The 128,208-nt window shown below is 37.7% G+C and overlaps 1 protein-coding gene across 1 annotated transcript; it reads right to left on the bottom strand.

The window, feature by feature from the left end:
- Window positions 1-13,464: 13,464 nt before the first annotated feature.
- On the bottom strand, window positions 13,465-102,466 carry LOC140232685 (ribosomal biogenesis factor-like). Its single transcript, XM_072312797.1, has 4 exons — window positions 102,428-102,466; window positions 77,297-77,483; window positions 33,592-33,693; window positions 13,465-13,892 (listed from the first exon to the last, which is right to left on the bottom strand). Exons 2-4 carry the CDS (start codon window positions 77,480-77,482, stop codon window positions 13,809-13,811), a joined length of 372 nt encoding a protein of 123 aa, XP_072168898.1. The 5' UTR covers window position 77,483; window positions 102,428-102,466; the 3' UTR covers window positions 13,465-13,808.
- Between the last annotated feature and the right edge of the window lie 25,742 nt (window positions 102,467-128,208).

The raw sequence follows: 128,208 nt of genomic DNA, 5'->3' as shown, positions 1-128,208 counted from the left end.
ATTTTTGCTTTGGTGAAAAAATTCTTGAATGAAATCAGATGTGAGCCAATTAAGAACTTTATGTATGACTTATTAGAAATTAGAAAAACATTGTGCACATCTTGGCTTGACAGAAATTATGATAAATTCTTAATGACATGAGAAGGACACACAGATTTAGGCTAGTAAAAACAATGGAAAGCGGAAAGAATCACAGAAATTTTGCTGCAGACTTACTGCCACACACTGCAAATTTGGAAAGCTGTACGAACAGTGAACTTGAAAAAAACAAACAAACAAAAAACAGAGAGAGAAAAGATTGTGTCATTCACCTGAAACAGATTGTATTGTGGTATTCTGATCATCCTTATGTGTGTGTGTGTGTGTGTGTGTCTGTATGTCATTTTCAAGTGGTTGTACAGATCAAATTTGTCTGAAAAGTGTGTACGTATAAAACCTTTCAGTGAAAGATGCATTATTCATACTAATACAATGAAAGCAAAGCTCTGCGAATCTTTCAGACTGGCAGCGTCCTTTAATGTGTATTTATTTCTTTCTGTTTTGTGTCAAAGAAAGAGAGAAAATTCACGGCAGTATGCATTTATACAATCATCACACCACCACGCAGCAATGAACATGTTTACATTCGGAACTTAGCTGGCAGTCAAACAATAGCCCCGAAGACTTTTGGAGGCGGTAAGCATCACAAGCGCCTCATGGCGTGTAAACATGTGCACAACATGTGTCATTGACCAGGCTTTCTTTTTATTGGGGGGGGGGGGGGGGGAGGGGAGACATTTGACATTGCTGTGATACTTTGCCACCTGCAAAGACTCTTGACATTTTCCTCTAAAATCTTGAGCATGTTCAGAAAACAAATTTGTCCCGGCTGAACACTTTAATTTGCATGTACGAATTGATGGTACTTAGCTGAGATCCAAAGTATTGCCATTATTACCATAAAACTATCAATTTTCTTTCTGCTTTTCGTCTGGTAGGCACTGATTAAGGAAGAAAAACAAAAAGTGAAACATCATCCAATACTGTACACTGTATTGTATTGTTAAACCAGAAACATTCACGGCATGAAACTTTGCGCATTGCCACTGACATTTCATGCAGTGTGTGGCAAAAAAAACCCCACAACAACAACTTTTACATGCATTTTATTTTTGTGAATCTCGACTTCTTGCAAAATTCGTGAAAGCTTCATTCACACAAAAATTTCAGCTTTACAGTCAGTCTGGACTTTACAAATAAATACTACATGTTGCTTTTCAATTAGATGCTTTTTTTTTTTCCAAATACATGTAGATGGTAGGTAATTCACTTCAAGATTAAAAAAAAAAAAGAAGAAACACATGAGGATGTAATGATATTGGATTCATCATCCATGAAAAGATCAAAAGAAAAAAAAAAGTATTCCCACCCAGATCTGATTCTGAATATACCAGTTCACCAGGGATGCAACAAGAAAAGGAGCAGGATACCCAGATACATGCACTCAGATTTGCATGCAAATAGTTTGTAGTTTGTTGTACATTGTATTTTTCTTCTTCTACTTCTCTTCTTCCTCCTCTTCCTTCATTTCATTTCCTCTCTTCTGTCACTCTCCCTATCTCCTCTTTCTCCGTTCATTCCATCATTGAAGATTTCTGCTTCCAATCTGAAGACGTTCAATGTAATCTTCCTTTTCTTTCCACTCATTTAAATTGCATTGATTGAATGTAACAGTGGACGTGTATCATTATCCTTGATCAAATGATGGGAATCAGGAAATTTTCTTCACTAATGTTTCCTGTTTAAGGCACATCAGTGGTAAATTGCTCTAAAAATACAGCAATTACTGGATGGATGCCATGTAGCAAATAACGGGAAATCAATTCTAATCATGAATGCATTTTGCTGATGCAGTGTCTGATTGCGAGGAAATGTCCAAAGAGTAAGCTACAGAGTTGAATTGTGCAACCATCACAGAAAAAATCCTTTCTTATTCCAGTTTTGTTATGACAAGTTTTCAACACAACTTCATCAATTACTGTACTTCCATGGAACATCAGTATTAAAAACAAAGATGTGTAGATAACTTATCATGTTAAGAACACGATGCAATGAGTATAAATTATTCAAATTCATGAAATTCTTCCTTTGAGATGTTTTCGTTGCAGCTGATAGATTGACAAATTGCCCTTCATCGACGTAAAATATGCACTGAATTGATCATTACGTGTTTTAGTAGTAGCCATGATAAAAGAAATCATGGGCGTACATGCTAGGGCAATTTGTCAATCAGTTGCACAGAGTATGAATTTTATTTCACATAATTTTTCAGAGTCGTGTCAATTCAATGAAGTCATCGTCTGCATTGCCATGTCTGTGTCATAGAGTAGGAAAAGTCATTTCATGAGAGAAAGAATATTTCATTTGGCCAAGAGTCGTCTTTGGGGTGGGGTGGGGAGGGGAGGGGAGGGGGAGGGAAGAGGAGGGGAGGGGAGGAAGTGGAGGGGAGGGAAGGAGGAATGGAGGGGAGGAGAAGGGAAGGAAAGGGAAGAGGAAGAAAGGGGGGGGGGGGGGCAAATGGGGAGATGAAGGGGACCGGGAGGGGATGGAAATGAGAGGGAGGGGAGGGGATGAGAGTTTAAATGAGAAGATGGGGTAAAAAGACATAGAAGACAGATAGACATTTGAAAGACTAATGAGCTAAAAAATGACAGAAGAGAAATGTCAATTCAGAGAGAGAGAAGGGAAGAAAGAAAGAAAAAAGAGAGAAAAAGATAGAGAGGAAGGGGGAGAAAGGCAGGTAGAGAAGAAGAAAGAGGGGAAAAGAAAGTAGAGGTGTAAAGCAATTGTTGGAGAGGGGAGGGCAGAATTATTTTGAAAAGGATTTAATTGAAAGGGGGAATATACATGTATATACTCATCATTACAAAGATACAATTCTATACCACTGTAACACCACCATCAACTGACTGTTTCTATTACCAGGTAGGCCTATGTTTACAAGAGGCAGACATAATCAGGGCAAATACCCCCCCCCCCCCCCCAAAAAAAAAAAAAAAAAACTGGTCAGTGATAAGGCTAGAGTAAAGATTAGGGTTAGGGTTAGGTTTATGGTTAGAGTCAGGGTTAGGTTCAGCTCGGGATTAGGATAAGGGTTAGGGGAAGGGTTTTGGGGTAATTGTCCAGGGGGTAATTGCCCTAGATGCAATGGAGAATCTCAATGGATACACCTACATGTATGTATAATGTGCCAAAATAGTATGAGACTTAAACCAGGTGGAATATATGAATAGTTTGTTTGCAAAAACCGCTAAGTCCATTTTTGAAGATTTTGAAGTACAGTCTCTGTCATAAAGTGCAAAATAATACCTTTTAAATGACATATTGGTCACTACATATAAAGGTACATTTTTGAAGTTATGGTGAAAAGAATCAAAAATTTTCTTATTATTCTCTTTATTTTTCTTGACCTTTAATCGTAAATATCTCCATTTGGCAAATATGTACTTATCGGTTTTTGCGAACAAACTCTTCATATGCATCTTCCACCTTCCTGCTTAAACTCCTATTCCACACCATGTTCACATTGATTTTGATAAAGAGAGAGTAAAATTAGATAAAGCAAATGGTAGAAATGTCATCCTAATAGGACTTACGGTAAGAGAGTTAAGACTTTCACAGTTTCACATGTCACTAACAGGTGATAGGCTTATTGCTAACAGAACTCATGCAATTACAGACCCATGATGGGACTCAAACGCAGGGATGGACTGAAAGGCAAGGTCAAAACTGAGGATATATGGCATCTTTGCTGCATGCAGTTTTATGTGATCTGTACGGATTGACATCACGGTGGGTCACATGACCTCCTGATCCAGGCTTTTTCTGGCCGTCCGCCGACAGATGACTAAATAGGACATGAAATCGTCCGAATGACGGATAGGGAACGGGTCACAGAATTCTAAACAAACATGAACCGCTGGACCTGGGGTAAGATTATACGATATTGCTTGGTAGAACGTAAATAAACTTTCCACTTTAGTGCAATTTGAGTTCCGCAACTGGAGCTCATCATCACACACGCCACACATCTTAGCACTTTCCATCAACCTTAAGACTGTTTCACTTCACCCTCAGTGCAACAAGGCATTCTATGTAGCACTGACCAGACCAAAGTTTTACGCAACAAGGCAGACAATATAACAAGTGCTCATACTATAATCAAGGAGCTATAGCTCCTTGCTATAATCAAACCAAACTTTTTCTTCCTTTTAATGTGTTTTATTCAGACTCAAATCTGTTGTCTTTTACCCCTTTCTGTAACTCTCTTGGCTTGGACCAGGCCCAAGCTAAGTTGTAAAATTGTGAGTTTATGAATGGGTCAGGCCGAAGGGGCCTGTGCCGGCCAGGAGCAGACTATTTTGGTGTTGCTGAAGCTAGCACCAGGCACGGGCCAGGCTCAGGCCTGGTACCAATCGAAGAGTTTATGAACGATAGCAGTGCCAGGCTCGGGCTAAAATTCCTTGCACAGTCAAATGTCACAATTACCAGGCTGTGCCCTCCGCTGGAGCGCGCGTTTAGTTACCATGGTAGTTATCCCTTACGTGGCTGAGTTCGTGAATGGGTCATCGTAAAAGTAACGTGGCTCTGCTACAGTTACTGCATGAACGCAATTTTTACTGCTTGGTGCGGGCCAGCTTAGCTCGGGCCAGGAGCTGGCCAAAATACTGAAAGGGGTATTTGTCTCTTGGCTCTATTTTCCCCCAAGGACTCTAATTTCTCATACTTGCCTCCCGTTCCGCGTCAGGCTCCATCTTTGTTTGGTACACCTCACCAAAACTCACACCAGGCTGTCATGATTACATTGCACATTGCAGTACATTCATCTTCATTCTTCATGAATGCATTTCATGGAAGGGTGCCAAAATGACTCCAGGAAATGCCAAATTCAGCATGCATACTCCAAATCCTGCACAAACCTACTAACAATGACGATTTCTAAATCAGCAAATAACTTTTGACAAAGAAAGAGATACATTACTTATAAAGCAGCAACCTATTAGCTCGGCAGATAGACTAATAGAGATATTGCAAGATGAGAGAAATAAAAACTATAATCAAAAGCTTCAGTTTCCAAACTCAAGTTGTACTAAAGTGGAAAGTTTATCTTTACTTCTCTGTGGACCAATGGATGAGTGAGAGAGAGAAAAAAATTGTGCTTGAATCTCTCAGTATTGATGCATAGGTAGAGAACTGCAAAAAGCAACATGATTTGGGGGATGGGGTAACAGAAATTACTGACCTTTTTGCGCAATATTTGGCTCAACTACCCGTTATTTAAACCAAAAAAAAAAAAAAAAAAAAAGAATATATGATCCTTTTTTTAGGCAGCGAGTTATGAATAGAAGGAAAAAATTATTCTTGGCTAGATTACCACAAACTCAGAATAAAGCTTCTCCATGGCATCTCACATAATGGTAATTTTGCAGAAAAAAACCACTGAAATAAAAAAAAAGAAAACACACACACCAAATGGTATTTCAGTTTTATATGTCTCTATCATATGATTTTTTTTTTTTACAGAAAAGATATATATATCTATATATCTATATATATATATATATATATATATATATATATGTAAGTATTATATATGTATATTATATATATATGTATATATATATAAGCATATATATATGTATATATATTATATATATATATGTATGTATATATATATATATATATATATATATATATATATATATATATATATATATATATATAAATATAGATAGATATATAGATATATATATCTTTTCTGTAACAAAATAAAATCATATGATAGAGACATATAAAATTGAAATACCATGGTACATAGAATTTTAATAAACGTGTCATACAATATATATTATTAATGTTATATAACTTTATGTAAACCATGCAAATGGGGCAAAACATTCTTAATTTGGTGTTGGGGAGAAGTCTCTCATCACCCTCCTCAGATATGCCTGCCTGTCTGTGTGTCTGTGTGCCTGTCTGTCTGTCTGTCTGTCTACTGCTCTGTAATCCTGTTTACGTAATTTAACAGACACCGTGAACATATTCAGGCCCTAGGATACTACATGCCTTCACATAACCTTGATAACATTCACAAAGATCACAATGTTTCTAAGTGCATGTCTGCAGTTCACAGAATTCCACAGCGACTCCCATTGCCCAAGGCTGTATTTAAATCAATTTGCAAAGAAACTACAAAGAAGATGGAGGCAGGAGGGAAAAAAAAAGATAGATATATAAAAATAGATACATTGGGATATAGATAGGTAGGTAGAAAGATAGACAGATAGATTGATATATTGACAGATACAAGTGTAGGTAGATATAGATAGGTAAGATACAGGTAACGAGGGACATAAGAGTTTACAAATATATGTAAGAATGATGTCAGGATTCATGAGGATGTAAAAATAGCTCTGACATTTAAAAAAAAAAAAATATTGCCAACACGCACAAGCACACATCGAATCACATACACATCATGGAAATGCACTGAGTGGGCAAATCCAGATCCAAACTTGGTTATCTCTTGATATTCACTGGTGAAGTGTGGAGTTTGATGCAAATATACCGCAGACAAACAATCAAATTCAAAAAGCAATCACACACACAAACACACACAAATAACACAGCAAGAAGTGACTTATCATCAGACCCAGTACACCAGGCTGCTTTATCCAACATACTTTCTGATGTATTTAATCAGCCACATATATGTAGTAATTTCCAATCAATGTACATGTAACATGTCTGACATCAGTAGATGTCCTCAGCAGGAAAGAACAGAATCATTAAATTTGACTTCATAATTAGAGCACTGAATATCATTGTTTGCAAATATTCTGTAATAATGCATATTAAATGGCACATTATTAGCAGTAGTCCCTGTCAGTGAGTAAATTTCTCATATACAGTCTATATCACATTCTTTCCTTGTTGCCAAAGCTCCTATCATCCTGGTACACATTTCATCACTAGCGAGACAACTCCAGAGGATCGAACATGAGGCATCATTGGTGTCAAGACACACGCACACACTCCCTCACATACATGCATGCATAGAAACACACAAAAAGAAGAAGAAGAAAATACAATGATGATATCAGTGTCGTGATTAATGGCCCCAAACAGGTCGTTGCCCACATTCCCAGGAATGTCATAGGTTAAGGTGAGCTGCTCATCAATAATCATAATGGCCCTGATAACGACAGGATTCTTGACAGTAGTGTTATCATGTCAGGTAGCCTGCATCTCATCATACATGAAGTTTGCATCATCAGAGACTGCACTGAGCCATCAGCAGACGAGAGCAAGATGAATTCCCACATCACATTTATAGCAAGACAGAAGCTATACAGTAAAACCAGAAGCATTCTCTGCATGAAACTTTTGCGTATTGGAGACAACGGCGTCTTTCGTGGCATTAAACTTTCACGAATCACCACTGGCGTTCAGTGCAATTGTATGGACAAACACTTTTGTGAATCTTGGCTCCTCACAATGTTTCATGCATGCACAAATTTCTGGCTTTGTAGTATCCACATTTTTCTATTGACTCATAACCAGTAAGATTTGAGCCGGGGTGGTATTCCCGAAACAATGTGAGATGTACAATCAAGATGTTACTTGAGGATGGTTTGAAAGCAAATGTGGGAAATGAATATTTTGAATGGACAGGCAGAGGAACAGCAGAAGAATTATATAAAATACACCATGAGATTATACCTCCTTATACATCAATTGCTACCTGTGAAACTTAAATTCATCTCCTAATTTTTCTACTGTGACAGAGGATTATATGTGATACCATCTTCACCTTCTATTTTGCTGGAGTTCACAGGAAATGAAAGAACAGAGAAAAATAATATTGTTTTTAAAATTACCTTTAACAAAGACAGACAACAGAGGCTTGCAACTTTGAAATATGGATTTGCAATTTTCCAATTGTTTTTCTTTCCAGAAATTTTGTTTCCATTCATAAATTATTCACTTCATTTTTGTAAAAATCACAAAAACAACTTACCGGCTTTCTGACAATAACAAAATGAGGGTATCACTAGGTCTGAGCAAATCCTACAACGCAGCAAATGAAAATAGAAGATTGATAGCCACCCGTTCTAAACTGCCAAATCATAGGGTCTCAAACTTTATCTATCACTCTTGTATGACAATCATATATATATATTTTTTTTGCAACCTCTAAGAAATAATTTCTCAAGTATTCAATCATCAAACAATCCATCAGATGAGATGTATGTGATATATACCTCCAACAGCTGACTGAGAATTGACTGATGATAAAAATGGGATGTAGAGTTGTACAGTAAAGATAAAAGAAGAAAAAGAGAGAAAGAAAGTAATGGAAAGAAGCAGAAAGATAAAGAGGGAAGCAAAGGAAGAAAATAAAAAAATAAATAAAACAGAAACAGTAAGATATTGGAAAAAAGAATATGGGATAAAGATTAACAGGCACAGAGAAATGAATAAAAGAGAGAGAAAAAATGATATAAAAAGAGCGGAGAGACACACAATAATAAAGAGTGAGACAGACAGACAGACAGAGAAATTGAAATGAAATAAAGAGAGAGAAATACTATAAGAGGGAGAAACAAAAAGAAAGAATGAGTGAGAGATGGACAGAGAGAAATTAGTAAGAGAGAGAGGGAAAGAGAAATGAATAAAAAAGAGTGAAAAAAATATATACTACAGAAAGATGGGAAGAGACGGAAAGAAAGAGAAAGAAAAAGAGACAGATGAATATATAAAAAGAAGAGGGATGGGGGGAGAAAGGTTGAGGACAAGAGTGATACCAGGGGAGAGATATCTATAAATGACAAATTGATGCTGGGTCCATTGGAGCCAGAGCTCCCAAATGATGCAGGGATTGAATTGTCCATCGGATACCCCGTGTTTTTCTCAATTCCTCCTTACGATGCCTTGTCCAGGTATCGAGACACCCAAGAACCGGACAGTTTTCTGACCTATAAATCATTCATGACTGGATACATGCCACTGCCCTGGTCTTAAGAAAACTCTCCCCAGGGAAGGCCCACCTTTCGATCACATTCCGCGATGCTCCCATCCTGATAACATTTATGACCCACCCATAGAAAAAGGAAAAAGACGCCAGGCAACACCCCAAGCGAGTATCAACTGATACAGGAGCATTGTATCTCGCTGATCCGGCTCTAAATCAAACTTTTCCAGAGTGTATCGTGGGAGATGTAAAATGGATATACACACAGGAATAAGATTCATATGATGAATTTCATTATATCATAGCAAAACAAGTGCTACAATGACCCCCCCCCCCCCAAAAAAAAAAAAAAAAAAAAAAAAAGAAGAAGAAATGACAACAACAACAACATGAAAAAACAAGAAAGAAGCTTTACAGGTGCTGACAGAACTTTATGTATAGTGCAGTAAGATATTGTCACTATCAAGCAAATGAATGATAAGTGTTCTTGGTATGATCTCCACTAGCGATCCAACCTACTGAAGGCTGAAACATCTTTTGAAGAGTTCGCAAATTTTTATTTGAATCTGTGCCCACATAGATGTTTTCAAGTTTTTAAGCAACCAAAGTGAGAAACTAGAGACCAGATATAAATACCCCCCAAAAAGGAGAGAAAGAGTAAAATACATCTTATCATAGTTGCTGAAATATATAGGGCGTACCTTGGGTGAAATACGCCTGCCTCTAATTTTCCATAGTTGAAAGACCAGAAATGACGAAATAACACATTGGATCTCTTTCTTATGGCAACATCGTTATGGCCAGAAAACAATGCCATAAGAAAATGTCAAGCTGGAATTATAAATACTTAAACCATACAATGAGGACTAAACCTTACAAGATGAGAACAGCTGATAATCGAATGAGGGGATTATTTGTTGGGATAAATAAGTGTAAAACCACAAGAATTTGCAGCAGGAAACTTTTGCAAATCACAACTGGCATTCAGTGCATAGTGTAGACAAACATTTCTGAGTGCATTTCACTCTCGTATATTTTTTGCTCCTTGCAAAATCTGCGAAAATTTGATGAATGCGATAATTTCCGGTTTTACGGTAATATGTAGAAGCTGATTCATGTCTCATTTCATAATGAGTCTTTGAAATTAATCATTCTTAAATTTTCTCAAATGGAATGCATGTACAAATCAACTTGGCATCTGCCTTGAGTGACCACTTGTCTAAAAGTTCACTTTTGCCGTTTCCCTTGTTTTGCCATTTCAGACGAGTTTGACTGTATCACAACATACCTTCATTTCATGACAAAGTTCCTGTTTTTATACTTGTGATTTTCACAGAGGCTTTCTTTCTTACAAATGAAAAGAATAAGAAGGTCTGGATAGTCAATCGCTGAAAAGTAGATCACTACGAAGCAGTGGTCTGGTACCTGCAGAAACCCATCACGCGGAATTGTACTTCACAAAGAGCCCTTGCATTGAGAAAAGTGTTTTTCCCTATATTCTCTACAAGGACATGAATTAATTGACTTTTCCACCTGCATTGAAAACATAGTCTCTCTCATAGCGTGATGTTTGGTGGCTGAAGGAATGCTATCTTCAGACATAAAAGGTGGCACATTATCAGACTTTACTTGAATAAGGTTTGCTTGAGTGAGCCCTAAGGACAAACAAGAGAAATTCAATTAAAAAATCAGAGGGAAGGAGTGTGGGACTTCAGAGGCCTTGTGCTCTTAAGGCTGTGGGATATAATGTGAAGATTGGATAAACACAGGAGGGTTGAAAAGTCATCTGGAATTTAAATATTCCATCTTGAAACATGCTGCCTCTATGGACACTAAGAATAGAGAGAGTAAAGGATGAACCAAGAAAGAAATAAAATGCTTAGACATCTCAAACGAAAGAAGAAGAAGAAGAATAAAATGCTTTGTGAAATCTACTCTTATTTATTGAAAATCACATAAAAAGGCATCAACAGTGTCATTGCACTTAAAGGGGTACGACAAATTCTTAAATAATGTGTGTGGGTGGGTGTGTTTGTAGTGGCAATCGAGGGGGGGGGGAGGTGCTTTGCTGAATACCTTGCAGTCACATCACTAACAAAATTTCATCACAATCTCCCCTTAAAAACTCAGAGACATCCAACTCTTCCTGTATGAGCTTGAATTTCTCCCGATCTAGTTGTGTGTATTTTTTTACCGCTTGTGATGTATTTTCCACCACAAAAAGTTCAGCTTTTTCAAGCCAAACCTTTATAGTTTTGTCATATATGCTAAAAAATTAGATTACGACAGCACCAGCCACCAGAGATAATCTACAACAAAGAGCTTCCGATACAAGCGGCGCAGGACGTAATGCTTCATACCCATGGTGTGTGCTTTATGTGAGCATGTTCATGAGATCAGAGTCTCCAGTTTCCTGGGGGTCCAGGCAGGAGGATTTCCAGGTTACGAGATGCTTTTGGATGGAGTCTCTGCAAACTGTTCTATTTTCTAAATTTCACTCAGACTGATGTGCAAAACATTATGGCGAGAAATGCAGGAATCCTACATTTATTTCACATTCATCATTATTGTGGCTTACCAATATGAGGCAAATGATAAACTTCAAGTAGCAGAGACCTGGCATATCAATTCTCTGGATGACTGTTGGTCCCAACATGGGTGGATAACTGAGGTTGGACTGTATAATGGCATGAAATTATTATTATTTCATATGCTCTACCCCTGCCAGATATGTATCTTTCATATTCTAGCCTCATCCACATCATTCTCGCCTCTTTTCCACAGTTTGTTACACAGGGATGCCAGTCAGAATGATACAGGGGACTTGAAATATATCTTCATTAAGCTACTTTGTACATAGCAGGGCCTGAACTCTGATACTACTATGATTTGAGTTTTTTTGCCTGAAAACTGGCATCCCCTTTGCTACAGTAGGATGAAAACACTAGCAACACATCAACAACACTTTCAAACAAAACTCAGCCAAAGAGATTATATGCACAAGTAACTTGTTTTTATTAAAACTTTCTAAACATTCAGTGTTTGATCACACAGCATATCTTTAACAGTACATTATGAAGATCTTCCAGAAGGGAGGCATACATTTTTGGTCTCTTATACAATCAAACAGTTGCACTATCTCCCACACGGAGAATCCATCCTCTTCAAACATTTGGATGAATTTTGCAACTCCTTGCTATTTAATATAAACACACAGATTTGAAAGGATTCCACAAACGATTGCATCATCTTGCTATTAGCAAAAAGAACTATGATATCAGTGTCTCATAGCCTTAAAGAGAAGGAAAATGTGAAGGAGAGATATACAAAAAATAAAATTTATCTCAAGCATGCACCAAAAGAACTGAATTGTTGTTGTTCTTGGTTAAATGGGAATACTGCTTTCATGGGGAAAAAAAATCATGGCAACATTACCAAGGCCATTCCTGGTACCACTTAAAGTATGAGAAATCAGATAAACATGATACATTTGTCATCAGATATTTGCTGAAAATAGAAACTCTGAATAAACTCATACGGGAATATAAGAATGAATGCATGCAGGATTAAATCCTCTTCCTAATCATGAAGTCTAAGTGTACGAAGGAATATTCAAACCAAAATTTAGGATTCATGGCTGGACAGTGTCTCATGTAGTCTATCAGCACGATGAATCCACTGTGGCCTCTCATTAACTATAGCCAGCCACATAACGGCTTGCCTGACAGAGCTACATGTAGGAATGTAGAGCTGTATCGTAGAACAATCAGCAGAATGATGTTGTATTCAATCCAAATATAATGTGTTACATGTACATGTACTAGTAGTACTAGTTATTGATTGGACAACCAAGAACCTGTTACAAGTTCTTCAAAATAAACTTTGCAATAAGAAATGATACAAAATTTGTCTTCCATGAATGCTTGGAGGCTACTTTGTTAAAAGTGATATTGAGTTACAGTGTCATATGTAGGTCCAAACTTTGTGACCAAACAGGAGACTAAATGTTTGTTCCATTTTAATGAGGGGAGTTGCATAACCCTCTGCCTGGCACATTTATTTCTGTCCATTTGTATGTCTGTAAACTTTGTGCTCATTTGACTACTTGGCACAATAAGGGTTAATTGAAACAAAGGCCTCGTTCTAAAGTCATCTTAACTAAGTTGTGGCGATTTTACTTCCAAGTGCAAGATTGAGGAGCATAGTCAAGTATAAAGATGTCACAGAGGTGAACTGACACATCAAATATTTGGAAGACCATGAAACACAAGCTCAGGTTGTCCTCTTTAAAAGCTTTACCAGGACAAAGTGGTGTGCACAGATGTCACTGAACTATCTCTCTCTCTTCTCTCTCTCTCCCTCCCTCTCTCCCTCCCTCTCTCCCTCCCTCTCTCCCTCCCTCTCTCCCTCCCTCTCTCCCCCTCTCTCTAACAAACTATTTCACTCTTTTCCTTACTCTTCTCTCTCCCTCCATCTATTTCGCTCCCTCTATCTTTCCTTCGTGCTGTTCTGCTCCACCATGGCCCCTCCCTCGACAGGAAACGTCAAAGACCGGCGATCAATTTTCATTACGCATCATGATCTCCCACTTCTACCATCATTCATAACCGACGCATCACACAGCTTCCCTCGTTGTCGTGGCGGTCCCCACCCCCTCCTCAGCAAGAGGAGGCGTTGGGAATTGGAAAAACAGCTGTCCTTCCTTTTTTTTCCTCTCCTCGCCTGGGCCAGAGCTATTTTCCCCCTTCCTTTCCCCGTCCCTATCATGTCCTCTTCGAATCCCGCCGCCAACACATCACAGGAACGCCATCTGTGCAGCAGCCGCATCAACGTCCACTCGACTTCCTTCGTCTGATTTCGTCTCTGGTCTGCTCACGACCTGCAGTCAGATCACAAATGTGCAGAACGTTAAACTGATGCAATTTATTTGACTGCTATTACTTGCTCCTTCTCAACTTATCAAAAAACTCAGACAAACCAGGGCCACAATCACAAACTTTCATATTGTGGTAGCAGATATTGACACATCAAGATGTGGAAATGGGAATATTGTGGAAATGCTTCATCTTGTTGTATTGACAATCAATTCCCATTTCAGATCCATTGAACTGTAGGATGGTCACCTCAGAAAATTAAAACTTTTTAGGTGGCTCCAGCCTGGAATCAGAAGGTAGCACTATTTGGCAGTGCACGGTAGGGGTTTCAAAAAACAGAAATGTATCTAATGTGACTCAGTAAACTAACTCAGTAAACTCAGGTGATGGTAATTATTCCAAAGATTTGTTAATCCAAAAACAAAATGAGGTTTGTTATTCTGAAGGTTCATTGATATGAATAATGAAATAGAACTCGTCATTCTCAACGTTTGTTGACCTGAAAACAAAATATGGCTCGTTAATCTGAAAATGAAACAAAAGTGCATACTAACAAGCCTTCTGAATGACTAACTTCATTTCAGTTTCAGATTAACAAACCTCCAGAATAACAAACTTTATTTCATTTTCAGATTAATGACCCCTCAAAATAACAAACCTTACTTCATTATCACATTATTTGACATACCTTTGAAATAATAAAACCTGTGGAATAATGAACTGTAACAGTAAACTCTTTTATGATACCAATAATCATGTTTGAGTGTTTCCTTTCAGAAAATGCACTGCTATGCAAAATACCCTGCTATTTACTCGAATTCAGTGCCACGCAATGTATCTATAAGCCATGTGTTGAGACTCATATATAAATCAGAGGAATAAAATGATGAATTATGGAAGTAAGCATTTATCATATTGAAGTCAGCCTCCACATTGCTAAGCAGGTGAAAGTTTGTCAAATATATGGCACTGGCAAACAATGCACAATACTGTAAAAGTTGACATTTTCACGTACAGATATTTTCATGAATGAGGAGGTCACAGACATTTTGGCAAGGCGCTGTTTTTGCAATTTGACACTGATTTACGTGCACTAATACCCGAGCATGTGGCGTTATTTTCGCGTGTTGTTAAATTTGCGACCCAAAAGTGATTCGCAAAATCTGAGAAAATTAAACCCTTGCAAAAATAACAGCTTTTTCAGTAATGCATTAATCAATTAGTCAACTTTTTGATCAGAATCACTCTTTGTTTGACACAAGGATAATAATTACAAAATTAATATATTAATGTGATAAATAATAATTGCATTTATATGGCGCCTCATACTGACGTTTCTAAGTGCACTTTGCTACTCATACAAATAGATTAGAAAACACAATAACAATAACAATAACATTAACAAGAAAATAAAAAAGAGAAAATAAAAAAGAGAAAAAAAGTACAGTATGCTTCTGCCATTGTGACCTACTTGTAGGAGATTCATAGGTGGACTTTTTGTTTTCATTTTTGATGTCCACATCAGTAGACTTGAAGCTAATATTGATGATTTGTACAAAGTACATATTTGAAGATTCAATGGCACAAGCCATCTCAACAAGTGGAGAAATAATGGGTCAGAAGAAAACTGTATACATTTTATGTATTTTTTTGTAGCATTAGACAAAATGATTTATGCAAATTTTGGGTGATAACAGAGTCATTCAACCGTCATAGCACTTGCAACACTTCGGCTATGCAACTTTAAAAGCATTAGAAGCAGACATAAAACACTGGCCTACACTTTAAGACACATCCACACTTAAGTGGGGTCCTAATGGAAGATCTGTCAGCCATCTTCACCGGTGCAATAAAATATGTTTGTTCCGAATATTACCCGTGCAGACAAGAGGCGAAATATGCCAGCGACGACGCTCACACGAAAGAATGAAGATGCCAATTGAGTGTACCCATTCCTGACATTGTTGGCAACCGACTGGATATCGCGTAACCGTGTAGGAGAAAAACCTGGGATGCTAAAAATATTTTGGCCCTGCTGCAAGGATGAAAAGTGGAGGGGTTCGGATTGATAATCCAGGTTCAAGTGCCGTGACCAATGCTGACGTGACAGGCAGGAATCAGAAAAACAAGGCGGGGGCGCTCTCCACACCGGAGGAGGGAAGGCCGGTATAAGAAATAGTGTCTGTTCCTGATACTGACACCTACACGCAACTCGGGGACCAATGTAAACAAGACGCTTGACAGGGAGTTATGACAAGAAAACTTGCCGTGAAGGGGACAGAGGAAGTGAAAAATTTACAAAATGTGGACCACTTAATGCCGTATGGCATGTTTTCATTCTCCGTCTCTGTTCAGGCCTCTGTTTTCTTAATTTCAACTAAGAGCAAAAATGAAACGGATTTGATAGAAGCATGACATGAAAATTTCTCTTTTCTATAGTGTATCTTATCGCTATTAAAGAAGAAAAGAAGAATCAACTTTAATGCTTCAGATACAAAAACAAAGTCAAGCTCCAAATGAAGTAATGCAAAAATCTACATATGTTCAGATTGCAGACACAACATGCTGAATTAAATTCATAAAACACAAATGCACAGACAAACACACACACACACACACACATAAAAAAATTAAATATTTCAGGCTCATTCCTCTTCATTTAGATAAAAAAAAAACATCCTAAAGATAGTAAGTTCAAATCCTCCACAGACCATAACCATATTGTGAAATGGTATTCCTCCTGCAATGAATATGCTTTTCTTTGACTTCATGCCTAATTTCACAAGGCAAGATGTTTGTACGAAAGTATGTTAAAGGTCCTGTTTACCTTTGGGAGCAGTGATTTAAAAAATTGTCAAGATATCACTTTTGACGCATATATGTTTAGGTCAGTTGTATCACAAAAACATCCTACCAAATAAAATTTTTGCAGTAAAGCCTAAAATATAAGGAGATATCACTATTTTTCTGTACATGGTTTAGTCTGGAAACATTTTTATTATAACTATTGTTCACATTTTGTATATTTGACAATACTAAACTCGCTGTATCATTCAACACCTTTAAACCATGAGAAAAGACTGTTCCACAGACAGAACAATGCAGTATGATCTTCTTTATCCAGGCTAGAGATACATACAGAGATACCATAGGACACAGGCACTTGACAGGATTCAAACTCGGGAGCTCCAACTGAATGTTAAGAGTCTTATCCACTATACCACAACTAGTGCCCCCAAATTTCATGCAGCACATAAGACTCATAATCGCACAATGGATAATAGCGATTATATTTTTCTGTGATTTTCAATTTCATTCCCTGTATTTACAGTGTATTACTATTTACAGTATCTAAAAATTTCTGCTATAGTTGGTCTCCCCCCCCCCCCCCCTTAACCCAATTCCTCTCTTGGTACCTGGTGGGTACCATACAAAGTCTAAGTCTACATAATGAGCATTGCAGAGGGAAAGGGGTAAATCGGCTGAAGTTTAAAGGACAAGTTCATCTTCATAAACATAAGGATTGAGAGAATGCAGCAATATTAGTAGAACACATCAGTGAAAGTTTGAGGAAAATTGGACAATCGATGCAAAAGTTATGAATTTGTAAAATTTTTGAGTTGGAACCGCTGGATGAGGAGACTACTAAGGCTCATGATGTCATATGAGTACAACAGTATAAAGAAAATGTAAAGAAAATTCAACATATTTTCACTTTTTTTCGCATAATACACTGTAAAAGAGCACTTGACTTGCCTCTTTCTAAAGGCAAGTGGAATAATATTACCTATAACATATGTCAGTAACAAGTCAAGGGAATGTGTACTTTTTTCAAAAGATGAAATTTTGTGAAATTCTCTTTATATTTTCCTTATATTGTTGTACGCATGTGACATCATACACTGCAGTAGTCTTCTCATCCAGCCGTGACTGTAAAAAAACTTCAAAAATTCATAAATTTTGAACGGATTGTCTGATTTTCCTCAAACTTTCAATGATGTGTTCTACTAATATTGCTACATTCTCTCAATCCTATGTTAATGACGGTGAACTTGTCCTTTAAAGTTCACGGCAGATGAATGTAGTTAAGAATTATAGTTTTACAGAGCAGTAATCCTTGAATGCTTAGACAACAATACACATGTTAGGGGGGGTTTACAGTTGAGATGTTGGTTGTACATGTACCTCGATTTTGCTGGTAACCCCCCCAGAAAGTCAACTTAAAAGGGAAAAAAAAATAACTCTGCCAAGCTTAATCAGGGACCAGTTCTAATGAAGAGTCTTCTATGCTTTTTATGCCATATCAAACAACTTCCTCCACAGTTTTGTTGATTTGCAGCTACCATAGCAACTTGACTTTGTTACTTTCCACTATAATATTATTTCCTGCTTGGCTCATAATATAATATGCCCTAATTTGCACTGCCCCCCCCCCCCCCCTCCCGGATCAAAACAGCTCAATTTGATTTTTGACAGTCCAGAAAAGAATACTGTCATGCATAAAAGTAGTGAATTACGAAAGACACTAATATGCCAATGACAAACCGTAATCAACACAGAAATAATCCAGAATAAGTCTGAATGTTTATATTTGAATTATAATGTAAAATATCAAATGAGTGCACATTATTTGATCAATAGAAACTAGGGACATGTAGTGATATAGTCATAGCCTTCACACAAGTTGCTTTATAGAGCTCTGATGGAATAGATTAAATGAATCTTTAAAAACAACAAAACACTTAACAAAATGATCACAGTGACATGAAAACGAAATCTTTGGATACTATAGTTCTTTAAACGATCAACGTGGGCTGACAGTATTTGATAATCTTAAATCTTGCTGCTGGGATGGGAATCTACTTACAGTACATATGCCAAGGGCTCAGGGACAAGTACATAAAGGACACAGAATCATGCTTTTCTTGTCAAGATCTTACGGAGGACTGTGAAGCCTTATGACAAAAGACCACAAAAGAAAGCCACACCCCCTTTCAGTATCAAAGAAGAAAAGTCTTAAAAACATGCCCAGTAACGATTATTTTAATTACATTCACCTTCTGCACTGAAAATGAGGGGATTTCGTCTTTTTTATCCACGTCAAGATTTTCTTTCGTCATGTCCATGTGAACATTCATCTTCCTGCCACTTGTGTGGCAACATACTCACTTTCACATGTTAGAAATATGTTTAAAGACACAGTGTTACTTCTATGTGGTCTTTAACCCACCTGAAAGTTCAAATATGCATAAGATGAATTATGAAATGTTGACTGTAACAAGGCTGACACTTAAGAGGCTTTCTCAATGATAATGATGAATATGATCACACTACTACTAGTACTACTGCTACTACTACTACTACTACTACTACTAGTACTACTATTGATATAATAATAGTAATAACAATAACAATAATAATAATGATAATAATAATAATAATAATAATAATAATAATAATAATAATAATAATATTAATAACAATAATGATTATAATAATAATAATAATAATAATAATAATAATAATGATAATAATAATAATAATAATAATGATAATGATAATAATAATAATAATAATAATAATAATAATAATAATAATAATAATAATAATAATAATAATTATATTAATAACAATAATGATTATGATAATAATAATAATGATAATATTAGCAGTAATACTGTCCGCAGTCACTGATAGAAATGTTCTATATCATCACCGCAATAATTTGAAAAAAAATGATGATAGTTGTAATATGATCAAGAATATGGAAAATATTACAGATGATCATGACAAATATGAAACCCATCATCATCATCATCATCATTATCAACAATGTTACGCCCCTTTCAAACCAACGTTCAATGACATAAAAATGCTATTTATACAGTTCTCAAAATACTTAAAGAGATGTGGGGACAAGTGAGGAGGAATTAATCTCCAACTGATGGATCACTTCCATCATCAAACCGTGAAGAAGACGCAATCTCTTATCATATCATCGGGTCTTCAAAGCTCGTTAACAGGAGTCTGGAGGGGAAAATGAAACTCCAGGAATGCTCCATCACGGTTAACTCCTCCATCGATCAGAGGGAACAGTCAACCATTGTCACTCATTGCTGAAAAGAAAGATTTGGACTCCCATTCCCAAAAGAAAGAGGAACATCTCAGGAAGGTTTTCTTTGTTTTGTTTTGTTTTTTGTTTTTTTCTAAGAAGAAATTTGTCATGTTTCGATATACAGTGTATTTCTCTCCAAAGTTTTGACTCCTTCCCCTCTGGTATCATCCCTCACACACGAGTACCGGGGAGATGTAATGAGTCTTGAGGGAGCAGTAGAAGAGAGGCAGTAAATCCCACTAATTTGTTTCCTGACAGTCAGTCTGCCATGTTCAAGTTGTTCCCACTGTGATGTAAGAACCACAGCTGGTACTTGACGTCATGTGAGATTACACAATAATAACAATATTAACAACAACAATATGCACAATCATATAACAACAACAACAACAAAATCTAAGTGAATTATAGAAGATGAATGGTTGAAGAGATCTTACACAATGTACAGAAGGATCAGAGGGAAAAAAAAAAAAACATTTGTTGGATTTCTACCTGACTCAAGAAGTAGTGATGAGACTGGGAGATGGATGGATAGAGAGATAGAGAGAGAATAAAAGAGAGAAAGAAAGAGAGAGAGAGAGAGGGAGATAAAATGGAGACAGATGAACAGAAGAACAGAGGCCACTAACAGGCAGCAAATAGGAAACAAGGGAAACATATGGAGACAACTGAAACAAAATATGAAAAGATAGGAGACAGGTGCATATGCATGTGTGAGTAAGAGACAAAGAGATAGATAGATAGATAGATAGATAGATAGATAGATAAATAAATAGATAGATAGATTGATAGATAGATTGATAGATAGATAGATAGACAGATACATACATACATAGATAAGATACATACATAGATTGATAGATACATACATATGTGCACAGAAAGATAGATAGATAGATGGAGAAAGAGAGGGAGAGAGATGAAGTATTAGAAATTTACATCTGTGAGGAATACCTATGCAACCCTTGACATACATGTGTAAATCATTGTGATATCTTCCCCAATCACGGTTTGAAATATGGCTCCACATTGCTACCATATCTGAAAGTGATGCCATGCCATCCATCTTTCCATTTGTACCCCGAAATTAGTGGCATATTTCACTGCTTGGAGTTGCTTTAAATCAGCATGGTGATGCTATCCTCCAAACTTCACTCACTGTCCTTGCTTTCCTTGCGTGTTTTCTTTTCTTATGGGACATATATCCACAGTCAATACTTTACCAGGACCACTGCATTTCAGCTTCACCGATATAATCATCTTACCAAGGAGGTACAAGGTGCCTAGTACCTCCTTGATCTTACTATAGTTTGTTGGCAAACATAGAGAATGTAAAGTGGTACATCATAGCATACAGCAGGAGATTATGGCTTCTACCAACTTGTTGCATTTTTTTTTTGTAGGTGAGCTTTCATCCACTCTTGTGGACTTTCTGAAGCCAAGTGATAAAATATCATCCCTAACTGATGAAGATTTCTGTAATATCATAAAGTTATTATCATGTTTTGTCAGTTTGGAGCCAGAAAAAAAAAGCTTGTTGAACAGTGAGATCACTTTCTTGGTTCGACTTTCTTACATATCAGTTTTACACTAACGTGCATACCACTCCCACTGAAGGGAGATGCACAGGTTAACTTTACAATGGAACATCCTGCCCCACTGCATTTTTCAGTATCTAAAGAGATATGACATCTAATCACCATGGTTTTCAAAGTTAGCTGAAACCCCTCCCCAACCCCACTTTCCTTTCAGTTCAAGCCAAGTCAAGTCAAGTCTCCTCGCCCACCCACTGTGAGCTCAGTCGCCTGCAGTTACACTCTAATGAATGATTCCAAGAGGCTGTTTTCATAAAAATAAAAGCTCTTCAAAACTTTCCCAAGTGTGTCCAATCACAGCTATATACATCCACCATCCCAGATTTCTTTTCCCTCATATAATGGGCAGTTGGCATCTACTTGAGCATCTTCTCACTCTTTGTTCCTGATGAAGAAGAAGGAGCGGTCATTCTTGCATGACAGGAGACCGATATATACTCATCCTCAATTTCTTAAACTCCTATTGATGAATTGTGAGAATGCCTGATTACAGAAGGCTGATGGCTGACCATTTACAAATGCCTTTCTTTGCCACCGCGGTCCATTGCCGTAAATAAATGATGCGCAAAAGTGGAGGCAGTCGTATAAAGTTTCTTTTAGGGGGGATGGCTCTCTTGGGGTCCAACTGGTGAGAAGACATCCGGAGTTTGGTTCTTAACCCGATGAGGACGAGTCCCAAGTATACTCGGGCAGGTGTCTATGGGAAATGTTTGTTGTAGCCAAATCAGCCCGTCCTCAACAGGTTAAGTTGACAACCAGACAGGTAGAGCTGATGACTGCTGATTCACCTAAATTCCCAACCATTCTATCATTTCTAATAAAGATCATTGCATGAGAAGCTACAGTGATCCCATTATAGATGAGTGATATGATTACTATTATGACATTGTCGCATTATTGTAAAGTTGCCATTGATCCATAGTTTCTTTTTTCCCTTCAATATGTACAAGTGAACAACTGCACTGAACATTGTTCATGATTGAATAGATGTATCCGTGCAATCTGTACAATTATTATTTATGGTTTGCAGGAAGCACACTGCCCCCCCCCCCCCCCATATAAACTTACACAGACATGACAAACTTTTATGACTTCCAGAATTGTCACAAATGATCGTAGCTTCTGGCCTTTGCCTACCATCTGGTGCCCAAACTTAGATTTTAAAAGAAACTACTATGTATTTCATACCAGTCTGATCAGGTAGATATATTCAGCTAGGTTTAGAAAATGATAAGAATTGTGAGGTCAGACAATGTCTGATATAACTATAAATTCAAATCTTCCTTTTAAATCCGAACTTCAATGCAACAAGCTACAAAATTTAAAAAGCAAGAAATACAGCTTTTATGAGGGACAAAAATGACTGAGAGCAAGAAAATATATAAGTATGGTAGTTATTTGGTATGGATGACTGATCATGTTAAATATTATGTGATGAGACACTTTTTGAACTATCGTAAAGAGATGGAATCTTTAAACACATTGAAGTCATCCTTGTCACTTCTAAACTGCCATGGGCCTCTGCAGAACTGCTGAATCTAAAATAACTTTTAGGATTTATCACTGCTGCAGCTCAGAGAGAAATTATTTCAAGTGTTTCCCATCTCAAGGGGCGGGAGGTATGTCAGCTAAAACACTTGAAGAGATTACAGGCTTTAAAGCGCAATTCCAACATCATGGTCAACTTGACTTTGAAAAAAAAAATATATATATATAAATAAATCAGAAGTGCAGAATAGAAGTAGTTTCATCAAAATTGGGCCCAAAATAAGAGAGTAAGGGAATATTTAGAGTTTCACATGTTTCTACTGAGTAGTGTATTGGTTACACTGACATATGTAAATTAGTGGAATTCCAGTAAAGGATGCAAAGAGAATACAAACTTTCAAAAAACATATAGTGGAATTCTACTGATTATTTATCATACAACTTGAACATGATATGTAATTGCACAATGAGCCTCTTTGTGACTTTTAACTTTTGCCGTAACTTGCCATGAATCTCCATTGCCATTGAGATAACTCCTTATCAATATTGATTTTTTTTTATAATCTTTTCATCATAGTTCAAGTTATCCATCTTGTAAATTATTCCCATTTGTATGAAATGTGTTCTGTTTATCTGATGTAGCAGTATTCAATTTTTTTTTTCTAATTTTTTCTTCATTTTAAAGAAAACTCCATTTTGCAATGAATGCTTGATCATGCAGATTGTCATTCATTCTGGGTCACTTGGGCATGCCGGAACTTAACCGTAATTACCGAGCATTGCAGAGATAATGTATGCTAGACTTGTCAACATTCAAACTGGTTTGTAAGAATGATAAGCTGGATAAACAGAGCTGTAGCTCTTGTACTTATTGAGATAAGACAAATAAGGACTTATCTTTTTTTTTAATCCCTTCTAAAGATTTTAAAGACACTGTGAATACAAGCTTCAATATCAATAGACAACTTTCATTTGAGTGAATAGGCACAGGAACAAAATTGGCTCAAGAAATACTGGCTAAGAGAGCCATACAAACAGACAAACAGACAAGCAAAGGAAGACAAATGCTGACAAACAAGCAATCCTAAAAAAAAAAATCAACTCAAGACTCAACTCATACTCAAAACTGAAATATAGGGAGGTAGGGCTACAGGGCATGCCTTTGAGTTGATTACTTAGGGACTTGATCCATTGCGTAGGGACTTGATCCATTGTGTAGGGACTTGATCCAAACCAATCTGTCTAAAAGCGATGTTTGATAGGAAAGATTAGGAGTACAATGGAAAATAGATACCAAGAGTGAGAGATGGGTCACCAAACAGAAGGATCAGACAGCATTGATACCATGTGGGGAAGAGAAGGCTTACCTGCAAGCACAGACAATACACATCATTACTGTGATTGTTTGATTTAAGTCTTTTTGCCACTAAGGCAGCTATCAACACCAAGCAGCCCTATACAGAACTGACGTGTCCATTACATGAGGCAGAAAAGAATGGCTATCAATCTGGTTTCTCCTATATACTTGGTCATTTGTCTTTTTGTTTGTTAGTTTATTTTCTTTTGTTTTTGTTTTTTTTTTGTTAGGAAAGATGAGGAGGTCTCAAACTTTTCAAAAAGAAATGAAAAGAAAAGGAACTAAAGCATTTGTTGAATGTAGTACAATCTGCCAAGCGTTGCAAGATGAAGCAGAATTGTGGCACAGTACTTTTTGAAACCTTGAGTTATTGAAACTTCTAAACCATACACAATACTAGGAAAAAAAACCCCCACATAGAATACATAACAACATTTGTGAGAATAAGACTTGGAAATATAGCACATTAATCAATTATCCTTACTTTCTGAGGTCCAATTCTAAAATGCAAAAATTATACTTCAAATCATAATGACAATGCATTGCTTACCTAGTCTTTGGCATGTGCCGTTGATAGTTCATGAAATTTGGAGTGAATTGAATAATCAAAGAGAAATAAACCTTACCTACCCAGGACAAAGAAAAAGTGGCTTCAATGAAACCTATCGTGGAACTTTATTGAATTCCTATTTGATGAAAAAATATTCTAGTTATGTGAAGAATTGTGTGGTAAAAAGGTGAACAGACTTACAAATGTGCAACTGAAAACATTAAAACCTACGTATTTACATCTTTAATCACAAATCAATGAGATAAAGCTTCTTCTGCAAATCTGAAGCTATGAAAGATAGAAAAAAATAGAATCAAAACAGATAGATTGCAACTGATCAAAAAGATCATCCTACATCAATGCAAGTGAACAAGGAAAAACAGAATGAATCCATTCAGTCACAGACTTCAAAATTTTATGCGAACAAAGCGACAAAGGTTTCCTTTGAGGGAAAGAAAGTTTTGCCTGTCTGTCTGACGAATGAGTGACATTTTTTCTTTCTTCAAGGGGGGACACAGCTTCCAAATGAAAATTAAGCATGTCGTCTCCACCAGAAGGTGCACAATGCTTGACCCTTGACCCCCTACACTTCATAACAGCTTCATTTAGAACTCTCTCAGTTTCGATCTGCCCGCCCATCATAACTGCCACCGCCACAGGCAAATCGCGGTTTGAGAAGAAACATGATTCATTCTGTAGAGGGATTCTATCTGGGCACATGGTGATTTAAACTTTGGAAAGTGATAAAAAGAAAGGATATGACAGAGCTTCTCCTTAAAGGTAGGGGATACCTTTTACAGACCTCCCAAAATGCAGCAAAACATTAAATATGAACCTCAGGGGACTTGTTTAGGCCACTGCTGAGAAATTTGGAAGTCAACAGTTATCTACAATTTGAATAATGCACAAAACTCAACTACTCAGTAGTTCTGTGTGTCAGCCACACTTACGCCTTTTTGTTGCAGTCTTCTGTATTTTTTATCTATAAACACAAATATAAGAGCTGATGTAACAGCATATAGAGTGTGTGGCAAGAATGTATATAGAAATGTTTGTAAGTTTTGATGAACTTTCTTCACAAAATATACATGATGGACACACATGCAGTGCATGGGTCTGCAAAGGTAGCCTAGTAATGTACTGGAATTTACGGTGAGCCCCGAAAAAAATTCAATTCAAAATCTAACGGTCAATAAAAATGTACTAAATGTTACCTTCCACTTTCAATACTTTATGGGAGTTTCTAAAATGATACTCTCTTCAACATACCACTGTATTTATACAACTCTTCATTTAAGGCATGCAAATGGGATTCCCTACCTTTAAAATCTTACTTGTATAGAAAGGAACAAAAAAAAAATCCTTGAAAAAATGTGTTACGGTTAGGTCTTTAAACAACAACAACGACAACAACAAAAATAAACAGCAATTCAAATTTTGCCACTAAAGGAATATGTAAAATACAAATAATTACAAGCATGCCCCTATATAAATTAGTGGCAGTTGATCATACAATACTCCTATAATCAGCAACATCAAAACCACTGATAATATTTCTGACATCAAAACTCTCATTAGTCAACAATGTCTGTATGATTAGCATAGTTAGAAAAATACTTATGTCATAGGTAATTATACTATTGACTGTAATCATAAAATATCATGTTGATAGTTTGCTATTATCATTAATGTCTTATATATCATCACCATCATAATTCCATCATCATTACCAAATCATGATTATTTAATCTAATTTTGATAATGAACAGAAACATAACATCTGACACAGACACTGTTGAATTTTCGCATTAATGACATTCTAATATGCCTCTTATTAATGTTTCCTAGGAAAGACTGTTAATGTCATGTATTGTCATGAATCAATTCTTTTTAAGTGTGATTTCCAATGAATGGCCCATTTCATCATACACTTCTGAGTCTGCTCCAAGCTCTGAAGTTTATTCCACTAGTCATTTGCAAATGAGACTTGTCATGACAGTGTCTCGACGGGTGCTGTTCATTATTCCGAAGGTTTGCTATTCCGAAGGTTCGTTGTTCCGAAGGGTCGTTAATCCGAAACACGCAAATTCCCTATACCTAGAGGTTCGTTAATCCGAAAATGAAAAGGGGTTCGTTAATCCAAAAATTTATGGTGTTATTCTGAAGGTTCGTTATTCCGAAGATCGGTTAATCCGAAAATGAAATTCGGAACAATGAACCTTAGGAATAATGAATCTTAGGAATAAAGAGCCTTTGGAATAACGAACCTTCGGAATAACGCGCTGTAACCGTCTCGACAGTATGCCGCATCATTTTGAAATCAAATGTTTCTGCTACAAATGTAACGCCTACATCTTAAGACCACGTAGAATTTTGCAATAACAACCCCAGTGAGGAAAGCTGATTTTGTTTCAATTTCTTAATGTAAAATTAGAAGACAGTGAGATCTGAAAGACCCAAGTGTGGTAAATATCCTCCACCATCTGCTCACAAACAGTAGAGGGATTTACACTGGTAGCAAAACATCCAGGTTTTTCACACATTCACAACTTTCATTAAAAGCTGTTGAGCAACTCCCCAAAAACTCAGTGACACTCCAAACATCAAAAATCTACCTCCAAAGTGATTGTAAAACTTGATCAATCTTTCCCTGTCTTTTGTGAATGTGAATGCTTGCTCACTATTTTCAGCAAAGGACTTGTACAACTTGTACGACTGTACAGTAACGGTTGAGGGTAGGATTCAGCTTGTCATGTTTTGCGAGATATTTAGAAACCACTACATGAAATGTTAAACAGCATACAATTCTAAGGGGAATAAAAAGTTTATTTGATGAAAATCAGTTTTGAAATGACTGAGATATCCAAAAAATAGAAATAAAACAAAGAGATACTATTAAAAGTCGTAGCCTGTCACATTTTATTAGGATCGCTTTTTTAAATATCTCAGCCATTTCAAGACCAATTTTCATCACATAAACGTTGAATCCTTCTTGGAATTACATGCTCTTTCATATTTCATAGGAGGTTTCTCATTGTCATATCAAAATATGTTATAAACCTGATGTAAGGTCTCAACAAAAACTATATGATCCCTTTAAGTGTACTTTGTATTCTATTAAAAAAAAAAATGAAATTACACTATGACACCTGACACTTGACACTGGGGAGCAAAAGGTCATAATAACACTTCAATCCACAGCCGCTTGATCAGCTCCTAATTACTTCTCAGGGGACAAAACTCGTGCTGTGTTTTCATTCCCTTATCTCCTCCAAATATTAGACTAGCGGTTCTTATCTCGTTGGATGTTTAATTGGCCCATACCTCAGTAAATGGGGCATGGATTACGACAAGACTGAATGGTAATCCATCCTGTTTATGCAATGAAAAAAAAAAGAACCCTGAGGCTGTAAAAGTGATTAAATTCATTTCATAAAGTAACTCCGGTCTTGACCTTAGTGTGCTTGTTCGTTTAACCCATTGAGGATGGACTGATTTTGTTAGAACATGCATTTCCCGTTGATCCCTGCCCGAGTATACTCAGGACTCATGCTCAACGGGTTAAGTTGTGCAAATGGAGAGAGGTTTTACAGATTCAGACCTTGATTGATCACGTAAGTCTTCTGGACAGAAACTTCAGTAGCCTGGTTGTCTGACAGATAACTTGTGAATCAAGTATTAAAATCATGCACTGAACACTTTTACCTCCACATGACAGTACGTCGATTGCAAATGTCATTGGAAATTTGTATGAACTAAAGTAACTAATAATGGCAACAACAAAAAAATTCCCTCAACGATTAAGGAGGCCATGTGGATGAAGATAGCTGTCTTAATCAGATGATGCTAATGATGAGGTTGAAAGATAAACTTGCTTCTTGGGACAGACAAGATTTTGATTAATGGCCAATTGAGGGCCAGATGTTCTCCCTGCATCACTTACTCCCAAAAACGTGATTTTTCTACAACAATTTGATCCAGAAGAAAAGATGATGTTCTGACTTCTTGTGACCCCAAACCCCTGGGAGCTGGAGAAAGCAAGTTAGAAAACACCCACTCTCTGGAAAAAACAGGGAGCTACATTCAGCTTGTTCTCTTGTCTGTCATTTCAAAATCATCCCTGCACAACAATCTCCGGTTTCCACAAATCAACCAGAATTTGCATCACAGCTGTGAAGTCATTTATACACAACATTTGTACGAAACTTGCAGCATAACGTGAAATCAAATTCTCATTCAAATGTAATTCTATCAACACTGGCTGTTACTTCTGTTTATGTCATGCTACATGTTCTTGTCTATCTGGAGATCAATGTCAAGCCCCCTGTTCAGACGCAAGCCAGTTCATACCAAAACTCGATAAAGAAACCACAAATTAAGAATCATCGTATCGCCAACAGACCGTTCAGACACTAATCTTGTCCGTTCTGGAAAACGTCGTATAGATGTGCAGTTTCTCACTGCGCTTGTTGTTATGATCATAAGTGACAGGTACAGGGTTACCTTTCATGCGCACTCCCATTAAGCCCCACCCAGTTATACCGTTCTATGGTCGCCATACATTCAGACGCACAATAGACACGATGGAATGCTGATTCGTTATCGAGTTTTAGTTCGAAACGATGCTCTGACCGTTGTTTCGCTATATGTCGTTTCGTTATACGTCATTTTGTTAGTCAGCGTTCACACGTATAAATTCATCGTATAGCTATACCATTTTGGTAAAGCTATACTATTCTGGTATAAATTTTTTTCCGTCTGAACACCCTGAAGATCATAAGGTAGAGACAGAGAGAAAAACATAGAGAGAGAGAGAGAGAGAGAGAGAGAGAGAGAGAGAATTAGTAAGAGATGGGACTGGGAGAAAAAAACGCAGCAGACGTCAGGTTTTGTAGTGTGTGAGCTTCTTGGTTGCCATGGAAACCTGTAATTCCATTTCGCATTTTGTAATATAGGAGTTTCTTTCAAGGCACTGTGATTTGTATTTCAATTGTTTCAAATGTTATCTGAGCATTTGAAGGCACAGCAATCTTTAATCAAATTTTGATTAAACAGTAACACAGCAGATGCTGTAGACCAACGGAGCATATGAGAATAAGCGGTGCTCAGCATATCAGCAAGGAAAACAAAAATTGGCATGTGGACATTGATCAAATTTAAGTGTGCTCTCCAAGCAAAGCATATAGTTATTGAAAATGCCATCTCCCAAACACTTGCAGCTGATAGATCTGCAGATCCCTCTCTCATTAACCGGTTGAGGACGAGTCCCGAGTATAATAGTTAAAGGACAAGTTCACCTTCATAAACATAAGGATTGAGAGAATGTAGCAATATTAGTAGAACACAACATTGAAAGTTTGAGGAAAATCAGACAATCTGTTTAAAAAAATTATGAATTTTTGAAGTTTTTGTGCAGCCACCGCTGGATGAGAAGACTACTGCAGCGTATGATGTCATATGAGTACAACAATATAAGGAAAATATAAAGAGAATTTCACAAAATTTCATCTTTTGAAAAAAAGTACACATTCCCTTGACTCGTTACTGACATATGGTATGGGTAATATTATTCTCCCTGCCTTTAGAAGGAGGCAAGTCAAGTGCTCTTTTATTATGCGAAAAAAGTGAAAATATGTTTAATTTTCTTTACATGTTCTTTATACTGTTGCACGCATATGACATCACAAGCTGTAGTAGTCTCCTCATCCAGCAGTTCCAACACCAGAATTTTAAAAATTCATAACTTTTGCATCGATTGTCTAATTTTCCTCAAACTTTCACTGATGAGTTCTACTAATATTGCTGCATTCTCTCAATCCTTATGTTTATGAAGGTGAACTTGTCCTTTAAGCATAAAGTAAGAATATTTTTCCTCTCCATCTGAGCCAAAAATGGTATCAATTTCCTGTCTTTTATGTCAGTTTATCTATATTTATTTATTTTTTATTCTTTGATACAGTTTATCTATATTTATTTATTTTTTATTCTTTGATACAGTTTATATCAAATCTTTCATTTTTCTAAATGTAAGTACATCACTGGTTCAATATACAGTGTACATGCAGATGTGTACTTATACGTGTTTCATAATGACAGTCAAATATCAAGATATAAAAAAACACAGCAACAACAAAGTGACCTGTGACCTTATACCAAAGTTGCTATGCAACTGTGCCAGAAGACATCGGAAATATCCTCATAAAAATCACACAAAGAGTGATCAATTTGAATAAGTGTGGTGTTCCTCACCTCACATGTTTAATAGACATTATGACTGCTGTGAGCACCTTCTAGCAGCAAGCTTCAATTTTTTTTTTTTTTTTTTTTTTGGGGGGGGGGGGGGGGGGTGACATGACTTCTTGACTCCTTACCAGTCACTACATACCAGCCAACACAGGTGAAACTGCACTGAGAATGTCCAATTAGCTGGAAAATTATTATTACTTTGCATATTACACAAATGCTTTCAGACTGCTGGGTTCTAGGTGCTCTGATGGCAAACACTCCTGAATTTTCTCTAGTTTAGTAGCATTCCTGTTTTTCACTGTTAATGGAAATGGCCAAACACTGCAAATTCTTTTTTCCACTAAGAATGCCCCCCCTCCTTTGTCTATGTTCTTAATACGTGCTCCTCCTCCTCCACATATTTATTCTAGACTACAGTCACAAACCAAACAGCATCTGGCCATGTACTATTGTACAAAATGATGCCATATACCATTTTTCCCATCATCTTTCATATTGTTTCTTTCTTTACTTTTGGCAGGTAGTGGAGTGGTTGGGGATCATATAATCAGAAAAATGACCACAAGGAATGAAGGAGTGGTTCTCGGGGAGCAAACAAGTCAAATTTAGGTATTTTTCTCAGATTTTGAAATAAAACAGAGCGCCCAGTAACATCAAGTTTGAGCTGACATGACATCCCCACACATCTCGATTCACTGGGGTCATTCATCAGTGCTGCCAACCATAAGTGATCTTTACCAACCATCCAGCACTGGAAAAACCAACCATGATTTGAGTCAAGCCTCAGTTTTGACTTCTCTTGAAAATCCCTGAATATTTCTCTCCTTTTTCAAACACAAATCCTGTTTTGTTTGGAGATCCTGTATGAAGATATCCCCCCCCCAAAAAAAAAAGAAAAGAAAAGAAAATAAAGAATCTGTATAGTGATGCCTGAATATTCAGAGCAGAATAAAGAGGAATACAATTGTTGATAGTCTTGTGATAGTCTTGTAACTTTGAGCCCATGACCTAATTTACTTCAGGACTGTCTCTATTTGGTCAAGTTTTATTTCTTCATTCTTCATCATACTCTTCCACTTCATTTGCACTCCATTTCCTCCATAAATCCTACCCATCTCTTAGCATTTTAGGCTTTATATCAATGCTAAACATTAGTTTGAAGTCCAATTTCAATGCAAATCAGCATGACTTACATGATATATGATTTTTTTTTCTTTCTTAGGATTTAAGAACTATGCAATAGACATCTAAAAACAAAGCAATGATTTCTCTCAGGAATTCAGCAGAATTCCCAAGCGAAGAAAAGTAAAAACCTTCCACGGTTGAAAAATTCCAGAAGGAAGAAAAGTAAAGAAAAGAGAAAAACTTGTCCTATTCTGGATTAAATAGTAAGTCACTGATTGTGGACGTAACTGTCATCATGTCCATTTGCCGTAATCTCTCCGGCACCAAGAGAAATGCAGAGGGATAGAAAACGGTCTCCTTACATGGTCACACTCAAGAGATTCAGTATTCTTTCTCTTCTAGCCCACTGACTTTCCTTTGAAGAGAAAACCACAGGTTGCTTTCTGAAGTTACAACAACAGCAATAACAACAACAAAAAACAACCACACCACCACCAACAATAATAGCTTTCAAGCTGAAATTAACCCTCTCTGGATCAACTCGTCAAAAGTGTCATTGGAAATGTGTGCAAACAGGACACTGCTGTTAATGACCGTGGCAACATGCAACTGAAAAGCTTCAGAAAGCTTAATGCAGTCTGCACCAGTTTCAGAATTGGGGAAGAGATTCACAACAGACTTAGTTCGTGGCAGCAAGAATTACTTTATGGTTGAGACTGGCAGAAAATCCCAAAACCATTGTGGTTGCTTGCACTGTAGCTTCAGCTTGAAAACAAATTGTTAAAGGAAACAGAATTAAAATGTTCATCTTACGAACTGACCTGTATGATTAGAGACATGGATATAATGTTATCAAAAGAAATGCTCTTGAAATGATGCACATGCACATTGACTTATGTTCATTCAAAGAATACTGATATAATTATGTGCCATATATTTTATGATGTCTTTTCTATCATTTTTCTTCAGATTACTTGGATATGCCCTAAAAAGAGCCTTCTAAACCAAGATTCTACCAGTGACAGTATCTGTCAACCATTGCTGAAGTACTAATATAATCAACAAAAGACATTGGAATGCACCCTTCCCTAGACTGAGCATAACTTGCATGATTCCATGTTACTAATTTGATTGATAAAACACATTGCAGGAAAACATACAAGTTATGCTCAATCACATGAACACATGAAACACATCACAGTGGCTGGTACTGAATCGGGGTAATCACCTGTTTTGTAGCAGCCTTAGCTTTGGAGACCATGTCCTGCTGCACAGTGGAGAAAGAAGCGTTGTTCTTATTCACCTGCTCCTTGGAAGACTTGGGATTCATCTGTCAAAGAATAAACAAACAAACAAGAAAAAAAAAACCCTTGTAAGATAAAACAACAATGGAGTTGTGTCTTATCATTCAGTTTTGCCAAGCATTACCCCAACACATGAATGTACGTCTATGAAGGCCTAAACTCTGGCCGCATTCACAACACAAGAGTCATCTGTGTGTATACCAAAATGTAAAAATAATTTCTACAAGAAGATCATCATCACTGTACTGAAGTCACTCAAACAACAAAGAAAAACATTGAAATACATAACAACACATTATAGAAATGACAACACCATTACGTTGATATATTCTATATCACACACACCAAAATAAAGAAAACACTTGGTTGTAAATGAACCATTTGAATCTCTAGACTGTGCATGCCTAAACAAAGCCCCCTCGGTGAAAAGTTGTTGGCTCAAAGAACTGGTGTATAACCCTTTCCTTGCCAGAAAAGCAGCTTTCCAACACCATTGTGCACAAGTCAGATGAAGAGACAGATAAAGCAGCAGGCAAAGTGGCAAGCAAAGAGTTAAGGGCAGCTGATGGTGATGCAGTAATCTCAGCTCTACCACCAAGCTCGGGAAGATCAGTCGCTGAATGATGCTACACTCCGGATACGAGACAGGGATTCCGAGGCCCACTCTAATGAGTATCATTTGACCTTAACCCTCCTTCATTTCTTTCATCATCCAGCGAGGAACATCAGCCCGCTCCTAGGCTGTTTCTTTAGGTCTCCATCAGAGAGTGAACATCACATCCACTGAGAGACCATTTCTCCATAGAAGACACTCCAGTACAGACTCAGAAGAATATGGCATCTTAAAGTCATGAGCAAACGAGGAAGTGAGAAAATGGATGAGGGAGTGAAAAGGGATTGGAGAGAGAGAGAGAAAAGAAAAAGAGAGGGAGTTAGAAAAAAGAAAGTAATCAGCGCACCAGCAACAGTAACAGATAATGGCACCACTACCCAAATGATGATGATGATGATGATAATAGTGGTGATGATAATAATAATATTTAATAACAACAGCAACTACAACAACAACACAATAATAATAATAATGATGATGATGATGATGATAATAATAATGATAATGATGATGATAATAATAATAATAATAATTTATGTAATGATAATGATGATGATGATAATAATGATAATAATAATGATAACAATGATGATGATGATGATAATAATAACAATAATAATAATAATAATAATAATAATAATAATAATAATAATAATAACAACAAAAATAATATTAATAACAATGAATAATAATAAAAAGAAGAAGAATACTGTCAATATTGTGAAGAAGAAGAAGAGAGGAGGAGGAAAAGAAATATGCCCTGATTATAATCATGTCATCTCTAAATATTGACTGGTCAACAGTACTGAGTTATACTAAACCCAGAATATTCACAATGTTAATACTTGTATCTATCACTCATTATAGGGGCAAAACAAACATAACCCAATAAGTAAGTTTTAAAGGCATCTGCCATAGTAAATCACTTTATGAATTTAACAATAGTTAACAATAGACTGCAGGGAAATACTTGAAATTGAATAAGAATTTTATTTGATAGGCCATAACTATGCATGCATGTATACCCAAAAGCATGGCCTGCATTAATTCCTACATATACATACATATAACACACAAACATAGGTGTAGTATATATAATATATAGGATACATTTTTTGATAGCGTTCAACATTTCACTTGATTTTTCCCTTTAGATGCCTCGCATCATCAATCGGACAATCACTCTGAACTAGGAGCAGGTTTCAAATTTCCCCATCCCAAAGCCTGTTGGATTGAAACCACTTGGATATGGCCAATTCATTGCCATCCCATTCACCCCAACGACCATCTTGGCCAATTGGGGGGCTTTCTCCACATACATCCAATCTAAAAGATCACATCCCTCCAAAATGAGGAATATAGGTAGATGGAGGGATGGTAAAATTGAAAGAGAGAAAAAGATGAGGAAGGACTGATACAGGGTGACATGAAATGAGAGATAGAACGAGAGAGAATGTTCATATCTTCATAATCATTCTTCCATATAACTGCAACTTTATGTGTTTCTGTGGGTTTTTTTTACCCATGAAATGGTATGTGGAAAATATCATGTGCATATAGTGACATCACAAGCACAAAGAGTGACATACTTTACAGCCTGGGTCCAGCATCCTTAAGCAGGCGCTGAAAGCTTTCTGCATCTCTCTTGTACTATCATAGCCTTACTTTTGAACATATACCCAGTATGACAAAACTGAAGTTGGGCGGGGGAAGGGGAGAAAATGCATCTTGAGCAGGAGGGACACACAGCTACAGTGGGAGAAATTCAAAGTTAAACTGGAGAAAAGGCGATTTTGATAAAAAAATGGCCTCAAAATGGGAGATCTCCCCATTGAAAGCAGGAGAGTTGGAGTTTCAGCTGCTTACAGAAACATCAGTCACTATTACAGATGTAACATTGATCACGGAATAATGGGCATTCCTATTGATGGTATACCATGTGTCTGTTTGAATAAAAAACTCTGTAGGAAATCTTACAGAGACATCTGTCGTTATTACAGATGTAACTTTGATCGAGGAATAATGGGTATTCCGCTTGATGGTATACCATGCGTCTGTCTGAATACAAAACTCTGTAGGAAATCTTACAGAGACATCTGTCGTCATTACAGACGTAACTTAGATCAAGGAATAATGGGTATTCCCCTTGATGATATCTCCCATATGTATCTGAACACAAAACTGCAGGAATCTTACAAAGACATCTGTTGTTATTACAGATGTTACTTCAATCAAGAAATAAAGCGTATTCCTCTTGATGGTCCATCATGTATCTGTCTGAACTTAAAACTCTGTAGGAATCTTAGAGAGACAGCAGTCATTATCACAAATGAAACTTAGATCGGTTACACACGAGAGAAAATTCGTAACTTGAATCATCATTGTAATGATGATTGCAATTCGTCTTTAGAATTATCGGACCTTACACACGCTCGCTCGAAAACTGTGATTAGAATTCAAATTCTCGAGCTAAGGCGCTACGTAATCCTTGGTGACTTGTCAATCAAAACGTACGATCGAGTGCATGCATGCGGCGCGAGTATTATCTACCGAAGTGCTTGAAAGGTCACGTAAACTCCTCCCCATAAAAGATGTTTTGGAGGTCAAGCATCACACACGCATATTTCGCACCGTAATTTGAGTGAAACTTCACTGTAATTCACCTCCGCACTACAATTTGAATTCGTGATTGTGATTAGCATTCGTGATTCTAATTTGCTTCCACACGTGCTAAAAATTCGTCATTAGAATTATTTTTCACTGGAATCATCATTCAAATGACGAATTTTTGACCGTGTGTAACCGCTCTTAGATTGTTATTACCTGTATCAGGCATCTGAGCTGTGGTTCTTCGAAATTGTATTCCCCTCGTCTTACGCGCGGGGTTATGTGCCAGCAGGGAGAAGAGGAGCAAATTTTCCATAATTCCCGCTTTGACAAATGCCTATGGGATTTTTGTTTTAAAACGAGGGGAATATAGTATCTGTGCACTTGAGCTCCCCGTGAGGAAAATTTGCTGTTGACAGTTTCTCACGGAGTAGTTTTGCGACGAAAGGCAAATTCCCATAGGTAAACACGTAAAACTAAACAACAATCGCTGCTACTGTATGAGCCTTGCTGTTTCTATGCATGCCGCATACCTGAGTTTTGCAACGGAGGGCAAATTCCCATAGGTTAACACGTAAAAATAGGGGATGATCCCTGCGCCTGTGCGAGTTAGCTGTTACACGAGCGCCGCGTACCTGAGCTGTGTATAGGGATGCAGCGCGCAGTGTGGTGTAGAGCTCGAGCTGGCGCTGAGTGGAAAATTGTTAAAATTTGCATTGAAATGATTTATTTTGCTGATCAAGATGCCTGAAATGGGTAATAATAATGATATGGACTGTCTACTTTCGGGGGATACAACATTAATTGCCCTCACTAGAACTGTTTTGCCCTCGTCTTCGACTCGGGCAATACAATTATAGTTGAGGCAATATATGTCATATCCCCCTCAAGGCCAGTCCATATTATATTAATATATTCCCCGTGATGTGGTCTACCAGGTGTATGTTTGTGTTTAAAACTCTTCATTCTCCATGGAGTAGCAATGAGCTGCAAGCCTTAGTTCTCACCCATCAAATCAACGGAGACCAATCAGTGAAGTGACGTGACTTCAAAGGAAGAGCTGCCAAATGTAACATTTCTCTATTTGAACAGTGAGTCATCTCGCTGGGCAATGGTGCCTGTGCCATTAAGGTAATATTTTCTTTATGCAAACAGAACACACAAAATTAATCAAGCTGAGAATGTTTCTTTACAATGGCACACAAATGAGTGTGTGGGTGTGTATTGACATTATAACTAGGTCCTACACATATTATGGTATATGTGCGGAATAATGCACGCATGGAATCTTACAACAAATCATTGAGTGTGCTCATAGTTCAATATTTGGAAAGATCAACCAACCATATAAAGCGATAAGAATATTGCATGCATGTTTCAGAGAGAGGCAGATATAATTAACTTAAAAGACGTATGAAGGGAGTGAAATCAGCATCTGAATTGAAAAAAAACCCAACAACAACAACCCAAGATTATCATTTCAGGAGTCTTCAGGGAGAAAAAAAAATCTCACATACAATTTCCTGCCTATTTTGATTAAAATTGCAGAATTTGAGAGAAAGCGTATCAAAAGAATGAGTGAATAACTATCAGTATTGTTCATGTTCCGTCGCATTTTTTCTTCAGGCAAAATTTGATTACACTGTAAAAGCATTAATATTCACTGGTGAAGATGCATACAGTAGGCCCTACTACTTCAAGGGTACTTATTGCGCACATAAAGTATTCAAATGAAGAACTTGCCACAATTTAAGGTCCTGGTTTTGTTGTTTGCACTCCACTCTAACTATGAGAAGAGCTGGTTGACCCCATAAAGCTCATGTGAAAGTTGTAAGACGAAGCCTCGCAAACAGTGCTATTATTTAATGTATCCGGACAGTCAGAAATGTGTCTTAACAAACCATCAACCGTACCCTTGCAAAATCACCCTGACCAAATATGACCGAGGACATAGTCAAGTACCAACCAGAGGCCAGAGGCACTGGCAAACATGACATGCCCCATTACTGCTGCTTGAATGTAACTTGTAGATGAATAGAAACGGACATGAGCAGGAATGAAGAAAACAAAGCACAACATGTGCAGTGGGTGATGTGTGTGTCACAGGGCTATTTTTTGCCATTCCACCCTCCACGATTATCTCTGCGCCTTGCGCCGACTTTGTCTTTCAGTTAATGAAGTCAAACTGCCCCTGTCTCATCTTGCTTGAATGCTGGAAAACCCACCTTCCTCTCCACAAATCCCACTCCCTTTTTACAATGGATGGGGGATATTAGTCACTTGCAGTGGCTGAACTCAAGAGCAAAATGCAGTGCCGAATGCTTGATCTATTTCACAAAAACCAACATATCCAGTTTTCTTTCACATTTCAGATATCTAACGGTGATATAGATTTTGTTATTGTTGTTGTAATCAACAGAAACAGAAAATCACTTAAGAGGTAGCAGCCTTCCACAGCAATTACACTTTACAAATTTCAACAAACGTTCAGGTTTTTCAACTTTTGTGTGGTATCAGAAAAACTGAGCGTCAAGATCTCAGCTGCGACAGCTAGCCTCAATTTAGCGGTGTGAAACTATTCATTGAGTGTCCTTTTAAATCCATTCACCTCGAGTGTAATAGCATCATTCATGTGCTGATCCTCTAATTGCGACCATGAAATGAATGTTGTGATTATCAGCACCATGAATTGTCGTACAATGTCGGAATGAGCAATTTTTCACCCAGATCCACGCTTCATGGCCAAAATTCTGTTTCGCACGCACAGGCAGACGTCCTTTTTGGCAGGTGCTTTTGTTCATAATAACAAGGATTATCATCACATGTTCCAAACTAAGCGGGGAAAAAATAGAGTCCCATCTTTTTTTGGACACAGAAAAAAATAAGTATTTTTTGTTCCTTATTATTCATTTCTTGTCTTTTCCTTATTTATTTATTTATTTATTTATTTATTTTTACAGCTGCAGATGTCACCCTCTCAATTAGAAATGGAAATGCTGGCAATCTTGTATAAATGACATACAGACAGTGGCACTGAAATAAGTTTGAGTGGGGTTGGATCTTGGATTACTTGACAGAAGAAATTGAATGTTTGTCTTCTAGTAACCTCATGGCAGAAGGCTGTAAGTCCTCTTTAAAGGGAACACAAACCCAAAGAGCAACATGGATTGAGTAAAAGCATTAATATAAGTAGAACACATCAGTGAAAGTTTGAGGAAAATCTGACAATCGATGCAAAAGTTATGAATTTTTAAAGTTTTGGTGTTGGAACCCCTGGATGAAGAGACTACTAGAGGTTATGACGTATGAATGGACAACAATATAAAGAAAATGTAAAAGGAATTCCATCTTTAAGAATAAGGAATTAGCAAAATTAAAAAGTACTTGACTAACCGCTTTCATAAAGAAGGGGGAATAAGTGCTACCCCTAACATATGTCAGTATCAAGTTGATACAATGTGTAATTTTCATGAAAAATGAATTTTTATTGAATTCCCTTTATATCTTTTTTAATATTGTAATCCACTCATACGTCATACCCTCTAGTAGTCTCCTTACCCAGCAGTTCCAACACCAAAACTTAAAAAATTCATAACTTTTGCATCGATTGCCTGATTTTCCTCAACCTTTCACTGATGTATTCTACTAATGTTACTGCTTTCACTCAATCCACCATTGCGCTTTGGGTTTGCGTTCCCTTTAAAGGACAATTCCCCCAAGATGTTGTATGTAGCCATGCATATAAGGGGTGCTACTACTTCTGCAAAGGGTCCCACACTGAGAACCTTTAGATTGAGAGACTGTATACACAACCACTGAGCTACACTTTTACAACTGTTCCTCAAATAAAAGTGGTGCTGCAGGAGTACAGGTATTGCTAGTTTATTGGTTTGGTTCAGGAATCACATCATACCACACAAGCTACATTCACACAGAAGCTATAATCATTGATGGTAGCTAAATCATAGATGATAAGATCTAAATTGCACCCTAAACTATGGCTTGCATCCACATGACACTTATTCTTAAAGATTGAACCTTCAGCAAGAGTCTGAATCGATGATAAAACCACAGAATCGGAAGAAATACATACATGCCGTGATAGCGATAAACCCGATCATGATACAACCCTTGGTGATATGGTATGACACAGTATGATAAAGTATGATACATTAATTAGTGTGCAACACGCTCTGGATGTGGATGTCACCCAAAAGCTGAGGGGGAAATGGGTTCACAGAGAGGTCATGTGAACTTTTGAGTTTTTTATCATTGTGTCCACACAATGTAAAATTATGAGTAGGAATCCCCCTCTCCCAGCTAATGGATGGTTTAAATGCTGAAAAATCTTGCATTTCTCATCATAAAGACAGTAATCTTTCAGATAGCTTATTATTTCAGTGCATCTTCATGGTACTAAACTACGAGTTTATACGGATCATTGCATGGAGTTTAAAACTTTGAGCTAAACTTGTAAATTTAGGAATGTCATGTGAACGACAGGGAAAATTTTGCTAGTGATTTTCTACCCCTCCATCTTCTTGCTTCCACAACTACCTCCCCTCTCCACCCTCCCCCCCCCCCCCCAAAAAAAAAGGGAGGAAAATAATGTTCTGCTGGTGATCGAGGGCTCAGTGACCTTTACTGGCTGATGGGTTACTTCCGAAATTGTGTACTTGAAAACCACAACCGGCCAGGAACCATATAGATGCCCTATGAGTAAGAGTTTTCCTTTCTCCGACGGTCTTTTTTCAAACCAGAGACAGTTCTTTCCAGAGCTGCAATATTTACACATGTGCAATCCACCTGCCAAGTATATCCATTGATATGGGTTATGGCACTTTTGCCTACTGGGGGAAAATCTGCTTCAGATATGGAAATGTAAACTTTGCCTGTGTTTGTAGCTCCACGGTCTTAAAATTAATAGCAGGACTGTCATTAAAGGCTTTCCTCTAACACATCAGGAAACCAAATCCATGAGGACCACTGTCTAAAAATTCAATTGCTATACTGAGCATATACACTCATCTTCAGCTACGATAGGGTTAAAGGGATGGCATCCATTAGTATTGGTTGAGGTGAGGATTCAGAATTTAACTTTCTTGCGAGATACTTAAAAAACCACATTATGATATGGTAAAGAGCATACAGTTCTAACAGGAATTTACAGTTAATTTGATAAAAATTGGTTTTGAAATGGCTGAGATATAAAAAAAAAACAACGCAAAACAAAGTGATCCTACAAAGAGGTGGGTCCCATCTTTTATTAGGATTGCTTTGTTTTGGATATCCCAGCCATTTCAAAACACATTTTAATCAAATAAATGTTGAATTCCTCTTTAGTTCTGAGAATTATATGCTCTTTCATGTTTTATCATGAGGTTTCTCATTATTTCAAAAAAATAATTGTCAAAAATGTTAGAAACTTGAAGCCCCATCTCAACAAAATTGTACTATCCCATTAAAGTGAATTTTTCCATCTTCTGATGGATTCCACACTGCATACTCATTAAATATGTAATACTTTGTAATTTCAACTTTCTCAGCTTCAATGTTTAAACCAATTATCTCCATAACACATGGGGCTGATGATTAGAAGATAGCCCAGTGTTATTGTTGACTTCAATGCTGGGTGAGTTGTTCTATATTTACAAATATCGGCTTTTGTGCATACTTTCCATCTTGACACAAGGGAGGCAAGATGGTTTAATAATCCTTGAATCACACAAGTTGAATACCCATAATGAAAAAAAAAATGGCTCTTCTAAGAAAATCTCATTACAATTACCCAGAATAGTTTTCAATTTGACAACCAAGTCCATGGCATTGTCATAGCAAGTGGTATGATTAACTAGCATCCAACTTAAGATCCGACAAATGCTCATGCATAGCTCTCATTATTCAGTACTAAGTCATGTCAAATTCACGTTCTGTGCTGACAGGTTAAAAAAAAAAATTATTACTTTCCATGCAATCTTTGTTCCCCAGTTTTAGTCTTAATTTGTTTTTCTTGAAAGAGGATTATGCTGATAGTGGGAAATGAGCTAGCAAAGCATTAGGCAAATATTATAAGCACTGTCTGGACTGAAATAGAATCAATTTTCATTCCTCACTATCAATTACAGAGCAGTACTTGAATACCTGCCCACAGCTTCCATTACAACAAATGGCATTTCAAGTAAAATCAAGGCGCTCAAAAATTGCCCACGCATATCACTACCTCCCCAAAACCACGGATGACAATTTATTTTGATTCATGTAAGTGGTGGATTTCTTGAAGAAAGGAAAGAAACTAAAAGCTATACATTTGTCTTCTCCACACCACTGAAGAATATGGGTAATGGGAGAATAGAGTTAATAGACAGAAGTATTTCATTTCATTTCATTTCATTTCTTTATTGTCCAAATTATGTATAAAAACATGGCATGGAAATTTGATTTTGTCACACATTCATAGACACATATTGACAACAGATAAATAGCAAATGATATTACATTACATATAAAACATCAAGTGAATACTCAAAAAATACAGGGAACCAAACATACATCACAACATTGACTGGCATCATGTGTTTAACGTGCAGAGGGGGAAAAATAAATATATTTGTGTACATACACAGAAAACTATGGAAAAATCAATTGCCGCAAAAAGTTGTATAACCACAAATTCTGAAACACCTTACTTTATACAGACCACTCCAAATATCATAATCCATAAATTATAACACATATTGCACATATTCCTTACACCCCCCCCCATACACACAGCTAAAATCCGCTTCGTTTCACTGAATCCCTGACACACCCGATGTGCACAATCAGACAACTATTGCACATTAATCTTAATTCACTTAGAAGTTATTCTATTCAAATAATTGCAAACCATAAAATTCTTGTGTGTTTTTGATAATGCTCAAAATACCCCCCCCCCCCCCCCCGCCGTCATACACCAAACCAGCTACAGCTCTCCCTTCACTTTATACAAAAATCAGCGGTTGTTATTACACATCCTGATTGCGTATGGAACAAAGGAGTCTGCGTATCGATTTGTACGACATTTCAGAGACCGTAGTCTTCTGCCTGATCGTAGGAATTCAAAATAATCATGTAGAGGGTGATTCTCGTTTAACATAATACCATCTGCCATATTGGCGATCCGATCTGTACATTCCTTTGTAAGGTCGTAACTTTCCCCAGTGATTTTGCTAGCCTGTCTCACTATAGCTTCCATTCTCTTGAAGTCTTGTTTCCTGCAGACCCCGACCCAGATGACACAGTTAAACAATACAATACTTTCAACAAGTGATTTATAGAAAAGATTGAGAATAGTTCTATCAATGTGTAGTGATCTCAGTTTTCTCAGAAAGTACATACGAGTCCGGGCTTTTGAGATAACAGATCTACACTCCTCAGTCCAAGAAAGTTTACTGTCCACTGTTGTCCCTAGGTATTTGTAACTCTTGACTATCTCAATATCTGTACCACCAATATTTATAAATTTTGGCTGTGGGGGCATTTTCCGAAAATCAAACACAATCTCCTTAGTTTTAGTGAGATTTAACTGCAGACAGTTCTTGTCACACCAAGAGGTAAAACGTTCAACCTCGGCCCGGTAGCTAGATTCATCCTCATCAATAAGTCCTAAAATAACAGTGTCATCTGCATATTTCAAAATGAATACATTTTCCCTTGCTGATTTACAATCGTTCGTGTACAGAATAAACAGCAACGCCGACAAAACACAGCCTTGTGGGGCACCTGTGTTCAAAACGACAGGGTCTGAAAAGCAATTTTGAACTTTCACAGTTTGAGACCGATTACATAAGAAATCTTTTATCCATAAGATCAGATAAGATGGTACATTCATGTGACGCAGCTTCTGAAGAAGAATGTGAGTCTGCATAGTATTGAACGCCGAGGAAAAGTCTACAAATAAGGCACGTGCATAGCGTCGTGGTTTATCGGTGTGCTGAGCGAGCTCGTGTACGAGTGTGAGAACAGCGTCATTCACAGACTTTTTAGGTTGATATGCAAATTGAAGTTTGTCAAGAAGATGGGACACTGATGGATAAAGGAACTGCATTATCAGTCTCTCGAAGCATTTCATGACGATCGAGGTAAGTGCCACTGGTCTGTAGTCGTTAAGCTGTGAAGTGCGATTTGTTTTCGGCACCGGAATCACGATCGCTGATTTCCAGCTGGCCGGAGACATACCTTCATTCAATGACATTTGGAAAAGTTCACAGTAGGGAGTTGCAAGCTGTTGGGCGCAGCATTTTAATAGTTTAGCATGTATCTTATCCGGGCCCATTGCTTTGTTCACTTTAGCCCGTTTGAAAAGAGTCGCGACTGTTTGCTGGTCAACGCGAGGGGGTGTGACGCTAAGCTCTCGTAGCTCTGAACACATTGATGTGACTTCGGCAGAGAAATCCATGGTGTCGAAACGAGCATAGAATTTGTTAAGTTCATTCGCTGTAATAAGGGCACTGTTTGACACAAATGCAGAAGCCTGTTTCTTCTTCTGATTAGATCCTGTTAATGTATGTAAACATTTCCATGCTTCCCTCGTGTTATTTGATCGAAAACACTTTTGAAGTTTCACTTTGTATTTCATTTTCGAGCTTGCGATTTCTTTCGTCACTTGTTTGCTGATTTCTTTCACTTTATCGAAATCTCTGTTTTGAAATGCGATTTTCTTTGCATGAAACAGCGCCTTCAATTCTTTCGTCACCCATGGTTTATCATTTGGATAACATTTGACCGTCTTGTTGGAGACATGAAGCTCTTCACAAAAAAGAACGTAACTGCTGACAATATCAGCTGCTTCCTCTAGATCATCAGCACTTCCTATAAGCATATCCCAGTCAGACAACTCAAAACAGGTTTGTAGCATTTCCATAGAATGCTCATTCCATACTTTAACTTGTTTTGCGGTTACTTTATCTGATTTCAATTTACTTTTATACTTAGACATCAAATGAACAGTGGAATGATCTGAGTTACCAATGGGGGAACGGATGTTTACTTTATAAGGATCTTTCACTGAGCAGTAGCATTTGTCAAGAACCCGATGTCCGCGAGTTGGAATCTGCACACACTGCACATAGTTGGGCAGTGCGTCCTCTAATGAGCAATGGTTGAAATCACCAAGTATAATCTTCGGTGAATCAGGTGACGCCGTTTCCATGGCATTCACGGTATCCATGATATCTCGAACAGCTGCATCCGCGTTAGCGTCGGGTGGTATGTAAACAAGAAATATGTCTACTTTGTTGAATTCTCTTGGCAGATAAAATGGTCGGAACGAAACACAGAGAAGTTCCAAATTTTGGTGACAGATCTCGTAATGTACTTTGTAATTGCGACACCATTTCTCATTCACATATATTGCAAGCCCCCCCTCCTCTAGTTTTGTTCGTTTCTGCAAAATCTCTGTCACTTCGAATCATGTCGAAACCGTGAATGTCAAACGCCTCACTAGGTGTATCCGGGTTTAACCAAGTTTCCGTAAAGCATAAAATTCCAGAATTTCTGAATTCATTGTCATATCTCACTTTTCCACGAATTTCGTCAATCTTGTTTCCAATTGAACGAACGTTACTCATTGTTATAGTAGGCAGGGCAGGTTTGAACTTTCGTAGACGTACCTTTTGTCTTATTCCTCCCTTCCTACCTCTGCGGCGTAATTTCACTCTATCGTTTGTCTCACCATCCTCGCGTAGTGGCACCCATTCCGGCAAGCCGACCGGTTTGAGTTTCGAGGCCTCAGCTGTAGCTAGTTCGAATATGAAGTTGCGTTCATATGAAATGTTTGGGGTGTGGCTCTCCAGACATAAGAAACCCGGTGAAAGCAGAACACAGAAGGTTAAAATCCATATCCAGGGCATACTGAACGTTTGCACTAACATGATGACAAGGAACAGTTGGCGAAAATTTCACAAGAAAAAGTAAAAATGGATAAATTGTAGACAAAAGCACAGGACTAAAAAATGTGTGACTTGGTCGCCACTGAGCAGCGCCCTCTATCTTGCATTTAAAGATAGAGGGCGCTGCTCAGTATTTGATAAGTTTAGTCCATGAGGAATAATACTGACTCCACAGTGCATGATTCACTATGGCCACCTGTGAGAGATTTTGTTTTAATTAATCACCACTTCCTGTCTATTAATTTTACCTTTTCACACGGGAAATTCTTTCGTTTGCTTGCAGCACGGCAATTACTATACATACTGCTGCATTCACAGGATGTGCCTTCAGAAGAATCTGACACAAATTGGTGTTGTATTCAATCCCATTATGTCTTCTTAACATTTGTGCTGACTTTACTCATTTAAATGCACTCCACCAGATTTCCACAATGTATAAATGGTCTGTTGAGAATGAGAAGGGCGTTAAGTGGTCGTGAACAATGTAGTTGGTAAGTGAGATCAATGTAATGTATGTATTTCAAATACAAATGTATACAGATTTATTTCCTACATCACTATAGAACATGTTACGATAGGCATGAAGTAAATCTATCCCACAAGAGAATGTACAAAAAAAAATCTGCTATATCTACTAAGCTTAATGAGAAACATTACAGAGCCCAATCTCAAATGCATCAATGCATGCAGTACCAGGTATTTTTCTGAGGGTAAAATTCTGAGCCATTTTCCGTCACTTCTGTTCAATTCAATAAGATGATCTGTACACATACTATGTAATTTAAACTTTTCGCTGCCAGACATGAATTTTTCGGGTTTTCAATGAGCTGATGCCTGGCAAGGCAAACTATCACTTGGCACGAAACCTAAACTCATTCTACAGCTATGGGTCAATCGTACTGTCCACTGCTGGGTGATGATAAAGATTTTTGAAACAATTGGGGGGCTCTTCTTTGGCCACCTGTTGGTCAAGCTTTCTTTCCACTACAAGAAATCCAGACCTCACGAATCCAGACAGCCTGAAGACAGCTGACACTACTGTCTCTTTCAGCTACTTCCTACTATTAAAGGTTTGCAACTGCAAATCAGACAGCCAGGCTGTGATCAAATCACAGCTGTAGCCTTCTTGCGAGGAACTGTGCTGCCACATTGTAAGGGTTAATGTCATGAGGTGTAAACCTATCACTGCCAATTGTCATTCATTCTTGTCTGATTGCTCCTTCAGTGTTCTGTCCTTCTAGACATTGGTGCAGGATTAATTCAAAGATTACCTGTCTTTCATGGTTTTCAGGAATATGCGAATTTTACTTCTTTCATTGTAGTTCACTTTCAATTCAATTCAATTCAAGTGATTTTATTTCCCCATGAAGCAATACAAAGCAATATTCAAAATGCTTACATAAGTACATAATATTTTATGGAACTTTGAATAATATAAGTTTCAACAAAACATGGATACACTTATAATGATATCAACCTTGCTTTTAGATAGATATACAAGTAAGCCATACAATTTTATTTTGCAACTTTATATGGAAAAGAGGAATTCACAAAAGAATAGCTTGGATATTCTGTGAATTAATCTAGAAGATGAACACTTTCCTCCAATCTACTTGACAGTTAATCACCACTCTATTAATGACAAACTGCTCCTATTTCTGTCAGCTCTGATCAGAATCAATGTGTCTTTAAATCTGGAGATTCTTGGATGACAGTGAGTTCACCGACTCAGTTGATATTTTGGGATGAAAACATCCCTTGACCATCTGTCCTCCACTTTCATGTCATTTTCAAGATGTTGTGCCTGAATCACCACATAGGTACTGCTGTTTTCGGTTTGGTCAATCATGTGCTCCAACTTTTGCAGCACTCGATCCTCGACAGAAAATATTGCAAGCTATTCCGAGACTAAAACTTACCAATACAAGGAGGAAATCTCTACGTGGGTGTGGTCACGACCTACATGTGTCCCTCCTGGGGTACGATAAATGACTCCGCCCCTCGGTATATAGACAAGCGCTTCACAAGCACTGGAAATTATGGATTGCGTTTGAAGTGCTAGGAGGCATAATGCTATTTCTGAGTTTCCTCCTGAACTCGAGCTGAACTTGAGAACTCTTGCCTGGGAATTCAGTTTTATGTGATTGGAGCTCCATTAGGGAGTGTAGATGTTCTGATTCCAGCACCATTAAGGAGGTGATGATATGAGCTTGAGGGGAACTTCTCTACTAAAGTGTGGATCATGAGTGTATGGAATGGGATATTGGTTACTATCCGTGATATTCCTTGCAATAACCATGAGTCTCAGGAGAAAGAAGACTGGTCTTTGTGGTATCCATAGTAACACTTGATAAGAATGATATATGGTTGTTGTTTCTTTCTTTTTGTCCTTATGTGTCCTTATGACCATTTATATATATATATATATATATATATATATATATATATATATATAGATAGATAGATAAAGAAAACAAATAACAGCTACTATCAATATGAGTTTTCATGAGAGGGATATTATACAAATAATGAATGTTTATGAGTGAAATAGACAGATTATTTCATGAGGTGAAAGATGAAATGATGCATTCAATGAGGCCCAGCTGATTTGAATGGATTAAACATTCCATCTATCACCGAATGAAATATCCCTAATTCCTAATTCCTGACTCCTAATTCTATGGTATCCAGCTAATTCTTGACGTCTGCTTGCTGCCATAATGCTGTGAAATGAAAAAATGTATTATTTATCACCAGCTACATCTTGGAGCAAATACTGCCTCTATATTCTCACACATTTACTATCCAATCATGGTTGACAGCACTGTTGCGAGTGGAAGAAACAAACAACTTTGAGAAGTGTGCCAACTGTCAAATATCATTGGTTACTGCTCGGTAGTGAATTAATTCCTCTAATATCTAAAGTGTCTGCTAGCACTTTCATGGCGGAAATCTGTCAAGATGCATTTTAGAATATTCACCAGGAAGGTATACATGTGTATGGCACCCACAAAAACATTGGTTACAGGAGTCTTACATGAGAGTAAAAAAAGAAAAAAGGAAAAAAGAATGTCACAAATTCACAGACTAACAGCTCGGCCACTCCTTCTCTTTTTTGTGTGTGCCAAGCCCATGATTTTGGTGTTACAGCAAACATTTTGTTAGTTTGTGGCCTCTCCTATTTTATTCACATTCTAAGTAGAGTAAATTCTTTCAAAATTTAACAGACCTAATGCAAATGTGGTCTGCATTGCATTTTTAGTCATTAGTCATATAACAAACAAATAAATATGATTTTTATTAACACATTTCAAAGGGTTGGAAATATATAACAGCTAAATATCCATGAGAATTGCATCATACTGTATCTTATAATCTTAGAATTTGACAAATGGTATGATTTATAAGAATGTGAGTCTCATTGAAAGATGGCAAACTCTGAATCTCCAAGACAGCAAAAAGCATTTGATTTGCAACTCATTTCAAAAAGTTGCCATACTATCATAATGATATGTTCTGCTCATGCACAGATGTTGTCATAAAAACAAAAAATCATAGAAATGCTTACATAATAAGATGTACCATTGATTGATCATTGATCTAATACTTTGCATTTTTAAATTCTGAGCTATGCAATACTGGCAGAATATACTTAAAGAGTTACATTCTGCAATGTTCATGAGTCTGATACTTTAACAAAACCACGTAAACACAAATTTTATGATTGGCCCAGAAAACAAATAAACAAACAAACCAGCTAACAAACAAACAAAGGGCTGTTTCCAAAATTCAACAAAGAAATAAATAAAAAAGCAAACCTCAGCAGACAACATACTCAGTAACTAAAAACCACATGCACATATTGCTACTATATGGCCATACTTTGCAGCCACACTTGAATCCTGGCAACAGGAGAATCACATGTTCCCTCTATGTTGCTCTCTCTCTGTCTCTCTCCCTCTCTCTTCCCTATTCCCTCCTCCCCCCCTCCACCAACTTAATTAAACCTTTTCTAATAAATGCAACTGTTACTAATGTAGTTTGGTGTAGGAAGTTTCAAATATTCTCTCTTACTGCAGGTCACAGAAAGAAATTATGATGGAAAATATGTAATTGAAAATTCCACATAGGATTAACCAATCCTTGAACAGTTAACTGAGGGAGAGGTTTCCCCCTCCTTACCCAGAGGTACATGTCTAGCATGACTTACACAAATTACGGCATCCTTTCCATGTTGTGGAAATGCTATCTGTCGTCGCCGAAGCTTACAGGGTTCATTGCTAATTTTGGTCATGGCAGGTTGCTGCAAATGGGCGATAAAGTTACTTCTATGATTAACATTCTCCCCAGATCCATCCCTTGCCTGAAAGAGAGACGCACTCTGTGGAAATTGAAGCATTAACGTTCAGATATGACATGACTTGGCTCCCAAATTTTAGTAGTAGACAGATGGTGATAAAGTGTGTGTGTATGTGTGTGTGTGTGCTTGTGTGTGTGTTGGAAGGGGGGTGTCTGAGATCACTTGGATGCATACATATGCTTCAGACGAAGACACACATACACACACAAAAAAAAAAATAGTTCCCCTCTACAAAATGAAATTAATGCTCACAGATAAATGTCATCTTTTTCATGGAGATATTCTACATCTCTATATCTCAACATACAAAAAGGGCTTTGAATGCTATTTACCTGAATTTTTTTCAGCAGCATGTATTTGTAACCCATTCCATACTCATATATCGTAACTTGCAAGTGATATCCACGCACTTAAAAAAGGATTTGACTTGTCATGATACTCAGTTTTTGTTTTCCTGGTCAACTTCAACAAGAACAACAAGGGGCTTGTCATTTCGTCGTCAACAATGATTTCAGGATTAAAAAAAGATTTTGTATAATCCACGACTTCACCTGCAGGTTGATGAATCACCATAATGAAAGTCACTCTTATCAGTGTGACCTGACTCACATGTGTCTTGGTCTAGTGGATCACATACTGCACTTTAATCACCAGGTCCATGGTTCAAACCCCACCATGGCACTTGTGTCTTTGAGCATGACTCCTCATCTGCGCCTCTCCTCTCTACCAAGGTGTATGAATGAAATCCTGCTAGAAGGAAACTGAATAATACTGTGGTTGAATTTAGCATGTGTTCACCTTAACACTCTGTTTGACCAGACACAAAGATTCCATTTACACCAAAATAATTGTGGTACCCAAGTTGTTCCAAGGCCAGCCTCAGCACCACATTTGTGTGTTTATGTGTGTGTGTGTGTGTGTGTGTGTAAATGCATGTAGGCCAAATCGCGGTACATAAAGTGGGGCCAGCACGAGACCTCCCCAAGGAGGTAGTCTCTGGCCGGCCTGAGGCTGGCCCGAGGCCTGCTTTCTGTTGATGTAAACCCAAGTGGACCCAAAATGCATGGCCAAACTCATTCGGCTGTATTGCAGCAATCGCTGAAGAAACTAGATATATCGCTACGGCGACTGATATGCCTCCGCCATAATGCGTGGTTCTCCTAATAGGTCTATAGTACAATGTTTTGACAATGTGTGATGACAGTTTCACACAATTGGCAAAATATTAAAATGACAGGTTTGCCACAAATGTGCTGAATGTTCACTTTCCTAGAACTAGGTTCAATTGGATGAATGATTAAAATGTCAGAGTGCAGGTATTTGGGGAACTGATGATTTTTACTTGACTTTTGACCTTTTTATAAGTTTATGCATTGAGTAATTTTCAAGGTTTTGAGAAAAAGTATAATTTCAGTATCAAATGGGAAAATAGCATTATCTAAACCTGGCCTTTGACCTTTGACCTCACAGTTCCAAAGAGAATCACTGTTAGGTTGAACATGCATAAATATGTAAGTTTCATGACGATACCTTGAGTTACTTTTGAGATATGGAGGAAAAAGCGCAATTCAGCACTTTCACTTGACCTTTGACCTTTTGACCTTTGACCATTTGGCAAGAAACTTCCCACAGAATATATATTGGGTAATACATGCATACATCAAGTTAAAAAAACAAACAAACAAAAAACCTTCAGGCATTGCATAAATATAAGGAAAGTAGTGATATTTTGAGGAGTTGACCTTGACCTTTGACCCCTGACCTTTGAACCATGACCCCCAACTTCCCTAGATAATCACTGCCCATGGGAACAAGCATATATACTAAGTTCCATGAAGATACCTTGAACCATTTGCGAGATATGGAGAAAAACATGAATTTTCAACTTTTTTTTTTTTTTTTACAAAATAACCTGTGACCTTTGACTTTTGACCACGTGACCCTAAAATCTAAACAAAGTATTATCCCCCCAGGATATACCCTCATACCAAGTTTGATGTAAAACCACCACACGTTTCTTGAGATATCGACAAAAACAAAACGGGACGGACGTACGGACGGAAGTACGGACGGACGGATGGACGGACGACCTGAAAACATAATGCCTCCGGTCACTTCGTTGGCGCAGGCATAAAAATGTTCACATGTACGTAGTGTCCCACTACAACAACAACAAAAAAGCAATATGCAAAAGGAAACTTCACTCCCAGGTGCGGCTTGACAAGGCAGTGTAAATGCACACAAATACTGGGCTGATATGGGCAGTATCCCGATGTAGGCAGACCTCGGGCCAGCCTCAGGCCTGCCCGCCACTTTCCTAGTCCTCGTTTAACTTGCTATAAGTTTTCAACATGCAGTTAATCCCTATAAACTTGACCTAGATGTAAAGTTAAAATCCCACTCAGGAGTAGAGTATATGCCTCAGTCCTACAGGAAGGCTATGGTGACACAAAACGGATTAGGGGGATTATAGGTAATCTCTATTCATTGGCAATTAGTTTCAAGACATCTGTACCAATCAGCAATATTGCAAGCATTGTATTTGTAATTGAGAGCATTGAAAGGGCTAAGAAGGCAGTCCCATTGTGGTTGCAATGAGGGTGCAAATTTGATAATTTGGTGATTATGAAGTTAAAGTGCTTTGAACGTCTTGATGAAATAGAAACGGCCAATGGGAAAGGACAACTATTATCATTATGTTGCAAGTGTGAATTGGGTTTGCACGTTGCCCACAACAACAAACCATCAGAACACAGTGATGATAGTATCAGTCCCAAGTATCCTCAGGGACAGACAGCCTTCCTCAGACTCTTGTGGCTTGAGGTGGAGAATATTTTAGTCTGCCTCACTGGCTGTGGTTTGATCATGCACGCTAAGAACAAGAAACTGGTCAATCCCACAGAACATATGACTCAATATCATCCAGCGTGAGTGTACCTCAGGCAAAGATGTGATGACGAGGTGTGTAGTGGGTGGGACTGCAGGAATCACTGACCACATCACATCAAACTGAGCACACCATGGGTAGAATGTGGCCCCAGGAGCAAGGCCTGATTCTTTAGAAGAGAAAGAAAATAAATACCGATAGTACTCTTGGCAATCTTCATGTACAAATGTGTGTTTCTTTGAGATGTGGTGTGGTGATGCTGTAAAAGTGGACATTTTGGCAGCAAAGATTTTTTTTTTTTGGCGCATTTTGCAAATGACTTACTCCATTCCACAGATCAATTTGATTGCACAGAGTAAATAAAGTGTTCTCATTTTGAGTGTTTAAATCCCAAGGCCTGTGTAGTACACAACAAACTGAACCCTAATGCACTTAAACTGCACAAAATAAACACAATTCAAAGTGCAAACCATGGTGTAGGTCAACTTATGAAACAAAAGTGGTGAAATCCATGGTACTGTTTATTTGTGTGTGTGGGTTTTTTTTTTTACCCTTGCCAATATACTTTGCAAAGTGGTCTCCAATTCACCAAGCCTGGTCAAATATCTTTATACACAGACAAGATTGTCATCTATGTATATTTGATCTATCTTTCCAGCAACTGTTGCATATCTGTGCTATCTCACATGATCCAAGCTCTCTTCACAAAAAAAAAAAAACTCTTAACCCGTTGAGGATGAGTCCTGAGTATACTCGGGCAGGGGGCCATGGAAATTTCTTGGGAAATGTGTGTTGTAGCAAAATCAGTCCGTCCTCAATGGGTTAAACACCACACTTGATAAATCCCATCCTTCTGCTGACACTCATATTCGTTTTGACAGCTCTTAATGCCACGGCCTAAAAAGACCTGTAACATCGCACAGCTAATCCAACCCCCCCCCCCCCATCATTTCACTTGATAATCTTTTATCTAGGCTTTGGTACAAAAAGCAGACAGAAAGTACAAAGGGACTATATATGATTGTTATATAGCTTTGCAATATGCATGTACCCTTCAGGTAAGATTATATCACCAAGCAGCTTGTGATGATAAGAAGCTAAACTTTACGCCGAGACGGGAGAGGTGTATAAATTCAGAGAGTTGTCAAGAGTGACAAGAAGGAATTAAGGAGGCGAGTATTCTGATCACACCCTACGACTACATTAGGGAAATATCTGCGTGGAATAAGGGCTAAGTGGAATAAAATAATAACGAGGACACTCACTACCACAGGTATAATGCACTATGGGCTGCAGAAAGCTACAATGGGAATATGATTAGACACTGAGTGATTGTTGTGCCATCGCTGATAACACCCCATTATACAATGGCACATTTATTATATTTCTAATCCACATAAAACCACCTGTCAATGAGTACTGTTCTCTATTTATGCAATATCTGATTTGATGCAATACCTTAAATGCTTCACAGACTACATCTTCTGTACCCACTCGGTACAACACACTCATTTCACATCCACATAAGACAGTAAATATAAAGGCGGGCTTCTCTGAGCATCATGTTTGAGTGCTGGATCTGATCCTTTTCTTTTTTTTTCCCCTTTTTTTTTTGGGGGGGGGGTGGTGGAGGGGGACGTTTCATTAGATGAGTTTGCACTGCTTATGTTGTATTTGATATTTTGACCAAATGGAACCAATACAATAAAAGAAGATAAGGATTCTTCTCTCCGACTTATTCTGCCCAAGAATGTTTCTTCCTGATGGGACAAGATATATTTTATATCACCTACAAAAAAAAACCACCTTACTAAAAACAGAAAAAAGTTATTCACATGGTATTGCAGTAAAATCCTAATTGGTGTTTATAGTTTCAGGAGAGCAGATGGTCATAAGTGTTGTGAGGATTTATAGCTAACCACACTCTTGAACTTTGGTGTTGGTTACCATGGAAACAAGGAAATGCTCCTCAGCAAACACTTCATACTATGTTTCACAGAGAACAAGTGAGCTCCAAGTTTCCCAAGCCCTAGCCCCTTCATCAGATGATGGGCAATAAATTGTCACTTTGCTGATATCTGTTCATAATGGTAATCTCTGCATCATTTTTTTTGGATAGATTTCACAGGCACTCGAGTATTTTGTTTCAGTAGTTCTCTCAGCTTTGTAGAGCCGAATTTAGATATCTTGCCATTTTCAGGATCAGAAGTAGAAGATACAAACATCAAGGGGACCTGTCTCACTCACTTCTAGTTTTTTTTTTCTTCCTTGGTCAATTAATACCAGAAGCAGAACCCAATCACGATATCCAATCACTCCCGTGTAAACAACCGAAGAGACTCCAAGTCTATCCACGCTGGGCAGCTTGAGGGGGTCTGAAACGGGTGATTTAGCGGGAGCAGAGTTCCAGGCATAGCGCCACGCCGCCTGCAAATTTGGAGCCATTATGGCCAGGCGCTTTTACCCCGTTACAGAAGCAGATAAAGAAAAATGACAAAGTCCCAAATAACAAATAAGAAAGCAATCACACAACCTCTCTTCTATCCTCTTTTTTTTTTTTTGGGGGGGGGGGGGGAGTCGGATATCCAATTATGTATGGCATGCAGGTTACAGTTTATATTATCGTCTGATGGTCATACTGATAGACACTCAATAGCCCTATAGACATATTAGACCAAAAAAAAAAAAAAAGAGAGTTGTCTTGATTCGTTATAACATTTTGAGCCCTTCAGTCTTTAATGTAAAGAACTCTGAGAGATAAAGAGTGGCTGGTTCATTATTCCATGACATCTCATTTCCTACGGTTAATTTAATTTTTTGATTAGAGTGGTTTGGAATGAAAGGACAGGACTACCAATAAGCCAAGCTTTATCTTACTCACAGATGCCACTATAAATACATGAAGCTTTTTTGAAGGAACTGAATTGAAAGATTTCTACCATAACATGCTTTTAGTGACTGACCCACATCATCTTACAGCTATGAATATATCTGAATTAGGCATGAAAAATAAATTCCTTTCTTTCTATAACAGTTAAAGAGGAAAAATTTTGTGCATGTGTGTGTGTGTGTGTGTATTTTCTTGCTTTTGTAGTTTATAGCACTTTCAGTGAACATTGCTTGTTTATGTGTCTGTGGATGAGAGCAGTGCATCCAAAATTGAACATTTCCCAATGTAAAATTACAACAGATTTTATCACAAAAATTTAGACCAGGGCAAAATTTGCAAAATAAAACAAAACAAAATGGTGTTTCATGTCTCTATTTGATATAAATGCTACAGATTTCATGTCACACAAATATTGCTGTTGTGGCCATGTGGACATGGTCACAGACTATAAATCGTGAGGTTTAGAGTCATGCCCTGGTTCCCATTTCGTAAAACTTGTTATCAGGAACAAGTGCCACATTTCTATGACAAATTTGCTCTCAGCCAATCAGATACAAGGATTTTAGTAGCTTATAACAACTATCGTAACTTGTTATTGATAACAAGTTTCAGGAAACAGGGCCCTGAAGCAATCCACTTTATCCTCCATTACCTGGTCCTTTTGGAGGGGACTTCAAGCCATCTGTCCTGTGGTCTGCTTGCTTAAAAAGCCTTCACTGCTTCCTTAGCAGTCATGTAAAACAAATCAATCAAACATCAAATTCACTTGAATTCAAAATGAAAAGGAAGGCAAAAACTTTGCAATACTTTATATCATGTTGGATTCCCGCCACAGGTGTTCATTTCCAGGTGACAGTCCTTGAAAAAAGAAAAGGAGTGAAGTGAAGTGATGGTCATGACACCAGAATGACACCTAACCACACATTGTCTCAATATACTCCAAAGACAATTACTGTTTAAACAGGAGACAGGTTTGTTGACAAACTAAGGGTGATTACTCTTGCGGAGCAGTGGTTACATGGGCAGGGTTTCCTGTCCACCCATGCAGGGTTTGTTATTCAGGTCGTTTTAACACATACTGAGAGTGTGTTTTTTGAATCATGATTCTAGAGATTATTGCTGGAATTATAATTCAAATGTGACCCGCTAGAACAAAAGGATCCAAAAGCCGGGGGAGGCTGATTTTCTGAAAACGATACGATCGATGATTCTATTAGCGCATGTTGAGTGGTTTAAGAAATCAGTGTTTTGAGAAAACCGCCTTCAAAGTTTTCCTTCTGACGCAATCGTGATCAAGGGGAGGCAAAACAGTTTCACCTCTTGACAATAGAAGGTATGTTCCTAGCAACCTCCGTGATGTTCATTCAAGGTTAGCGCCAGTGGTCTTCGCACGACCAATCAGTAACTAGGATGCAACGCACTGACCAAAAAGATCACTCCTTCATTACTAGGGGAGGAGTCTATCTACGGCGCTAAAGCCAAATCTTCGGACACGTTTCTGTTCTGTTGAAAGTTGGAAAATCATGACCCAGAAAAATGCTAATTTCTTGCCTTTCTTTGATCATTTTGCTTTGAAATTTCGGAAAATGATATACATTAGACTACAAAATCACCGTAATTCAAATTGTACTAGAAATGACAGTTCGCATGTGTTTTGGAGAGACGATTCTCCAGAATTACAGAACAAAAGTCGTGGGTATGGATTGACATCCAAACTGTGTTTTAGGGGGTGGGGCTTATGGTGACCTTTCAACCACTTCCGCAGAAAAATAAAAACAACAACAACAACACACTCTTCACCACTCAAGAGTGATTGATGGGACCTCAAAAAGAAGCCACACCTCCACTCCTCGCTCTGAAATTCAAAGCTGCAGAATCTGCGAAGCCTTCCTCAGTCGTGTGCATGGGCAATAATTCTAACTGTAATTGTACCAGGTAATCATAATTGTAATTCAGCATTGCTGTTATGTTTCTCAACCCGTGTGAAAACGGTCTCAGTCAATAATTTCCTTCCTGTCTTGTCTGTATGGCAATATTTCCTACCCTCCAATCACCAATTTTCAGACTTGTTCTTGGTACTGCATATTGTCGGTCTTATGCCAAAGGGGCCTTAAACCACTTCCACTATTATGCAAAAAGGCCTTAATGCTATTGACTTTGTACACTAATAGTGCCCTTTTGGCATAACAGGGGAAGTTTTTTAAGGCCCTTTTGGCATAAGGCCAACTATATGATAAGAGTAATACTTCTGTTGGCAAATCCTCCTCAGCAAAAAGATAATCTATCTGCACCCAAATATTTCAGAAAAACGAAAATAAGTTAAATTTTGTGTACAAAGCAAACACAGAGATGCTCATCATCTCCATCACACACAGTTGCCAACTTGCCTTACTCTCTAGACTTCTACAGTTCATAACATTTTTACCTGCCCACTTTTTCCCAAAAAATTTCTCTGATTTATTTCTCTGATATTTCTGTTTTCTTACAAAGCAACATTTAATATCAGGATGGAATTTCCCTTTAATAATTTGAAAGTTACGAACTTTCATATGTGAAAAGAAGAGGCAGGCGTTTCAATTATGAATAACTTTCAAACACAATTTGACAAGAATCTCATGCAGAAATCTGCCTTCATGGATATTTAGATATGTTACTGAAAATAAAAGTAATCTTCACCGCATCCCTGAAAACTTTCATCACCCCACAAATTGGAAGCTTTTAACCGGGGATCAATATTTAGTTTCCAAACAGACATGTTTTTTGTCAGTTAGATCTTTTACCCAAATTTGTTATGCTGACCCCAAAGTTGCCATTCTGAGCTCTAGGATATTTTTCCATAGACTAGAGTCCCCATAACATATTCAATTGGGTGGTCATCTGCTGTGTGAAATCATCAAATGTTTAAGGGCCACTGACATATGGGCTAAATGAGAAGTTCACCCATGAAAGCCCTTAATCTGAAGGCTCAAAACATTACCATGTACAAGAATAACCATCACACTTTCGGGTTACAAGAAACGAACATGAGCTTCTGAAATACATGTAACAAAAGGCTTGGTAGATTTTCAGTAAGGAGCAACTCTAGCAGTTAATCAAAATTGGCCATGATAAGCAGGTATGGCACATTTGGGCATTTATTACACAATATTGAATGCATAGTTTTTCTTTCTCCTTTGTATAATTCTTTCTGTGCATATATCTGAATAATTTCATGCTTTATATGTATGCATTTGTGAACGAGCAGCATAAACAAGAGAAATATATGCCCACAAGAAAACCCCACTTGTAATTATTGTCTCCTTTCCGTTAAAAAAAAAAAAAAAATATTAGAATGGGTACTAATGTACAGGTGTGAATAATAAATTGCCATATTAATTGAAACCCTTACAAATTGTACATTAATATGCTATACATAAAACAACTTGCACCATACAATGTTCTATGCTTAATACACACAAAAGAGGGAAAGAGGTATGGTATAGACATTTCTTCACTTGGACTTGCTCTTAGCAGAAAATACAATATCACAGTTCTACCCTTGCTGAATTAGTGTCTGATCATGACATACCTTTTTCATGGTATCATTCAAAGTTTGAAGAAAAAAAAAAAAGCCTTTGAGAGGAAAAAAATGGAAAATGGAACACAATATGACATTTCCTGATTTTCACTTGCTCTTTGAGGATAATATGATTCCACTGTTCCACGCTTGCTGTATTAATGTGTGATCATGACGGACCTTCCCGTGAAGTCATTCGAAGTTGCTGGTGTCCTCGGAGGTTCTGTCCATTGTGACCGAAGCGGCCTCACTCCCCATATTTGACAGGAGTGGTGGAGGTCGCATAATTCAAAGCCTCTTACCACTAATAGGTCCTCAGTATAACGTTCGCAATCCTACTTTTAAATCTGTGCACGAACATGGAGAATTCTGTTTCCATCACAATGTTTTTTTGTTTTTTTTTTGGGGGGGGGGGGTTGATGTCAGTGGAATACTTGATAGAATCCAGACAGAAATTTGGAGAGATGCTGCACTCAAAGACAACAAATGCAATTCCACATCTTGTTAAGTCCTGAAACATTTTTATCTACTCAGTAGTACAAGCTGATACTGAATTCAATCATGCTCTGGTTGGCCACAAAAGGTACAATTAATGTCTTCTTTGATTTCTTTTTTTTTCCCCTGTCATGCAGAATTTTCAATGCACCTTCAGACAAATGTGATTATGGGACATTCATTGTACATTTCAACCATGCATGACTCATTGTTACACATCAATCCTGTGAGTCACCATTTTGAGTACAATGAGATATTTCTGTTTAACCCTCAACATGCCACAGTCGTGTTTACTTGCATCTGACAAAGAGTTTTGTTTACATTCACCAGCACATGTCAAAGTGTCACGTTCCCTTCACGTCAAACGTTTTTGTGAAATCAGCGCAGATTACAGTCATTACATATAGTGTCATTCACACAGACAAAACAGGGGGACGTAGATTGTGATCCACAAACTGACATTTTTGCACCTATTTAGACAAACAGAAATGTCTCACTAGTTGCCGATCACAATAATTTGTCAACCAAACTGCACATGCCAAAAATCTACCGAAATGGTGAACCTTGCCCTCATTTCGTGCACTGTTGTGATGTGTCTTTGAATGAAGGGATACAAAATCTCAAGATTTCTTCTTTTTTTTTTTTTTTTTTTGCTCCAGCGCATGCACACTCACTGTGGTGCAAATTATTGTGATATTTCTAGAATCATTGGGATAATTCAGAAATAATCTCAAGATATCTTGGGATTTTAATCTTGATGCTGATCCCGGCATTTACAGAGATTTTTATGTCCCCACAGGCAAAAATCGAGAGATTTGTATCCTGCTAATTCACATCAGTGTGAATCCAACTATTGTCAATGCTTACTGACCTCGACAGACTGCATCATATACCTGACCGATTTTATTCTTTAGGTAAATCCCCCTGGTTCCTTCTTTGGTCTCATGACTGTTCAGTTATTTCCCCCTGGAATAATGTACTGTGACCATCAAGTCTCCGTACATGATTCTGACTCTGAAGGATCAACACCATTAGCACCTCAGAACTGTCTGAATAGTAAATTGCCATGTTGAGAATTAAGAGCTTATGTGATATCTTTTTCTTGATGTACATTTATCTTTTTAATGTATTGAATTGAATGTCTGTCTATCACAAAACAGGAGATCGATGAAAGCAATACGTAACAGGACATCCTGACTTAAAGGACATGCACATAATTGTGTACCTTGATTGAGTGAATGCAGCAATATCAGTAGAACACATCATTGAAAGTTTGAGGAAAATCAGACAATCTGTTCAAAAGTTATGAATTTTTGAAATTTCAGTGCTGTTATTTCCTCAAAAACTTTCACTGATGTGTTTGACTGATATTGTTGCACTTGCTCAGTCCATATGTAAATCAAGATGAACTTGTCCTTTAAACTTTGAACCATAAAGACCTGTCAAGGAAGGGATAAATGGTGACCTGAGTGACTTACGGTGAAAACCGCTGGTTTTGACATTGTTTGCAAATCTGATCGCCTTCTTTGTGAAGTCCTCATTCACCAATATCTTCACACTTCACTCTCTGATGCAATTTGACAAAATTTCATGGTTATCATGAGAGGCTTTGGGAAAAAGAAAGTCCAAAATATGTCTGCATTATCACCATCCTCATCATCAATCAACTCAGCCGAAGGTGTGCAGGATACAAATCAATTTAGGAGAACGGAAAAACATTGCATCCTCCAAAATTACACTGATCCTTTCCAAGGATGGAGGCTGTTTAGCTACAGGATTTAATAATTTAAAGAAATATACCGAAAAATATCCATGGTTTTGACCTTGTTTATGAAACTAAATGCTTGCTCACTTGCAGACACTGCTGAACTAATGTCCTTGTATTTCACTGTTCAGGGTAACATATAATGGGTTTTCTCTGTATGAATGTTTCACATTCAGTCCAAGAAAATGCTTGAGTAATGAGAATATTCATGGAGAGTAAGCCTTGGGAGATTTAGAATGGAAGGTGGCCATTTCGAACAAAATCCCATCCCATCTCAGATTTCTGCCGTTAGAATGCATATATCCTTCATACCTCTTCCCTCTTGTCGTTTGTCTTTTATCCCCCCCCCCCCCCCATGTTTCTGCTTGTGAGAATTCTAATGTTAGGACGGCCACAAATGTATCCTGTGAAAGTGTACACTTATCCAGAGCTCAGGAATCTCCTTGGCATTTCATGTCACTCTAGACAGAAACTAGGCACATAAACAACATTTATGAAGATTTTAAATGCAAAAACCAATAAATGTCCTTTTCAAAGTTTTCTATAATTGGAAGGTCATCATGAAAATATATAGAAAAAGAATTTGATCATTTTAATGATTCTGTACTCATTTCATAACAAGAAGTATTTATGAAGATATTATTAAAATTATCATGTACATTTAGATTATCTTCTTTGTTTTGCAGCAGCTTCAATCTTGATATTTCAAGTTGATAAAAATGGATACCAATTTTTGTATTCAAAATCTTTATTATCTACTCTGTTGGTAAACTCTGCAAACAAAAGGCTGCATTAGATCATATGAAACTTTTCCTGACTATAAGTCATAGAAAACACTTTATGCTCAAGTTAATATTGATAAATGCATGAAAATTAAATAAAAATGAAAGCAAATATTCAATATTCCATAACCCTCTAATTTTGTGTCCAGTTGAATGTGACTTTCACTTTTTGGTTTTCTTTTCGACCTTGATATATTTCTATCAAAGTCAGCATCAACAAGGAATAGAAGGTTCCCTTTAAACCTCTGCCTTAATGTTCCCTTCTCCCAAGTGCACGTATACCTCTATACATCATGAACTCTGAGACTTAGAGGGATCTTTTATCGAAGCAATTAAAACCCAATCGCTATCTCGGCAGCCAGGCTACCAGACTCCTGATGGTACTGGAAATGGAACTTAAACTCGAGTCCGCGGCTGTCATTAGCGCACCCCCTATCTCACCCGTGTTGAAATTTTCCCTAATCTACAAGCATGACTGAGCACCATTACTCCATTAGCTGCTCCAGGAATGCAGTTATGAATTTATGCTGTATGAATTTTTGTCAGGGCGGGGCGGTAGCTCACATTTTCCCCTACTCAGATGACCTTGTCAAGTCATATATACCGAAGTGTATTATGATGTACAGTTGCACTGTTAAGTTTATGACGGGCAAGATATCTCCGCACAATCCCTGTGACTCTACACATCATTTTAATAATATTGACACTCTGCTGATTTTATGCACGATTTAAAATAAAGGTCGCAAATTCAATCTTTTTTTATGAAAACGTCTACCTGTATTTAGTCAATATAGGGAAGAAGATTAGCTATTGAACTCTTCTACAGAATAAGTGATATCGTCAATGACTAAAAATGCAATATTTCTTGAATACGGTTCTTTTTTGGGGGGAGGGGAGGGGGAGGGATATTCCTAGATATTATTCAAAAGTGGGGTAGGCCCTACTTGTTATCTTTGCTATGACAATCTACAACATGGATGTTACACACTGCTATAATACATTCATTTATGCTGCAAGAGAAGCTCCTAAAATAGTGCAAAGAAAAGGTTTAGTTCTGGTCATGATATAAATGTACAAAGAGAAACATATAATACAAACAGAGATAGTCTATGTGGATATACATACAAAGAAATATAAATAATACAATGTGAGCATGTATGATGTATTCTTTTCTAAACCTTGAGGCACTGGGAAGCAACAGAAGCACCTGAACATACAGATATAAACATAAAAAGATATATAAAATAGATAAGCTCCTAAAAATAGTGCAAAGAAAAGGTTTAGTTCTGGCCATGAGATAAATGTACAAAGAGAAACATATAAATATATAATATAAACAGACATATATTATTATACATATGAATATAAATAACACAATGTGAAAATGTATATGCATTCTTTTATAAATTGTGCGGCACTTGGAGGCAACAGAAGCACCTGAACATACAGATAACATAAAAAGATGTCTCCCACACGTGGGCTAATGACAATTTGAAAGATAAATCTGACCTTCCGACAGCCAAAGATAATCATGAGCTGTTGTTTCAATGTCATGTGAGTCCATTAATGTGATGTACACTTGTAATTACAGCTGTTGGCACTGATGGATCGGATGGCCACTTTCTTGCCACGTGCAGGCAGGCTAGGAGAAAATGTCAACCCAACACCCAGTAAATCAATATGAATGATATTCTCGTATGGTGTATATTTTAGTCTGGTGCATTTAGTCTGAAGCTATTAAACAGGAAAGCAACATTGTTACTCAGCTGGAATGATTTTGCATCACTCCTTTAAGCCAGTCCTAAAGACATTGGGTAAGAAGAAAAACAAAACAAATAGACTATCTGTGCTGTCAGTGTATTAACCCATTGAAGACTAGTCTTGAATATACTTGGGCAAGGCGTCTATGGGAAATGTGTGCTATAGCAAAATCAGCCCCTTCTCAATGGGCTAAGTGCAAGCAAGTCATCCTTCAAGGGAGACATAACATAGAAGAGTAGACCTATTTGAAAAGATGTATACAGTTGGCTGACTTATGATGCTTCAAAGGGGGATACACAAATAATGATTTGGCAAAATATAGGTTTGCATATTTCTAGGTGATGCATTCATCAGAAAAATTAGAAAATAGCTGAATTTAATAGTATGGAAGATGTTCATAAATGTGGTAGTAACTGAAAGAATAAAGCTAATCTGTTGTCTCACAAAGCGAGAAAACATGAAAACGATTAAACATTTAGGCCACAAAATCTGCTAGCTTTCGTCTGGCGAAGTAGACTGACTTTGCCAGATGAAGGCCGGCAGATTTCACGGCCGAAATGTCGTAATCATTTTCCGACTTTGCCACACATTCTTTCAGGTGAGTATATATATATGCTCAGTCTACCAATTATTGATTTTTATTTCAGCTCCTGAGCTGAGTCAACATCTGGCTAATTCTTTATAATCAATGTCCATCAAGACTGCTTCAATAGCTGTATTCACACACAGGATGTTTCAGTATTTGCATTGAGATGCAAAAATCTATTTCATTTGACACCTTTCACAAATGATAGACGGGGCAAATTGCAGCAAGAATTTCAAAACAAATCAAGTTGGCATGGCCAGCGTAAAAAATATCATTTGGCTGCAAATGTAGCGCTTTCAATCTCTAGACTATCTCCATGCCTAAACAATGACTGGAACGTGACTCCAGCACCACGGTGTGTGGACCTAGTGTGGCGAGTTGCAACATGGGTTAAACAAATTGATGATTTCTTTGCATGCCGTTCACACCCCGCTCAGTGCAATTTATTGTGCAAGTTTTCAGCAAAATTAAAGCGGGACTGACTTTCGCATCCTGATGCACATGACCTACGGATCAAGCTCCTGGACACCAAGTTGAGGGTCCTCTGGGCAATAATATTAATAATGCCCCCAAAAGCAGTCCATTTCAGTATGTTACTGAAAGGTATCCACTTACGTTGTATTTCATACTGGTGTCAAAAGGATGTCATCAAGTACTGTATACACAATGTATTTAGTGAGTCTATTTTTCATGAATCGGGACTTCCAGACAATTTAGTGAGTGGCTAAATTCGTGAATGGAGAAATGTATGCATGCATGCCACATTCATGTCAGGATCAGAGCTAATATTTTTGCATGTTTTCAAATTCGCAAATAGCACCCGACTAACGAAATTTGCAAAAATGAAAACCTTTAGAAATATTTGGCGAATTCAATATTGTGAGATGTGGAGGTCTGAAGAATTTTCTACATCTTGGAAACTTTTTTCTTGCCCTCTTCTCTGTTTTTTGTGATTAATTTCAATCTGGTGTTGTTCTTCTTGTTAAAGGTTGACACTTGCCCTATTTTGTTTGACCATTTGAGAACTTGTCCAAATGTCCACCTGTGACTTAGCGTAACGAGGACCATATCACCGGATGTGCTGGAGAAAATTAATTGAGCAAACCCGGGCGCCAGTTACCAGTCTCTGCTGAGTGTGTTTATTTCTGATGTCAGCCTCACGTTTAGTATCGAATGTCCGCTAATTTTCTTCTCTGCGGGCATACGAAATGCAAGTTTCCTTGTAAGAAGCTGTGTCGCCATGGGTCCAAGTGGAACTGAAGGTGATTTCAGTAATTCCAACCACCTGGGGAAATCAAATTACAAGCATACTTTCTGGGACCTCCTATGATTTGTATTTTACTCGCACGGCCACTATGAAAAGCGTTGTTTTACCTTGCTGGCAACTTTCAGCACACATCTCTTCTTGAGAGGAATACAAATACATTCAAAGCGAAGGAAGGCTAGCATAAATGAAATTTTGATCAATGTTTGAAACAAATACTGTAAACATGTAAACAGGTTAAAAATGTCATCACATTTACTAGGAAGAGTAAATTCCTTTGAATACATTTCTGTATCATTTCAGAGTATCGTAAGTTATCCGAAAATGCTTTGTATGCAATCAATAAGGACATCTGGCAAATCGAATGTGTCATTCTCAGGTATAGGATTTGATTGCTGTATTTTGAGGGAAAGCCGTACAAAGAAAGTTTAATGATATGTTCTTGATATCAGATTTTAATCTCAGACCCAAATATACACGTGCATTGAATGAATGCAGCGATACTTGCAAAACACATCAGTAAAATTTTGACTAGAATTGGAAAATATGTTCAAAAGTTATGCATTTTTATAAAGTTGCTGTGCAGCTATATTGCTGAATGAGAAGACTACTACAGTTTATGATGTCACATATGTACAAATTAAATGATGAGTTCTAATTATATTGTTGCACTCCCTCAATTTACAATTATATTTGGGTTTCATTCTCTTGTAAGTACAATAATGCCAAAGAGCTAGAAAATTCAACTGTGTGAAAAGCAAGGTGCTGGCTGTCAAGGATCAGTGAGACAATGTTTGAGCCTACAAAGTTGACACTTTGCAAAGGATGACTCTCACCTTTAAGGAGTAAACTGAATTTGCTCATTCATTTCTTATTAAATTTCTGCTTGAAGAAAAACAAATCTTAGTGACTGAAGCATAATTTGAGAGCCCTCGAGCAAGAACAATTTCAATACAACTTTTTGAAGAAACCTGCCAACTATGACACTTTCTACCAGCTTTGGACAACAACGCCAAAAAATCAAATTGAGTATTCTCCTCCTCTTCTCCTGTATATCTGAGACACCCCACTCTGCGGGGCTCCCTTGACCGAGCTAACCTCTATGACATATCAAATTCAGCCACGCAAATCTGAAATGATAAGCATTGGCAGCTTCTAACAAGAGTTGCTATGGAGAATCAGCCTCATATATCCACAGAGAAGTCATGAAAAGCGTTTCCTAGATGCTTTTTCTTTAAAGCAGGCTACCTTGACTACTTACTTGGTCAAGTCAACAGCCAGTTTCATGAAAACTACATGTAGAAACAGCTTGCATTAAAATCAGTCAGAATAAAAAAGTATGGTAACATTTTGGGGCAACACATTGAACTGTATGCTGTCAAACATCCAACACAAAGAATTTCAAAGAATTATAGAATTTCTTGTATGAAAAGGATGATTGTATTTATTTATTCTTGTGCTTCACCTGGCAGTAATCAGTCAATTAATAACAAACTGACCTAACCTCTATCTTCTGATCAAACACCCAAATTTGTAAATACAATCACATCCTGAACAGTCCTTTCTTTGCTATCGTTAATGAGCATATTCTTGACTTTGAGCACCAGGATATACAAGTACTGCTTAGAGTGTGCTAGCTCACAATAAGAGTTCTTCTTATCCATGGGGTTTAAGAAAGTCTTGCTTTGCTTAATATCTTGAATAACAGATTATCACAGCAATTATCCAGCTCCCTCATTCATTAGCATTTCTTTGATCCTCATTATGCATTCTATACATCGCGGGGAAGCTCTGCTAAACTTCTGCTTGACCAGCTGCGACCTGTAAAGCTGCTTCTCTGCACTCTCCTCTTCCGATCAATAGCAGACAGGAAGGGTAGGAGGACAAAAAATCAATTTCATGTGGAGCCGCTGAGTTTTCCTATCTCCATAATTCCCACACCTCGCCAGGCTTTGCCGTCTTGTTTCTGTTCTGCTTCGCGCTCCACTTGCGTCCGAGCGCGACTGGACGACAAAGTGGGGCAACGGAACATTTTTTGGCACGCAGGGTATCAAATTCCCTGGCGATGAAAATGGTGAAGATCGAAGAAGATACACCATGGAAATCACAAACCACAGTAAATCAATTATTATTGACTTATTGTGCAAACAAGTTGTACGCTCCGTGGACATGGACAATTCCGGCCATGCAAAGTCCCTAACCTCTTTCTCCCAAAGCCATGTCTTTACCTGTCCTATTCTCTTGTTACCCCCTGAACTCACCCCATCTTCTTCTTCCACCTGTTTCATGCATCCATCTTCATCAGTATTCTCTGTGGTTGCATAGCATGCATCCAGCGGTGATACATTCTTTTGGGGTATATAATCTTAGGGAGGAGTATAACACTGGAGAGTGTTAACCCACTGTGAACTTGGGATCCTCACCTCTTTAGCATCAATCTCTCTGTCTTTATCTTTTTCTATCTATCTATCTATCTATCTATCTATCTATCTATCTATCTTTATCTATCTATCTTTTATCTATCTATCTATCCATCCATCCATCTATCTATCTATCTATGAAAAGCTATCTATCTATCTATCTATTTATATCTATCTATCTATCTCTCTATTTATCTATCTATCTATCTATGAAAAGCTATCTATCTATCTATCTATCTATTTATATCTATCTATCTATCTCTCTATTTATCTATCTGTCTCTATCTATCTATCTATCTATCTATCCATCTATCTATCTATTGATCTATCTATCTATCTCTTCCTCTCTCACAAAACTTCTCCCAGCACATTTCTCCCGTGTTCCTTTTACATCACCCAAAAGCCAAGGACCCCTAGCTCTCCTCGTTTTCTCTCTTCCCAATATCTTTGACTTTAAAAGATCTCTTGCTTGTAGTAATCATCATCACCAAAATCATCATCACAATCACCATCATCATATTCTTCTTCTTCATCATCAGCATCATCAGCATCATCATCATCACCACCATCACCACCATCACCACCATCACCACCATCACCACCATCACCACCATCACCACCATCACCACCATCACCACCATCACCACCATCACCACCATCACCACCATCACCACCATCACCACCATCACCACCATCACCACCATCAACACCATCACCACCATCACCACCATCATCCTCAGCATCTCATTTTGCTTGCTCTATTAGAGAAGATCTCAGGTAAAAGAAATATTTGATGATCAAATCGTCAACAGAAAGTGGCCACACCAGTCCCACACAGCTGTATGAAATGTTGATACCATCATTCATTTGCGGTAAACACGATCTTTGTTTTGCCTTTGTCTTGAACTGATTTTTGTTGTCTGACCAATGAATAAAAATGCACAGAAATAGCTTAACCAGAGCAAAACAAAGCTGGATTTTCTTGAATTATATGCTTACTACCAAAGATATTTTCCAGTATGCTCTGTAAGTCTGTGAATATTTTGTTTGTCCAGCGCTGAATCCCTTCAGGAAAGAATATCGCTCCATCTTGTGGCATCTCATCCATCAATGCCTGCTTCACCCTCAGACCACTCTCAACCTTAGATCTCGTGGGTGTTTCATGAAAACAGAGATTGTGCAGTCATCCAACAAAACAAAACAAAACAAAACAAAACAAAACAAAACAAAACAAAACAAAAAGTAACTATATCCTCTGCAAGGGAATTTCACTCACACACTGCATTACAGTCATTCACACCACTTTCTCCTCGCTCGATCTCTTTCATTTCCTTCAAATGCTTTTCAGTCTTCTGACTTCTATTTGCTCAGGTGATTATCCATCTTCATATTTAGGCCAAGTACACAATGTCATCTATCTCTCTCAGCAGTGAAAATCATCCCATGAAATAAATGCTTTCTGAGGGAGGTAGCAATTAATCATTTTTTTTTTACATTTCATATCATGATTTCCATTGACACACTTCTCCAAACTGCAATAACCCAGAACAGCTTAGAAGTGAATGGAATTATGCCTCTTCTATCTCCATATTTAGTCTAAAATTTGACATGTTTGTCATCCGATGCAACAGAATTGACGAATCATCTTGATCCCATCAAACACATTGTTTTCCTTTGGTAAATGAACAACAAATCTTAATATAGCATTAGGCTATATCTACTTTACGTCACACTTGCCCACTAAATCTGCCAAATTCATTGGCTGCTCAAACGCATTCAGTCTAGAAGGTCCTGGAGCAGTGAAATGAAATCTAGTTTGTTCTCTCATAAAGTGTGTACTGTATCCCTTAAAATTGAAGTTGTCTTATATAATCTGAATTGTCTGTGCATTATATAACAGTACAATAAAGGCTTTTACTGTCACTATATATATTTCCCCTTTCTTTTTCTTTTTCTTTTTCTTTTTTTTTTTGGGGGGGGGGGAGGAGGGTTGCCTGAGTTTTGCAAGGGATTATGGGAACAAAAGGGAACTAGGAAGAGAAAACAAAATGAGAAGGAAGCCAGACAAGTTCACATCTACAATTTTTGTTTTGCTTAGATATCAAAGTAGTGTCCCCTCCCCCCAAGGATTGCCTCCCGCAATTATTGACCCATCTTGACCCATTACAGGCTTCTCTGAGGACATCTCTTTCTTCACACAACTTTCACTCAAACCGTCATGCAAAATCAGAAAGTATTATCACTACCTGAAGCATGAAATACCTCACCAGCAGGGCCGCTGTTTATTCTCCCCGTGAATCCGATATCCCAAGCCCGATAGGGGGTACTTTCCCCAAATAATTGGTCTATCAATGCAATGCTCTCCAGAGCTGTGCAAAATATACTTGAGTATATCAATTCACACACACTTGCCCTGAAGCAGCTTTGCTGCTAAGTTCAGACAATATTTTCTTTTCACTCTTGAAAATAGAAGGGGAAAAAATCAGACAGGTGACACAAAGGGCATTTTCCTTATAAAAATAAAGTAAGAGGAAAATTGAGATAAGGACTGATGAAAAAGTAAGAAAACAATGTGTCTCTGTGAAGAATATGTGATCATTGTAAAGTATGGAGGAAGAGAGATGTACTGGGAGAGATCTAGAAAGGAAGCAGGTCCTTTTTTTTCTTAAGCTTGAAATGAATGCATCACACCATTTAATTCATTGTAATGATGCAACAAATGTCCAATCAATTCATATTATTGTTCTTCTGGAATACAATGTGTCATAAACATGTGTTGTTAGCACATGCACAGTTCATGTGCTTGTCATTATTCATGCGCTTTACCTTAATATTGGCAGCCATGGTCATGCATAGCGTCAGGAGATTTGGGAATGGCAGTCCTCCTCGGAGCTTGCTGTGTGATCAGCATGTTAGGTTGTGAATAAAACCATAATCCATGAACGTTAACCAAACTATGACTGGCTCATCTTTGAACTGAGTAATGTCTGTTTGACACAATGAGAGGATGCCATCTGAGTATTTAGATGAAAGTTAAAAGGAACAGAAAATGAATGCTGTCATGTGTTACTGTTGAAACCAGTTTTGGTGTTTTATCCAAAAAGTTCTTTTGCTGAAAACACTGCTTCCATAAAATATCTTTTTAAAGAAATTGAAAAGGACTCTTAAAAAAGGGTGCTATTACAATAAGAGGGGTCAACTCATTCTGAAGAGAAAAAATGATTTAGATAAAAGCAATCACATACAGGCCAAACAAAGTCAAACAGGACAAATTGAAATAACGGAAGGGTGAAAAGAAAATGGGGGGGGGGGGGGAGATAAAGAGACCCTGCCTAAATAAAACTGTACTGAATATTGTATTGGGAAACATTCTTTTCCCTCAGAGCTGTATCATCCAACTAGTTTTTTTTTTCCATGGTCAATTCAGGTGCCTTTTTTATAAATGTAAAATTCAGTTAAATTTTGGAAACATTTATAGGAAGCCCTTGCGAGCCGAATACGGAAACTATTTTTTATTCTTTTTTAAACAGAAAAATGGCATTGGAGCACTACAGGAAGTACACAAATAGATATCCCACACTAAACACGCAACAGAGAAGCTAATATGTCAGAACGTTTACACAGCATCTCATTACGGTGATGGTCCGTCTTGGAATTAAAGGAAACCCGCATCTCAATTGGCCGGCTATTTATGTGCTGCTGAACATTTGAAAGTGATTCAGATTCGTGGAACACAGCGTCTGACAATGACATGTCAGGAGGTGGAAATAGACCCAATGGAATTAACGGAGTCTTACGAATTTGTTCACGGGTGAAAAGGTCACGGGCTATGCTCACTGCCAAGAGCTGACTGAGGGATTTCCCAGTTAAAGTGATGATTAGATCTTGATGTCAAATGCTGCATTTTTAGAATATTCATTTCAACCAATCCTTTATCTAAAACTTAAACCAAATCAACACTCTGCTTACAAATGGCTTGCTAAAAAGAAAACAAACCCAAAACAGAAGAAGCCCAAATGCTAGAGAAAAGCTTATTTAATAGTTTTTAGATAAATCAATTTCTACTTCTCTTTGATAATTGTGTCAAGTATTCTTTGTGTCTGAAAAGTATGGTATACTTGAGATACTTAAGTCAAATACAGGTTATCAGGCTAAGACAAAAATAAAGATCTAAAATGCAGGGGGAAAAAAGGGAGAAAAGATCGCAACTCACTAGACCCAATTCTTAATAGATTGACAGATATATATCTCCTCACAGTTGTTGTTGTTATGTGACTGTGCTCATATATACCACATATCTTCTATCGATGCCAGTGACAATCATCCAAATTCCATATGCCTCTAGATTTTCCTCTCTCCTTACAAGTCTGACCCATTTCCTTTGGTCCTCTGCTCTTTCATACTGCTCTCCTTCCGAAGATGAAGACGTCTGCCTTCAAACTGCAGAACATCCTCCTGTGGAATCACGTTTCTGAAATGCATTCTGATCGTGTTTAGAGTTTCTGAGTGTTACAAACTCCCTGGCCTGCCAATCTAATATTGTTGCTCACAAAGCACACAAATGCATGGAGTACATACACATTTATGTTCCAGCACACACTATACCCTAATCAGTGCACATTTATTGGTAAATGAAGCAAATGAAGGTCAATCTAAGTTTTGCCTCCTAAAACATGTTTTAGATGTCGATCAATTCAGATTGCAAATGCACACCAAGGGAGTAAAAATGCCTGTAAAATTCCATTGGACCAACTGATTTGAGAAACATGTTTAGGAGGAAACTGGTTCAAGTCTGCTTTCATCCATAACAAAACATAATAACTGTGGATGTAACATGCCTCTAAATACGTTTACAAGCAAGTTAATTCCTCCGATCTGAAAGGGCTTTGTTTAATGTCTGCCTGTTCTATCTTCCTCTATACAAGGATCCACTTTCTGTGTCACCAAATTGCTGAGGAGATCCTTTTTCTCCGCTCTAGTTACAAACTCCCTGTCAAAGTTGGAGAACAATGCGTGGGGTTCGCAAATCCCTGCTGGATTCCGATGGCACCCAAGTTGATGGGCAATTACCGAGCTCAAATGATCTCCATTATCGGTGATTACAAACGGTAAAAGGAGTTAGGGGCCAGATAGAAACAACAGCTTCTGGTACTGGAGTCGGAGCTAAATGGTCCTGCAAAAATCACTGGCACACTTTTCTCTACATTAATTTGTCTGTTTTACTTTCAGAAACTTGATCATTTCAATCCTCTGTGTTACTGTAAAACAAGAAATGTTCATGTGCATTTAAATTTCGTGAATTTCATGGAAGCCAAGATTTGCAAAATTAAAATGCATGCAAATGTTCTTGTCTACACTGTAATGCATTGGATGCCAGTGGTGATTCGCGAAAATTTCCTGCCATCAAAAAGGCTGTCGGCTCCAATTCGTGAAAATTTCAGCCGCAAAATATATCTTGCTTTACAGTAGTTCTTATACACTAGCTACAGTAACCACCTACTGTATCTTGCATATGCTACACAATTTACAAGCGTCATACCAAAGTAAGTCTAAACTATGGCATTCCTTGGGTTCACTTCCTATATCTCGAAGCTCTGCTCTTGAAAAATACATACGTTTTATCTTTGTTCTGCCTTTTTATGCCTCCGCCACGAAGTGGTGCCGGAGGCATTATGTTTTCGGGTTGTCCGTCCGTCCGTCCGTCCGTCCGTCCTTCCGTCCGTCCGTAATTAATTTTGTGGACAAGGTAACTATCGAAACCTGTTGAGGTATCCTAATGAAACTTGGCATGTATGTGTATTAGGGGGTGAAGTTGTGCCTATCAACTTTTGGGTGCACATGCTCAAGGTCAAAGGTCAAAAGGTCAAGGTCAAATACATAAAATTTCACTATTTCCACCATATCTATTGAATGCCTGAAGATATTTTCTTGAAACTTAGTGTATACATGTATTACCCAATTAAGATTCTCTGGTGAAAGTTTGGGTCATGAGGTCAAAGGTCAAAGGTCAAAAGGTCAGGGTCAAATACATAAAATTTCACTATTTCCACCATATCTATTGAATGCCTGAAGAGATTTTCTTGAAACTTAGTGTATACATGTATTACCCAATTAAGATTCTCTGGTGAAAGTTTGGGTCATGAGGTCAAAGGTCAAAAGGTCAGGGTCAAATACATGAAATTTCACTATTTCCACCATATCTATTGAATGCCTGAAGATATTTTCTTGAAACTTAGTGTACACATGTATTACCCAATTAAGATTCTCTGGTGAAAGTTTGGGTCATGAGGTCAAAGGTCAAAGGTCAAAAGGTCAAGTAAAAATATTAAAAACTTCTTTTTTTTCTCAGTACCTTGGAAAATTGTTCAAGGTATCTTCATGGAACATAGTATATACATGTACTGACTGGAAGTGATTATCTAGAGAATGTAGGGTTCATGGGGTCAAAGGTCAGGGGTCAAAGGTCAAGTGCAAGACTTCAAAATTTTACTATTACCCTCATATTTATGCAATGCCAGCAGGGTTATTTTTTTTTACACTTGGTGTATGCGTGTGTAACCTAACAGAAACTCTCTGGAAAGTTTTTTTTTTTTCTTCTTTTTTTGCCTCAAAGGTCAAAAGGTCAAAGATCAAGTGAAAGTGCTGAACTAACTTTTTCCTCCATATCTCGGAAGTGGCTCAAGTTATCTTGAAACTTAGTACATATTATGCATGTTCTACCTGAAAGTAATTATTTTATGAATTTTAGGGTCAAGGGCCAGATGAAAATGGTAACAATTTACTATTCAATTCAGAAATTGCACTTTTTCTCCACACCTGTACCTTGAAAATTACTCAATTCCTAAATGTATGAATGGGTCAAAGTCAAGTTAAAGTCCTTAAATCCCTAGATACATGCTCTCCTATTCATCCAATTAAACCTAGGTCAAGGAAGGTGAACATTCAACACATTTGTGACAAACTTGTCATTTCAATATTTTGCCAATTTTGTGAAAATGTAATCACACATTGTCCACATGTACTATCTAGACCTATTGGGAAAAATCATGCATTATGGCGGAGGCATACCAGTCGCCAAAGCGACATTTCTAGTTTTCTTATTATTTCTCCTTTTACTTCTTGTGATTTTGTATGCTTATTTTGTCCCAATCACTTGTAAATATTGTGATTCCTCATGATTCTTCAATAAAAACAAAATTATATAAAAAGTCAGTATATCTCTTTTTACAAAGATTCAGTACCAAGCAGGAGGACCTGAACCACAAACCCTGGATTGACAGTCCTTTTGCCTTACCCTATGAGCCACTACAGCTACTGATGACGTTGCCTGCAGAATTTTTTTACTGTAAAGCAAGATATTTTGCTGCATGAAATTTTGACGAATCGGAGCCGACTCCTTTTTCACGGCATGACATACCGGTATTCGCAAATTGCCTCTGGCATTCAATGCATATAGTGTAGACAAGAACTTTCGCACGCACTTTAATTTGGCATATCTTGGCTCTCGAGAAATTTGTGAAATTAAATTGAAAGTGAACATTCCTTGTTTTACAGTAGTCTTTTGTTTATCATAATTGTCATCACAATAAGAGCAATTTTTTTTCAAAAAAAAATTGCACAATCAGATAGAATATCAATAATCAAACACGCAGAAAGGAAATGTTTATAAACAATGAGACAAACGAATCTAAACAAGCACGGACATGTCACTCACCCACTTCAGATTTGAGGTGACCTGTTTGGTCTTATGCTTGGCCTTTAGGGCTTTGTGGGAAGACACCTTGAACGCTGCTGCTGTCTTCAGTCCCTTGTGGCCCTTGAACGTCCCGCCCTGATGCTGCCCCCTCGATCCTGTCGGCTTCTTCACTAATTGGCTCTTCTGCTTGCCAGCTTTACCCATGCTGCAAGTGGAAGAGAAATGTCGATCAAATCCATCAAGTTTATTTACATAATCCATGTGCATGATTTCAGTGGTACTGTACGAGCTGAAATTTTCGCGGTGGTTTTATTTTCGCGAATTTCGCGAATTGCCTTTGAACAGCGAAAATAACAACACGCGAAAATAACAACGCGCAAATAGTTACGTTCAGTCAGACCGTCGCAACCGCGAAATTAACAACACGCGCAAATGTCCTCCAAGTAGCTATTCGCGAAAATATCTGTACGCGAAAATTTCAGCTCATACAGTATATGGCTTTAGAATGCACAGATCAGTGAAAATGCTATGAAATATGCCATGAACAGTTACTATAGCAACTATAGCATGAATTTTTCACATATTTTACGAGAAGCCAAGATTTGTGAAATTAAAATGCACATAACAGTTCTTGTCTCCACTATATACAGTCAATGCCAGTGGCAATTTGTGTAAATTTCATCAGGCCATCGTCCTCCAATTCGCAAAAATTTCATGCTGCGAATATTTATGTTTTTACAGTACATGATCTCTGCAAGTGTGCATACATACATAGGCCTATGTGTGTTAATACAGAAAAAAAAAAACGTCACTACAAAGAATACATTAAGAGTTGTCATGGATCTATAATATTATCCATCGAAATATACATCTTTTTCACTTTTAATTTCAGTTTATTTCTATAACTTTTTTCTTTCAATAACACAATGTACAAACGAAAACACAACAGCAAACAGATTTTGGTAAAACTGAACTCTCTAAAAAATGAAAAATAAACTTTTACCAACAAATTCAATAAATCATTCAGATACATAACACAGCAAATTGTTTAATTTTGTCCCCTGCGACATGTTCTATGGTGCATGTTGTTTTATTAAGCCCCGTTATAACAGACTTTACCATGACAATGTCACGACAATGTCGAAACGAAATTCCTTGTTTCAGGCAATAAAATTTGTAAAGTGTCAGTGCCACCATTGCTACTACAATTTGTGATGTTACATATTAATGAAGAATGATATAAGAATAATTTTCTTTCTGATCACCTTTCTTTGTATGTGACATCATAAATTGTAGTCTATAATCTTTTCATCCAGCAATGGCTGCACAAAAACTAGAATTCATTATAACTTTTGAATGGATTGCCTGATTTTCTTCAAACTGTCACTGATGTGTTCTACTAATATTGCTGCATTCACTCAATCCACATGTATATTTGGGTGAACTTGTCCTTTATTGAAGTTAGAGATGACAAGATCATAGTGTCTGGAGCAAAATTTCCCTATGAACCAATGAGATGGGTTTACATCAACAATGGATGGTCTCTCACATTTGTTGAGATTGCACAAACCAACTTGCTTTCTGCCTTTTTACGGACATCCAAGTTTTTTCTCTTCGGAAGTTCTAATTGCCAAGGAGACACCTGCGCCATAATTTGGTCGACCAATCAATGAAGGTATCAACATACATAATATTTTATTTAAAAAAGAGAAAAAAAGTAGAAAACAGAAGACACTCTACTTTAAAGTAAAAATCAAACGCATCCGTTGGAAGAAGATATAGTTCTGTAATAAGACGCTTGTTACATTTGTGGCTGGAGAAGCGCAAACCTTGAATCTATACAATATCACCTGCGGGGATTTGTGGCTTGTCGAAGACCGTGACATACGAGACAATTTTTTGAGGAGTGCGTGCCGATCCGGACAGAGGGATGCTCCTTCTGCGGAGTAGGATTACGAGCTGATAAGAAGTCTTCCGTTTCTCTCCTGTACGTTCCTATGTTCAAGGGGTTTCTCGAGTCTTACGACTCTGTTTCGAGTCTGGATGCTGCTTTACAAGCACCGTCAAACACTTTTAAAGGGTTTGTATAGTTTTGGTTGAGACTTACATGTGTGTAACTTCAGGTTTTTATAATTTTTTTTTTTTGGTGAGATAGTGAGAAACCTCTCATGACATATGAAAGAGCATGTAATTCCATGAGGATTTCAACGTCTATTTGATGAAAATTTATTTTGAAATGGCTGAGATATCCAAAACAGAGTGATCCTAATAAAGTGTGGGACTCACATTTTATTACGATAGTTTTGTTTCACTTTGCTTTTGGATGTTTCAGCTATTTCAAACCCAATTTTCATCAAATAAACTTTGAATTCCTCTTAAAATGGTATGCTCTGTACTATTTCATAAGTGATTTCTTGGTATCTCGCAAAAAAAGTTAAAGCCCAATTTTCTTCTCCACCAATACTGCACCATCCCTTTAACCACCCCCCCCCCCTTCTGGCATTTTGTAACAGGGAGAAGAGCAGTGGGATGTTTGAAATTCTAGTAAACAGGAACATACCCATGAAACAGTATGCTCTCGAAAGCACAGAAATGTACTCTAAAGGAAATGTTGTATCATGTGAAGTTCATGAGACTAAATCAAGGAATCAGTGTATACTCACATAAAATTAGACAACTCCTCAAGTTTCTACAATATAAATATAAATTTTGATTAATATCCAAGATTTCAAAAGTATCACCATAATACAGACACCACATTTGTAATAGAATCAATTTGATTTTTTTTCTTTTTTCTTTTTTTCTTTTTTTTTTTTTTTTTTTTTTTGGGGGGGGGGGGGGTCCTTTTGTCATGTAAGGGTATCTTGATTTCATACATTTTTTTTTTTCCACAACTGGTTTATCAAATATGATACCAGATTGGATTTATGCATGAATGAAATATATAATGGAGGCGCTATTCAGAATGTGTATCAATTTAAAAAAAAGAGAGAAATGCTGGGGCTTTGAAAAAAATAATAGATAGCTATGCGATCATGATTACTCAATACAGTGAGGAGATATGAATTTAGCATCAGCCACTGGATAATTAGCAAAAAAAAAAAAATTCTAGATTGACTTAGAACCATTTTCTTCCAAAATTACATTGTTTCCGTTATCTCTACATTGGAAGTTAATATCAGATAAGTGTCAATGTAATGACATTCGTTTTGATACTTGTTATCACATCAAATACATAAAAATATAATCAACTTTACCCACACTCCTTCATTGCCACTTGATTTTATATTTCTGTGCATTTACTATCACTCCAGATCAACGGTTGCATATCCAAACTGATTAGAAAATCAAATTGTAAAGAGCTCCTATGTTCTTCACCTTTCTAGTACTTATATGAAAAGGCTTCTGACTGGTTTGTACACAGGTTCTCTGGTAGACTGGAGGAAATTCAAAAGAAGCACAAGTATGTCAGTGCATATCAATGCCAACAAAAGGTGTAACTCTCCAAAATATGGCGCTGCGGCACGCTGAGCATGATCCCACACGTATATATCCCTTGCACTCCTCCTAAACATCCTCTGATGGCCTGTAAGAAGCTTAACCTAGATGCCATGATATGAGGAAGAAGGGGATCAAGGAGAGATAAAGAAAAAAGGGTCTGAAATATGTTGGATCTGGACAGTGCCAGTTCCAAGACGAGAAGTATACCGTTGCGCAAACATAAAAGTAGACAAATCTGTCTATTCTCTATCTGTCTCCTCTCCTCTATTCATGCATTCTCTTCTCTTTCTTTTTCCCCCTTAATTCTTCCCTTCGGTGGCAGACGACTCCTTGCCTGATCTGGCGGTATTCTGCCGTTATCTGATATCGCCATGGAAACGAGAGCCTGGTGGCTTATCCCCCTACAGGATGATTCCCAAATACCACAAGTCGGGGGCTTTCTGAACTCAAGGTGAGTCACTGACATTTCAGTTTGGTGTCAGAAGGGCCTAGAATCGGTGATGATAGAATAGTGATATCACAATCCCGTAAGCGTGACACTACAGCTGGGTGTAACTTTCCTTTTATTCCTCGCTCTCTTTCTGAAGTTGAAGGAGGGGAACTGATTGACAATACTGCCATAGGGATAGTTGTCTGAAGTTTCATCCTTTCATACCCATTATGAAAAACTTACGATATATAGATATCTCAATAATCATCGTAAAGGCATATTGAACTCATGCATTATATTACCCCAGCAGCATCAAAAGTTTTCGTAATGCCGTGAAAGGCTCTGCAAATTTCAATTCATTTCATATGCAACACATCGTTTGTTTTGGTTTTTCTTTTCTTTGCAAACCCAGGCAGTGACCAATAATGACTGTCTCGCATGGGAAAATTGCAGGGGATATCATTTTACATGGGGTACATACACCTGCTGTTACCTGATACATGTAGGCCTATGTCAGGGTGTGCGGTTTTGTAATATTTCTACATCCGTGATTAATGCCAATTCAGTCACAGGCATTCAAAGCACCTGTCAAACAGCTAGTCGCCTGTATCACTGATAGAATCATTCACTGCATGGTCCTCGTCTTCTTTTCTTTTTCTTTCTTTCTTTTTTTTGGGGGGGGGGGGCATTTTGATGTATAACACATGCTCATTAAAATTGTGGAAAGATACTAATCACATGCAAATTTTGAAATGTTATGAAACACACTAACACCAAATACCTTTCCCCACACCTTTAACAGGATACCTGCCCTCAAAATATATACATATACCGATACACTCAAGTGCATATAATCATGATACAAAGTGTGTTTTGTACGTACAGTCAAAGCTGTCTTAGCAGCCACCTGTTTTAATAGTGACCACCTGCTGTATGCAGTCATTAAAAAATTCCCTTTGAACGAAAAGTCTGGTCTATATCCCTATCTACAGTGGCCTCCTGTCTATAATGGTCAGTGCTTTTGTCTTCCTTGGGTGGCCGCTATGGACAAGTTTGACTGTATGTATGTATGTATGTGTGTATGTACTTTTGTATGTATGTATGCACTTTTGTAATGTATGTGTGTATGCATGTTTGTAACATTGTAAGTATGGGAAGCTTTGAGGCCAGTAACCTGCTAAAATCAATGTGCCAACTTCCTTCTATACTTTATCCCTTGGAATCAAATCACAATTTAACACAAATCAAAAGAGAGAACTGTCTAGCTACATGCCCACCTTCATCGCTGATCTTTATGGAAGAAAGGGAGCCAAAAAATAATGTCTCCCCAACCACACTCCCCATTTCATTTAGGCTGCGTTCATGCGAAATTAGAATTGCGTTTCTAAACACGTTTAGTCGCTAAACGTATTTAGTTGCGTTGCGTTAATGCGATTTTTTCCATTTAAACACGTTTCAAAACGCCGATCTGAAGCACGGAAAAAAGGGCGTTTTGAATCATGATTCTGCCAGAATCACGATCGCAGAAACCGCATGAACGCAACCATGATTTCAATCATGATTCTATGACGTCATTGTGCACTGTGCGCATGCGTGTCTCATGCGGTATCCCACAGCTTCTAGTTCTGTTCGTGCGCTTGTGTACGTCTTATGAATCGTGTGTTTTGGTACCATACTTGCACTTGTTTGTTTACATCAACGCCATACACCGATTCTATGCTAGTATCTAACGTTAACTGTTTAATATAATAATACATGTAATTACTCTCCGATTGAGTTAATAAAAGTAATGGCTGCAGCGACGAAGAATTAGGATTATTCCTCGATCTGTTCTTCGATCTGTGGGCAGAGCCTGAATGCCACAGCTTATCGGAAAGTATTCATCGAAATAAAAACGTAAATGCCTGTACAGTTGGAATAAGGAGGTCTGGCTCGAGTTGCAGAGACAAGGTCAAACTGCGCAGTGCGCTGCGCCACAATCAGCGTTGCGAAAGCCCGCATGAACGCTCTTCTGCTGAGACCGTGATTTGAAACGCCGTTTTGAATCATGATTCATGTTTGTGATTCTGGCTACGAAGTTCGCATGAACGCGGCCTTAGTCATCACCTCCAACATCACAACCTATAGTTTACTCTATGATGCAGAGGATGTGCTACTGTATGAAAAGTCACTACTCATGTTTCAGTGGTTATGCACCTATGCAGCACCTTTTAACCATGTGCATGGAAAGATATTCTCAACATTTTTTCCTCATATTTGAGTCTACTACTTGTACCAGTAGTTCCCTCTTGTATTACTCATTCACTCCCTGATTTTTATAGACACAAATTGCTTATTTCATAACACCCCAGTAAGGACCCTTCAAACTCTCACATTATAAACAAACCCACACTCACAAATGCAAGCACACATACAAACAAGCAAAACAAGAATAAAAACCACACACACTCTATATTCAAGCATGTAAAGTCATAATCACATATGTGTACATTATACATCCAGAGGCACGAAGTAGACACGGTCACTCGCACATGCATACACAACGCGTAGGTGCACATTAGTGTATTCAGTGGCGGATCCAGGCGGGGGCACAACGGGCGCGCGCCCCCCTTTATTTTTGTTAAAACAAAAGAAATAAAAAGAACAAATGGGAGATGGGGGTGCGTGCGCCCCCCTTTAATTTTGTAAAGGGCCCCCACTTTATGGAATTCCTGGATCCGCCCCCGATGCATTACAATCTCATCGATCTCCAGTAATAGTATAAGCACATCCAAAATTGCACATAATTCATTTAATTCACCACTGCAGACACACAGCCTCTCATGTTGCACCTTTTTCGTTTTCTTTTTCTTTTTTTCTTTTCCCACTCATTTCCATTTGTTGAATTCATTGAGTTAGTACAATACAAGTTCCAATGGCAAATTACCCATTTCTGTACATGCTTCTTCATGCCTTTTTTTTTTTTATTATTCTACAGCTACAATGTACCATTACTTTCAAGCAACTGCTTCAGATGGCAGACCCCTGAATTTTTTTTCTCTATATTATATAACTGGAAATAAATTTACTATCGATTTCTTTGATTTTATTGTATTTGTTCAAATACTTTAAATAAAAATTATCATGATTATCATTCTGTAAATTTATTATATACATTCTTTGTTCAAAATACACTGTAAATGTACCATGAATTATGTCTGATTTTCATGGAAAATGCTGAAATCAAATCAATCACTGTCAACAACAAAAAAATAAGCGGGAGAGAAGAACGGCAGAATAAGCATAACTTAAACTTTTTGAGTTGTACAAATTTCATGATCAGGTTGTAAGTTCATACATTGTATCTCTGTAATTATATTGGTGCCAGCAAGACTTCAGGAATACTGCGTGTATTGATGGTGCAAGATTACACTACCAAGGCAAAAAGGACTTCAAAACATTTCTCACGTTCCAATACTTTGATAGTCATGTCATATCTTTGGGTTGTTGTTTGTTTGTTTTTTATCATCGATGTTTCACAGATGAAAGTTTATTTTATGATGTCAGAAAGTAGCAGATCTAGAACAGATGGCTTTGACAAAAACACCAGAAATATATGTTCACACATTTGCATATGTTTGACAATCAGGTGAAAGAAGACATCAACTGTTAAACTGAAACATTTTGAAAAACAAACAAACAAACAAATTTATCACACACACATTCACACACAAAACAAAAACAAAGTGAACACTTGCCTTATCATCAGATGTCTGTTCTGTGAACTGGTTGTAAAAATGCAACAATCCACTTTGGTACATGGAAATGGAAAAAAGACCAAATTCTACTGCCCCTTCCCTCCCCCCCCCCCCCCCAAAAAAAAAAAAAAAAAAACAGCTGAAAATGCAGGCCAGTTTTAGCGAAGTAATTCTAGGCCCTAGAAAATTACAAAAAGTGTCTCTGCTTGCATGTAAGTGAGCCCCACATTCATGTTTGCACAGAAAATGTTATCTAGACCACACAGTGGCATCATCCGTGCCATGGATACCTCCGTCTCCATCACCAGAGATGACGATGCCTTGTGAGGTGGACTGCTTACATCTGGGTTTTCTCTCACAGGGCCTTGTGAAGTGGAGCTTCCATGTGTACATTGTGACAATCTTTTTGATACATCATGTATGTGTTGGTCTTGGTCAGGTGCACAGATGCCCATAGGTACCAGCTAGGCTACTTTTTTTTTTTCCAGTTCAGCAAGGCATTCATCTAGAGATACTGTAAAATGAGGAATGTTTGCATACATTTTGATTTTGCGAATTTTGCGCCAGCCAAGATTCGCGAAATTAAAATGCACATGAAAGATCTTGTCTACACTATATGCATTGAATGTTAGAGGCAACTCGCGAAAATTTCATGCCATAAAAAATATATTGTTGTACGCATGTGACATCATACACTGCAGTAGTCTTCTCATCCAGCGGTGACTGCACAAAAACTTCAAAAATTCATAACTTTTGAATGGATTGTCCGATTTTCCTCAAACTTTCAATGCTGTGTTCTACAAATATTGCTACATTCTCTCAATCCTTATGTTAATGAAGGTGAACTTGTCCTTTAATTAATCCCTTAATCTCTGTATTTTCCAAACAAAATTTGAGACAGAGAGTTGCTGCTTTGAGAAACTGGACGATGGCAGAATATTCCATGAAAAGCAAAGAAATCGGTCAAACTCTTTCCCACTCAAAGGCAGGTGTAAATGGCAGCCTGATCTAGAAACTTGATGCAGGCTGTACGAGCAATTTGTCATCCACAGATTAAAACAAAACAAAACAAAACCTTACATCCACAAGGACATGGTATTGTTTACCTTGTTGACTAGATGACACATCTGCGGGGGAAGAATCTCATAAGGTTACCAAGAACTACGGAAGAAAGGACGCAGGTGTCATGTTGCACAACAGAGCAAGAGTTTTCATGCAGAGACATAGATCATCAGGACGCCCGATGGTATAGGCCTTCTTCTCTAGAGGCAATGAATCTCCTACAATTGCATCCTCCGAGCCGACCCTCAATCTTCGAACACTGACTTCCTATCTTTGAACACCACTCGAGTGTAGGAGTTTGTCTTTAAACACTGAGTGAGTATAGGAGTATGTCTCTTCACACTGATCTAGGATAAGATCATGTCTTTAGAGTGTGTCTGTGAATACTAATCTAGTATAACAGTTTGCCTCTGGAAACTGGCTAAAGAGAAATGATACCATAATATACATGTAGATTGAGTAAATGTAGCAATATTAGTAGAACACATCAGCAAAGTTTACAGAAAATCTGACAATCCATTCAAAAGTTAGTTTTGGTGCAGCCATTACAGGTTGGGAAGACTACAGTTTGTGATGTCACCTTTGTACAACGATATAAAGAAAATATACAGAGTATTCCACAAAATGTCATTTTTTTTTTTAATAATGAAAAGTACACATTTGTCTAACTTGTTACTGGCATATGATATGGATAAGATTATTTCCCCTGCTTTCTGAACGAGGTAGGTCAAGTGCTCTTTCATTATGCTAGAAAAGTGGAAATATGTTGAATTTTATTTTTATTTTCTTTATATCTGTCTATATGTCACAAAGTGTGGTCATCCTGACATCCAGCGACTGCTGTATTGAAACTTTAAAGATTTAAAACTATTGAACAGATTGTCCAATTTTACTCAAACTTCCCAAGTGTGTTCTACTAACATTGCTGCATTCCCTATTCATATGTTTATTTGGGTTTCATTCTCCAAAGTAAAAGAGTTTGTTATTGAAACTGGTTTAGAAGAAGAGTGTATCTATTGAAAGTGAGTGAGTAAAGGCAGGGCTCAACATTAATGGTGGCCCAGTGGCCTGAGACCACTAAAAGTTGATGTTGGGATACCAAATTTCCAAAAAGGCTATCATTTAGTGGCCTGATCAGACACTTAAGATTCAAAATGGAATGTTATGTTTCCACTTATTTCTGGCCACTCCATTTTTTTTTTCTACCAAAATTTTAGATCTAAAGATTTTAGTGGCCCAAATGGGCCATCCAGGAAAAAAACAGTTAGTGTGGGAGTATGATTTTGAACAGTGACTGAATATAGAACTATGAATTTGAGTACTGATTTAGTACAGGACTATTTCATTGAACACTGAGTATAGGAGGAGTATATCTTTGTCCATTGACAAAGGATAGAAGTACACATTGTATATCTTTGACAAATTAAAAGTATAAGAGTATATCTTTGAACAGTGACCGAGTATATGAGTATGCCTTGATAACTTATGTATAAGAATAAGACTTTGATAACTTATTATGCATAAGAATAAGTCTTTGATAACTTATTATGTATAAGAATAAGTCTTTGATAACTTATTATGTGTAAGAATATGTATTTGCTTACTTATTATGTATAAGAATACCGGTATGTCTTTGAACACTGATTTAGTATAGAGTTAGCTACTGGACAGCCAAGTGCTGGCCTTGTCTGGACCATACTGCCCTGTTAGAAGAGCACACATCATCGCTCCCTTTTCTGGGTCCTCTGTGAGAAATAACTTTCCCAGCAGGGGCATTCTGCTTCACTGTGCAACTTTGGGGTAGTTTTCTTATTTTTCTCTTGACAGGGTCTTTCAAGAGTTGTCAAAATTCATGTGAATTTGTACTTTGCAAGGTTTGGCCAGCGGTGCACTTTTTCTTCACTGTACAATGCACAGTTTTTCTTTCATTCCTCAATGTGTAAATTCAAGAAATGTGACACAATCCCTGAATCTAAATATCTGCTCTTTGCCAAGGTGCAACTTGTGCTTACTGGAATTGAAAGAACCATTAAAGGGATGGTACAGTATTGGTGGAGATGAGAATTGGGCTTTTAACTTTTTGTGTGATACCAAGAAACCACTAATGAAATAGAACATTCCATACCATTGTTAGAGGAATTCAAAGTTTATTTGATGAAAATCGGATTTGGAATGGCTGAGACATCCAAAAACAAAGTAAAACAAAGTGATCAAAATAAAAGGTGGGTCCCACCTTTCAATATTAGGATCGCTCTGTTTTGGATATGTCAGCCATTTCAAAACTAACTTTCATCAAATAAATGTTGAATTCCTCTTGGAATTACATGTTCTTTCATATTTCATAAAATATTTCTCATTATCTCACCAAAAATGTTAGAAACCTCACGTCAGGTCGAAACCAAAACTATACGATCCCTTTAAGTTTTCACTGTGTAGGACTCATATACAGTGTGAGATTCCAGTTCTCCCATCCCACTTTTGGCTAAAAATCTCCTAATTTGAGGCCATTCTCTCAAAATCTCCTGCTTGATGCTAAATTTCCACCACATGAGCTGTGTGTCTCCTGTTTAAGGTGCATTTTCTCCTGCATGAATTTAGCTTTCTCTCACCCAACTTTACTTTTGTCCTATATGTTAAATAATTATGCTTAGATAGCACCAGAGAACATCTATAAATATCTGGATGCAAGGGATGTCGTGCTTTGCGCTCATGACGTGCACTACGAACCCATGATATTGTGCTCATGTTTCACGCTATCAGAGTCTCCAGTTTAACAAACTGGAGACCAGGTGGGAGAATCTCCTGTTTAAGAGATGTTTGGGGTTGGAGTCTTCGGTACAGCAGTACAGCAGTAGCATCTTATCCAACAGATATAATACAAATGTGATATTAAAGGTCATTGTTATTGAGTTGTCACTCTAATGAGTTGTCACTCTAACTTTATGAATATTTTTCTTCAGAGAAGAAAAGACAATAGACCCATGATTTCTTTGGAGGCCAGTGGTTGAAGATTACACCCCTGCAAAATCACTGTTGTTAATAAAAACTGATTATATTTAACCCTACGAGTTCCCTTACCCACTCTATCCCAATAACTGTCTTAATCAACATTTCCTCATCCACACTACAACAAAATTACCTTTATTTTCTGGTCAAATGAGATTGGTTAAGTACGTGAGCAATGGCAATTGTGGCAGATAATCCAGCGTACTGTAGCAACATTGACTACCATGACCAGAACGCACACAGAGACACATGCACATGGACACAAAGACACTGACAAACAGACAGACAAACACACATGTACACTTGAGATGAGGAAGCACAAAGACACAAAGAGTTTATACTGAGAAAACTGAGGTAACTGACCGGGTATAACCCCCCATGGAGGAGGACATGCTACAAAGAAGGCAATTCAAGTAACCAAGACAGATTCATCTGCATGCACAAACCCTGCATCGTCACCGGTAGCATGACAAGGAGTACTCGAAAACTCCTCCTCTACCTCCTCCTCCTCCTTCCACGCAGCGACGTGACTGATAAAACATCACGTCTTTGAAAGCGCAATGCTCTCACGGCAAATACACAAATTACACCTACTTAATACTGCTACACAGTTGGTACTGCATGACTTTCACTCTAATGACTGGGCCTGAATTTCTGTTGATGTAAGAAATGATGTGACTCATTCAATTAAAAAGAATTATTATTATTAATGGTATCTTTCTTCAACAAATCATTGATCGCAGCCAGAGGCTGAATTACAAATGATTTTACAAAAGTGAAAAATATACATACACAGTATTACATAAATATACAAATGTAAAATTACAAAATCAAAATAACACGCAGGCTCACACAAAACAAGAACAATTCGAACAAGAAAGAAACTCTCAGGCACTGCATACACAAAAAGTAATGAAAGTTTGAATTGACGTGGATCACTGACCCTAAAGTTTCCAAGACAGTCACTGCCAATCAGTACATGAATATTCATTAAGTTCCATGAATGTACATTGTACCTTAAACCATTTCCGGGTATGAGAAGAAAAAAAAAACAGAAATTGGAATTATAACATTTTCGCTTTATGTTTGACCTTTAACCCTAATATTTCCAACAGTTCTTTCCAAGACTCACAAGTCACTACTTAAAGGACAAGTTCACCTTAATATACATGTGGATTGAGTGAATGCATCAATATTAGTAAAACACATCAGTGAAAGTTTTAGAAAAATCAGACAATCTATTTAAAAATTATGAATTTTTCAAGTTTTAGTGCTGCCATATATAGCTGGATGTGAAGACTACTACAGTTTGTAATGTCACATGTGCAAAAGGATTCAAAGAAAATATACAGAAAATTCATCATATTTTCACTTTTCTTGCATAATATACCTACCCTTGACTTGCCTCTTTCAGAAAGCAGGAGAAATGATATTACCCTTCACAGTAACAAGTTGAGGGAATGCATACTTTCTACAAAATTGAAATTTTGTGGAATTCTCTTTAAATTTACTTTCTTTATATTTTCTTTATATCGTTCTATGCATGTGACATCACACAACAGTAGCATCCTTCTTATCCAGCAGTGACTGAGCAGAAACTTTAAAAATTCATAAATTTTGAATGGATTGTCCAATTTTCCTCAAACTTTCACTGATATGTTCAACTGATATTGCTGCATTCACTCAATCCATATGTCCATATGAATCCATATTTGATACATACTGTAAATATCATTTGGGCTGGCTCATATAACTAATGAGCCTTTAGCAATTGGGCTTTCATAGCTTAACCAAGCTTGATTTGTGTTGCCCTAATTGCATGTAACAGGTACAACAGGTACAACTCAAGATTTAAAAAAAAAAAAACCCAACTTGTTATCAATTCCTATATATTGCAGTCATATTTGAAAAATTAGTGCATGTGCTGGGAAGGCTGGTGTAGATGGAATATTCTAGCTCCTCAAGTCACCTTGGCATTGGTTTCTTTGATTTTGCTTCATATTCTATCTGTTTGTAGTTTCACTAAGTCATTATTCATTCTCTTATGTATTTTCTGAGGGTTCCATACCATACAAGCTTTGCATTTTAATGGGACCCTTCATTTCTTTTTCCATCCTTGTACTATGCATGTGTATATACCTTTAAAAAAATGCAATTATGTTGTTACTCATGATCACATGTATTTTGTTAATTTATGTTTTTGAAATTATTACAAATATGTTCTGTTACTGCATTGTATACAAATTTCCCTGTTTATTTCAATGGAAATGAAAAAAAAAAAAATAAAGCTGAAAGTTGAAAACCTTGATGAGTCTGACTTAAAGGACAAGTTCACCTTCATAGACATGTAGGTTGAGTGAATGTAGCAATATTAGTAAAACGCATCAGGGAAAGTTTGAGGAAAATCGGACAATCTGTTCAAAAGTTATGAATTTTTGAAGTTTCTGCTCAGTCACGGGTGGATGAAAAGACTACTATAGCTTGTGATGTCACATGTGCACAACGTTATAAAGAAAGAATAAAGAAAATTCAACATATTTCCATTTTTATCGCATAACAAAAGAACACTCGACTTCTCTCTTTCAGAAGGCAGGGGGAATAATATTACCCTTAACATACGTCAGTAACAAGTCAAAGAAATTTGCACTTTATTCAAAAAGTAAAGTTTTGTGAAATTCTCTTTTTATTTTCCTTATATCGTTGTACGCATGTGACATCATACACTGTAGTAGTCTTCTTATCCAGCAGTGATCGTGCAGATACTTCAAAAATTCATAACTTTTGAATGGATTGTCCGATTTTCCTCAAACTTTCACTGATGTGTTCTACTAATATTGCTGCATTCTCTCCATCTTTATTTATATGAAGGTGGACTTGTCCTTTAATGATGTTAATCCCCATCTATATAAAGTTTGAGTCAAAATTGGTACATTGAATATGAATTGTATCTTTCTGAAGATTGCAAAAGATTCTGACAGAGAAACACTTTTAAACTATTTCAGCCCCACTACCTCAAAATTCCACTGATACCATACATTGCTGGTGAACAGAGCTTCAGAATATTCACAGGACAAGGATGTCTCTTGATGTTATTAACGTCTTCATTTATAATGATTATACTTGACTTCCCTTTCTCCTAATATATCTTATCTTTCTAATCTTGAATTTTCCAATTTGATAATTCTAAAGCTCACTTTATCACAAAGCTGTTGTTGTTTACAATTATGTATGTGTGTGTGTGCTGTTTACTTTGATTTATTGATTGTAAAGTGGCCTTTTGCATGGCTTTGAGTACCCAACATCCTTCAATGAAATTAAGACACTCATCAATATTTGATAACAATTCTGACACAAGCTTATAGTTTTGGTCTACATTTTCCAATTGACAAAACTATACAAAAGTAATGAAATATTGCAATAATTCCTACAAAATTTATGCACCAACATTGTAGCCAAAATTAATCTTCAATCTTCCTTTATTGTTTTTTTTTTTGTGTGTGTGTGCACTCATCAGATTCTGTTTGTCATTTATACAACAATAATTATTTATATAAGGGATGGACATTACACATTATCAAGATGTTATCATGCAGAATGCCAAAGAGTTGGCAAATATGAGTTGAGTTACTCTTGAGCAGGCACAATTTCGCCAAATCAAGCACCCCAAGAGTCGTAATTGACCCGGGTAAATGTGCCTAAAGATCTTGGTAAACACAGCAGTCTGTCTCACGCAAGATAATATTTAGATATCCAAGAGCAAATGAGACAAAATTCCACTCCCCTGGTGGCACCAAACAGAAATGTGAACAAGGAATTGTTGGTTTCAATGTCAATAGTTTTTAAAGGTCAAATAAATATTTACTCAAGGGCCACACAATTACTTCAGCTTTTGTTATCATTCAGAATTCAAGAACTGCAGTTATGCATCACCGAAAGAAACAAGGAAATTTCACAGGGCTCTCGTGTGAAAGCAAATCTTCTTTGTGCTCAAATCTAAGCGTGTCTGCTTGCATTAGCACTGCTGAGGCGTCAGGGAAAGTTTTCTGACCCCATTTTGTAAATGCACCAAGAGAAACATCTTTACCCGCTTTCCGGTCAAACAAGTAAACTTGATTTAACACAAACATGTTGAGTAATTGTGATATTTCATTCTGAAAATAGGATTCACTACAAAATATTAAAGTCAAACTTAACAATGTAAATATAAGTTATCAAAAGAGTTTATTTGCAGAAATGCTATAAATTCAAAATGAATTGTACTTTCTCGATAAACATGTATGCCTGCCCTCTAAAAACTCAGTGCTCAATGGAGAGACAATAATCCTCAGAAAATATGTTTTAGGCCTATCACCAGAGAATTTTCCTTATTTACAGAGCAAGACTAAAATGAAATATTTGGATATCCCTCATTTCATAATTGGTATGGGTACAGGTTATTTCCCATCTGTATTCTTATAACATCACACAAGTTTTTTGCTTTTTGTTTTTACTAGAATACAAACATCTTTTCTGAATATATGCTGAAAGAAAAGATGCAGCAAAGTTAAAATGGGTGAATGGCTACCATTCCAATAACAATGATTGAAAGAAGTCTTTTTCCCTCCATTCTCACTCTCTAATTACTCCGTCAGAGAACATAACCTGTCCAAACTTTCACCAAACTTTCGCCAAACTGTAAACATTCTTACCGTGATCACATACTGCCTAAATACCAAATCGCTGTTTGGAAAATAATGCATAGAAGTCCGGGACCACCCGTGGTGGTGGCACACACCTGCCCGGCCGGTGCATTAGAAATTACAACATGACCAAGCACCTTCCCCTATTCAATTTCCCTACCTTTTGCATCTATGACCACTTAAGAAAGAAACAAAACCAACAACAAACTTCATAGTTACAAGAATTCCGCAGAAGAAAAGACAAGTTCTTTAACCTGTTGAAGATGAGTCCTGAGTACACTCAGGCAAGTGTCTATGGGAAATGGATGTTGCAACAAAATCAGTCCATCCTCAATGGGTTAAAATGCAAGATAACACATCCCCTCTCGTCCCCTCACCAACAAAGAAAACAACACCACACACACACACACACACTCACATAAACATGCGAATGATAAAAAGGAGAGCAAGAAATAAAGGCATTACCATGCCCCAGATAAGACCTGCTCACCTGTAAGCTAAGCTAGTGACACATTTAACATGTTGGTAACAAAAGCCAAAAGCCAGACTAACTTCAAATTGGGTGATGGAAATTTCTATGGATTGCTCAGCATGGATATACCTCAGGTAGTAGAATAGTTGGCTTTTTTTTTTTCATTAGAGATACTTTAGTTTTCCTCACTGCAATGAGGACGGCTATAAATGCACAAGCCAGGGGCAGATCTAGCTTTTTTCCAAGGAGGGGGTTCAGGGGCTGAGCTGGGTATTGTGAGGGAGGGTAGTGACCAAGCCCGAGCTGGCGAAGCGAGCGAGGGGGGGGGGGGGGGAGTGTGTGGGAGGGTGGTATCCCCTACGATGGGGATTTTTTGTAAAAACGGAGTACGTTTATAGAGCATTTAAATGAAATTTCTAGGGAAATAAACCTAGTAAAAAAAAAATCACTGTGAAGGACTATAATAACTTATGCAAACTATTCATTTTACTATAAGTACAGACAGAGTGAGAGAGCCACTCTCACTTTGCCATTCATCTGAAATGCATTCATTAAAAGCTAAAACATAATCGCACTGTTTGAGCTATAAAAATTATTCTTATATTACTAGAAAGCACAGAAGAAAAGGAAAAATGTAGGGTTTACTAAATGTATGTTCCACGGGGCACACTCAAGGACACGAAGCTACCATCTATACGCTAAATTTACTCATAAGTAATATTAGTGTATAGATATAATAATGTAATATGTTCAGTGTATTATAGCCCCGTCAGGGGCAAAAATTTTGCATTTTCAGTTATGAAATTGACAACTTTTAGACAAGAAAAGTGTCGAGGGGGTGGGGTTTAAACCCCCCGCGCCATCAATCTGCCACTGGAAGATTGGTCTCCCACCATACACTTTCAAATTGCACATACAGGTGTAATGCTTGGGGTAGAGATGGTGCTTCCCTGCTGACCATTTCATTTGATAGCCGGTGTCATGACAATAAAAAAGTCTTGGCAATGATTTTCTGACAGGGTGTTCAGACACACAAAAAATTGACACCAAAACGATAAAGCTTTATGATGGATTTATGTGTCTGAATGCTGATTAATGAAACATTGTTCAACGACTTGCCTCGCGGGGACATGGGGACAAGTCCCAGTGAACATTCACATTATGGTTTTGAGGGGAAAGTCCTGCAGTGTGGGACGATCCCCACAATGTAGGGACCAATGTAACGCAGGGACAGAGTTACATGTACACAGACAGCTGAACTAATTAAAGATGCCCCTTTCATGCTCGGCAAATTTCACCAGAGCTTACCCGAGATCTCTTGGGTGACACTGCAGAATGAAAGGCATGGCTGGTGAACTCCTGGGTAAAATGGCGCATAACTTTTTCAGAAATCTCACCCTCAAACCATCCCTGGTAAACTCGCAGGTGTCTCCGAGATCTCTGCGGTGCACCCGGGTGAAAATGTAACCTGAAAGGCATCGCGATGAAACTCTCGGGTGAAAAGCGAAGGTCAGCATGCCAATTGATGTCTCGCGGGCCCCGTTCGCGCATGCCCCATAAAATGTACTTGCACTGCAGAAGAGCAGATGAGAATAATTCAAGCGGGCAAGCTACTTTGCTAGTAAGTAGTATGAAAGAAATTTCTTGCAGGTGTTCCCCATTTGATTCAGCATCGAATTTCCCAGGTAATCACCTAATTGACTAGCATGAAAGCAGCATAACAGATACAGAGAAAAAGATACACAGAGAACAGGTGAGTCACAGAGAGGGAGAGATGACATATAGCTAACTACTAGGAGAAATTGAAGAGTAGATATATAATGGTGTGAAAAGAGGAATACATAAATAGATACATAATGACACAGTTAGAAACACTGATAGCACAGACAGATAGAAAGTGTAAAATAAACATAGATCTAAAAATGTAAATAGAAAGAAGAAATAAGAATAGAATGGTAAAAATAGTGAAATAACAGAAAGAGAGAATGAAAGATAAAGAGAGAGAAGAGAGGGGGACAGAAGGAAAAAAATTCTAGCATTAACAGAGGGTTGTTGTGTTTTTTTTTTTTTTAAATCTGGAAATATGTACTACTACCAGTTGTTTGACAGAGCTATTTTAGGAATCACTGAGGTGTGTTAATGGACATTTATCTCTGAATGTAGCCCAAGACGTTGTCATTCAATTATTTCTGGTTTTGAATAAAAGTTAAATGACTGTGCAAATAGTAATCCACACAGATGCTCCTGAGGGCTCAAATCTCATTTATCACTTTAACAATGCAATCCTCTGATGCCTGTAATGTAAGCTTGCTTGTGGTTGTCTTGTTTGCGGTCGTGCTTGAGCACCGATGAGCGCTGTCTCCCGTTGTCGCCAGCGGGATACCTGTCTCTTCTGTCACATTCTCAATGATTGTTGCAGATAGCCTACTGCAACCCTTTCAGAACTGGTGGCCAGCGAGTATACCCTTTCACTTTTTTCTTCCAAACTCCCCCAAATTTTATGGGATTACGGGTTGGGTTAACATTCGTTGAAACTTTTGTAGTTAAATTTATGATACCAAAACAGTATAGAGCTACGATGAATTTATGCGTCTGAACACTGACTAAAGAAATGACGTATAATTAAACGACGTATAACAAAACCACGGTCAGAGCATCGTTTTGAACTAGAACTTGATAACGAATCAGCATTCCATCGTGTCCATTGTGCGTCTGAACATATGGCGACCATAGAATGGTATAACTGGATGGGGCTTAATGGGAGCGCACACGAAAGGTGACCGCGAGTAGCTGTCACTCGTGACCAGAACAGCATGCGCAGTGGGAAACTGCACATGACGTTTAGATGATTCTATATACTGTATACGCCATTATCTTCGTGAGGGTTTAATTTTCACGAATTTGCGAATTGCAGTTGGATCGCGAATTTAACAACGCGTGAAATTGTCTCCATGCGCTTTGTTAATAGAGCATTAACGTAAGCGTCGGTGTCGATTCGCAAAAACAACATCTCGCGAAAATGTCTATGACCTCGTCATTCGCGAAAATATCTGTACGCAAAGATAATGGTGTATACAATACATCATTTCTTTATTGAGTTTTGGTACAAACTGGCTTGTGTCTGAATGGGGGAGAGAGAGTGAGGGCTCATGTGGCAATGAGAAAACAAAGTGACATAGGACCCTTTCAGACATATCAACTTCTTGTATGTTCATATGACGTATGGATATACAACGTATGCGTACTGATATCAGTCCATTCAGATGTAGCACCCCGTTTTCGATAATCGTTTGGAAGCATTCAATACCCAGTCAAACTTTCATGGCGAAGCTCATTTTACATACAAGCCTCTCTGTTGCCCAGTACAGACATTGTGCCGGCTTTGCACTTCATGCTTATATTATGTACTGGACTTATCTGTAGTAGATGTCGCATTGCAAAATAAGCCCCGCCTACTTATATGATGTATGGATGCACAAGAAATTTCCAATGCAAAAAAAAAAAAGAAAGAAAAAAAGAGCGATATGGGTATTGGATACTGTAAAACACAATATATTCGCGGCATGAAAATTTTGCGAATTGGAGCCGACGGTCTTTCTCGCAGCAAGAAATTTTCGCGAAATTGCCACCGGCATCCAATGCATATTGTGCAGAAAAGAACTTTCGCGCACATTTTAATTTCGCAAATGTTGGCGCTCGCGAAATTTGCGAAATTAAAATGCACGCTAACATTCCTTGTTTTACAGTATGTAGCATAATCGTACGATACAATGCTCAAAACATTTTGAAAAACGTGCAATATTGAAACAACATATCAATATGAGGGCATTCATGTGGGAAAAACGTCCTATATCCATACGCCGTATATCGTTACGAACACTCCCTTGTCTGAAAGGAGGGACAGTGTCTAGGGTGGATAGTGTCTACAGCATTGAATCATGTTTTGATTGAAGGATTTTAAGCTTGAGATTGAGTAGGTGTCTGAGAACTCTGATTGGGTTACTACAACCTCTGCCAACCATGGACACAAGATCCAGTTTGGTGGTTGCTACTGAGTCTCAGAAGAGATTCAAACATTCCGAGCCGGTTAATGATATCATCAATGAGCTCTCCTGAGGGAGCACTATGTAAATCCATTGCCTGAGGGAATCTGCTATTTAAGCATGTGCAAAGTCTATTGGGATATAAGAATCTTGCAGGGAACAGGAATATAGGTCAATTTGACACAAGAATTATCGGCTTTTGGACTGCAAAGCAACTACCAGTATCAATATCACTCATTGCAGATCACACATTGGTGAAAAAAATTCCCTTGGCTTCAAGGAAAGCACTCTATCTCTGAACTGCACAGGCCTTAAGTTGAGTTTACACCATGTTCCCAGCAACCGTGGCAGCCCCGTTTCTGGCTTATCAAGATTATCATTTAATCTCCTTTTTTCATGTACCTGAAGAGTATGACATTGGCAAAGCACACATGAAAAATGATTTCCACACTACACTACTCTTATCTTTAACCCGTTGAGAACGGACTGATTTTGATACAACACATATTTCCCATAGACACCTACCCAAGTATACTCGGGACTCGTCCTCAACGGGTTAATACACTGAGCCTTTTGACTACCTAGCATATCATTGTGCAGTATGTGCTGGTAAAGTACAGCCTAGTATGCTTTGGCATCATTTGTTTGTTTGTTTGTTAGATTGTTGTTTATTGTGGTGTGAGAATGGTTCAAGTAAAGCACCTTTGTCAATCTTCATAACGAAGGCCTACAATGCATTGACGGAAAAATGCAATTACTCATATATCACAAAAATCAAAGAAACAATCCCACGAAATAATGTCATGAGCAACTGCTATAACAAGAACCGCTCAAATGTTTGTGTGGTGATATGACTTCAGACATTTTGAAAGTGGAAGCGAAAGTGTGACTGCCCCACATGTGACATATCGCATCCTTGCACGGTCAGTTGCAGGCCGACAGAAGGATAAAAATTGAAAACCCCTTTTGAAATTTTTGAAAGCATAGATTAGTCATCCCATGTGGACAAGAAGAAGACAAGTTCTACTAATGGGGTAATTTGCTAACTCAACCGGTTGCTGCATAAAGACGGTGAAGGTCACGAAAGGTCACTGAAGCTTTCTCTAGTAGCAATTAAAACGTCATCCTCTCACCGCAAGAGGAGAAAACAACAGCATTAAAGGGAACCAACACCTAGCAAGAACTTTTTTTTCGCTCTGCAATAGACACAACACTAACAAACCTAGCTTCTTGCATCTTGAAGAGAAGCCAAATGCTCCTGAAAGAGCATCAGTGGACCCCATGATTTAGAAGCATGTAACAAAAGACAAAAGTCACACCCGGAATTGTATTGATATTTGATAAATTCCACAAATGCAATCAATTCTGCATTGGTTTTCTTCTCATAGAAGTTGTAGTCATGCTGATGACATTTCAGTGACATGTGTCTTTAAAGGGAAGGTAAACCCAAAAAGCAATGTGGATTGAGTGAAAGCAGCAACATTAGTAGATCACATCAGTGAAAGTTTGAGGAAAATCGGACAATCGATGCAAAAGTTATGAATTTTTAAAGTTTTGGTGTTGAAACCGCTGGATGAGGAGACTACTAGAGGATATGATGTATGAGTGGACAACAATACAAAGAAAATATAAAGGAAATTCAACAAAAATTCACTTTTCTAGAATTATGAAAGAGCAATGGACCAACCTCTTTCAGAAAGCAGGGGGAATAATTGCTACCCCTAACATATGTCAATATCAAATTGATGGAATTTGTAATTTTCATGAAAAATGGATTTTTGTAGAATTTTCTTTATATTTTCTTTGTATTGTTGTCCACTCATACGTCATAACCTCTAGTAGTCTCCTCGTCCAGCGGTTCCAACACCAAAATTTTAAAAATTCATAACTTTTGCATCGATTGCCCGATTTTCCTCAAACTTTCACTAATGTGTTCTACTAATGTTGCTGCTTTCACTCAATCCACATTGCTCTTGGGGTTTATCTTCCCTTTAAGTTTAAACCGACTAAACTAAAGTCTTTTTTAGCCTGGAGGTTCCCTTTAATGTATAAAGGCCCTGCTATTCTTTGGATTTACTTCTTAATGGACCCCTATAATCAGATCAGTGCTAGCAAATTGTCTGGATTCACAATACTCTGATGAAATGGAGAAAGGGCTTTGCATTCAGAGATTTCATTTCTTCATCTCTCCTACACAGTCCTCCAGCCACACAAAGCTTTCCACCTTGTCTTCAAGGGGATTCTACTTGTGCGCACCCGTGCACGGCACTAGACAATGTTTGCGTCAATACCCCGCCCTGATAATCACATGCTTTAGATCACTGCAGTGTGCATTAAATATAGATGTTTTTAACACATTAGAGGCAGCAATAACTAGTAACAGAAAGTAAACCACAAATCAATGGCACACACTGGAAAATAAGCACATGTATGCATGTAAACATTCATGGAAGATTTTCATGAAAGGGTTTCTGGGTTTTGTGTGGACTAAAGGACTAAAATGGACTGAAATTTAATCATATCAATAGTGTCATCGGGGCCTTCTAATCATATCACTCACACAGTAAGTCTGCATTTTTTAATGAACATCTTTCCCTTATTCTATCTCTCTTTTCTGTGTGCATTCTGTCTCACTCTCTTTCTTTCCCTCTCTTCTCTTTTATCATTCTTTCTCATGCTCCATCATCTCATTGCTCACAAAAACTGGGTGTCATATGAGTTCATCTTATAAGAAATTACAAAAATCACCAAGGGTCTTTTATCCACAAAGTTCTGGCAATTCTGGCCCAGGCATATGAAAACAAGCTCATCAGGAAGTGGAAGGAGGAGTAATGTAGTAATGGGTTCCATATATTAGATCCAGTCAGAAATGACTTTGGGCATACTCCAGCTGATGAGGCAATAAGGATATTAGAGGCATTATTTACCATTTGCAGATGAAACAAAAACCCAGCTTTTCATAGTGTTTCAAAATAGTTCTTAAATGTGAGTTAGGGATAGAAACAACCAATGTTGAAAAGTTAATCATTATAACCAATGTTAAATATTGTCAAATATAATAAATGTAAACGATGGGTATTATAAAATTGTTTCTAGAATAAACCCTCTACAGTTATGGTTTCTTGAGAAAAAAAAAGTGATATTTCTTTTTCATATTTTAGGCTTTGTTGCAAAATTTTGATGTGGTAGGATGTTATATGATAAAACTGACCTATACATATATCTGCATCAAATGTGATAACTCAAGCATTTATTAAATCAGTGCTCCCAATAGTGAACAATACCTTTAATGATGCACACTGTGACTTTGCCTATCCAGGAAGCAATACAGAATGAAACGTGACAAGAGGTAGAATCAGCACATTGATTCTTGCCTACACACTTTGATGTCAGCAGGCCAGTTGTTCTGACAGTTTGGAGCTTTTCTGTCAAAAGATTTCATAGAATTTGTGAAGTTAGGGTTCAGAGTAAAAGATAGTGGGTAATTTTCATCCGATCATTTCCCAGTGATGGCTATACACTCAGGTAATTCTTACAAAAACTTGGAAAAGCACTTGGAGAGCACAGACCTCTGCCAAAGCAAGCAGCGTTTTTCCATCCATAAATGGTGCTGAAATTTTGCCTGATTGCCCATCCCCCCCCAAAAAAAAAAAATGATAAAAGAGCCTTTTGTTTATCTCATCAGCTTTCGTGCTGCGCAGCGCCTTGAGCAGAACACATGCTCTGGAGCGCGTATGCAAACCTCAAATACGTGCAGTTTGAACTCCCAAGTTCATTGACCCTATTTGCCAAAAGATAAAAAAAAAAAAACCTTTAAGAAATTCATAAAATTCCTTGATCATTTCCAAAATTATTCATCTGTTCCTTGTGTCATTATAAACTTTCCCTGTAAGTTTCCTCCAAATCCATTCACAACTTTTGGGTTATTTCGCAAACAGACAGACAAACCAATGCCGGCAAAAACATAACCTCCTTGGCGGAGGTATGTAAATATTTATGAGCATCCATGTAGTGACAGCCAAAAAATCTAACTAATGACAGAGATTAAGATGATACAAGTATACAATAAAGTACTAAAAGATACAGATGTACCGTGGTAATGACAATGCATTTTTATCAATGGCATAACTGTTATCATGACTTAGGAATTACTTCTTTCAGTTGTTATCTCGTGGATGTTAAACACACCTGCCAGTGAGCCCACGCAAAACTTGTATACCTTGGAGTGAAATGAATTAACCAAGAGGAGAGAGAAGACTGGATGCGAGGGCTTGAATGTGAATAGATTCTCCTGCATCAGGTATATTAAGTTTCCATTCCACCTCCCAGGTGCACAGTGGTCGAAAATTCTGAAATGGAAATCGGGATTATCTCTTTTGCAGCATCCTTTCACTTTCAAACATCTATAGAGAGAATGAAGTATGGTGCAGCACTTAAGAAAAAAAAGAATGCCCAAAACAAAGGCTAAAATTGACCAGAAGAAACACAAACAGCCTCGAACAAATGCATGTCTCGTTCGAACTGACACGTGTGAAAGCAAGAAATCCCCCTGGAAAGATATCTAGTATGCTCTAGTATCACTCACAGAGCACAGAAAGGGATCTTTCCCCGCAGGACAAAGGTGTAAATTCTTTTCTCCTTCTTTAACGACAACAGCCACAACAGAATGTATAATACCAACACAAACTTCAACAACAAGGACAATTCAAGACTTGAATAGAGAGCGTGACCATCAAGTTCTATTTCTTGAAGATCCGACTTGATAGTTGGGTTCCTTTTTCTTCCCTTTTTAAACCTAGGCATTCTGAATTGTTCAAGGTAAGAAAAGTATTTTGGCTAGCCTGGCTATGAAGAGGGATAAGTAGGACTTAGCACCCCTCTGATACCCTTTTTATGGCCTTTTGTCCCCACATTGACTCCACATGTCCCAGAGCCAATGCGAAAACTCAAAGAGCAACGAAAAAGGGGTTTAGCCATGAGAGCTAACAAAAAGTTTGCTGGATAAAAGGTTCTCACCTGGATTATCCCAAGATACATATAATCACTTGAGAATGAAGGGAAGTACATTTGGGGGTTAAAGGAATTTTTACTTCCCCCTTGAAAGCATGGTCTCTTATTATACATGTTGGGTTTCAAGTCTTAACATTTTTTAAAAACAATTCAAAGCTTTGATAACAGTAACAACAGATAATAATGTGATCCATACATGGTTAATCAGAAGAACTTCAACCCATGTAGTTAATGCTTCAGTTGTGTCACTGACATACAATGTTGATGTACATCTACATGGTATGTATATAGTGCAATACAACATAAAATATGTAAGCAATTGTTACTTTGAGGTTGCAGCAGTGATGACAATGGTGATTGTGATGATGATGATGATGCCTTTGTTTCATAAGCTATAACATTTCTGAACATTTTATTACAGAAATGTCAATGGAGCCATCTTTTCAGATAAATATATATCACAGTTTTAGATGGTCATACACCTTAACCCGTTGATGACGAGTCCCGAGTATACTCGGACAGGTGTCTATGGGAAATACGTGTTGTAGCAAAATCAAACCATCCTCAATGGGTTAAAGAACTCGCCCGTGATATTTCATGGCAATAAGACCCAACATGTCATAGCCTGCTGACTATTCACCTTTAATGTGAATTGTCAACAGGTTTAGTGGGTCTTGGTGGGCCAAATATTAATAATATTTGGTATGGATTTTGTGATCATGACAGGACAATAATTTCAGGTGACAGCCAAGCTGCAAAAGCTGCCTATAATTTGTCCAAAAAAAGTTTGGTCTAAAGAATGTCAGCTCTAGGGCCAACCTTAGGAATTTTCTTCCAGGGCAGAGATATGACACCCCAAATTACAGTTTTAAATCACACAGGAGCGTATTGAACCATAAAATCCAAATCAAACAAGTCCGTAGCAGCTCTCCGCTCTCCGCTGTAAAGCGGCTAAGCTTTTCTTCAAGACCTGTGTGACAAAGAAGAATGAGTTTGCCAAAATCCCACCTGCAGGAGAAAAAAAAAATGGAGCTGTGAAAACCGACTCCTTCTCTAATAATCTGCCAAACAAATGTCAACAAAAGCCTGCAATTGAGTTATTGAGTGCAAATGTGATTGGTTCTGGCTCATGGAAACACTAGCTACTCTTTTACTCTTTCAGCTAAACACACACTTTAAAGGGTGGGGCTGGTTATATTGGACATCCCTTGTACTGGGCATAGTTATTTCTCTATAGTTTTGTTTTGTTTTGTATGCAATCACTGGCACGATCGATTCAAACAATTATAAACAGTTACAAGTCAAGATCCCTTTAGGACATTTAATGCATATCAGCTTCACTATGATATGATTACTCTGCAGGGGCAGATCCAGGAATTCCGTAAAGGGGTGGGGGTGCAAACAATATTTCTGGTGCTACTTCCGGGTTTCATCTCATTTTTTTCTTTTTATTTCTTTTGTTTTAACAACAAATGGGGGGGGGTGCCTGGTGCGCCTTGATCTGGATCCGCCACTGCTCTGCTATTCCAGGGTATAAATTTTATCAGCCTGCTGTCATGTTCTTCTTCTCATCATACCATGTTGTGAGAGAAATCGCCCTTTTGCTATCTGGTGGTGTCATTTCCTCATGTTTCACAGTCATTACTTGTACTTAAAGGATACTGGCTGATCATTTAACATTATCATACTGTTTACAGGTGTACTGGTACGTTTATGAAAGACGAGCAAATTGTAACTCCTTGAAATATGTTTCACAGGGACTCTACAGCAGTAAAAGCTTGCTCTTTTGAGCAAAATATGAAGTATCCTTGTTAAACTTCACACACACAAACACACAAACTTAAAAGAAATGTGAATCGCTACTGTTCTTCTCAACTTGCCAACACAAGAAGAAAGAAACTGTTCAAGTCAAATTGACTTGCTTTGATGTGCCTGTTCCATTTAATTACATAGTATCATATCATGTAGATGAAAAGATGCCTAGTTTGAGCCTCATTCTGAAGAGTCATAACAATAAGGGCTCATTAGCTGTCCTTAAAGGTAGGGAATCCCATTTGCATGCCTCAAATGAAGAGTTGTATAAATACAGTGGTATGTTGAAGAGAGTATCATTTTAGAAACTCCCATAAAGTATTGAACATGGAAGGTAACATTTAGTACATTTTTATTGACCGTTAGATTTTGAATTGAATTTTTTTCGGGACTCACCGTAAATTCCAGTACATTACTAGGCTACCTTTGCAGACCCATGCACTGCATGTGTGTCCATCATGTATATTTTGTGAAGAAAGTTCATCAAAACTTACAAACATTTCTATATACATTCTTGCCACACACTATTATGTTATTACATCAGCTCTTATACTTTTAGATTTGTGTTTATAGATAAAAAGTACAGAAGACTGGAACAAAAAGGCTTAAGTGTGGCTGACACACAGAACTACTGAGTAGTTGAGTTTTGTACATTATTCAAATTGTAGATAACTGTTGACTTCCAAATTTCTCAGCAGTGGCCTAAACAAGTCCCCTGAGGTTCATATTTAATATTTTGCTGCATTTTGGGAGGTCTGTAAACCTTTAAAAGACCTCGTAGAATGGGTATACCATGCAATGGGAATGCTGCCCAATTTGAGCATATTCGAGAATCCCCGTTATGAATTGTATGCTTACAGCTTTATTACTTATCTCTATAGAAGTACAAACACAGCAGAAGAATTGTGACTGAGGTCGAGCATTATTACCGATGAACATATGCTTTGATCAACATATTTGCTGATGGACAATTCTATTCTAGCAGACCTGTGCTACTCATGGATTTTGAATGTATCCCAGTGAGCAGCGAATAGAGATTGAATCAAGCTGGCCACCGCTTCTCTCCCCCATGTTACCAGGTCTTTGAAGGAAACCCAAACCCAAAGAGAAATGTGGATTGAGTGAAAGCAGAAACATTAGTAGAACACATCAGTGAAAGTTTGAGGAAAATTGGACAATTGATGCAAAAGTTGAGAATTTTTAAAGTTTTGGTGTTGGAACTGCTGGATGAGGAGACTACTAGAGGTTATGATGTATGTGTAGACAACAGTATAACGAGACTACTAGAGGTTATGACGTATGTGTGGACAACAATATCAAGAAAATATAGAGGGAATTCCACAAAAATTCATTTTTCATATGAAAATTACACATTCCATCAACTTGATACTGACATATGTTAAGGGTAGCAATTATTCCCCTTGCTTTCTGAAAGTGGTTAGTCAAGTCTCTTTCATTTTGCTAGAAAAGTTAATTTTTGTGGAATTCCCTTTACATTTTCTTTATATTGTTTTCAACAATGACATCATAACCTCCAGTAGTCTCCTCATCCAGCGGTTCCAACACCAAAACTTTAAAAACTCTGAACTTTTGCATCAATTGTCCGATTTTCCTTAAACTTTCACTGATGTGTTCTACTAATGTTGCTGCTTTCACTCAATCCACATTTCTCTTTGGTTTTGGTTTCCTTTAAGTAACATTCGGCGTTACAAATCAGTCTCTACATATGTGGACTGCAGAAGACCAGGGAAAAGAAATGGCTCTGATACTGAAGTCCCTCATGACTTGAATTACCCCAAGTGCACTGGGTCGTTTTGAAAGGAAACTGTACACTTCATGGGGCAAAATCCCTGCCACGTAATTAGGTGACACAATTTGAAAGGAACTAGATGAAAATGGGGATGAAATTTCGTACACCTCAAGAGACTTGAACAAAGGCACTTGCCACGGGCTGGCCTATATCTTAAAGGGTCGCCAAATGTCTCTATTATCCCCCATGCATAATCAGTCTGGGCTGGCAAGTTCTAAAATAGACGAAGAAGAAAATCACGAATCGGTGTTCATACCAAGTGCATACAAACTGAAACTTTACATCATTTTTTATGCCTCAAGCACTGGTTCTTATGTATCATGTTTCTTTATTTTCAAATACTGCCTGTTGGTGTTCTTCAAAACACAACCTTTTTTTTTTCATGAGCATGATCAATCTTAAACAGAAATGAAATATGCTTTAACTATGCTGCAGGAAAGTACTGGTTTGCCAAATTGAACTGAAATAAGCAAAATTACTGAAGGACTTCTTCATCAGCATCATATTTGTTAGAAATTGTTTGATCATCTCCATCTGCAAGCTGAAGGCTTATTTTCTTTGCCTATAATAACTGTCTATAGTAAGACAACACTACAAATGATGTTTAAAGAAATAGCACAATTAGATATGAAGCTCCCATTTCATACAAGCTGCTGATTCATGAAGGGTGAAAAATAACCTTCAAACATTCAAAATTCATGACGTAAATCTAACTTGCAGGACTGAAATCAAGATGGTAGATCTTTACTCGTTATCAGATATCACAGAGATATGTGGCAAGCTTTGGATCACTTAGCCTTTTTCAAAAGGCCTCACCCTGTTGGCACTCACAATACTGTGAATAAAGAGAGCCACCTCCTAGTGTGTCAGGCTTGGGCCTTTTGTGATCAGCGATTTGCAAATAGGATTATCTATCATAAGCCTGTGGAAAGCCTACACCACACATCACTCATGATGAATAAATCAGCAATTAATAAGTTAGTCACTTTGACCAATGGAATTGCTAGGATGAACCCATCAGCCATCATTGCAAAACTGATTTTGCACTGATTTTGCATTTGAACAGAGATTGACTGAGTTGTCATGATTTTTGCTTTAAAGTTTTGGTAGTGAAATATGGTATTTTGAATTTAAAAAAGAAGAAGAAGAAGAAAGAAAAAAAAGGATGAATGGGCATCCCCTTTCACTAGGCCTTGCCTCTAGCCAGTTACTTGACTAGGCTTGCATGATTACTCTCTGCTCGCATCTCTTGCAATTACCACAGCGAGAGGGTCTTTGACAAAGGCTGTGGATCAGCTGGTCAACAGAAGTCTGATCAGCACCAGGCAAATATTACATTTGTCATGACAAGGATGAGACATTGCAACATATGTGACACACACCAACCTCACCTTGGTCCTTGGCCCACTCCATTGCTGAGGCCAACAATCTAGACTCTTTACAGACCAAATAAAGTTATGGTCATCACACTCTTTGAAACATTACCCCACAGAGACCTGCTCTGAATGAAAAAGAGAAATGATTTACCTGGACTGTGGGATAGATTCAAGGTATTTCACAATTTCCTTGTCCATAAATGAGCTTGTTTTAGGTTAATGAAATGTTCAAGGGACCTTGTTTTCACTGCCCCAAACACAATATAGATGTCATTTACAGACAAACTATGTCATCATGTACCTCTAACAGACCACATGGCCCAGATAATTTCACCAATCTCTGCAAAGTAGGACATCAATTCTTTTTTTAAGTGTGGAAAACCCCACATTTACCTTCTACAAATTGGACATTTGACTGCAGAATTCAAGCATGTAGAATCCATCAACACAGGGTTGTCATCAAGGTGGCATGATATTCAACCAGGTGCAATGAATTCTCTTTTTCATTTAATGTTCAATCTCTGACATCATTTTCTTGGAAAGATCTAGCAGAAGCTGCCAGCAGCTACACAGGTGTGTAACTTAATGTAATGATTGACTCCCGTTTAAAGTGGTTATCACATCAGCTTCTAACTCAAGTCTCACTGGCAGTGGAGACGTCTCCATGATGTCTCCTGGTGACTGGCCTGTTTTTGGGGGAGTTGCCTCTTCAGACGTTTTATCCAGTTTCCAGCTTGTCTCAGAGATGTCTAAGCGATGACTCTGCTACATTTCTTTAGTCACAGCCAAGTCATGGAGCTAGGAGATAAACTTTATCCACACAGACATCTCTGTGACTTCTCTGTGACCTTGCGGAGACCCATGGCTACCTACTGGTGACAATGTGGAGACATCATAGAGACATTTCAGCAAATGAGGAGACATCTTGGAAGTCATCCCGGAATTGCCTTCTGGGTGAGAGCACAAGCAATTTTTGGGTCGTTTGAGTCACACAAGTAGCTGTCATGTCTCCTCTAGTGAGATCTAGACCAATTTGAAAGTCAGTGCAAAGTATAGAGGGTGTAAGTGGGTCACCACAGGTGATGCCGTTTTCATGACATGATATTCTGATACGCTGCCAGATGGTACATCCCCAGTCAATTTTGTGGATTGCGTAAACTTTCCCCATGAGATAACTGCGAAGGAATCATCCCTGTCTTTGTACTGAATTTATGTGTCTGGGCACAAATCAAATCGAAGCAATTTCATGCCTGTCACTCTCCCTAGAATGAGAGGCAGGAGTACACAGCATGCTGGCACGTCACTTCTTGAACCACCAGGAGAAGTTCACTTCCTGTTCCACAGGAAGCAGTTTGCTCTGTCAACATCATTGCCTTAGGATGTTAGCAACCCTGGCAGCCATGTCAAGACATTGTTACGACCGGCATAATGGCGATTTTTAGGCGTCATAAATGCCCAGCTGACCTGTGAGATACAAGGGTGCTTGTGATTTATTGCACAGCCAGTGCTACATTTTCATTGCTAACACCACTGATCAATGCTATCTAGGTAAATTAGAGGCTACATGTGTGTGTGTGTTTGCATGTATGTGTGTGTGGGTGGGTGTGCACATTTCTACAGTCAAATGCCAGTCAGAGAATATGAATGAGAGAAAGGGAGAGGATACTGTAGTTGTAGAAGTGTATGTGTGTGTGTGGGGGGTGTGGAAGGTGGGGGAGATAGAGATTGAGAGAAAGAGAAAATATATTTCTGTGCTGTGGGTTTCACTTTATATATCATCCCTCATAACGCTTGTCTCCTCTGACTGTTTTGGAGGAGAAGATGAACACTGTAAAGCTCCGCTGTAGGTCAGATACTGTCTATGACCCGCGATCCTTGAATCCAACAAAAGATATTAACTGTCTGAGCTCCCTCTTTTTTATTGTTCAAATCTCACATATTAGCACTGGTGAGGGGCTAAGTTTGTCCACAGAAACCCCCTTAAGCGTATTAAATGGCACCTTATTAGATAATTGAATAATGGAGATTATGAGGGGGCCCAAACATGGTGGAAAGAAAAACCCGCTCACACCTTCTCGAGGTCAGTCCACGAGACTGGAGACAACACTATATATGTCAAGCTGGACAGATAAAGAGGGAATTTAAGAAAGATTTGTGACAGACAAGGAAAAAACCAACAAGCATAGATTGACCCAGAAATGCTAGGATAACCTGTCTCTTCCCACCTCCCTGCCTGGACTGACATGCAGTGATCACGCATAATGCCAGGTGCCAATAACACAGAAATTCCATCAGCGATCAGCTCAATATTTCAAACACTTGATCCTGCGGTCGATTTCCTTCTTACCTTATGAAGAGTTAGCACTGTATCAGCATCAGCTTTGATATTAAAGAGCAGGAACAATGCAAATAAGGCAAGTCATCTGTATACATGAAGCAGTTCAAACATACACTTCTACTTGAAAACAGGTCTCATTTGATTCCTTTTCATTTCCAGCACTGATACCAGTCATTCTTAAGCACCAAAAAAAAAAAAGAACAATAATAATATAAACAATATATATCAAATGTTTTGTTTGTCTTCCACCACAAGTCATTATTTGACCTTCTTACAATAAGCATGATGATGCTTTCAGTGAAGTGCATCCTCTGAATTCCATTTGTAACGGTTTTAATGGGATCAAGACAGAGGTATTTGGACAGGGGAACAGGCATGCTGTGAGCAAATGGGGGTAATTACTACTTGAAATAATACCACAAATCATTCAAGAATTACTCATGAATGTTTTTCAACAAGTGAACTGAAAAAGAAGATTTTTTTTTTTTTTTAATAGATGTGTTATGCTCTGAAATATCTCAATGGCATCCAGTAGCATCCTCTTCTATGTTTTGAATATATATATATATATATATATATATATATATATATATATATATATTTTTTTTTTTTTTTTTAATGGAGGGATTGAGGGAGGGAAAGGGATTACCCACTCAAAGAGATTTTGCTGGATGTTGCCACTCAAAAAGCTGACGAAAACTCTGTAATACTCTTAACGCTGCCACGCTCCAAGTCAGATTATGTGTGCCCTAGTTGCTTGCTTCACGGCTCAAGAAATGCTATGTCTTGACTCTTGTCACACGCTAAACAAAGGGCGCATTGTCATCAGTTCCCCAGCTTGTCTAAACTCTTCCGCCCGACTGCAGATAAGTGATATTAATCATCTTTACCTTTCTAAAAATATTTGCCAGAGCAATGGGAATTTGAACAGCTACAGTGATTCTAAGTAATCCTCGCTTTTGAAATGCACAGGCATCATACAGATTTGAAAGGGTTTCTTTTGCAAGCAAGGAATCTGCGATTTAGGTCATAATGGTCTTTAGTTCATAATAGTCTCAGCATTTATTTTTTTAAAGTCTCCATTAGAGTGTTATCAAACTCTTAACTCTTGAGTTGACAAGTGGAATATATGTCATTTTGGAGTTTTGAGTTTCAAACAAAGTTCAGGACTGCAAACTGTCCTGCAATCAGCATGAGAGTCACGCAATTCACCCAATTCTGTCTCACTTTGATCAACAAAGTCTAAAGTTGAGCCCAAAGAATAGAAAGTAAAAGAAAACAGACTCCCAAATCCTTGATATTCTACACATTTGATATGCCCAAGCCCAAAGTGTTGAGATTTTCCAGCACGCACACCCACTCTTTGTATGTACTGAAATCTTGACTTCAGTATACACTAGATCTAGATTCATTTGAAATGTCTAATTGTCAAAGCTCCATACACCATCCCCCCACTCTGTCACTTTATTCTCTCACAGAGCCTTATACTTTATACTCTGATCTTTTACACAAAGTTGGCAGCTCCTGTAAGTTGAAAGTGTAACACTGAAAGAAGGGAACACAATTGTAAAAGGACTCAAAAGAATGCTGAAAAAAAAAATAATTCAGACAATCAGAGTTGCAAATAAAAGAAAGAAAAAAAGAAATTCAAGGATCTATACAAATAGAAAATACAAATAAGTTTCACTGTTTCTTTCTCTCTGGAAACCCAGTGTAGCATTATTTATCTTTTCTTAACCCATTGAGGATGGTTTGATTTTGCTACAACATGCATTTCCCACAGACACTTGCCCGAGTATACTCAGGACTCGTCCTCAACGGGTTAATTTGAATATCACCTTCACTTTTAGTTTGTAATGGCCACTTCACTTCACAAAATCTCAACTATCTTTAAGATACTTTGCAGAATTCTCTCTTTTTCAATTGTACATTTTCATATCAATGCATGTCTGCATGACACTTATGTAAAATGTCCAGGAATAATGTGTTATTTGATGTACAATTTCTTCTGAAACTACCACTGGCAAACTATTTGTGTATAATGTTGGTAGAAATTTTAGAGGGATAATTGTTTTTATCATGTTTTGTAATGCTCCCTTGGAAAATACACAAATGATATAGCTGACTCGAAAAGCGTGCATACACACACACACACACACACACACAAGTTCAGTAGACTTAAAGGTATGGTATAGTATTGGTGGAGTTGAGGATTGAGCTTTTATCTTTTTGAAAGATATCAAGAAACTACTTATGAACTGGTACAGAGCAAACCATTAAATTCAAAGTTTATTTGACAAAAATCGTTTTTGGAATGGCTAAGACAGCCAAAAACAAAGTAAAACAAAGCGGTCATAATTAAAAGTGGGTCCCACTTTTTATTGGGATCACTCTGTTTTGGATATCTCAGCCATTTCAAAGCCAATTTTCATCAAACAAACGTTGGATTCCCCTTGAAATTACATGCTCTTTCACATTTCATAAGAAGGTTCTCATTATCTCATCAAAAAGTATTAGAAACCTAAAATTAGGTCTCAACCAAATATAAATGAACCCTTTACAGCACATTCATTGTAACAGTGTTGGAAGTAAACTTTAATGAGAGGGGCAGTGGCAAAGCAATACGCTCAGAGCTTGACTCTGGGTCAATCAGGTCCGACTGAGATGAATGGCCGTCCTCGGAGAGAACGGGCTTTGAGGGTTTTTTTTTATAGGAAAGGACAAGAAAAAAAACAAACCCTTGCTCCTACTTCGCTGTTGCAGCGATCTCTCCAGCGCTCTAATGTGATTGCCCACTGCACTGGTAGGGATGCTTGCATATGTAGTCCATGTTGCCTACCTTATTGATGAGGAGGGATGAGGAGGGGTTAGAAACTACGATTGGGTGTACAGACCGATTTCCTCCCCATGTGTCTGCACAAAGGGCATTGTCAGAAAAGTAAAGTATTTTGGAATCCTTTTTTTCTTTCTTGTCCTACCCAGTTCTCCTTTTTCTTTTATTTTTCTTCAATTTCCTGCTGGTTATATACACTAAATGTTTGCTCTGGATTAGTCTGGCTTCCAGATGTTTGTTTTTCATTGCTCTGAATCAAAGTGCGGTGATAACATTCCTGTACATGTATTTTCGAGTTGTGTGGTCGAACGACGTGAGAATGATACAAGTAGGCTCAGAGATGCCACTCTGTAACATGAAAAAGTGCTTTTATTTTTGAACAGGTATGTCTTAAAAAAAGAAGTGAAGGGAAAAGAAATGAAAAAAAGGCTCTACAGTTCTAAAGATAAGTCTATCTGTGAATGCTCGTGATATTCATTAATATCAATATCAATTACAGTGGGCAAAAATATTTGTAGGAATAATGTTATAGTCAGTCCTTTTTGGAGGACTTCCAGAATTTCACACAGGCCATCATTATTGTGCTTTTGATCCAATTTCATGGGAAAATGAGAATATTCATAAGTGATCTATTTAAAATGATTTTTCTCCAATGCAGAGATCATGTGTTTCTTGGGTTGTGATGTTTTTTTTTTGTGTACAACAGGGAATTAATTCATTTAGTGAGAAGAGTCTATTATGAGAGATATAGCTGCTACCTACAGCTGGTCAGAAGCAATATTTAATCATGATGTTTGACTGAATATCATCTCCAAAACCCACTGAAGGCCTCACCACTCTGCACATGCAATCAACCTCACACCCTCCCCCCCCCCCCCCCCCACTCCCATCCCAATACTCACTCTGGATAAACATTATCTATATCAATGTCAACTAGGTCGTTTCAGCTCTCAAGCATAAGCTTTAACAATACAGTCTTCTTCTGCAATTGCTTCCCTTTAATAGATCGTAGCTTTAAATTATTTTTCTTTGTTAACAATGCACCGTGTAATTTGTATTGAATAATTGTCAATATTTTGTATTCATCAAGTTTATCAATTCTTCGTAAAAATCCTATAATTTGTACTGAAGAAAAAATGTATTTGTATAAATATTAAGTTTGTCATGAAATTGCAGATAAATAAATATCAAAATCAAATAATATCACCAGATATGACAAATTAATTGTGGGACAAATGCACTGAAATATCCAATTTCCCACTGTAAAATCATGATTGTTTTTTTAAGAATTTGTCAACATTCTTTCCAAACTGCTTTGATGTGCTCTGCACAGTGCAAAATTGCTTGTAGGTAGTTTGAATTTCCCACATTACTGGGTGCCTCTTTTGGATGAAAAGTATTATATTCTGATTATATTTTTGGAAAACTTTGTGGGTGTGCCAATATAAGTGCAATTACTTAGGTTTCCCCAAGTTCAGAAGATACGAGCATCAGTCGGTTGTGTCTTCCCTAACTTCCAAACGTTCCTCTTCCTCCACGAACTAATCACACCTCGCATCTGTTTCCCTTCTTATCTCCTATAAATAACAAAAACAACAACTCCTAATCACATGCATCCTTGACAACCTGCCTTTGATAAACTCATTCCCTGTGAGTATCTGAATACCCAAACTCTGCTCAGTAATATTCTCAAAAACACAGATTTAGTCAACACAACATGAATATAAATGGTTTTGCACACTATAAAATGCTACAACCTTCTTGGGCCACACTACATGTCAGTACTCGGAGAGTAAAGCTATTTCCCTGACAGCGTGTAAACAATTTGGAGCTTATAATGTGAGGAAACACTTAAACATCTGATAAGGGGTAATTCTGAAGTTCCTGTTTAATGACCTGAGACTGTTTATAAACAACTTTTCTGCACAAAACCCTCACCGTTTTTTGCTCATACACTTGCATTTGGCTTGAACAGGATGTTAAAATCCTTATTGGCAGTTCCCTGTCTCATCTGAAGTTCACTATCCAAAGAAAGTCCAGGAGCAGTGACCCGCAGTGACCCCAGCTGATCCGGAGGAAGGGTCCAGAGTTTGTTGGTGTACTTGTCAGTGGTACCATGGTAGGTCCATGGTGGTACCAATACAGTCAAAACCTGCCTTAGCGGCCATTTGTCTATAGCGGCCACCTGACTGTAATGGCCACTGAAAAATCCCCCCACGAGAAAAGCCCTGTTAGAGACCCTGTGTATAGCGGCCACCTGTCTAACACTGCCAGCGGCCACAAATTTTGTTTCCCGCTGATAGATTTTAACCTGTCTATAGCAGCCACAGACCGGATGGAGCTGCAGCCGAGCTGATAATACAGTGTGTTTTTCTGCTTTGTGGCCGCGCCTGTCATTCATGGGCAACGTTCAGTGATCACCACCGCTGCATTCATCACTAATTCAGTCATAATAATGTACTTGTGTTGAGCTTTCTTCACGACTGTACACATGCTACTGTGTCACAATTTGATAAACACCAGCATTGTTCAATGCTTGAAACATGTGTGCATACTGCTTTCTTCACGACTGTACACATGCTACTGTGTTACAATTTGATAAACACCAGCATTGTTCAATGCTTGAAACATGTGTGCATACATTTTACATAGCGTATGTACTTATATACTGTATACGCCAATTTTCTTTTTTTTTTTTTTTAACGGCGGTTTTTATTTTTGCGAATTTCGCGAGTCAGGTGCTATTCGCGAAATTAAAGACACATGAAAATATTGACACTGATCCAGATGTGAATATGACGTACGCATGTATACTTCTCCGTTCAGTACAGGACTCCATGATCGCGAATGTAACCACTCGCGAAATCGTCGGTAATTCCCGATTCGCGAAAATTTAGACTCGCGAAATATATGGCGTATACAGTACAATGATGATACATGTATGCAATCCACACAAAGTTGGATAACGTGTCTATAGCGGCCACCTGTCTATAATGGCCACTTTTTTGGTCTCCCTTCGGTGGCCGCTATAGACAGGTTTGACTGTATATCAATGAGAAGACCACTTGTGACATTCTAGTAGGGACACCCTCACTGGGAGATTTAACATTATAGATTGTGCTGTTACAGCATGAGAGAAAAGTGACAAATTTTTGACACCCTAACACACACACACACACACACACACACACACACACACACACATGCCACTGGCTTGACTGTCCAGCAATGCAACTACTAAGGTATGGATATGCCTGATGTAACATTAGCTGGTGCATCTAGCTGCACATATCATTGTGCATTGCACAGTTGCGCATATCATATGTGACATCACAAATATACAATTTTTCTGCAGTTTTTTTTTTTCATACAATGTCACAGAAAACTTTGTGCAAAGTAAGAAAACTCACCCAACAGTCTGCTATTTCTCTGACATATATTTTGTGTGGCTTTTGGCAGTTGTCTATCAACTCTCATCAAAATGTGATTTTTCTCATGTCACACTTATTCTAATGATGTGATTATTCCAATGTCTCATTTGTCACTGTGTGATGCAGAGGTACTCCACAAAAGATAATCTAGTCCAGAGAGGGACAGTGACAGGAAGCATTTATGAAAATGGCCAAAAAAAAAAGAAGAAGAAGAAGAAATCACAATCACAATGGTACTTCACAGACTGAGGACTTTTAGAATATCTCTGAACAAGAATCAACTGAGAAATGTTAGCATTATTTTGCAGAATGAAGGCAGAAGACGAAATGATGGCCTCAGAGACACATGGGTCAAATATTCACATCAGACAGCATGAAATTCAGATGTTTTTTGTTTTTGTTCACATGCTGGAGATTAACAGTTAGTCCTACAAACCATGTCTATTTGCATCAAATCGTATTGATAGATGGCTTTTGAATTCATGAACATGCTCAAGATGCATAACAAATACATGTGTAGAATTAGAGATCAAACAAGTGATGCATTTGGCATTGATAAATGAATGCGAGTTCCTTTTTGTTGAATGTTTCTTTGAATTCTACCGATACTGTCAGTGGCTTTAAGGGAAGATGGGGATCTGCTTTTATCTGGTTATGCATTGGTAGCATGAATTGTGTCGTGTGATATGTTTATAAATGAGCTGCCATGATCACCAATATAATGGCCTGATTTTAGCTTTGTGCCATCAAATATCACCTTTTTGTTCATTTCTTTTATTTCGTGCTAGTTCTCTGAGCGGAGCAATAACCTCCACCCCATCTTCCATTTGCTGTTAGATGGCAAATGCTTAGGTTCTTGCTACTTATTACATTATCACCTAAGCATTTCTAGGTTTAAATTATACAGTGGCCCACATGTATAAGCTTGTCTTTTACACAGGCCTCTCTTTTCCAGTAATACAATGATTTTGAACAAATAGTTTCATATGTATGTTTAAACATATTTTAGGTTAACATCACTTTTTTTTTTCCTGGAATTGCATTTGAAAAATGTGATATTGGAAATTATGTTTGCTTTGAACTGAATTTGAACCAAATTGAAAAAAAAAAAAAAAAAAACTGTCTGCAACACAAAAATTTGTTTCTATGCTAGGCTATGTCCTTTCTGTCCATGAGATTCTTATCAAATTTTGTCAGAGCCTCCTTTAACATCTACTGTGCCTAATACATACACAAAAACCAACATGTACACACAGTGTTTTGCAATCAAAGAGAATGCTTCTATATACCCTGCTTATACTCTCCTATTAACCAGCTTTAAGCTATCACAAGTCTTTTGTTGATTGTTTTCTTATCTATTTGGTCACCTGCTAATGTTTATATGTTACCTGACATTTGCCACTGTTCATACCATTACGTCCCCTAAACCCAGTAACCTCGCTTGTACGTCTGTAAACAGGCCCAACACATTTGGCTCTTAGAATAGAGTGAATTCTTGATAACATAATGTGAGAATTGATAATGCTATCATGGTCTCTATGTGCCAAACTTAGTTGCTGTGTGTTCCTGACACTTTGCACATTGTATTATGCGCTTGGTATCAGGATTGAGACAAGATAGTAACACATTCAGTGCCTTGGTTTCTAGAGGAACATCAAACAAGATAAAGGAATATCAACCTCCAGAACCATCGACACAGTCACTGAAAATTACAGAAGCTTTAAGAAGGCAGCTTGGGAAAAGCTGTCAGGGGTGCATTAGTTTAAGACAAGAAGAAGGTGATATTTCAAAATTAGCCTAGGTGCCTTCTTTCAGGAAAGAAGGTAAGAAGGCAACTTACTGAAACATAATGATAAAAGGCACCTTGTTTCAAAATGAAGGCGAGGAAATCTGTTACAAGTCACTACAGCACTTTTTGTCCTTAACAAGGTGCCTTGGTGCTCACCATGTATAAGCTTTTAAAAAAGGAAAAATAGTCACCAATTTCTTTTAATCCCTATACACCTAAGCCCTTCCACAGCTTGACCATTTTCCTGGAGGAAACATAAATTCTGACACTTTCTCACAATTGTTTGAGTCACGCTCTGCGGCCAATTCCCCGGGTATTTGATTACTCAGGCACAAGAGCACAAAGCAGGATTTGTTATTATTATTTTTTATGACAAATCACTTCATAACTTGGGACTTGCATGATCCATACATCACAGAATATTTTGTGACATATGTAGGTTATTTTCATGCATTTTACAGCCTACACTGTAAAATGTGCTACAAGGAAAGATATAAGCTTAGAAAGAAATCAGGAGTACCTTTTATCAGCTCAAGCAAAACATATAACATCTTTAACTCTTCCCACGCCCCCAAAACAATTTGTCATCAGATGGAAAATGTGAATTGAAGGATCATTCAAACTTGTGATACTTCCAGAAGTGGCCATACTGCAATTTGAAAGTTCAGTCAACTTTGTTGATCTTACAGAACTTGGTTTTCTGATGGTGTACTTACCAATTTATCATTGTTAAAGTGACAAAGTTTGAACCCTTTGTCAATAATAATGGTAATATTAATGAATGTGCATTCTCTTTACCTGTATCAGTATTCAGAGCACATTAATGTTCATGTATATCATAGCACTTTACTTGAAATGTTCTCCCTTTTGAGTTCAACAGCTGCAGAAACTCCCAACTCCAAGTATTTCATGAATGGGAGATTCTCCCACCTGGACCCTCTATAGCAAACTGGAGACTCTGATCATGTGAACATGTACACAAAATTATAGTGCAAATCAGGAGCACAAAGTGCAACTTCATTGTGCAGAAGTTCAGGGCCCCTTAAAGAAGAAATTCACTCCAAAATTTTATCAATTTCATTAAAAAAAACAAGAGAGACAAATTTTCCTGTAGAACAGTGCAAAAATCATCAAAATCGGATAAAAAATAAGGAAGTTATGACAATTTGAACTTTCAAAAGATTTAAGAAAACACTTCTTCACCAGTCATTATGAGCATTCATATCAGCAAGTTGATGATGTCATGCTTTCACAATTTCCTATTCATTTCATATACAGAAATGACAAAAAAAAAAATCATATTTCAGCTATAATATAGATTCAAAACTTGCCTTAAAACCACCCAAAATAACAAGGAACAAATGTGAACTCCAGATGATATATTTTGATATAGGAATATGCTTATGCCTGTATGAGCTAAGAATATGTACTTTTTAAAAAATTTATTACATGCAATTAATAACATACATGAAAAATTGTGAGGACATGATATCATAAACTCTCTCATTTGAATATTCAAAAGGACTTGTCAAGAAACATTTCAGGAAAAACTATAAAATTTCAAAATGTCATATCTTCCTTATTTTTTTTTTTTTTTTTTTGGAACATTCTGTAAAGATTTTTTTTTCTCTTTCTTTTAGAATTTATTTATTTTGGGGGTAGTTTTGCTGGATGAGCTTACACCATCAGGTCAGGATAGGGCATCGGTTGTATTCAGTTATAATTTTAGTCATATTTGTGTTTGAATTCAGAGCATTTTTGTGTAATAATGTATTATTTGATAATGTTTGTATCTGTTTTACATCGATATAGCTGATTCTGGGTGCATGCACTGGTCGGGGAGGAAGGTCTCGAGCCTCGGTGATTAAGTTTGCCTTTTCCTCCCCTGGCAACCAGCAGCATGCACCTGGAACCACCACAATTTTCATATCATGTAATACGATTTTCTGTTTGTATTTTATGTCAACTTGTATTGTATATTGAATTGCCGAATAAATAATAATGATAACAATAATAGTAGATTTCCTCTTTAAAGGTCCCTGTCAGATCTAGAGTTACAGATGCTCTCTTGTGCTATCTTAGCCTCATTTTTAAAAATATATGACAAAACTAAAGTTGGGCAGTATAAAGGTAAATTTTAAGAAAATACATTTTGAGAGAAAGCATCTTACAGCAACAGACATACAGCCAGAGTGGGAGAAATTCAAACACAAGTGGGAGAGCTAGCACGAGCCTTTGAGAAAATGACCTCAAAGTGGGAAATTTCCCGCCGAAAGTGGGATCGAAGTACTGGAGAACCGGAGCCAAGCAGCAACTGAGCACTAAGGGAAACCAATGCAACACTTTCAAGATTTCAACAAACTGCCCACTACACTTTGTACACAATTTCATTCCCTTGGGAATGCTTGATAAAGTGACTGCCAGGTGTATAAATACACCCCTGCACTATGGTTGCTACAATGCAACACAAACTTCACAAGAGTGCGAGAGGTCTTGAACTTAAAAAACGGATTTGCACACACCTGAATAATGCCATCCAATTTCCGACTTATATTCCAGAAAAGCAAACACAAAGGAGAACATTGTTTGGTCTGCAAAGAGAAAGCACCATTCTCCCCAACACGAGAAATATTAATATGTGGGACTACGGGAAGTGTAGTTCAGTCTCTTCACATGTGGGAACTATTTACTCACAGACCAAGTGGGATTAATGTTTTGTTAGTCATCAATGATATCATTCTTACCTCTGTTAGCAAGTCCAAGGAAATCGGGCAGGGAAGTAAGTCACACACGGCCGAGGGATTTTGACAGCTAGACCTCAGGAAACAGCTATGGCAGTGACCCTGGGTTTCTTCAGTGCCTGGCGGTTCCTTCTTACTCAGCCAACTTCCAGCTGGGTGAAATTTGATCTTTTCTCCTGGTTACCATTCAAAACTGTGAATACAACAAAGCAGAATGTGGGATAGCCGAGTTAAATGATAGTGATGATGACGATGATGACGATGATGACGATGATGATAATGATGATGATGATAATGATAATGATAATGATAATGACGATGAATGTTAATTATTGGTTCCTGTTTCTATCACACACATAATTATAGAATACATATTCACTACAAACTGTTTCGCAACTTCAATTCAGACTTGGAAAAACAGTCAACAGTGCGTGTCAGATATGCTTGTATGTACTATGTAGGCCTATCTTCATGCACTTTAAGTAAAAGGTCATGCCATGCCGTGACTGAAATAAATACTGAGCAGGATCTAAGAAATAGAACAGTGAAATTTTCATCAAACTCACACAGGCAGATGAGAGATACTCTCACATACAGAGATGAGAGAGTTGTGGAATTTAAATGTTCACATATTTTCTTGGAGTGAAATCGGTTACAGAGCAAAGCTGTAATTCTCCATGGCTCTCTCTATATTGGTTCTAGAATGATACTGGATAACACATCCCCTTTCTGTGTATTGACATCATATACCTCTCCATGCGCGCAGATGACTGCCGCTTTGAAGAAAATCTCGTCAGAGTCAAAGCAAACAGGAGAGCAAGAAATCAGAAAGTCCCATCTATCGGCACAGAACAAGTTTTTCCGTTTTTAAACACCACGACAGGAAACATGTACAGGTATACTGCACGCATGTTTGATATTTTCTAACACAGGAACAGCTGTGGGTGGGAAATACAATATCAAGATGGAGCTTACGTGATTTGCGGCATCAAATTAGACAGAGTTTGACTTCAAACTGGGGGATAATCTATGGATTTATGTACAATATTTTTTTTCTTGCTCTCTTGCAAACATTTCGCCACAATCCCAACAGTGTAACCGACTGTGGATTTAAAGATGCATTGTGGTCAATGTATGAGTTACAACTTCAAAAGAGATGTTTACAAATTGCAGTTATCAAGTTTAAAATGTGTAACAGCAAATGGTTAAGGTGGTACATCTTAAGGTTGGATCAGAAAAGAAAAGAAAAAGAAAGGAAAAGATTCCTCATTTGCACTTTACACCTCCTATTGAACATCTTCACCCCTTTAAACTTGCAGTTATTATGGTTTTAAATGCAAATGTTTTCAAAGCAGGCACTGACATGAAAAAGTCGCAGCACATGTACTATACTCATGCACATTTTCTTCGTCATAAGTTCAATCACACATGAAATTAAAGAACGATAGATGAAGAATAAATAAAATGTTGAAGGCAGTCTTGAACATACCGTACTGTTAAACCAGAAATTTTCGTGTGCATGAAACTTTTGCGAACTTGGCAGGAAGCTTTAATTCACAAAAGTACAGTGCACAAGAAAGTGTTTGTCTACACAATGCATTGAATGCCAGTGGAATTTTGCAAAAGCTTCATGTTGCAACAAAGGCTGTCAGCTCCCATTTGTGCAAGTTGCATGCCATGAATGTTTCTGATTTTACAGTAGACTGAGATGTGCTTCTGGGCTCCTTAACTAAGTACCTTTGACTCATGATTTGATATGACAATAAACTATTAAAAAATACTTGATTCACAAGGTATTGGCCACCAAGATTTCCCTTATAACAACTGGGCTCCATTGTTCTCACCGAAAGTTGCTATGATACCAATTCTTGCTGCAGTGTCATGGTAACAACAAAAATCCCACTTCCTGATCAGGCGCGGTGGAGCACCCCAATTATCTCGCAGAAATCCATCGGCAGCCGAGCCTCATTTGCATAAAGTAAACAACATGTACTCGCGTAGTTGAGAAAAAGTAAACAACTTCTCAAGCTAATAACAATTTCAGGACACCTATTTTCGGATTAAAATTGAGTTAGTTTGAATTTGAAAACATGTCCGAATATGCACATATAACATATTAAAGGATTTGACAATGATAAAATGTGAAATTTTAGCGAAAACCTGGCGAGCAAAATTACCAAAAATATGCCTCGAAAATCATCCTAAAATTCACGAAGTGTGATTGCGGAACAAAAGCGCCATTCAAACAAAGTACACCGAAATTTATTTATCTGCTTGCATTTTAAATTTCATACCATAATATTCCCGGCCATGGTTGTGTCGGAAAAAAACAGAAGGTGATGTCAAAAATGACACGAACGCAAAGCGTACAGGTCGGTCCCATGTATAATTAATCGCGTCACTGTGGCGTTGCATGTCACAGCACACACAACGCATTGCTGCATGCAGCGTGCGCGGCAGCAGCTCAGCAATCACCGCCGAGCGACACTCAGCAAAATTGACTGCGTCACATGCAAACCAACAATGAGCACGAAATCCTGAATCTCACGTACCACGCATGCCCAATATTACGGGAAAAGAAATGACGTCATTTTCAATTGTTTCGCCGACTACAATTTTCTATTCCAAACCCTGTAGAAACAAGTTGATTTCTCAAAAAGTACAGGTGGTACAAAGCGAAAACGTTCACCATATATGGATTGAGGCCTGATGAACTTATGTTGCCAGTTTCGGACACATTGGAGCCCGGCAATAGTCCAGTCGGAAAAAAACAGAGAGCATGTTTTGCGAGAGGTGATTTTCAAAACGCTTTAATATCTCAAGTTCTAGTGCAGCAAATTTCATAATTTTTTCATCAAAAGGAAGGTTTTTAAAAACTTAGATAGTGTGGGAAGTTTGAGTTTACTAGCGGCACGCATAGCGGCACAAGGAGAAGGTAAAGATTTGACTTTTTCATGCACACAGTTTCGGGCAGCCGTGGATGCCCGTTGGAAATTCAAATAGAACGGGGCGATAATGAGATGCAAATTGGGGTGCTCCACCGCGCCTGTGATTGGCTGCTGCTATGGTAAGCAGTTTTCATTCTAGCAAGAATTGATATCCTACCAGCTATGATGAAATGAAATCCTGGAGTGCATCTTTAAATCACGGTAAGATTGGCAGTATTTCCGGATCACTGCAATATGATCCTGGTGCCAAAGCTCCCGAAGTTCCTGAAGAGTTTAAGGCACACCTACTCTACAAAGGCTACTACAATGACAAAAGCAGTGCATAGAGAATGTAGAAATGCTTTCTTTCCATCTCTAAAGTTGAGTAATTCAGAAGGAAATGATAAACACAATGACCCCACCTAACCTGTTGTATCTCTGTAATAGTTTTGATGTAGATACCTGGAAGAGATGGAGCTCTGAGACAATCATTCAAGATCTCCAGAGCGCAATGGTGAAATGCATACCAAAAAGTCATAGAGAACATCCACAGAATTATCTATATTTATGAAATATAACTGCCAGATGATGCATTCTTAATTACTGATATCATTTCACCTGTCCTTTAATTCTAAGGATACAAGGAATCTTAACCCACTGAGGACAAGCTGACTTTGCTGTGCTACCATTTCCTATAGACACCTGTACGAGTATACTCGGGAATAGTCTTCAACGGGTTAAAGAACCACTGCCTTTAGCTGTACCCTTTTTCTTTATTGTATCAAAGTATGAACCTGTGGGCAGAAGTTCATTGCTCTTAAAGGTCCCCATCATTCATCAGTCAACGTATCGGCAATTTGTCTCCACCTGCCAATGGTAGACAAGTAAGTTGAGTTGGAACGCTCACCGCCCTTTCAACAACTTCCCACAAGATACAGGTGAATATCTAGCAAAAACACCTTTGTTTTCAGACCAGGCGTGTCGCAGGAACTGTGCACAAGGTTTCCCCTTGGAGGTAATGTTTGCAGATCGTTTAGAAATGACTGAAATTCTAGCTGCTGCCAAGCTGGGGGCAGGCTTGTACATATTTTAATCTTGACTGGCAGACGTTAAACTTCTTTGGACTTCTTATTTGAGGATTTGGTAACTGGGATCAAACTTTTCAGAGCTGCTGCTGATGCCCAAGAACGTTGGAGAATTCACTGATTTTTTTTTTCTCTCTTGTTTTCACTTGTTTTCTTTTCACGCATGAGTGTTTTCATAAATTACTGAAACGATTTCAAGACCACTATATATCTACTTGAGTAGTCAAGCTCTCCCTGCATGAAGGCCATAAGGGAAGTCATTGCAGGCTGAAAGACATAAGTTTGGTGACTTTGAAAACTATCAAGGAGTGGTAATGATGACAACAAGTGAACAGGCAATAGAAACTTGGCCATTTGCAGCAGGTATGTTCTAGTGGGGTAAAGTACAGTATAATAATAAAGTTAATCATCAAATCTGTACATACTGACCTTGTATAGAAAGGGCACAAGACATCTGTGGCAGTTTATCACAGAGAACAGTGTATATCTTCATGAAAAAGTTTTGCAAATAGCTTTTACATCTAGATAAAGGTGGTATTTTATTCCATCTGGTCATTCTATACAATTATTACTCCCTATACTACTTTTGTTGATGCTTCCAATATTAATACCAGGACTGCAACTTTTAGTTTTAAACTTGTTACGTGTTCCACTGCTACTGCTCCCACTGTTGCTTATCATGAAAATGAGTACTATAGATCTTGTACACAGATACAAGAGAGAGGGAATTACAATGGCGAACTTACCTATCAATTCCTCTATAGATATTTTTAACAAGTTCAAAATTTTGAATATGCAATCACCTAACATAGTTCTATGACTATATACTTCTACTCTATCACTACAGTAGCGATTCCTAGACACCAGAACAATTTTATAAACTACTGTACAGTCTCAAATACTAGTATGAGTCAGAAATAATATCTTACTGCAGGATAGTGTGACTTTTCCTACACATCCTCAGTGAGTGTTGGTTACAATGCACAATGCCCATCTACTTGACCTATATGACAAAAAGGAGAAGAAATCCGCAAATCAAACAGTGAGCCGGCTCTTACACCTCTCACTCCTTTTGATGTGGTAGACTCTTTCATGCTTACTGACCCACTCAAACAAAAATTAGGCATATTTTAAAGACTCAGATCCATGTGATTTCTTCCTTTTTTTTTCTGTTTTAGGGGTCACTTTGCTCAGGTTGAAGAAAGAACTGTTTACACTGGAGTTTTACTATTTCTTCTACAAACATGTTAGACCGCAACTTCAGAATAAGAGTTTGTGATATTCTTTCTTTCTTTCTTTTTTTTTTTTTTTTTTTTTTTGCTTTCTGTACTCATCTCTCATTCTATCCCTCTTTCTTTGTTCCAGAGCATATGGTTTGTCAAAGTTGATAATGATGGATTGGACTTGGAGTTCTACGGTGAGCACAGCCCATGTCGGAATTGCCAACTTGTGACCAAACATTCTCTGTCGATGGGTAATACTTGGAAGGCCCAATGTAGAACAAACAATTTTGTGTTTGAAATCAAGCTTTGTCCTGACTATCCAGCAGTGGTAGAAAGTCTTGGAATGCCTACTTTGTCTTCTTGGAGCATGCAGAATAATTCCTTCCTTTGATAATACGATGAGATGCACCAAACACCAAAGTCTTCCCCTGAATGGGTATACACTTGCATACTAGCATTGCTCTGAATTGTCAGCGCTAGTGCAGTCAGTAGTGGTGTTCCTGTTATCTTTCTTTAGTGGAAAATGTATCAGGTGATCACAGGAAAAGTATCAGGTGATTGTGGGAAATGTATCAGGTATAATCATTGGAGCCAAAGCCTCTCATTATGGAAACATTCAGACAAAAAGAAGAAAAAAAAAATGTCTCATCACCTACTGATCGCAAACTAAAACATTTTCACGAGGGAGTTACACGATACCACAAAATCAATGCCATGATGATACTGAGTATCAAATGGCAAGCTGGGCTGTCAGTTAAATGCACATTATTTCTTGTCTGGACCCTCTCTTTAAAGGGAAACTTGCTCCCTGAATAATTTCCTTAAATCAAAAGAGAAAAATCATTATATTGCTTTATCTAATTTGCATATGTCTGGGAAAATTACTCTTCTTCAGAATTCTGTTTCTCTCATTTAATGGTCTATTCTCTTCATCAAACTTTCACCATTCTGTGTTAACTCTATACTCTTATGAGTCAAGCTGAACATGGACTTGATCTTTTCAAGCAGTAGCCATCTTACATAAGCCTTTCACATTTTGATGAGTCTTTATCACAATCATGCTGTATTGGGACTGGATTTCAATGGCTGCAACATTTTGGCAAAACTTCACAAACAGTACTTCCATTTCTTCCTTATTGCTGACATAAACAGGAATATTGGTCATGCCATGTGGTAAACCTTACCCACTGCAGACGGCAAAATACCAAATATGTATGTATGGTTTTCACATTGCTGGCTTTTCCATACAGATCACAGTTTGGGCAAGGCTGAATAGTATTCAGTCTGTGCAGTTCAGGAAAAGAAAAAGAATGGAAAAAAAGAAGAAGAAGAGATGCTTCTCTAGGGTAATTACGTGCCTCAAAAACTGACAGCCTGTGCTCAAATATCTTGAAACCTTAACTCCATTCCGCATTTTAAGCATTTTGACACCCCTCATTACGCAGTTCCTACATCCCCTCATTAGGATGGTTAGCATACTTTGCAAGGAGCATGCAGGAGCCTTGGGACAAAGCTGGACTTGTAGAAGACCCGACTTGATTCTCAACTGTCTTCCACCATTTTTTTTTTCTCCATCTTCTTTCTTTCCTTCCTGGGACATACCCGGTAATGAAATCTTCATATTT

Source organism: Diadema setosum, chromosome 9 (assembly GCF_964275005.1).
Source record: "Diadema setosum chromosome 9, eeDiaSeto1, whole genome shotgun sequence".
In the NCBI taxonomy this organism is placed as follows: domain Eukaryota; kingdom Metazoa; phylum Echinodermata; class Echinoidea; order Diadematoida; family Diadematidae; genus Diadema; species Diadema setosum.
This window is presented reverse-complemented; position numbering and strand designations above follow the sequence as displayed.

Bases quoted from the DNA above. Each gene is read 5' to 3' on its own strand.
- LOC140232685 (XM_072312797.1), bottom strand. From the start codon at position 77,482: ATGGGTAAAGCTGGCAAGCAGAAGAGCCAATTAGTGAAGAAGCCGACA. The intron at 33,694-77,296 runs GTGAGTGACATG...ATTCTTTGACAG, and splicing joins TCACCTCAAATCTGAAGTGG to ATGAATCCCAAGTCTTCCAA. The intron at 13,893-33,591 runs GTGATTACCCCG...ATCTGACTGCAG, and splicing joins CTAAGGCTGCTACAAAACAG to GTCGTGAGCAGACCAGAGAC.